The 144,179-nt window shown below is 39.7% G+C and overlaps 2 protein-coding genes across 4 annotated transcripts; one reads left to right on the top strand and one right to left on the bottom strand.

Annotated features, from left to right (window-relative positions):
• Positions 1–31,110: 31,110 nt before the first annotated feature.
• Positions 31,111–143,960, bottom strand: rab26 (RAB26, member RAS oncogene family). The gene is made up of 9 exons (XM_085465558.1): positions 143,458–143,960; positions 139,979–140,089; positions 95,901–95,942; positions 89,641–89,707; positions 68,461–68,513; positions 38,516–38,581; positions 36,497–36,553; positions 35,727–35,803; positions 31,111–31,859 (listed from the first exon to the last, which is right to left on the bottom strand). Exons 1-9 carry the CDS (start codon positions 143,632–143,634, stop codon positions 31,757–31,759), a joined length of 753 nt encoding a protein of 250 aa, XP_085321684.1. The 5' UTR covers positions 143,635–143,960; the 3' UTR covers positions 31,111–31,756.
• On the top strand, positions 36,194–50,521 carry LOC146702631 (uncharacterized). 3 transcript variants are annotated; one of them, XM_085465557.1, is made up of 3 exons: positions 36,194–36,411; positions 48,221–49,195; positions 50,020–50,521. In XM_085465557.1, the coding sequence occupies exons 2-3, from the start codon at positions 48,247–48,249 to the stop codon at positions 50,079–50,081; spliced, it is 1,011 nt and encodes a 336-aa protein (XP_085321683.1). In that variant the 5' UTR covers positions 36,194–36,411; positions 48,221–48,246; the 3' UTR covers positions 50,082–50,521. The 3 variants fall into 3 exon arrangements, with proteins under 3 accessions (XP_085321683.1, XP_085321681.1, XP_085321682.1); XM_085465555.1 differs by lacking the exon at positions 36,194–36,411 and adding an exon at positions 47,601–47,650; XM_085465556.1 differs by lacking the exon at positions 36,194–36,411 and adding an exon at positions 47,627–47,703.
• Positions 143,961–144,179: the final 219 nt, after the last annotated feature.

The raw sequence follows: 144,179 nt of genomic DNA, 5'->3' as shown, positions 1-144,179 counted from the left end.
CTCTCCCCACTCTCCTACCTCCCTCGCTTCCCCCCCTTCCTGACACCATGACACCCCCTTCCTCCAATCCCTCTCTCAGCAGCAAGACATCTCCCCCCCTCCCCTCCTCCCAAACATCTCCCAGTGTCACAGTGGATCAGGTCAGGAGACAACTGAGGAAGCTTCGCCCCAGAAAGGCAGCAGGCCCAGACAAGGTGTGTCCTAGGATGCTAAAGGCGTGTGCTGCTGAACTTGGGGAGCCGCTACAACGAGTCTTCAATCTCAGTCTGCGACATCCTGCATCGTCCCGGTCCCCAAAAGGAACCGGCCCAATGAGCTGAATGACTTCCGACCGGTGGCACTGACGTCACATCTTATGAAGACTCTAGAGCGGCTCTTTCTCAACCTCCTCCGACCACAGGTACAACATGCCCAGGACCCACTACAGTTTGCATACAAGGTGGGTGTCGGAGTGGAGGATGCCATCCTGTACCTCCTACACAGAGCCCACTCACACCTGGATGGGGGAAAAGGCACGGTCAGGATCCTGTTTCTTGACTTTTCCAGTGCCTTTAATACCATCGGGCCATGTATGCTTCAGGAAAAACTGAACAGGATGGAGGTGGACCCCTGCCTGGTGGCTTGGATCTCCGACTACCTCACCGACAGGCCACAGTACGTCAGGCTGAAGGACATCACGTCTGACACTGTGGTCAGCAGCACAGGAGCACCACAAGATGTTTTTTTGGCAAATGTGAAATGAAAAATTTTTTGTGCCAACCAACGTTTTGAAATTGAGATTGAGCATACAATCCTCTCAGCCTCTGGACAGGCACTTTGACTGAAGGTGAATCCACAGGTGACTTCGTGGGAGGCAACCTGTCTCTAAATAAGTTGTTGAAGTTGAGCTGATCTCCATCACTGAAGCAACTGTTTTAACAGCAACAAGATCTCAAGTTCATTGATAGGAACCTTTTGTCATGCTGCAGTCTTTGGTGTGACTGTAGTATTAATGTGTTAGCAAAGTATGCTTGAACTTACCATTTCACTAAATGATGTGCTGCAATACAAGCTCTAATTTCTTCATTTTCATACTGCAGATTGTTCGGACAGTTCTATTTAAAAAGAGAAACAACGCTGTCTGCACAGGCTGCACATGCTGCACATGCTGCAAAGCAAAGACAAGTAGGATTTTTTGTGCAGCATCCATTTCATTCTAGTTATAGCAACTTCCTGCTACTACTCCAGTTTAAAAAGTTCCAGAATATGCTAATGTTTGTATATAGTCACTGACGGGTCCGTAGACCTGTGTGACTCGTATCTTTTTTCACATTTCTTGAGACTAGACATATGCGAATTCACAAACGTGAACAGAATGAAAAGTCAAACAGACAGACATTGTCATGGGGGATGATGTTGGCATCATGATTAAAAACAACCCATTAAGCTTTGCAAAATGCCACTGAAACCTTTTATACAAGAATAATTATTTTTTATGCCTTAAGTACTGCATTTGGTCAGCAGTAGGTCTCCATTACTGTGGACCCCAGAGTTTAACTACAGCGCAAGTACTTTTTACTTTGATGTTTGCCTAGGAGAGAAGAATGAACATATTTTCTGTGTGTATTTTTATGTTTCCGTACACGTGTTGCAGAGGTGTGGACTCGAGTCACATGACTTGGACTCGAGTCAGACTCGAGTCATTAATTTTATGACTTTAGACTTGACTTGAAAAAATGTTCTAAGACTTGTGACTTGACTTGGACTTTTACACCAATGACTTGGGACTTGAATTGGACTTGAACCGGTTTACTTGAAAAGACTTGATATTTTACCCCAAATATAAAATTTAACACGCATATTATATGGAGATTGAAAATGTGACGTCATTCACGGGTAGAACCGCAAAGGATTCTGGGAACTCGTGGCAAGCGGTACTAGCGCACGCAGGCTTTCAATTAAAATCAGTTACACAGCGATAAAAAGAAACACAAAAATGTCAAGAAGCTGTTGTATTATTAACTGCAATAGCCGGTCGCATGACAGCCACGGGAAGCCGACGAGTAAAGAGATCGGTTGTTATCGGATTACGTCGTTGAAGAGAAATTGTTCGAGCCATGTTTCCGAAGTAACAAAGAGGCGACTGGATTGCAGCCATTCAAAGATCAAATATAACGTCCTAGAACACTCCAGCTCACAGGTTAGTCTGCTCCAAGCATTTACACGAAGGTCAGTCTGCTGTTGTAGTTAATGCGTCATTTTTCTTAACATAATTGGTGATATAGGTTACAAGCAAGTCTGTCGCTGAACAGAAATTGTCGCGCTATGCTCCTTTATTTATTGTGCATAAATAGTGAATTGTCCTGACACAATATTGCGTTTCGCTTCTGTTATTATGGTACACTGACAAAAACATATACGTTTATTCACAGGATAAAACAGGTTTTTTGTATCACTAATTGCCCAGTACGATTACAGCATACAGTATTATTGTCACTGCTACATTTCTGTGATGGGTACCAGAAATTATTTCTACTACTAATTAATTACCGTTGAGCTCAAAGGTCCTATTAATAAACGGTTAAGGAATGTGTATTTATGAAGACGATTTGTGAGACTGGTAAACTTATGATACGTACGATGGTCTTTCGTTCTACACGGTGCATTTCAAGGTCCTGCACCCATCCGTCGGTAAACTGTACCTGGGCTTGTTGCAGTGACCGGAAGTTACTAAACTTCACGAGTGTATGCACTCACTCCAAGAACCGTATAATTATAAATATGCATATAAATATGCTAGGATGAGATAGCTGACTTCATCTAACTAGCAAATGTTTTCCAGGCTACGTTGGTGATACAGTTTTTTTTTAATGTGTATGATATTTTTGTCATGCGATTTTAAAGCTGGTCCTACAACCGCATCCAAGAATAACATGCAGCTTATCTCAGAACTGTCGGTGAAAATTATTCTTGGAGCTAGGTTTAATTGAGCTGCATTTTAAAGAGGTGCAATTTCACAATTTGTGTATATTTTCTAAGTTCACTATTTTGTATGTGTTGAGAAAAACACAGATTTTAAAATTACATGGTCTAATATTTACATTTAGCATAACTGCAACATTATTTTTTCGTTTGTTTTTTTTAAAGACTCGAAAGGACTTGAAATTCAAAGTTTCAGACTTGTGACTTGACTCGGACTTTTACACCAGTGACTTGAGACTCGACTCTGACTTGCCTGACATTACTTGAGACTTGACTTGAGACTTGAGGATAAAGACTTGAGACTTACTTGAGACTTGCAAAACAATGACTTGGTCCCACCTCTGACGTGTTGTGTGTGGGATGCAGCAGTACTTCTGAGGATCTGTGTGTATTTCAGTCTCTTGGCAGCTGACTGTTTTTAGCATGTGCACTCTTCTGTCATTTTTATTTTGACATTTGACGATTGTTATGGTTTTTTTTTTTTTTTGGGGGGGGGGGGGGGGGTGCTAAACCTGTCCTTTTTGTTGTTGACCAGGATGCCAAATGCTTGCTTACTGTGCAGTACACTAATAAATAAATAATTGAACAGAGCAAATTTGAAAGAAATCACTTCATGTTTTATGTGTTGGAAAGAAAAAAATATCGACTGGATTGGAATATTATATTGGAATACAGGATTTAAAAATGACCAAATATTGGTATTAGGTATCTGTCTTAAAATTACCCACAAATTGAAAAAACCTGGAACAATGGTGAATCTTCCCAGGAAAAGTGAACATACCAAAAAGTACTCCAAGAGCACACAGACAATGGATCCAGGAGATCACAAAAGAATGCAGAACAGCATTTAAAAAACTGCAGGCCTCACTTGTCTCAGTAAGGTCAGAGTTCATGATTCAACAGTAAGAAAGATACCAGGCAAAAATGTCTTCCTTCTCTTTCCCCAACTGGTCGCAGCAGATGGCTCCGCCCCTCCCTGAGACTGATTCTGCCAGAGGTTTCTTCCTGTTAAAAGGGAGTATTTCCTTCCAACTGTCGCCAAAGTGCTGCTCATAGGAAGTCATATCATTGTTGGGATTGTCTCTGTATGTATTATTGTAGGGTCTACCTTACAATATAAAGCACCTTGAGGCGACTGTTGTTGTGATTTGATGCTGTACATCCATCCATCCATCTTCATCCGCTTTGTCCGGGGCCGGGTCGCGGGGGCAGCAGCCTAAGCAAAGAGGATGCTGTACAAATACAATTTAATTGAATGAATTAAAAAATGGCATCCATGGGAGAGATCCAAGGAGAAAACCACTGTTGACCAAAAGCAACACAAAGGCTTGTCCAAAGACAAAAATTAAACTTTCTTGTCAATCTGCGTCTCGTTAGATGTGTTGTAAAACTCACACGGGACTTTGTATTTACTCAGGTTATTTTTTCTATCTGCATTTAATCATTACTTAATATTAATCTCTGGCTTTCAAACATCTTTGACAAAGTTGGCAGAACCACGCTGTTAAGACCACACCTAAAATCTCAGCCTTGGAAAAGCTTTACGTTAAACTCAGAGCTAAAGTATGTTCAGTCTGAGCACAAATCTTTTGGAGGATTTCCTCTGAAGAGAAAAATCTGTATTTTACAGGAAATAGTGGAGCCTTTGTTTAAGGAAATTCAGAATACTGCTTGTTACTAGTGGAAGCGTCTAACAGATGTAGTTCAAACTGGGCTGAACAGCTTGTGAAAACAGAGTCACAGACTACAGTATTACAGACAGAAGGAAACTGCTACACTGGTTAAACAGAGAAAGAACAGTTAAGTAGTCTTACTCTGGGAATCACATATCTGGTTAAGCTGAGGCTGAAAAGGTCAGTGACTCTTGGCTTTAGATAATTCAGCCTAATTAATTTTAAAGGGAAAAAACCCCAATCTGTAAACCAATGACAGTATCTGGATGACAAAATGCACATTTTAAAATAAAGAGCAAGGTTACAGACAATTAAAAGTGAAACAAACTCTATGAGCACAGGCACTGCAGTACTACTCAGTCTGCCCAGTTTTGTTGCAGGAAGCCAAACACAGAAAAATGTATTTAACCTTGCAAATGTACGAGCCCTTCAGGCTTTAAATCACGGTGGTTCTGTCTTGGTCACTAAAATCTATTAAGAAATTCTTTTAAGGCCATAAAAGCTCTTGATAAGCTCGAGCTGCGTAAGACCTTAAATTGGACAAACGGTTAAGAAAACAGATGCTGGACTGATGGAGAGATGACCTGCTATCAGGTCTTTTATCAGTTCCCAGAGTCAGAACCAGACACGGAGAAGCTGCATTCAGCTTTTATGCTCCTTATATCTGGAACAAACTCCCAGAAAGCCTCAGATCAGCTGAAACACTCAGTTTATTTAAATCCAGGTTGAAGACTCACCTGTTCTCAGCTGCATTTGAATAAAGCACCAAATCCACACTTTAAGCTTAAATTTCAAAACTTACATTTAACTACTGATTTTATCTACTGTTCTGATTTTATCTGTTTTGATTTTATATACTGTTGTTTGTTTGTTTGTTTGTTTGTTAATTAGTTAGTTAGTTTATTTGCTTGTTTTATTCAATTTTAAATCATGCTTTTTATTTGTTCTTGTTTCTAATGTCTCTGTAAAGCACTTTGAATCACCTTGTTGTTGAATTGTGCTATACAAATAAACTTGCCTTGCCTTGCCTTGCTAGTCAAATAAAGAAAGGATAGAATTAATGAATGTCCTTTATTAGATTAGATTAGATTAGATTAGATAGAACTTTATTAATCCCTCGGGTGGGTTCCTCTGGGAAATTCGATTTCCAAAAAAAGCACAGCACCGACAGAAGTTACAGAGTTACAGAATATTATATATATATATATACACACACACACACACACAAACACACACACACACACACACACACACACACACACACACACACACACACACACACACACACATATATATAAATACAGAGACAATATAAATAAAATATACGAAGGGGATAAATAGAATAAATAGGAATAAAAAATAAAAATACAAGTGAATTGCACATTTCAAGTATTTAAGTATTTATAGTATTTAATAGGTTATATAATCCAAATTTTACAGGAGTTTTTCTTCAGGAATTACCTAACCAAAAGCATGTGCTTCAACAGTAAGACAAAGGCAAAAATATTTATTGTTTATATACACTTTGAAAACACATCAGAAAAAAAACATATTCATGCCAATATGGACATATGACCAACTCTGTAACACTATTCAGCATGACCGGTTTGGTGATTGGTCAGTGATAGTTTAGGGAGGCATATCCACTAGGCAACCACACCGTGACTGCCATTAGGTATCTGGACAAAATTCTTGGACCCACTGTCAGACCCAACACTGGTGCTTTGGGTTCTGGGTTCCTCCTGGTGCATGATAATGCCTGGCCTCATATGGTGAGAGTACACAGGCAGTTTCTAACCCATTATCCCGTCCATAACAGTATAGATATCCAGCATCATTTTTTTCCTATTGAGATCTGAAGTGTTCCTTTCAGATCTGCAGAGTTTAAAGCCAGACATTGTTGTCTTACAACAAAAACCAGAAAACCGTAGATGAGAACTGGTTTAGCAGGAATTTAGGTGCATTGAAATGCTGTATATGTGAATCCTGAGCACAGGAGCAAAGCAAACGATGATCAATTAAGGAATTAGTTCCTCAGATACTCTGGGGGGGGGGATGTTAAGGAGAGCTCATTTGGAAGAATTGAATGTAATTTACTGAGACAGAGAAATTAATTATTGCATTTGCTGATTAGACACCGATGCCCCGTCATGACAGAATCCCAGCAGTGACAGGACCCCCATTAACACCATCACCCAGTGAACCAATGAGCCACCAGGTGGCTATCATGCTAATATGTTACATAGTGATGAACAGAAGGCCAGTGTGGTATGTAAAGCCTGGACTACAGTCACAGCCTAATGCTTTGGCTACAGCTGTGCACACATATATAAGAAAGTGAAGCTGCATTGTTTATGAAACACAGAAATTTGTGCCATTTCCAAAACGTATGGCCCTGACTGTCCATGAATGATGCGGCGTAGCAGCTTTATTTTCTGAGAGGGAACATTTTTGCAACTTACAAAGGATAAAATAGGTGCATAAATAATAAACAGCAGTGGAGGCTTCCAGCAGCTCAGTGGTTAAGTAACACGTAACCATTAATGTACATAATGTTACTGTTCCAGGTCACTGAGGTCTACAGAGTTTCAAAAGTAAACCAGGTCTACTGTCAGGTACCGTGAACCCGCTGGGTTCATATTCATTACGTTTTAAAGTGCAGCTTATGTAAAGAGACAACAGCCACAGAAAAGGTACAGTTTCTTTATTGAGTGCTTTGAACTTACTGATCTTTCAGAATGAGACGTTGCCATGATGCAGTATCTGACAGCTGGAAACATGTGCTTAATAGTCAGCAGATTAATGGCTACTTGAATTACTACAGTGTTATGTTCTAGGTTAGCGGGTTTACTGTGTTCTCACAGGTTAATCCCTCTCTGACTCAGGTTACCAGCGAATAAAGTCACTTTAAACCCTTGAACCACGATGCTGCTGTCATAATGCAGCTCACTCGAGATGTCAGGAATAAATAACTCTTTATGTTCTTTTTGTGACTGCCATGACAGCGTTGGGACAGGAATACTAGAAACTACATTTTTCTGGAAAAGAAGCCATCCATCAACCCTTTAGAACATCATCCCCGACGCCTCGGCTAACATAGAATGACCAGTTGGGTTTGTAACAATTCAAGACACTGACGTGGTAACTGCATTCATGGCTCATGGATCCTCAAAGAAGCTGCAGAGGAAAAGGATTTAGGGAAGAAGACAGATATTATCAGGAGAGACAGTGAAGTTCAAAGTATATGAGAAAAGCTTCCTGATGCTTAAGAAATCCAACCATAAACTTGCAGTTTCATAATGCCACATCCCCATTTGTCAGATTGCCATTGATTGACAGACCTGGACATTGCCAGCCACCTGGTGCAGATGTTGCCATGACGACCGTCTATATTTACACCTGAGGCTGGATCCAGGCAGGAGGTTTGGAGAAGAGCATTGACACTGTATCAGTAGCAGACACCTGCAGCCATGTTATCTTTCAGAGGTGATTCACAGCCTCTGTCAGACCAACCCAGTCACCAGAACAAAGTGCTTTCATTGTATGCTTGTGCAAGCCACAGACACTTACTTGTCTTGTCTCTAGGCTAAAAATACTTTCCATATGTGTATATTGGTTTAAGTAATTTCTTGTGACAATGCATTGGTTGTAATCTATAAAATATGTGCTTAATGTAAAAATAACTCACTTCATTTTGACTCAGGGCAGAAAATCTCAAGTGTGCCACTAATTAGATTTTCACACACCACTGTGACATGTCAAAATGTCACCTGCTTTTCAAAGAGTTATGTGTCTTATTTAAAAAAAATTCTATTTTGGACACTGAAAGCATATTTCTTACATTTTACAAAACATGAATGCAGCAGATACTCGGGTGCTGCGATGAGGCGAATAATGTTTAGGATTTTATAAACTCACAATGCAAACTGCATCAAACGAGTTCAGTAGCTAAGGCTGAGGGTGAATAGTCTCTTTTGCACGTTACTTGATGTTTGTTTCAACTTCAGTTGAATAAAAATTAAGATGATGTTGGTTTAAAAAATAAATGTCAAAAAACTAAAGACTAGAATAAAGCTGGGGAAAGGACTTTGGGATAGCCCTTTGAAGCACTTTGAATCACTTTGTTGTTGAATTGTGCTATACAAATAAACTTGCTTTGCCTTGCCTAACCAGAGGGAAATCTTGTTAAGTACTGGTGTTATAGGGATCATGGACACTGGAGCATAACTTCAAGCTTTTATAGGAGTCTGCCCTCAAAGGAAAGCACTGAGGGAACTATCTGATGCAATGCTGAGTTAAAAGAGCTTATTAAAGTCAGTTTGAAAGTATAGAACAAAGTCAGTAAAATTAAAGGCATTTAGGGTACTTCAAGGTCAACAGCTTGGATTATTAAAGGGAATTTTAATGCTAACTTATTTCTTGCATTCTTGCGCTTGTTAATAATGTTACAGTACACAAAAGCATTGCTCTTATAACCTAGTTCGGCTGTAGCATCTTATTTTTTTCCTATTCTTTTGTTTTTTTTTTAGTTTTCAACATATGCGAGGACATGTGGTGAGGTGACAAATTAAACCTTATAAGAGAAGTCATGAGATTTTTCAATCGAAATAGCTTTGTTTGCATAGTGCTCCAAGTTTAAGGTCCCTGAATGAACTGGTGAGCCCCATCCAAGAAACTGCCTGACAAGTCTGTTTCCCTACTGCACCTAATCATAGGGCATGTCATGGTCTGGGTGAGAGTGGTGTTTTTCCACAGAGCTGGGCTCCACCTTTGGGCGGAGTCTCCAATCAGCCTGCACACCTGTCTGCAATCAAGCTACCGGACTTCTTGGACGGTATCCCTCTCACGTTGTTCTCTACCTGCAACGCATAAGCCATTCAGCAACACTGTCTAATCAACCTGTCATAATTTACTGGAACCCCGCTGACTCCCAGTCTCTTCTTCATTATAGTGACTGTATTTCTCCACCCAGGCCACTGCCCCTCCTTTCACACCTGGACCTGTTCATGGACTTTTGAATTGAATCACAGCTCATAGTTTTGGTTACATGTCTCAGGTTTAGCTCATAGTTCATAGTAAACTTTGTCAGGATTGTCTAGTTTCCCAATTTGATGCTGCCTTTCTGCACTATTGTAAATAAAACTCTATTTTCACATCAGTTTTGCCTCCGTCTGTTTCTGCACTTGAGTCCACACACCCAGTTTGGCCTCTTGGCCTTAACAGGCATCTGTTTGGGCTGCTTCAATGCTGCACATCTATGATGCCAGTGCTGAAAAATCTCAGAGGAATGTTTCCACCACCTTGTTACGTTTATGCCAAAAAGAATTCAGCTAAATTTAAATTAACATAATAAAAAAATTACCAGTGACTGGATGTATTGTCATTGCCTGATCTGGGTTGTTTTTGTTTTTTTTACTATAAAGGATGTTTTGATGATGACTGGCTTTTTTCAGATATTTTTGGGGGACTGTTTTTTTTAGCCTTCAGTACTTTTTTTTAGTCTTCAGTACTGTCAGCTCAGTGTGTTTTTAGTTGTACTGATTATTTTTGGTCATCTGCACCTTCCTGTCATGAACAGTATGCCCAGACCTGGCGAGAGGAAACACACCATGAATCAAGTCTACAAAAACAAATCCAAAGTAAGCAGACTGTTGGGTACATCTGTCTGATGGGACTCAGAATAAGGATACTTGTTACCATTTAATATTATTACAAAGAAGAAGAATCAAGCACACAACATGAGTAGTGTTTTTCCTTAAGGAAATGTGACATATTGTTTTTATAGCACAATTATAACTCCGCCTTTCTCCAAGTTTTATTTCTTGGCTGTGGAATGTTAGTTAACAAGCCAAGCGTACAGCAGTAGTGGGATCTAAAAAGCCACATGCTAGCTAGCCAGGCTACAGTAATAATTCCAGATATTGTTGGGTTGGAATGACTAGTAGTGCTTGGGGGAGGTGAGTCATGGCTTTCCCCCCCAATCCGTGTGACACATCAAAAGATTAAATAAACCTCATAACACCAGTTAACATTCCAAAGTGCACTTAAAATAGTAGTGACAACAATAACAAGCAAACCATTGTACTCTTTAACTCAGGAGCGCTAATAAGACAGTGTTTGAAATCTGTTTATTTTTGGTATCAAAGTTGTTGAAAACATGAATATTCTGGCACCCTTCCATTTACCAAACACTCTTTATCAACTAAATAATTCAGGATTTTTAAAACTTGTGAATACTGTTTATACTGATGGAAAACAAGTTCCCAAATGCTCCCTTAGGATTTCACCCAGAGTTTATTACTGACCCCGGGGGAGGTTGCATAATCCAGGCTGATGAGAGTCTTCATGTGGTGCATGTCTGGAACCTACAGCTCATTCCAGTCTGTGACTCATTTTCCAACACAGTCCCCAGGCAGTGTCTGAAACTATCTTGAGAAGCATTGTGACTGATGCCACTAACTTATCTGTGCATGACTTGAAGGCTTCTGGACCACTTGAGTATTTGGGTTTAATATTAGCTGCTGAGTTGTGAAACTGACAGTGAGAGTCTTTAACCACAGTATCAGCTCATTGAGGCTATATTTAGTAGTGCTTTGAGGTGCTAAGGTCCCTGTGCCCCCGTACTAATAATAATTACTAATATTTGGCACGTTTAAGGAGTTAAAATGAAAACAGATTTTTGGTTTCTGCACTCAAAAAAATATTCTCCTTCCCCAATAAACATGAAACAATAATTTATACAATATAAGGTTAATTTAGTCATATCATTAACCATTAAGAAAAATGTGCTTGGTATAAACTAAATGTAAACCAATCAAGTAATATTAATTTGACTATATTCCACTGAATAACATTTTGCATGGAGAGTTTAAAAACAGTTAAAGTAGTTAAAATCAGGAATTTAGTCCTTTTTTGTGTTGTTGTTGTGTAAGTAACAAAATTCATTCATACATTGAACAGACACTAACGCTGGTAACTGTGGGTAAAAACTCTTCAAATAAAGCTCTAATTAACAAGCTCATATGATATATTTAGATGAAGAGAGTATGTTTTATAAAAGATAATCTATTATTGAGGTTAATGTTATATTCTGTCATGGTTCTCAAGATCTGGAGAGGTCGTGGTGTGTGTATTGTTTGTCTTAACCTCTCCCACCAGGGCGGAACTGGACCTTGGTTCCCCGCCTCTGAACCCACCCTGAACACACACCTGTGGCTCATTCACACTGATCCTGGCAGACTACTTAAGATGGCAAGAGAGGCTGCTTCCTCGCTGGATCGTCACATTACCAAGTGTCAGTGTAGTGTAACCTATGAAAATGTTCCTTTGATCCCCTAGAGTTTCCTCCTGACTTTGTTTTTTCCTCTGTGTACAGGCCTTCTAGACTCCCTGCCCGTCTTCCCTGCCGTCTGGATTTCTGTGGATGTGTGTGAGTGAGCGTGAGCTTCTTAGTGTGGACATTTTTGAGTTACGGATCGAGTGGAAGAAGAGCGTGTGTGTACCCCCGTCTTGGACCTTCCCTTCGGACCCCGCCCTACTCCCTGGAGCCCCGTGTTATCTGTTCCACTGTATATATGTATATATTCTCACTTGGTGTCACATTTCAAATAAACCCTCACCCTCTCTCTAAACTTCAGAGTCCTGCGAGTGAGTCCTCTGCCTACTAATCTGTGACAATATTCAGTCACTAACCAAAGTGCAACCCAGGATCAAGGCAAAATGTGTAATAGACACGCCAGCCCACTGTGTCCATTTCACGCTTTGCCTCTCTAAAATGTGAAATGGACATGCATGCATAAATTGTATTACCCCCGGGGGAGGTAATATATTTAAAGTCACAAAGTACATTCCAGGGTCTTTTATCATCAGAATCAACTAACCTAGGTGGCTAATGTGTGTATATATATGTAAATATGTTAATAATGTGTGTTTAAACGCTTTCCCGTGATTATTTTCACGTTGGCTTGAAATAAAATATCTCCCTCTGTTGTTACTGCAGCATACTACAACTTACTGCAAATTCTGCATTTCACATTTCAGATAGGTAAAACGTGAAATGGACACGGTGGACCGTGTTTCTATTACACGTTTTGTTGTGGAAGACATGCTGTTCTTATCCTGTCTTTCTTCTCTCACCCCAACTGGCCACAGCAGATGGCCCCGCCCCTCCCTGAGCCTGGTTCTGCTGGAGGTTTCTTCCTGTTAAAAGGGAGTTTTTCCTTCCCACTGTAGCCAAAGTGCTTGCTCATAGGGGGTCATATGATTGTTGGGTTTTCCTCTGTATTTATTATTGTAGGGTCTGCCTGACAATATAAAGCACCTTGAGGCGACTGTTGTTGTGGTTTGGCGATGTATAAATACAATTGAATCGAATTGAACTGTGATATCAGGTTGGACGGTGTAAATGTTGGAAGTGTTTGTTTTAATCCTGGCAAAATCACACAAAATGGGCAGTGTACCTCTATCGATAGCATTCCTGTTGTTCGTTATGAATGTAATGTGAAAATAATTGCTAACTAACATTAAACAGAAAACACTGCTGACATCAAAGAGTGTGTTTTATCAACTGTGTCGTAGAGGACGCTCATGCCACCTCATAAAGATCCCTGACATAGTGTGAACACCATTTCAAAGATAATTAAATGGAGTATGTTGGAGTAATACTTGAGATCAACAAAGGCAAAAGACATAATCCTCTGTAAAATGTCATGGCACAGCCATATGACCAAATAACACAAAATGTCAATCTCATGGTTTTTTAATGTTTTAAAATGAGGAGATTTCCGTGCCTCTCCTGTCCTGTATCTGTTGAGTTATTTCAGTCTCCACCAGTGATATTGAGAAGAAGTATTGTTAACGTAACTGTGAGTATAATGTGAAGCAACAGAAATAGACAACAATGATGTATGAATGGAGAATTTTCTGAGTTACTTTTATTTCAATAGCTTTATTAACCCCATGATTTACTCATATACCTGCCCATTCATCATCCACATACTACATGACTTCACAACCATCAATGGACCAAATCAGTGTACAAATGCACGTAGAGTTTTAAGGTCCTTATCAAACACGGGGCTAAAATACTGTCGGTGAAATCATGACCCTGTGGCATGGCACTGAGAGAATGTGCTTTTCTCTTTGGAATCAATATGATTGAGGCCCCATGGTGACAGAGACACTCCACGGCCCCACAGTCATGCTGCCATCATTTTAGAGCAGCAGGTCTTCTGGACTTGATAAAAATAAACCCGACTGGACCAAGTTGATCTGGATACAACAGGCCAGCTAAATATGTCTCAACTACAGGAGGGAAGTGCAGCCAAAGTCAAAAGGGTCATTCCTCCAGTATCAGAAAACATTTATAAGAGTAATATAGAAATGAAACCACATAGTAAAGATGCACAGCATAAACTCATGAACTCACAATTCCTGAGTGATCATTTCATTCCTGCAAGGGTCAATGGCTTGGGAAATGCTAACACAGCAAAATAAGATTTAAATATGCTCTATGTACATCTAATTAAGTCATAATCAAACAAATAATAATCTGATCCTTAGCTGATCTTAAAATTAGGTAAATACAACCTCAGGAAAACAACAACACACGCGTGCCATGTCATTATTTATTTAACAAAAATTAAGACAAAATGCAGAACAGCCTTACTGCTTCCATATGAATTAAGAAGCATCATCTAAGTAGCAGGCAGGTGCTGGTAATCAAATAAGAATAATAATAATGGATACTTTATTGATCCCCATGGGGAAATTACTTGTTTTTCTCTGCATTTGACCCATTCACTCAGTGAAGCAGTGGGCAGCCCACTAAGCAGGCGCCCGGGGTGCAGTGTGTAGGGACGGTACCTTGCTCAGGGGTACCTCAGGGTAGCCGTTAAGTGGATTCGAACCGCCGACCTTCCGATCATGGGGCGACCACTTTACCTACTGAGCTATCCCTGCCCCCCCACAAATGCACTTGATTAACTGATCATCAGCAAGTCTGAGCATCTCTATAAAAAAGCCTCTATGCTTTGGTAGTTTGCTGGGCTGGAACATTCTGGAACATTGGAACACAGTCTGTTCCCGAGTGGATGTCCCAGCAAATTTCCCCCAGGGTCAAACAATGCAATGCACAGAGAAATTGGACAAAACCCGAGAGCTACATCTCAGAATCTACAGACCTTAATAAGCATATTAAATGTTAAAGTATGAAAAAAAACTGAACAAACATGGTTTGTTTGGAAGGGTTATCAGGATATTAGCACAAACACTCTATACCCATGCTTCTATAAGCATGGGGTGGTGGTGGAGGGGTTGGGATTTGGGCTTGTTATGTAACCACAAGTTCCTCCAGACCAATGTAAAAATGAATGAAGTAAACATTTTCTGTATGACTTTAAGTTGTTGCTGCTAAAGTTGCTTCCTTTAATAAGCCGTTGAATCCTGAGTTTTTCACCCACAACTTAGGTTTTGTTAAATAAATAAATGACACAGTGTGTTTTTGGCACTGTTGGGTGTAACGTGTTCCAAAGTAGCATTTTACTGCATTACTGCATTAAATTCAGTAATTATATTACAGATACAGTTATGTCACTGCATGCATTACAACAGTTCTTGAAAAGAAAAAATCCATCAAACAAACAGTTTTTTCCTTCTGTAGTTGGATTACCTGATATAGACCCGATTACATTTCTGATACTTTCAGTTTATTATAAAGTATGAAGCCTTGAGATGACTGTGAGTGTGCATACTGCTAAATATTGTCCACTGTTACCATCATCTTTTATGGAATTCCTATTATACAAAATATGTTCTTTTAATTCTTTTCTTTTGAAGTTTTTCCTCTTGAATGGTTTGTGTAATTCAATGTCACATGGCTCGAGAGCGAGGTTGCGAGGACTGTTTTGTTTATCTCGTATTTTTCGTTTGCCACGTGTCTCTCGTCTCTCCTGCCGTTCCATTTGCTATCCATGTGTGCCTTTGTCCCTATCTGGGTTGTGAATGTATTAGCAAATAACAAATAATTCACTACATAAATACAGGATAATACAACCGCCATACCTATTCATATCATTATGCTTGTGAGTCATTGCAAGCATCCCTCTCTTATTGCTTCATTGCATTCATTATGTCAGCGAGGGGGGATTCTGTGGCTGAAAACACACAGTACAGTAGATACACGTGGCCCATCCTGAGTACTCGACAGAAAAGTAAACAATAATCTAAAATAAAAAATAAAGCTCTAATAAAACACAACTATTGAATTATAGTGAATGCTGTAATGCTTTTCTTGTAACAGTAAATGTGTTTGGGTTTATTTGGCCTTCAGACAACAATTCTGATGGCTACACTGCTGGACAGGACAGAGAAAATAATAATAATAACAATAATAATAATAATTTTGGGATTGACATGATTTATTCATAAATCATCATAAAAAGTCAATTCTGCTAATGATATATGGCACATCTTTAATTCTGAAGCCTGTAAAGTGTTTTCGAAATAGCTCCAGAGGTCATAGGTTATCCTGCGGAATGTGTAACATCTTTGAAATAAAAAGATAAAACAAATCCTTTTTATATAGTAAAAAAAGTAAACAAACCAAAGCAGAGTCTGTGTGTGTGTGTGTGTGTGTGTGTGTGCGTGCGTGCGTGCGTGTGCGTGCGTGCGTGCGTGCGTGCGTGCGTGCGTGTGTGCGTGCGTGCGTGCGTGCGTGTGTGTGTGTGTGTGTGTGTGTGTGTGTGTGTCACAGCAAAAGGTTTACCTTGCTGTTTGTTGATGTTCTTCCGGCTGAGTGGACAGGAGCCTTATCTTAATGGGACTGTCTGGGTGGAAAGCTGGTTGTCTCCATAACAGTCACGCACAAGCACGTGCACATACATGTGCACACACACAGAGAGCTAGCAGTGCTCCATTTGCTGTAATGAATGATAGCTTAATCACCCACATTACTGTCACATGCTGGTAACGATTAAGGAAGTGTGTATTTCCAGTATTGATATATCGAATGTAAATTGTTTCAATGACCCTGGTAGTTTCCTAGAAGGAGAAAGTGCGTTCAATACTGTGAGACACTTATCACATCAGCAACATTATGAATTTTTTTTTTCAGAAGGTCAGAGTCACTATCACAACAGAAGGGCCAGAAAAATCCTGCACTGAAGTAATGACAAAAGAATTTGGTATCTCCATCCTCTCCATCACTGACATTTCAGGCTATTGTCAGAGCTGCTAGCACGTTTTAGTTACGTACAAAGTTACCTTTGGCAGCACGAGTTGGACAAAGCTTGCAGCTATGAAGGGGAATAATTTAACCTAAGCCACCATCATTTCCTAATGTTAACATGTAGTTATTGCTTAAACATAAACAAGTGCCTTTATTAAATGGCTGCAACCAAACAGACTTTTTATAGCACCTAAACCTGAGGAGCAGGTGAAAGCGAAAGTGACCACGCGCTGTGTGTGTGTGTGTGTGTGTGTGTGTGGGGGGGGATCAATACAGCATTGTATTGTGATATTTTACATGGATTACATTATTGATACAGATAACATTATTTGAGCAAACTTTAATTAAATCGGCTCAACTGACAAATGATCCAACACTGGACACAGTCAGCTTTTCAAAGCTACCTCCTAATTCAGAGGAAGGTAATGGGTCAGTAGTCAAGTGAAAATCAGACATCAACCCTTCACACACACACACACACACACACACACACACACACACACACACACACACACACACACACACACTGTTGAATGATTGTAACTCCTGGTGACTAAATAGTTGTCAGGAGCTTGAGCTTGAGTCACAGTCTGACTTAAGACCGACTGCAGTCACTCTCAGAGAGGTTGCTGAAGATTTGCAAAAATGTTGTCTGATTCATAAACGCAGACAGATCACCAGCATGTTGCCATCAGTCTAAATGGTCTTTGTCAATGAGCACAACTTAACAGGGACTCGACTCAACTGGCTGCCAGTTGGTAGTAATGGTTATATACTTATAGCACAGGAAGGTTGCTGAGTGCAAATTTAAAAGCCACATTTGAATTTCTGTTAAATTACAATTTTTAGAATTTTTAGACAGCAAAGGACATGTGATTTTCATTATCAGTTAATTGCTGTACTATCAGAAACAGATTGCATGTAATTGCCAACTTGACCCCATTCAGTTGCAGACTGGCATCAGACTGACTTCATCTTATGCTGACATTTATGGCAGGTTTTAATGACAGTGTTGGTGTGCTTGCAAAATCTCATTTTACACAAAAACAAAATCTTATGGCATAAAACAGGTACTGACAAAGTTTAATTTTGAGGATACAATCAGTAAAAAATTGCAATAATATCGTATTGTGGGGTGTCTGGTGATTTCTACCTCTAAAAGATACATTGTGGGTTATGAACAGACACAAGTGGAAATGGCTGATAACAACTGGACATTCTCATTTTACATCATATTGTGACTCCTCAGCCTCCCTGGGAAAGTCTATGCCAGGGTGCTGGAAAGGAGAGTTCGTCCGTTAGTCGAACCTCGGATACAGGAGGAACAATGCGGTTTTCGTCCTGGTCGCGGAACACTGGACCAGCTCTTTATCCTCTCCAGGATACTTGAGGGTGCATGGGAGTTTGCCCAACCAGTCTACATGTGTTTTGTGGACTTGGAGAAGGCATTCGACCGTGTCCCTCGGGGTGTCCTGTGGGAGGTGTTGCGGGAATATGGGGTGTCTGGCCCATTGCTACGGGCCATTCGATCCCTATACAACCGTTGCAAGAGCTTGGTTCGCATTGCCGGCAATAAGTCGGACTCGTTCCCGGTGGGTGATGGGCTCCGCCAGGGCTGCCCTTGATCTCCGGTTCTGTTCATAATTTTTATGGACAGAATTTCTAGGCGCAGCCAAGTGGCGGGGGGCTTTCGCTTTGGTGGCCTCAGAATCTCATCTCTGATTTTTACAGATGATGTGGTTCTGTTGGCTTCATCGGGTGAGGGCCTCCAGCTCGCACTGGAACGGTTCGCAGCCGAGTGTGAAGCAGCGGGAATGAGGATCAGCACCTCCAAATCTGAGGCCATGGTTCTCAGCCGGAAAAGGGTGGAGTGCCCACTCCGGGTCGTGGATGAGTTCCTGCCCCAAGTGGAGGAGTTCAAGTATCTCGGGGTCTTGTTCGCGAGTGATGGGAGAAGGGAGCCGGAGATCGACAGACGGATTGGGGCTGCAGCTGCAGTAATGCGGACGCTGCACCGGTCCGTCGTGGTGAAGAGGGAGCTGAGTGTAAAAGCGAAGCTCTCAATTTACCGGTCAATCTACGTCCCTACCCTCACCTATGGCCACGAGCTGTGGGTAGTGACCGAAAGAACGAGATCGCGGATACAAGCGGCAGAAATGAGCTTCCTCCGAAGGGTGGCTGGCCTCTCCCTTAGAGATAGGGTGAGAAGTTCGGCCATCCGGGAGGGTCTCAGAGTAGAGCAGCTGCTGCTCCACATCGAAAGGAGCCAGCTGAGGTGGTTCGGGCATCTGACAAGGATGCCCCCTGGGCGCCTCCTGGGTGAGGTGTTCCAGGCTTGTCCCACCGGGAGGAGGCCCCGGGGCAGACCCAGGACACGCTGGAGAGATTATATCTCTCGGCTGGCCTGGGAACGCCTTGGTATTCCCCCGGATAAGCTGGAGGAGGTGGCTGGGGAGAGGGAGGTCTGGGCCTCTTTGCTTAGGCTGCTGCCCCCGCGACCCGGCCCCGGATAAAGCGGATGAAGATGGATGGATGGATGGATTGTGAATATAGTTGAAAACCATATATTTCCACTCTTTTTCATTAGGTGTTATAAGGTGGATATTGAAATCTGAGATTTGCCAACATTAACCATCCAACAGTTTCTAACTTAAAAGTTTGGATAAATGGGATTTGGACCTTGTCTAAGTGTTCTGCAATAATTTTTTACTGGTGTTTTTATCTTATTCCAATAGCTAACTGCATTTGTATTATTATAATTTTGATTATTGCTTATTTTGCTTGCGCTTTGTTATTCGAAGGACTAGCAGACGGAAACTGGCTATCAGCTAAATCTGGTGCAATGCATCCTTTCTCTGAGGAGATGAGTATTTTTTGTTTGATTGTACAAATAAAGAAGCAAAAAATTCAAAAACAATGTTCCTGAAAAGTAAATTTAAACTAATCTAAACTCAGACTATTTCAGAATAATCTAAACCAAAGTGATTCTAGTACCAGAACTACAAAGTCCAGTATGCAGATGGGGTTGGTTAATGTGAAAATTACAACACTCAGGAGATCATGATTTGTTTCCCGCTTGCGAATTCTTTTGATTTCTGCCTTTTTGTGAACATTGCGACTGGGGTTCAAATAAACAAGCCAACTGAAAAAATGACATGTAAGGATGTCCAGTGTGCTACGGGCACCTAGGAAGTGTTGACAATATGTCGACACTCTGTACTCCGTACAGCACTGTTTGATTGCTCCACTCCAATCAGTAAATCCCATTCAAATTCAGTCCACTCCAGTTAAACTGATATATACCTGATCCAAGGTTAACAGGACTGTAACAGATGTTAAAAATAATTCACTCACGGTACAGTGATTACAGCCATAAGCTAATTAAAAATGCACCTTTAAATATCTAAAGATTTTTGTTACTTTTAAGGTTTAGATCAACCTAGTGACTTAAGGTTCACAAAAAAATGTCAGCAGAAGGAGGATAAAAATGGAGACGAACCCGGGTTTGAGTGCATTTAATCTTCAAAGTCACTTTCATTATTAGTATTATTAAAATTTCTGTAACTCTGGTGAGTTCAGAGAGTTTATTCCAAGGAGACAGACCGAAGCATCAAAATCCAGACAATAAGAACAAAAACCCCTCCCCCGCACACTGTCTCATCCTAAATGTATCTCAGACTTTGTCTGGTGGTTTAACAGATGCAGCGTTATTGCTCCAAACTATCACGGCCTCTCTGAGAAGGTATAATTCAGAAAAGCACACCGTAGTGTACTCAGTAGTCTTTCTTTCTTCCTCTCTTTTTTTCCAGCATTTCTACACATATATACACACGCCACATGGCTTTGTTTGGGGATCCTGGTCACTTTAGCACAGTAGAATGAACTGCTTGGCAACTAGTGGAGGATGAGAGCGCACACACTGAGGCACTGACCACTACAGAAGAGCCATCGGGGTTATGATGCCCTCAGCTAAGGCTAATGATACAGGGAGCAACCGGTGTAACAGATGGCCTTCACTAAGTCATATGAGGCGCTCTGTTAGCAAGTGGGTAGACTATGACTCTCTATTGTTTACTTATTCACACCATTGCACATATTTACACACATTCAGACAGCATGACCTCCTCTGGAAACATCCTTTGTCTTGTGATTGCTACTCTTTTTTTTTCCATGTATGGAAATAAAAATGGTGAATCAATTTAAGCTGGAAGAAATGGAAAAAATCTTTAGAAACGTAAAGCATTGTTAGAGTGGTAGACTATAAGAGACTTTGATGTGACACATGTGAGCATCCTAGAAGCCCATAACCTGAGAAATCAACAACTATTCATATTCTTATCTACTTTTAAGCTAAAAATGAATAAACAAAAACACTTCAGGTTTCACGTTTGCACGGCCATTACTGGAGCTGTTTTTAAATTTAACACTTTACAGCAGAAATGAACATTTACAGCCTGTAACAGTTTGCCAGTACAACTTATTGCAGTTGTACATATATTATAGTTTAAAGTGACCATTTTAACATTTTTTCAAAGGTTTAAAGCAGGTATGCTGAACTCGTTTTATATTGTGGGCCTAATATAAGAAAAAGAAATGCATTTTTTAACAGTAAGTCTCTGTTTTTCTACAAGATAAAGTACGTGATGTAGTGAATGAAAGAAATATGTCAGCACAAATAAATAATGTACTACTATAGCTTATTTACACTATACTTACTTATACTACTTATAGTATATAACTTATATACCATCTCTCACCCCAGCCGGTCGCAGCAGATGGCCCCGCCCCTCTCTGAGCCTGGTTCTGCTGGAGGTTTCTTCCTGTTAAAAGGGAGTTTTTCCTTCCCGCTGTCGCCGAAGTGCTTGCTCATGTATGCATTATTGTAGGGCCTTCCTTATAATATAAAGCACCTTGAGGCAACTATTGTTGTGATATGGTGCTGTATAAATAAAATTGAACTGAACTGAATTACTTAGCACTTATATAGGACTAATTAGCAAATACCTATATCCATGTTATGTAACCACAGTTTTTTGCTTCCCCTTGCTTACCAAGCTTGTTAGCCTTAGATAAAAAAGACTAATGCAGAACTCTATCACTAAAAAAGCTTCTGGCTGTAGCTGTAGATTTGCTCAAATTACTACAGAAGTGGCACTGGTCTTAAATTCCAGTCAAAACAAACAGAAAAAGGTGATTGCATCAGAAAATAATGCAGGTCACATTTTAGTTGTTGTTGTTCTAAAATGCTGGTCTTCATTACGATTATCAAATGACAGAAACAGAGTGACTTGGTGCAGGGTTGGTCAGAGTGACTGCCAGCTAAAAAACGTGCACATACAGGCTGTGAGATGTAATATACAAGATGATTGTGTCTACTGAGCAAATCTGTGGTACAAGTGCGTCCCCTGCTGACCAAAACATGCATTGCAACGTGCTCCACCTTGTTAAAAGATATTTCCTTTTTTTTTTTTTTTTTTAGAGTTTTGAAGGTTTTGACCAAGGAAACACCTTAACACTTTAATTCCTAATGTCCTTTGAGTTCTACTTGTTTATTACATGAAATGTTGTATACGTGAACTAATCAGTTTGTATCCAAAAGTTGATTCTGTTCATCTGGACGTAGCGTTTTGTGGGAGAAACGTTTCGTCACTCATCCAAGTGACTTCTTCAGTCTCAGCTGACTGCAGGTTTCCCCGATCTTATAAACAGTATGTTTGCATAATGACTGAAACCAGCCCACTGAAGGAACAATGGGCTGGGAGGTCAGTTCCTTAATCTTAATTATGAGAATGCATCAAGACGTAATCAGTTTGTAATTATTGAACACTTGTTCATGTTGTTGGGTGTCAAGATGTGTAGATGTTCTGTTTTATCCTTTTGTTAAATAGAGGTTCCATTTTAGATAATAACCACATTATTATGATTATGAGATAAGCCTGCCAGTCAGATTATCTTGTTAAGGTCATTTCAACTTGACATAGTATGAGGCAAAACTTTTTTAGGTCATATTGTCAGGGCAACGCGCTTCAAGTGGCTCATCTTCAAGCACCTCCGCATCTAGTAAAGAAGAGCGAAGGGGGGAAAATATTTCTGTGTGTCCTTGTCATAGTGTTCCAGACTTGGATGCTTTAAAGAAATTGGAATAACTATTAGCCAGAGTGTGAGTCACAGCCTGTCTGACCAAACAGTGCCGATCACGTATGCATGGAAACCTATTTTCCACCTGCGACTAAGGACACTGTAACAGCAGGAGAGAACACTTGATTTAGGCAAAAGTAAACAGAACACAATGTATATTAATATTGTCTCCATCATCAGTGTCGACAGCAGCATCAGAGATTAACCAGAACGAAGTGCAAGGCATCTTTAACCCTTTACTGGGTGAGGAACTACATATGGTAAGCTATGTATTCACAGCTTGAAATACATGCCAGACATTCCTACAAAGTTATTCAAACAAAAAGAAGTATTCAAAGCCTTTGCCCTTACACTCAAATTGAGCTCATGTGCATCTTGTTTTCATTGATCATCTGTCAGATGTTTCTACAAGGTGAAGTCCACCTGTGGTAAATTCAGTTGATTGGATATGATTTGGAAAGGCCAACACATGGCGGGGCGATTGTGGCTCAAGAGTTGGAAGTTGGCTTTGTAATCGGAAGATTGGCGGTTCGAGCCCCAGCTCCGACAGTCTCGGTCGTTGAGTCCTTGGGCAAGACACTCCACCCGTTGCCTACTGGTGGTGGTCAGAGGGCCCGGTGGCGCCAGTGTCCGGCAGCCTCGCCTCTGTCAGTGCGCCCCAGGGTGGCTGTGGCTACAATATAGCTTGTGTGTGTGAATGGGTGGATGACTGGATGTGTAAAGTGCTTTGGGGTCCTTAGGGACTAGTGAAGCACTTTACAAATACAGGTCTCAAGCTCTCATAGTTGGCACAACCCAAGTCATGAAGATCAAGGAAATGTCTGTAGCCATCCAAAGCAGGATTGTTTCGAGGCACAGGTCTGGAGAAGGGTACAGAAAAATTTCTGCAGCATTGAAGGTCCCAGTGGGCACAGTGGCCTCCATCAACCGAGGTTTTTGTGATCTTGTAATGATGGATCCAAGTCTCCCTTTTTTCCCCCTTTCCTCTAAAATATTCAGACAGTAGGCAAGGGTTAAGACTTAAACCCGACTGAACATCACTGAAGAGATGGCAGTTTGATAGCTTAAGAGGTTCTGCAAAGAAGATGGGAGAAACTGCTGAAAAATGGGTGTGCTAAGCTTGTGACATTATACTCAAAATTATACTCAAAATGACTTGACTGTACTTGCTGCCAAAGGTTTTTCAAGAAAGTATTGAGCAAAGGGTGTAAATACTTAGGCAAATGTTCTATTTTTGTTTTTTATTTTTCATCAATTTGCAAGAATTTCAAGAAAACCTTTTCATATTTTCATTATGGGGTGGTGTTTGTAGAATTTTGAGTAAAAAAAGAAAAGATTTTGTCTCGCACCATTGACATAAATAAAGTAGGCCCCAGGACAGAACCCTGTGGCACTCCATTAGTGAGATTTAAAAAACTGGAAGAGAGACCACTGAGCTGCATGCACTGCTGACAGTCCGAAAGTTAATTATAGAACCAGTCAACTGCTTGGTCTGAAAGGCCTATTTCCATGAATCTCTGACATAAAATACCATGGTCAACAGTGCCAAAGGCTTTTGATAGGTCAATAACAAGAGCTGCACAGCAGTTCTTTGCGTCCCGGGCTTCATAGACGTAATTGAGAACTTTTAGGGAAGCAGTTACAGCACTGTGCAATATCCTAAAACCAGACTGGAAAGGAGATAAAATAATATTTTCATCCAGATTTCTTCAATGGTGTTCTTTCTTACGTAAAATCTTTATTTTTTTGGTTTATGTAGTTGGAAAAAATAATGCAAATAAAATGCAGCCAAATAGCCTGTCCAGTCACTCTCGTGCTTCCTCTGCTCTTCTTTCCTCCATTTCCCTCCGAATCCCTCTTCTCTAATCAAGTCACGTACTTCATCTCCCCTGTCCCCTTTTCTCTTACTTTTGATTTTTTCAGCTGGTCCTCATCCTCCTGCTTTTCCTCATCGTGCTTTTGGTTTCCCACTGCGGAACTGATCCCTGGGAACCTCATTGATGGAGCCAATCAGGACTGGAGTCCTGGTAAAAGCCCTCTGTCCTAACATCCAGGGCTATGTAGCAGCAATGAGCTGCCTGACCCTGGATACTTGCAATCCTAAAGGCACAGGTGTCATTGTGTGGAGATTAAAGAGCAGTAGACCCAAAATGCAGACAACAGAGATGGATGTAGATGTCTTTATTTGAAGTTGCAAATAAACAGTGGGGACAACTAGAAAAGAACAAACAAAACCTAAAATGGGAGAACTAATCTGTAACTAGGAAACCTGTGACACAGAGGGAATGACACCATACATGCCAACCCTCCAAAATTTTCTGTCATTTTTTTGAATCCCGAATTTTAGTGCCCCTGCCGAAAATCTCCCGGAGCTACCATTCTCCCAAACTTTTCCCGCTTTTCCACCGGGACAACAAAACTGAAAAACCATATCGCAGAATTCATAGCGCAACCGAGCCAATTCCAGTTTCCAACTATGGCGGCAGCTACTTGGTTTATTACTTATTATTTTCTGGGTCGCAAAATAAACTTTTAACATATTTTCAGGCGAGAATGTAGCTGTGTACACTTCAAAAAGCTGAGCTGACGAGAACAGCAAACTCCCAGGACATCGTTTTCAAGCCCCCGCGGTCTTTCACTACTCAGGTTAAACATGATATATAAAGCCAAACACATGTTTAAGTTATCAAAGTGACTTCTTTGATAACTTAAACATGTGTTTGGCTTTTTTCAGTGCTTTATTTGTTCATGAGTAAATCGGTTTGGCTGAGATTACAGTTATTAGATTAGATTAAATTTAACTTTATTAATCCCTCGGGTGGGTTCCTCCAGGGTTTTCACACAGCTGAAAAAACGTCAAACAGAAAACTGATTAAACAGAAGAGTGAGACGGTCCAGAATTTACACCAGCTTCCGGTTATATTTTAGATAGCAAGGAGCCGACGGCAGTTTCATTCCACCGAGAGGGCTCGTGACGTAATTCTGAAGGCTAGACCGTCCAATTTCACAGTCGCTCACTTCCGGCCTACCCAGCTTTCGGAGGACCCGGCCCACTTAGACAGCGAAGGCCTTCACTCATGTACAGAGCGGTTTGTGCCGGTGGATGCAGCCTCTGAATTTGGACACCCCCACTGTTTCTGGCCAGCCAATAATAACAGTGACATTTAACTTATTTTATCTGATAAATAAACATTGTAAAATTCAAGTTTTTTTGTATATATATATATATATATATATATATGTATATGTATACCACTCCCCCCCAACAGCCCCTTTGACTCCCTAATTCTGAGGTCTCAAGGTTGGCAAGTATGAATGACACATGGAGAAATGCCAAAGTAATGCAGACTACCTAAGGGAAGCACACCATATAAATACACACGCGAGGAAATGGCTGACACTAATCAAACACGACGAGGCAGAGAGGAAGCAAAACAGAACACACTGACCTGAGACACGGACCTTCAAAGTAAAACAGGAAATTTATGGTTTAAAACGTAAGGCTTTTTTTAGCCTTATTTTTTAATTGTTTTTATCGACAACTCGGTTTCCCTGGGTCTTTTCCCCTGTGTTATGGACCTTAAAGGCCTTGCAAATATTGTTGGACATAAACCGGTCCGTTGTGCAAAAAAGGCTGGGGACCGCTGTTCTAGTTGACCTTTGCACCACATTTAATATTCAACTGTGTGAATTCTAAAAAAGCTAATCTAAAAAAGAATGGGACTGTGCTTACTTGCTTACTTTAAGCGAAATGAACATGGACGTACATGAACATTTAAATCTCACTATCGCGAAAATAACTTAAAAATTTTGGTATCATTTGCCAAAGTTTCTACCGCTGCTTTGTCGGGATTGCTGGGGCTCTGTTTTCCCGTTTTCTTTCATTTCTTGGAATAGGTGGGCATGGCACACCTGCGGATCATTTAGTGTCATCAGTCAGGGTACTTAAGGAATGAGTAATTCATCGTTGAATTATTGTCTCAGCCGTAGTGATTACAGTAATTAAATAGATTCAACATCTTTATTTAACAGAATTGCAGACTGCACAGATGGTACCTTCCCAAAGGAAAGAATAATATAAGTTACACTAGACTTAATATTTACTGAATACAGTAATGGATTTCTATACATTTTACATCAGATAAAAACTTTGGTTGTCGGATTCAGATAATTATTTGTTAAAAGCGAGACATTTTAAATAAGAATAAGAAAGAAAAGTATTTCTTTGTGCCCCCTTTCCCTGCTAATGCCCTACCTGGCCCCCTGACAAAACTTTGCTAGACTTTGCTGCACAATTACCAGCTGTCAGCTGCTTAGAAAAGGATCCTGGTGTTATTTGTCTCTCAGAAACAGTTCATAACTTCCCTTCAACTCATTCATGTCACCTCAAAGGTAAACCTGTTTCTCCATCACCTGTTCAGCTCTGATGATTCAGTAAGGCCATCTCCTGGTTTCATCTTCATGTTTCCCTCTCACCACATATCCAAACCGACATCATGACCAGCAGCTTTTACAGCTGTGGCTCCAGCAAACATCAGCTGATACTAGAAATTCATATTAAATAAATTCTAACAACAGCTGATCAAGCTTAAACGTGCTGCTGTTGTTTAGCGCGACATCCGCTGGTTTCCTCTTTCTGGTGCAGAGAGAAAAGCCGATCAGCTGATCATTGATCAATTTCATGATTGAACTAGCAACTTTCTAGCTGAAGAGGAACAGGACAAATCGCGTTTTCATCTCAACTTTAAAGTTCGACCTCGGCTGTAATTGGTCCAGCCCAGAGTTGCTCATGACCAACTGGCCAATCCACCACCATTCATTTATACCGTTAAAAAAAGAAAAGAAATAAAACCCCATCGGCCCATAAAAACAAAAAATCACGAGCGACCCAGCGAGCAAATGCCCGATGGCCAGTCCAGCCCTGCCTGGAGTTGGACACCCCTACCTTAAATGTATTCACAACCTTGTTTGTGAAATATTTAATCACTTCTGTTGTGTAACCTCAATATAAAAAAGATAACTCTTTAAATGAGGACCTTCACTGACCTTCATTCTAGCCTGAAAAATTTGCAGGCAAATTATGAGATGGGAGATGGGAAATGTAACAGTGAGGTCAGAGGTCAAATATGACATGATATTTGGATGTAAACTGTAATCCTTATTTTTTGTCATTTTTTTTTTCACCAATAAATCAATAAGTTTACCTTAAAGACTTTGGTGGATGTAAGCCAATTTTTAATGGATGGTTAACACCCTCACTACACCCCTACAACGTTTTACCAGAATTAATTCAAAACAAAACCCGCACAAATACACAAAATGCTACCAAAAACACAACCTCCTTGGTGTAGGTAAAAAGAGTTGGTTACAGCAAATGTAATCACAGGTTAGTACCAGATGATGGAGCTAAAGATCCACAAAAATGCATTCATTTTTATGATAGATTCTTTATTAGTCAACACAAAAGATCGATACAATACAAATAACCTCAGTTAAGATACAGTATACAGATTACAAGTTAACAATAAATTTATGAGAACTGATTCATTCTAAAAATGTGTGCTTCACTGTAAAATCCTTACTTATGCTTTATAGTACTAGTTGATAGAGTTTACAACGTTGGCAGAAATCTGTATGAAACCATCTTTGATAAAACACCTGGAAAAATAATGGCTTTCTACCAATAACTGCAGAGAAAATAGAAAAAAACGTAAGCAAGCTGTCCTCGAAGATTTAAACGCTCCCCTGTGGTTCACTGTTCTAGATTATACGACTCTGCTGTAAGTTCATTTTGCTTTGAAAATTTTGCGCAGTGTGGTAAAATGAAACCAGGGGCTGGATGTATAAACAGAATGCGTGCATTAAAAAACACGTATACGGTTTTCGCCACACATAAAGTGGTATGGTTTGTATTAGAGCGGAGCCCCACGTGATAGTGTGGGAAAAAGGTCAGGGAAACTTAACACATAACACAACAGTTCGCTACTCATAGACTTCAGTGACAATAATTTGATGTGCACTAAATTTTACCAAGCCTTTTTTTATTACTTATGGTAATTGTCGGAGCTATAAAAAGATGTGGCTCTGCATATAAATGTGTTTTTCTTGCAAGAACTGATGCCCTTGTAGTACAGCATTTCTGCCATGGTGTTTTTCTTTGAATTTATATAGTTAGTAGCCTCCACTGCTTCTTTCCTTACTAGTTTTTCTCCTGATCATGAACCTGAGATCAACAATTACACATTTCCCTTTCTCCCGCTCTCCAATAACCTTCCCAGTTATATACTGAGTGAAACTGTGGTTCTTGTTTGCTCATGTTGTAATGATACCATAACAAGGGAGTGTGTACTTCCACTAATTGGTAAAAATAGGAATGGCAAAAATTGAGCTTTAATAAACCAAAAAAAGAGAAAGAAAAACAACAACACAGTTTTATATATTTGACAAAAAAAAGAATGCGCACATTTTCCCTAACCTTCCTTTGTGCATACAAACAGCTTTAGTCATGAGTATTCAGTTTTATATATCTGGCCCCATGATGTTGTGTTTTTGTGGAAAAAAATACGCGCAATGAAAACCTTTTCTCTCAACAGCGATATGTATCTTCTAATCAGAAAGGCTCACTAAAGAAAATCTCTGTTTAAAACTTTCAACCACACATTAAGTTTTTCATAAATAAATAGAATGAAACATCAAAATCTATATATTGTTTTTAAGTTGGGTCAATCGCTGTGATCATTTCCTTTGCTTGATGAAGACCTGGACATATGATACAAAGATACATAAAACTCCATGAGAGGAGTCTGAGTTACACGGGACCAATTCCAGATCTCTACATTTTAATTCATAGATGTTCTTACAGTAGCTTTACAAAACACTCCTCATTTCTTTATATTTTGTTTCCACGTCTTTAAGTGTTCTTGAGCAACCGGGTTTCAAAATGTATTTCCAATTTTTTTCTGGACATTGGCTGCTTGTTCACTCATTTTCAGTCCCATCCTTGTAATTGGCAATTTTCTGACAAATTCTGTTTTTTGGTTTGTTAAGCCACCCAACACTGACCTATGAATCAGAGATAAAGAAACAAAAAGGCACCAAAACTCAAGGGATCAATTAGTGTTTTGTCTACACATAACAGACATTGCTTAGCAAATAACTCATTTTAAATTGTATCTTCAGGCACTTACTTACACTCACTAGTAGAAACAGGGTGGCTGTAAAGAAGTCGATTTAAAGGACTGGCAATGGGTTTTAAGGAGACATAATCCAAAATTGAAACTTCATTATCAATACTTAATGGAGGTCAGGATAGATGTACAATTGCATTGCTTGATGCTGTCCTTGTTAAAACTGGTGGAATTATGAGTTAAGAATAAAGAAAAGTACTACAATCATGTACTACTTCATCTGGAAAGTGTCTGATTGGCAACAGCTTCGTTTTTGAGCAGTAAAGGCATACTGGGACAGAACAACACACAGTTGAATGCTATCAGTCATGGACAGGCCTCCCTAGATCCCGGATCTCAACATCACTGAAGCAATATGGGATCATCAATGTGGGAACAAAAGGCAGCCAACATTTGTCCTTCAAAAAAAACCTGAAGAACTATTAGAGAAGATTATTTAAAGAAATTACAAGAAAGAGAGTCATATCAAATATGCTGCTGGGAATTTCAAAAACTGTTTTTGCCTTATGTGTTGATATTTCCATGTATCTTTGCACACATTTCAATAAATCACTGCAGCTGTTTCACATTTTCCTAACAAAATGTAAAGAATTGAGTGGTGCATCAAGGCTTTTGCACAAAACTATATGTGTAAGGTCCCGTTCAAGGTTTGGGGAAGAAATATGCGATGGCAAATACGCTTTTCACACCCAATATTCAACTGTTTTTGTAATGTTTTCTTTTTGCTATGCAGGTTAATAGCAGACTTCACACAAATGCAGTTGTTTTTTGTTGCAAAAAGCATTTGTCCTTTTCTTTAATTTCCTGAAAACAGAGCAACATCTAGAAAATGATTTTTCTGGAACAACTCCATCATTTCTCAGGAAGATATATTTCCCATTGTAGGTCTGCTGTCCTTTGCTGATTGTGTTGTTGTATACATTGATCACTGCTGGAGATTTATTCATGTTAGAAATATATCACACAGTTCTAACATCAAACTTAAATTGTGTACAAAAGGTCGCTAGCTCGAATGGGTCACAGACACATCAGTGTTATTAAAACCATTATTATATGGTATCCTGTACATAAACAGCATGTACTGTAGTGCAGAATGACAGCTTACATTATGTGCAATGGTGGTTTGTACAAATTGGTTTCTGTTATTCTAGTCAGACTAATGTAATATTCAGCCTTGTTACGTCTGTAGAGTTTCTTTTAATAAGACAGGCATCTATAAACAACAAAGCTTCCAGAGCACAAAATTAAAATTACATTTAAAATATTTACATCACTCATGGAAACTGGCACAGAATGGATTAAACGGGATTACAAACATAGCGTCTGCGCGCAGACATGCATGTGTATGTGCAAGCTTGGAGACAGGAATTATATTACATTCACAGTCGCAGACGGAAGGTGGGTCGGGAGAGAGAGCGTATTGGCCGCAGAGAAATATAAACATTGAGAATTTCAGGCCATTTCCAGGTACACCAACTCAGACTTATTACATAGTGTAAGAGAGTGCACCTGCTGTCTTTCTCTCTCTCTTGCACAAATACACACGCACACACACACAAGTAGGATGTGGTCTATGAGCGGCAGCAGCCAGCGGTCCTCATTTCTTTGTCGACGTACTCCTGCAGCTGAAACTTTGGCTCATCGGGTTCCTTCATGGTCCTGTGCTTCAGTTCCCTGACACAGAGAGACATAAAGACTCATATAGAACTAAACAGGCACTGAAAGTGGTTAAAGTGCAGTAAACCTAATTTTCATATATATATAAATTCATTTTGTTCTCTTTTCTTTTCTTCTTCACCCCTGAATAATGCTCTACCCTGACTCCCACAGAGCCCATGTTCCTGCTTTGGAGCACTGCACTCATGTTTTAGGGATTACACAGAGGTGGTTTCACTCTGTTCAAGTATCTGGCCAACAACACCTCATCCAGAAAAAATATCTGGTGAACCTCTTCACGACTAGTTCTAGCAACAGGAGCCTCCTGTGATTGCAAGGGCTTGTTAGTAGTTGTTGCTGGTACTACTGTTGGCTGTGCTGGTTAATTTGAAGACATTAGGCTGCATCTATTTCTAGTTTCTTTGTTATTCTCTCTCAGCTTTTCAGCTCCATCATTTCACTTTTATTTGTCCATCTTTATCAACCGCTTCTTCCTCACTAAGCTCTGCTCCACAAGGTGCAGAGTTTCTGCCACACACACAAAATAAAGTATCCATAACTCGAAATTTCGAGTTAATAAGTCGAAATTTTGAGTTAGCTCTGCCAATCAGTAATCTATGTGAATGATGTCATTTTCTTGTTACCCGGAAGGATACGGCGCAGAGGAATGGACACTCAAAACCGGATCGCAACAAATTGGGGCTTTCGAGAGTACGTTTGCTGATAGTAACGCCATGTGATTCAGCTAATAACACAGGGATTTCATCATTTGTGAAGCCACGCTGAACATTTGTGCATTCATGACTGGCTGTAATACTGGTAGCTTAGCTGTAGCATTTGTAGCTGAGGGCTCCAGTTTCTGGGTAACAAGGAAGTGACATCATTCATGTAGATGACTGATTGGCAGAGCTAACTCAAAATTCGAGTTACTTTTCTCAAAATTTTGAGTTAATAAGTCGAAATTTCGAGTTAGGGATACTTTTTTTGTGTGGCGGAAACGGGCTTCCATAGTTAAGTGAGGCAAATTGCATTAAAAGGTTTGATTGGACAATCCAGCGCCAGTAAAAAAACATGAACCAATGGGCTGCTGTCTGTGCGGGTAGGCCCAGTGCGCAGCGGCACTTCAAGCGGGCCTGTATAATCGGCAAAGCATAAAATAAGAATTATATTGACCCATCGACCTACAAGCACATTGACCCACTGGGAAATGCCCAGATTAGCAGTCCAGCTCCCTGAGGCAACTGTTATTGTGATTTGACCCTATATAAATACAACTGTTTTCTTATTAAATGCCATGCCATAAACACTGAATTACAGATGACCACCAAGTGTCATTTCTCTACCGTTTTTTGACTTTCCAAAGAAACAAAACCAACAAAAAAATATAGATCAGATTAGTGACTTGAGGAGCCCCTCTAGGTAATACTAATAAAAAGAGCTGAAGGAGCCTTTGCCATAAATAACAAAAACAAAAAATGTTATATGAAAACCTATAGATCACTTCTGTCAGTGGGTCATTTGTCGATGTCACTCCTGCACTCTGTCTCAATGCCAAACATGTACTGTTTGGTTACCTGGTTTCATTGCCTTTTGAATTTGTGTTTTGTGCAAGTAAAGGCTCACTGGAGTGGAACAAATAAAAACATAGGGCAGAGATGAGAGATGAGGTGAGTCAGCGATGATGGAGGGGTTCGGAGAGAGACGAGAGAAGCAGAGGGATGAAAAAACCGAGAAGGTGTTCACATGAGCTGGAAGACAACAACGAGAAAATATTTAATTTCATATTCTGTTTGCAGTGTGATTGTGTGCCAGACTGTGCTACTCTATTCTTGGCATCAGCCCTCTCTGCCAGTCTGTTACCATAACAAGACTATAAGTGTGAAACAGCTCCCACACACTGTCCGACACCACACATTTGTCAGAAACACAATCAAAATACTATTGCCAACGTTTTTATTTCTATTAAAGTTCATGTTAAGAGAAAAGACACTCATGTTATATCTGATCTTATAGATGAATATGTCATTTGTATCTGTGTCTAAACGCTTTATCTTAGATATTTCTTTTTTTAGCTTTCTAGTTCCAAATATAGCATGAAAATGTGTTCATAAAACAAATGAGCAACATTTGTCCGGCAGTGCTTCTCGTGGATACATCTGTCCAGATGTACACTGCATGACAGCAATTCTTTTTGAATCTTCCATTGATATTATCCCAAATAGTACTAATTATACAAATTCACTCACCATACATTCCCTGCCTGTTTCATTAGTTACATCATACTGGGCTGGGCCCCCCTTTAACTTAAGAACTGCGTTCTTTTTGGGATGCAGTGCATCCAGAAAGCATTATCAGCCTTACACCCTCTGCATCCCTATTCTCTTTGCAGTGGCAGTGCAAGAGCGTTCAGCTGTTTGCAGGCTTTTGAGGAGGCGCACCAGTCTTTGTCTAAGTGGAACCAACTATGTTAGCTAACATATTATATAATTTAAAATAAAACCTAATCTTTGTAAAATGTGTTAGTCTCCATATTTACGTTGCAGATTTGGAGCCAGGCTGTAACAACAGCGTTTCACTTGTTCCATATTTTCTAACATTAATGCCCTATATGAAACTTCCAAACTTCTTCCATTTACGAAAAATAGAGGCCATTGTGCTCATTGGGACCTTTAGCGTTGCAGAAATGTTTTGATACCATTCCCAAAATCGACGCCTCGATGCAATCCTGTCTCAGGTTTGTACAGAGAATTCCTCGGACTTGATGACTTCAAAGCTGGAACCCAACAAAATACTGATCAAGTAAAGCCCTGTGGATTGTTAAATGGACTGATTCTTATATAGCACTTTTCTACTCCAACCACTAACCTTCTGACCAGTAGATGACCTGCTCTACCTCCTGAGCTACAGCCACCCCAGGGACAGTATATGTGCTTACACTCTGGGGATGACGATAGATTATGCTGACCTGTAATTTGGAAACCTCTGAATTACAGCTGCTAATCATAAATTAGTTAGCTAACTAGTCCCACGATCCAACTTTAAGCAATTCATTTTGATACTTTACAGGTGCAAATTTATCTTACCCTAATTTGTAGGGACGGCCTTTAACACTAAAGACTGTAACACTGTATCTGATTGGCCAAAAAACATGATCGTGTTTAATTTCAATCAGTCAGTTTGAAAAACTGATCATGATTGCTCAATAAGAGTAGAAGGAGTGCCCTTTTATTTCAGCCGTTTTACCAATTTAGTTATACTGTGATCAATCTTAGCAGTAGCTTGTATTGCATTTACTTTACGTTTAGTATTTCAGTAAATGCAAATAAAATTTTGAATCAATTTTGCTGATACTGCTCACGTCTTTTCAACCATAGTCTCAATTGCCCAATTTCTAACGTATGACTTAAATCCTGTTCCTTTCTTTACATGAAAAAGCTGTTTGCTTTTAAGAATAAATGGCACTTGGCAGACTGTAGTATTTTCTTGTATGGTCAAACACTGACATGTGATGTTAAAAAGGTGTCTCCTTTTCATAAATAAATCATTTTTGTCCATCTTTAGAATCAGGTGGGAAGTGATACAACAAAAGGCCTTACTCGCTTGCATTAAAAAAATCCTGGGTCTAAAAGGTCTAAGTGCTTTGGGTAGAATTGGAGCTAAACTTGGTGCTATTAAGAGCAGTCTGGAAAAAGTCAAACTCAGTAACATCAGTTACACAGCAAATGCTTTCTAAATCAGCCAAAATTTGGGTAAAACTTATAATGGAAAACCACTTAGTGTAGTCAAATGAGCAAACGTTACTCCTTAAGTTGCATATGCTTGCTTTATGATCACATCTAATCTCCCTCTGGGGTCTAATATTTGTGCTGTTGTGCTGAGACTCACCTGGCCACAGCAGTGAACGCCAGCTCGACATTCAGTCCAGATTTTGCACTTGTCTCCATAAACGGCACTCCAAATTCCTGCATACAGAAAAATATCTTTTCAGGTGTGTGTGTGTGTGTGTGTGGCCATGCCACTTGTCTGTCTTTTACTGTGAGGACATAACGACCTAAATTGCAGAAAAATTAGACTTATGATTAATTTAAGATTGGAAGTATATTCGTGCCGAGGGGTTTATGACACCTGGGGAGGGATGAGAGGGTTGATGATCAATACTAATATTTCAAAAATACTTGTGATGGCTACTGAGGTTCCTGGCTTTCAAAACTAATTTTCTTGTCATTTTGTTGTAATTTGGAAAAAGAGCGAGAACGCAGAATGTGGTCGATGAGAGATGCTCCCAGGTGAAGCAATCTCATTCCGTGTACGTGTGAATATCTCAATATTCCTGCTGAGTTTGTTACCTTGACAGCTGCTGTGCGTCTGCCACACTACTCCATACCACTTCATATTTAGCCTTCTCTAACATGCCTCTCAGAGCTTATCTGAGCGAAACGGCCTGGAAAATTATGTTAGCAATCCCCCATCATTTATTCCAAACAATAACAACATTATGTGCCTGTATGAATACATAAGGAGGAGGAGAGAATTTCAGGGTCAACTTTGCTGCATGAGCGGATTAAGTATAGTAAGTATTTTTTATTCTTGTTACATGTGTCAAACGTTATGTGTGCTATGTGTATAGGCACAAGTTTGTGTTATAGAAAGCTCACCTTTGCCAGTTTCTCCCCCTCTTCTCGCTTCACCACCCTGTCATGTGTCACGTCAGCCTAGAACATATGGGACAGACAGCACAGAATCAGAAACAATCACTTATATTCTTCTCACAGTGTCTTTAGTGTAGTTGGTCCTAATGACAAAATATGTTTTTTAATAAGCATAAAAAAATAAAGAGACTGTGACCCTCCTCGTTTTAGATGCTTGAGCTAGCAACTCTATAACAAGCACAATTTTTTTAGGACTGTTGCTATTTCATTAGCTCTGCTAATCTAGTTACCATATTAGCAAGTCGGTATGAGAACACAATGACCTAACTGGAAGAAAAATTAGGTTTATTATTTGTGTGAATACACGTCTTTGAACATAAAGCTTTTATTTACATTATATTCTTTTATTTTTTAGCAACTTCATGGCTATTTAATATATAATATTCGACTTTCAGTATTGGCTAGTAGCTAGCTTTCTGCTAGCTTAATTATTCTAGGGTTTACAGAAAATGCTATTACTGTAAATACAGCTGATAAAAGTGGAATTTACAGTCTAAAAACTAAGTCTACAGCAAGTATGTTACTGAGCAATTAGATACTGAACAGAAAAAGATACTTGGCATTAATTTAGGATTGTGACTAATGTAAGCCTTAGTCACGCTACAGTAAAAACAGGACAATAAGCTTGCAATTTAGCAAAAAATTGGTAGTTGTTTGGGTGTTTTTGCTTTTGGAGGCTCACTGCAAGTCCTTGCAGCTAATAACTGGTTGCCCAGATGTTGATGATGCAACCATCAACCTCAGAGTGATCACTTTTAAATACGAGGCAGGAGTGGGAGGCAACCTGTCTAACTCAGATTGACTGAAATCCCTCTAAAACAGATTAGCCAAGGTTTGCAAATAACTGCCATATCATTTATACGTTGCAATCTGAGTCAGTCTGCGCTGATAAGCACAACCCATCTGTAATGCATGTCTTTGCAATAAGGTTGATTAAACAGGTTGTGTTCTGGTTATATCACTTTATAATCGCAAGGTTGCTGTGCGCATATTGCAGTTAAATTGCTACCCTGCAGCAACTACATTACTATTTGTGGAAGAATTTATGAATTCTTGTTTTAAATCTATGAGGTTCTGTCTAGACTCTAAATGTAAGTAGTTAATGTGAATTTCTGTTTAATGGGATTTTTTGTGCATTTAGTTGGTTCGAGATTTGCAATTCTTGTCAGTTTATCAAAGTTAATGGTTTAAACAGATTGAGGGTAACTGCCAACATGACCCCATTCAATGATAAACTTATTGCAGACTGACTCCATCCTATTGCCATTTTATTGCTGCTTTGACACACCAAAGTCAGTTTGAAGCCTGCAACAGATTGTGCATTGTTTCTTCAGAGCAACCATTTCAAACCAGTGAGGTCACAAGTTAACTGCACGTAGTTAGAATTATTTTGGTCATGTTACAGGATGCAACTACTGTTTTCTCTTGTGTGACTGCAGAAGAAAGAATATGAATATATTAACTAACTCTTCTTGAAGCTTCCACTGTTGCCACTAACTCCTGAGCAAAACATTTGTCTGGCTGGTTATGTTAAATGTCTAGCTTTGCTAGTTGTTAAGTGTTCCACTGTGTACAGCAGCTCCATAAAACCATAAATTTGAAGGCTAAAATCAAACAATGCTAAAAAGCTCATTAAAGCTGTAAACCTTTCCATTCATCAATATGAGCAACCACTTAATGTCACGCTCAAAGCGACTTGATTAGTTGCTAATATTAATGTGAACTATTGATTAGTTAAGCTTTAATAATGTGCATTGTTTTGCTTTGTTCTGATATAATGATGTAACTACTGAAAACTTTTTGACATTGGAAAATCATTTCTATAAAAAAAAAATTTCCCCTGCTTTTGTGCATATCCATTACACTCTGGCTCAAGGCCCTACTATACCGCCTGTGATCCCTTCTTCCCACCCTCTATGAGTCCATCTGTCCATCTATCTCCCAGTGTTGGCAACAAGGTCTCACCTTGTTGCCCAGCAGCATGACGACCACATCCTGCTGGGCGTATTCATGAATCTCTGTCAGCCATGCCTGGAGATGGAAATAGAGCAAAGAGTGGTGAAGAAATTCAGAACAGGAGAGGATGAGCAGGAAAAACGGGTCGTTCAGAGGAGATAGGACTGATCGAGGGGTGGGATAGGAGATAAAGACTACTGACAAAGGAGACGAATGAATCCACTGAGAAGGAGAAAAAGGGAAAGAAAAGATTAATTTGTTGGTTGCTGCTCTTACTTCATCTTGTTCTCCCCTTCTCCCTCCTCCAGATCGTCCCCTCTTTGCCCCTTTTCTCTTTTCTTTTATGTCTATCCATCCATCTCCTTCCAATTACAGGTCAGTGGTCACTTCCCTTTTTGCTGGCTTGGTTAAAAAGCCCTTAATGTTTCTCACTCCTGCACACTAGCGTCTAATTTCCTACATCTTCCTACATACTTAACTGTTGCCATTTGTATACCAAAGAAAAAGCATGTTTCTATCCCACATTATTTCAGGTTTTTTGTGCAAATGGAAAATGTAAGTGAGCAAGTAGAACTGACTGAAATAAGATGACTGCAGCTAGAAGACAGAGAGAGATGTGATTAGTATAGGCAAATCCTTCTTTATTGTGAGCCACCAAGGAGAAGAACTTTAAATTTCAGTAAGCTGAGCGTATCAAGGCATTCCCAAACCAGCCGAGAGACATAATCTAACACATCCTTGTTTCACATGACTTGTGACCACACAGATAAACAGCTTGAAGTAGCAGTTTATCCTCAACCAGGAACGGGCAAACCTTTTCTGACTGAGAACCACAATCTAGGACTAGGAGGAGCCAATTCTCAGCCAGCCACTTCAAGAAAGACAACAAGACCACATTATTCTTAAAAAGCAGAGACTTTGTTCGAGACCACCAAACTAGATCGCCTCTGATGCTTGCCTCTGGCTACAAATCCTGTCCGATATAATTGGAAATACTGACAGTAACAGTACATTGTAATGATTATCCAGTACACTGGACAACCACTGGGCCTTTATGTGAAACTGATGTGCGCTTCAGTGGACAGGTGTTATGAATATATAACTCCTGGTGCACATCCTTTTTAAAGCAATCACTGCAACCTCATAGATATGCTGTGTATGTTGTGACACCTACAAGTTAGTTCACACCATTATCAAATGTAACTAATTTGATAGGTGGCTATGGCATTCGGTGTCTCTCATATATCAAAGATGTGATGTGTCTATTATAATGTGCATGAACTGGCCATTTGTTCAGTACAAATACTGCAATTTTGTTAAAATGTACACTTTAATTTTCATTTTAAATACTGACAAATTCAGAAAGAGTTCCACTCTTCTCCCATACGCCTGCTGTCCCTTATCTTTCAAGGTGCACTTGTTGAATTTTTATAATGATAATGATATTTCCTTGTTGGAATATCTTCTGTCCATGATTTATGACAGCAATCTGATGGCAGTGAGCCTCACACCATATAGCAAACACTCTCCCTATTTGTTGGTCTATTTAAGATTTGAACCTTCCCATTTCCCCCTTTAAAATGCCAATGCTGCTGCTGCAATTTTGCCTGATCTTTCAGTCTGTCCATCACCCTTAAACATAGAAAAACTGCTGTGGTGTAACTTATTTGCAGGGATTGATGATTTTGGAGCCTTGATGACAACAATAACTAGCTATATTCTGCATCTTAACTAAAGGAAACATCTAATTAACACATCTGAACTTTGTAACAAGCCAAAGAGCTGGAAAATCAATTGAATATTCAACTCAGTGATTTCTTTAAATGTTCTTTCTTTAAATCTTCTGCCATGTTTGCATTAGGAGACATGAAACCTTCCACCAATAACATTGATGCAATAATTAGCAACTCATGAAGTACCTACATACAAATATATAAAGATAAGATACATTAAGTATTGTGGGTGATTTTGAAACCGAAGGAGCAATGCAATCCAAGCTCTTTATTGGGATCCATATGAATATAAACCTTTCGTCAGCCAAAGATAAAAAAGCAGCAGGTTTGTTAACAGGTGGTCTCTGCCAGAAACAGGATGTATATTTTATTTATTACTTTTATTTGATTTTATCTAAAGTCCCATCCACTTCAAAAGTTTATGAATACCTTTTGGAGATAGGAAAACAGGATTATTAACACAGGCAATAATGATTTACAGTAATGCAGTTAGCTGGCCTACTTTCATGTTTCCAATTAGCCCAGGTGATTATGAAAACCATTTCAGTCGTGGTAATTACTAACCCCTAGTCTACGGGCTTTTGTGTGATTAAATCTAAATCCAGTCTGTTTTTTCCAACTTACAGATTTTCTTAGGTTGTGAATTTTTAAGAGGGTGTAGATACTTAATAATGAGCCGCAGAGGATAACAAGATTTGTATTAGCTTTTCTTATTTTCTGTTCACAGACAATCCTAAAGGACTGCAAGATACTGTGGGAGTCTTCTATTAAGCCTAAGGATAACTATGAGCAGAATCTGAGAGCTTGTGCAACATTTAAAAGTATCTGTGCTGTCTGAAAGAGGAGAACATGAAGGTTACACTGTTGTCACATAAAAAGGGAATTAATTTCATCAGCACAATGGTGACATGCGGTACGTCCTTCATGGCAGCATCCACAAAAAAGATGCATGCTGTCTTTCCTCAACACACTATGAAGAGAACATTCTTCATGAAGGACAGTGTTACCTTAAAAAACCTGATAAACTAATTTGCAAAAACAAAGAAGAGAACTGTGCTGGTGATGCAAATAAAAAGCAATCAAAAAGGTCTTTGGTTACATGCACATGTTTCCCTATTCAGATTAAAAGATTTTCAAATCAACTGGCGCCTTTAATTGGAGCAGTGTGACCTGGCATAAAAGTGATGAATATGTCATGCATTTGTCTTCTGCTTTGGCACAGCATTAATCAGCACCCAGAAGATGGATATCTATCATCTGCTGAGTGCACTAGTTGTCATTAATGTGTTCCTCTTGATTTATTAGCATACATACAATGTATGCCATCAAAGAGAAAAGGGTTAATACAGACGTTTATGAGAGTCACAATAAATTTGGCATAAAGGAGGGTAGCTTTAAAGGTACAGTGTGTAAAATCTCTCGACCAGAGGTCAGTAGATATCAGATTGCAGTCAAATGAATTCTGTTTTCTTACCCCTCCCACCATTCAGCTGTAGTGAGTGCAGGATGTCAGTCCACTGTTGACCTCATGTGTCAATCCATAATTTTCACATGACGTCAGTACTGCAGTCCTTTGCCCTCCAGCCACCCTTTGAACCTTAACCTCTCCTAACCTGGCCTTACAGGCCAAATCATACCAATCCCTGCTTCTCCACTGCATTCAGTAGTGGCCCATACTTTGAAAGCTTTCATCCTGACAGCATCGTAAGGTGAGCAATTCTCTGTAACATACACCTAGTGTCATCAAACTGGAGCTCTGGCAGAGACGTCGCCATTTTCATGGATTTAAACAAAGCTGCCGGGGCAGAATATGGAACACCCAACCTAAAATTTGTAGTTTCTTTTCATATCTTCATTTTTTCTCCATTGATAGATATTTTATGTAGTCTTAAAATACCTACTGTCCTAAAACACTTTTGTCCTAAAATACTACAGACTGTATGGGCTGACCTCTGGCTGAAAGTGGCAATTTAATCTGTATTAGCTGGCATAGCATTAGCTTATAACTACCTCATGTTGTTTAGTCAGCTCTTTGTCAGCTGTCTGTAGACAGCAGGGTCACATAACTCATCTGCTGGCAATTAGAAATTGCAATATTGAGAATAAATGAGCATTTTATGCACATTTCTGTCTGTTAGAGCCCTGACTACTGTTCAGGAGGTGAGGCTTGAGGCGAGGAGGAAGAGGATGACATTTTATCCAGATGCCGGTCATGCTGTCTCTCGCTTTCTTAGATGATAAAACACAGGTATGGTCCCTCATATCTTTAACCTGAAGGTGCAGACACAAATTAAAAGTTGCCTACAAAGCACACGAACGCCTATCAGTTCTTTCCTCCTCCACCTCTAGTATACTATATATGTGGGCGATCTCTAGCTGCATATATAGAACATAATTAGATTATGGAGCAGCGATGTCCGTCTCGGCCCATGTATGGTGGCTACATAATTACAAAGTAATCAATGTATATTTATGAGTACATTCAGGTACAGTCAGTCACTGTACAAAGGGGCAAAAGAGTGATATTAGTGACAGAGGCTGAAATGAGAGGCCGTACCAAGGCCCAGTATAAGAGTAATTTTAAACTGTAAACAAATATCAGAATCAGAATAATTTCCCCTAGGGATCAATAGAGTATTTTTCGTTACAGTGCTCCATTATAAACAAACATTAACAGAGACAGACAACACACTAACTAAGAATAGCACAATATATACATAAAAGTCACTTATTAATAAATATGGAGCTTGAGCTGAGTATAATAGGTGTGCTTTAGGAGTTTGCCTTTAAAACAAACTAATCCGCTCTTCAGCTTTGAAGCTGCCACTTTTAGAAATGTATGTCCCAACACATTTACATTAAAAAAAAGCTATCTGCATATTTTCTGGAGTGACGTAAAACAATTTCTTCTTGCTGACATTAAAATCAGGAAATGATGTATCCCACTGCATTTTTTAATGTTAGCAATAATATCTCAAATACACTTCCAAGAACTCCTCCAAAAACCCTGCCGACGTGTCCCTGGCTGTCATGCTCACATTACGGTTTCCTCGAAAAATCCGAGGAGTTCCTTTAATCATTTTGCCAGCAAACCTGAGGGGATCAAACTGCCAAATCTCTCAATTTTCTGCAGCGCAATGCTGTGCACACCTCTGTTGATCCTGTTTCTGTGCTCAGCTGTTGTGAACAAACCTCTCTTGTCAACTTCAAGACAAACATCTTCAGTTTTCCCACATTATTTATGAATGCTGTATTTTACAGTACTGGACCTTACATTGTTTGGCAGTTTTCTTATTGTTTTGAAAAATTCTCCGCAAGAGTGTTACCAGTGATGTGTGACACAGAAAGTGATATAACCCCAAACATAACACAAATAGAAAGAGCCAGCTGGGCACAGAGATTTCAAGCATCAATAAGCACACATTGACTGAGCAGGAAGCGAGGCAAATATTTTTCATTGCTACTGGATGAAACAGGAAGGAAAAAAAGGTTAGGTGTCTCGCACATGCATTTCCTTCCCCCCCCTTGTGTGTATCATCAAGAAACGACTACTCCGAGAAGCAGTAATCCTCGCTCTCGTCTGTAGATTTACAGTGTCCTGTGAGGTTTACATCGCTTCATTACGCCAAGATTAATGTACTGAGCTCTGACCTAGCAGACCCAGCTCCCAACAACACGTGAACCTGCCAATTACTCACACAGCCTTGAAAGATCCCGGCAGTCTGTGGGTGGATTATGGGGAAGTGAGGGAAGGAACGCTGCTTCTGAAGTGAAGGGATCAAACTTCAAAGGAATCGCTGTCGATGCTGAGCGTTAAGAGTTCCTGCAGTACGTGCGAACATGTGTGAAAACACATGTAGTGTACATGTGACGGCTTGTAACACGTGGGCAAGATTTACAGCCTTGATAAAGATTTCAGTTTGACACTTTGTGTACAACTGCAGAGTCTGTACAAAGAGTCATGGGAGACTGGCACTCCCTGGACGCTCTGTTTGAGGGTTATACTGAATGTCCTGACTGTGGTTTTCACTTTGTGGGCTGCTTAGCATTGGTGTTCAAAAAAAAAGAAAGAGGTAAACAACTTCAAAATGTTACTGCACACCATGCTAAGAAAAAAGGGCAGCAGTCGCTAGAAGTCAGCGGATCATGCCAGGGTGTAATTTGAATATTGCTACAGCTTCCTTGAACCTTGTAAATCTCTTCCAAATACAAAACTGTCATCTGGTGTTTCCAAAATTCACCTCGCTCATGACAGACTCATCAAAATACGATGTCACTGTGATTAGCAATTCTGATATTCACAGAAAAGCAGGTATAGATAATTCTCCACAAACATGCCCTATAAACAGTACAGTCTCAGCGGTATGTGACATACTTATGAACTGCTATCTATAGATTTGTGGTCTTGGACACAAATTTCCGTTGTTTTCATTTACTCTTACTGGGCGGTTTATTAACTACTGGTTTGTTTCTGATGTCAGACAAAAAAGTTTCGACAGGACAAGAGAGTCTGAATCTGGGGGTTGTGAGAGATTTATGAAGGCTTTGGTCATTTCACCCCTCAAAGCAACAACTACACAGTGTGTTAGAATAGAAAAGGCCTTTATTGTCATTATATATTTACCATTATGTATATAGTTTGAGTTTTACTTGCATTTTAATTTATTTTCTTTGCTTTTTCTTTACATTTGTTTTTGGTTAGGGTTAGGCAGTGAAACTTACGAGGAAGCACTTGGTGACACTGGGAAGGAAAAACTTCCTTTTGACTAGGGATGGGTATCGTTTAGGTTTTATCCGATACCAGTACCAAACCGGTACTTTTGAAACGGTGCCGGTGCTTAAACGGTGCTCAAACCAGAATGGAGAACACAAACTTTGTCCAAAAACCTCTCATGTTTAGCTGTTTTTTTGTAAAACGATAACAATGTTAGCCTTTTCTGCAGCTATGGGGCATATATGGTATCACTCTTGGCTGGAAGCAGTGCTTAAACAATGGAAAACACACAAACTTTGTCCAAAAACCTCTCATGTTTAGCTGTTTTCCACTTTTTCTTTGGTAATTTTAGCCTTTTTGGCCAGGGTGAAGGGAGCATCTGCCATCAAACAAGAAGACAGCCGCATGTAACTACGACGGTGTTTGCTAGCACTTAGAGTCCCCCGAGAGCAGCAGTGCCCAGCCTTCTACCCTTCTACCTTTAAAACCCGCCTTCCAGCCAAATGGCTGGTAGGCGGGACATGCAAAAGTAACGCATCTTCCTTTGTTATTTAGCACTTTTAGCAAGTAGAGTGTTGTCATGTGCTCTCTCTTCACTATTGTGACTGGTAAACGGTCAAAAATGTGGCTCTTCCATGGCAAACAAAAAATGCCATCTGAATTCTCATGGGACTTCATTATGCTATTTTCAGCTGTTTCCTTTCTAGACTAAGGCAGGGGTGGGCAATTCCAGGCCTCGAGGGCTGGTGTCCTGCAGGTTTTAGATCTTGGGTCAACACACCTGAATCACATGATTAGTTCATTACCAGGCCTCTGGAGAACTTCAGGACATGTTGAGGAGCTAATTTAGCCATTTAAATCAGCTGTGTTGGTTCAAGGACACATCTAAAACCTGCAGGGACACCGGCCCTCGAGGCCTGGAGTTGCCCACCCCTGGACTAAGGTGTTACTTAGTAAAGCTATACTGATGTAATCCCAGTAGATGATATGTTGCTATTCCTGTGTTCAATTCTAAACACTCAAATCTGATCTTGGACCTGCTGCTTCTAATGTCTGACAAGAATTCATTTTTAACTGTGACAAATCTGTCGATCTAATGCACTCCCATCCTTCACCTCTACTGCAGCTCTTTTAGTGTTTCATCTATGTGTCACACTCCTCATTCTCACTTCTTTACTTCTTCTCCACTCCTGTGCTGTTCATAAAAAGCAGGCAATGAAATTTGTCAGTGTGTAATGATCAGATGCTACGCAGATTATATGTCAACATCAGCTTATTTGAACACATCGACCTATCAGTGACGTACTGATCCACCCCATAAGGGATAAATGTGCCATGTGCCATCTTACAGATGATTTACATTAATATAATGATCAGGTGTAACTTGGAAGTCCCTGCTTTGTTGTAATAAGAATATTTCCAAACCAATCACACAGCCATCTTCACCACCCTCACTATCTCCTGTTGCTGTGGCAGCAACAGGAGATAGTGAGGGTGGTGAAGATTGCTCCACCTTCTCGTGGCCTCTGGTGCACCTTATGCTATCTGAAGCCTAGTTAACCATTTGTTAACTATTGTTTTTTTGTGTTTGCATGCCAAAAACCATAACTCTGATGACTTGTTTGGTAGCTTTCTCCAGCACTGTGTAGGCAGAAGAATATATAAAATATTTAATATTAAGAAAAAAACTTTTTTCTTAATTCATTATTTTTTATTAAAATAATTAGTCATGTAATAAAATAAATTCTGCATATTCATGAAATAATATCGGAAAGATTAGTAAGCAACATTAAAAGTAACATTAATATAAGTAAGTAACATTACCTAATGTTATCAACTGTATAGGAAGTAAGTCTGTCTTACTTATATAAGACAGACGTGCATTAACTAAAGTTGAGATGTGATTCAATGCATCTTTAATGAGGCATAGTAAAACTAATGGCAATTGTCAGGATACTCACAAATGTCACAAATGTCAAAAAGTAACAATGTTTCCTCTTTGGTATTTTGTGGTCTGGAACAAAGAGAGAGACGAGCTAACTGAGTAATATTACCAGGATTTGAGCATCCACCGCTTGAGTGGTTAAAAATGTCCTTGGCAGCAGCTCCAGGGTTTATGAAGCAGAGATGATTTAAACTCTTGAAAACAAACACCAAAAATCATTGAGAGTGCTTATTTTTGAATATGGCACTCTATATGGGGCACTATGAGGGAGGCTTTCAAAATGGAAAAGCATCAGTGTTCGCCAAAGACTGTGTATTCTTTTTACACATCTTATATATATTCCACACACACACAGTGGAAAAACTCTTTGGTTAAAGATGCTGTAATTATGAAAATAACAGTAAGTCGTTTAATTACGATTTCTAGTCTAGTCTCTAGTATACTGCCATGGTTAGCTTCTTAGCTTAAATACCTTTCATGTAAACAACTAGACACTGAGAGATGTTGCTCTTACTCCATGCTATTATGAAAGCAGCTGCTCATCAAGCCTGACTGGAGTGTGTGTTTGAGTGCACATGTGTTATTGTGTGTGAAATGAGGACCTGTGTGTGAAATGTGGGTTTCTGGGCGTTAGTTTGGGGAAGCTGTGGTCAGATTTAGGGGAGGAAACACCCATTGAGCTTTATAAAGACAGGAGAGTGAAATAGATTAGCCCAGGCTGAAAGACAACAGCGATCTAAGCAACACCGGAGGTAAACAACATCTTACATTTCATGCTTTGCATTGGATCTCTTTTACTTAAGCTGTAAGTACATTGTAAACATACCGTTGTCATTCATTTCCCAAGAGCTGCACTACGTTAAACTTAACTTCATTTACTAACTTAAGCAATCAGCTTTTATCAGTGAATGTGATGTTTAGTAATTTAATTGCATACTCATGTGGAAAGAAGTAGTTGTTTTGTTTTGTTTTTCAAAGTAGAGGCTAAAGAAACTAATGGTGAAACTCATAAGTAATAAGGTTTGGGTTTAACTGAAGCCAGTTGGTGAACTGAAGGAACACATCTGAGACATTTCATTTTCTATGTGATTGCAGTGTTGAGGCCAATAAAACAGAAGTGTTTCAGCAATTAACTGTCAACAGGAAGATTCACACAGCATATGAGTGTTGACATAGTAGCCACAGTGTCTGTTGTGAAAAGAAAGCTGTTGTGAAACACAAATTTGAGAAGTCAAGACGGGCATCTGCTCTTCCTCTTTTTAACCTTGAAACATCCTAAGTGCCCCCACCCTCTCTCTATATATATGTGTTTTTCTTCACAGGCTTATCTGCACACTAATGTCCCAAGATGAACAAGACAAAATACCCCAATGCTTGTAACGGCACTGCTACTCCAGCACTTGCCAATGGTATTGATGAGTGGGGCCAGATGAGTCAAAATGTGGTTATAGGGAATCAGGTGATCCTCAGAAAGAAAAACAGAGGGCTCAAAGAGAGGTCACCACACAGCCTGGAGCCCAGCAGAGCGCGTCCTTTGTCAGCAGTGTCCACCTCTAATGTGACAACAAACAAGATCAAGAAGGAACCACAGCCTTCTGAGCGTAGCGCATCGCTCCCGCAAACCCCTGTAGCATCCTGTGATCCAGTGAAACGCTACTCCTGCCCCCCCATGGGGATCTCACCATCACCAAGTCACTCCTCATCTTCCTCCACCTCTTCCACCACCTCATCCTGCTCGTCCCCTTCTCCAGTTAAGACATCGTTTATCATCGGCCACGACCCTCTAGGCTGGAAGTTGCATCCCAAGTCCAGCTCGCTCAACCCCCGAGCTCGTGCTAACAGGCTCTCCCTGCAGATTCCCCTCCCCACAATCCCTGATGTTAACCCTCTGAAACCAGAGCCATTACCTAAAACCAAACCCGCCCTTAAACCCAAACCCTCACGACGACGCCACTCTGACTCAGAAGCTTTCCTCCAATCTCAGAGGATCCAAATGCCCGCGGTGACGCTGGATGAACTCTGCGCTGTGCATCTTCGCCCGCTTGCCCTTTCAGATGAGTCTGACGATGTGTTCAGTGAGGGGAATGAAAAAGACCCCAGGGTGACCCCTCGCAAAATACCGCCACCCGTTCTGGAAAAAACAGCCATGGCTAAACAAATAGCACAACTTATTGCTTATTCACGCCTGGGCTGTAAAAGCGACAAAGATGAAAACATTTATACCAGGATCATAAAGCCAAAACTTAAACATTCACATCACAGTGTGGACCACAACAGAATACATGCAACAAAAAATGGTAAGTGCTCAAAGAAAATCTCACAATAATCATGCTTATTATGTGTTAAAGGGACAACTCATTAACTTTATAGTAGACTGTCACTGACTTGTGACAGTGACAGAGCAACAATTCTAATATTCTGGTACAGGCATAACTTTACATCCAGACTAAACTTATTCCTTCTGCGTGTCATATGCATGAATAGCAACTTCATCAATATAGAGTTTACATATTAATTGTATGAACCAGTGGGAAGTAATTTGGTGCTATGGGTCGTAATGACGACTGGAACAGTGTTGGTAGCAGTTTGCTTTTCTTCACCTGCACTGGAACGTTTAATTCCAGCTAATAATTTTAAAAAATGGTATTAGTGTAGTGGAAATACAGTGATTACTTGCGCAATAACATTATATCAAAATCTAGAAACGTTGATCCAACATTGCAAAAGCATATGTTTTAGAGAAACTAATGAAAAGTATAGACACGCAGAGATAGCAACAAAGTTACCTTTGGTGTTGGAGCCTTGACGCAGTAGCTTTGTTTTACAGTGGGGTTAATCCTATCCCTACCCCCATTTAAAGTTTCACTTTTGTTTACTGAATAGTTTTGGGATTTGTTTGGCTTTTTGCCTGATTAAGGTCTAGAGCCAAAAACGTATGCACGTTCATGAAAGTGAATTTGTTACCTCTGAACACGACACATGGCATTGCCCTTGCAGAAGTTCTAAGTGCAGATGTCTGAGTATCTTGATTTACTTTTGATTGATTTCCTTTATGAGGTGCTGAGATGACATGCAAGCATTTAAGTGGAAATCGATAGTAACATCATCCCCTGTTTTTCAGGCATGCAGCAACTTCACATCAGCTGCGACAGTGAGAGGTCCACCCCACGCTTCCCGGGCTGAGAGATCTAAGAGATAGGAACTGAAAAGACCTCTAATCATTGACTCCACGTCCCATCTAGAGTAGAATAATTCTTCTTCTCTGTTGAGGAGACTTTTAATTTGTTCTTTTTATCAATTTATGGGGATGAAGTAATAGCTGTATTGGAAAAAACAAGGTGTGCAGATGATGAAATTACTGCAGCTTATAATTACATAAGCATTACTTACGGTGTAATACTCTGTGGTAAAATCTGAATATATCTATGTAGGCAAGGTGCAATGACAAAGGATAGGGCTAGGTAAACAGGAAATGAGCTGTTCTAGCTGGAGATGCACATACAATTATATTGCTCATTTTAGCTTCTCAAGTGATGACTTATTAATTGAGCTTTTAAGTATACCTGTATCCTACATGCAATATCTTTATAAATTAAAAAAATCAAATATGATTGAAATTATTGGCTGATCATATGGTCTGATGTTTTTGACACTAAACATGAATTTCACCTGCTATCCTCCCCTTCAGCCTCAGCATATCTTTAATAATATAAAGCACACAAACCTCAGTCTGTTTACCAGCAGACACACTCACAATGTGAATGTGATGCAGCTAAGAATTGGTCTTCCCTTTCACTGTGCTTTAGCTGGCTGATGTGTATTTAATGCAAGTCCAGCATGCAGCAGCTTACTGAGAAGTTTCAGGAAAGTAGAAGTGAAAAGTAGCGATAAATGCTCTCTGTTTAAATGAGAGTATCTAAAAGAAAATTCATTATTGACATTTCTGCTAAACTCCTTGAAATACAGCTGAAAGACTGCATTTTGACCACATCTTGATTGATTTAAAATCCACTGTGGTGGTGTACAGAGGCAAAATTACAAAATATGACTCACTGTTGAGTCACTAAATGAGGTGCATTGTTGTAGGTGGAGGAGGGTACAGACTAAGAATAAGACTGGTAGCAAATAGCGTCTATGGCATTTGAAACAGCTGACTACGTAAAATGACAACTGAACGCCTGAACCTGCTCACCTTTTGTTACCACGGCTTGTTTGAAACCTAATTAGTGTTTACAGTATTCACGTCATCAAATCATGACAGACTGTATATAATAGATGGATGCAGGTGCAGTCAAATGGTAAGTGGCCTGTATTTGTATAGCGCTTTACTTAGTCCCTAAGGACCCCCAAAGCGCTTTACACTACATTCAGTCATCCACCCATTCACACACACATTCACACACTGGGATTAACTCTATAGCCCAACCAACATATTAGCAACATAATAGTAATTATCTATTTCCTGACATATTGGTAACACCTGCAATTGAGTGAAATAGTGGAATTACTAAATAGTGAAAAGCAGATACACCCCAGGAGAACGAGGGTGTACTTCTAGTGGCTGGGAACTGGCTGACAACCAGTTGGGAGTAGGAAATCTAAGTGGTTGTATCTGTATAATTGCACATAAATGAATATTTAAGAAGTAAAGAAGAGACAGAGGAGCCACCCTTCAACTGTGTTGTAAGTGTTGATGTTGCATAGTTTGTTTACTATGAGGGCACACTGCAATTTCTGTGTAGGCAACTTCTGCTTGGAACACCACAAATACAAAAACCAGCTGATCCAGGCAGAGTTGGCCTGTTGTGACAGTAAAAATGTCAGTAATTTTAAAATTCCACTTATATATATTAAACTACATATAGCAAATGTTGTTTATGTTTTGTGTGCCTGAAAAAAATATTGGCTGATATATTGGATTTTTTAATCACACACCCCCAGCATGGCTCCATCTATCCATTTATCTTCTACCTCCCCCAGCTTATCCGGGGGAACACCAAGGTGTTCCCAGGCCATAAACCCAGGACCTCCTCCTGGTGGGACATGCCCGGAACACCTCACACAGGAGGCGCCCAGGAAGCATCCTTATGAGAACCACCTCAACTGGCTCTTTTTGATGTGGAGGAGCAGCGACTCTACTCTGAGACCCTGCTGGATGGCTGAACTTCTCAGCCTATCTCTACGGGAGAGGCCAGCCACCATTCAGAGGAACCACATTTATGCTTCTTGTATCCACAGTCTCGTTCTTTTGGTCACTACCTACTGCTCGTGACCATAGGTGAGGGTAGGGGCGTAGATCAACCGGTAAACTGAGAGCTTTGCTTTTACACTTAGCTCTCTCTTCACCACGACGGACTGGTACAGCGTCTGTATCACTGCAGCCACAGTGTCTGTCGATCTGCTCCCTTCTCCCGTCACTTGTGAACAAGTACCCGAGATACTTAAACTCCTCGATTTGGGAGGAGGCCATCACCCGATGAAGCCAACATAACTACATCATCTGTGAAAAGCAGAGATGAGATTCTGAGACCATCCAAGTGAAAGCTTGGAAAGCACTTGGCTATGCCTAGAAATTCTCTCCATAACAATTATGAAGAGAATCGGCGTCAACCACCGGGAACAAGTCTGACTTATTGCGGACCAAGCTCTTACAACGGTTGTATAAAGATCAGTATGGGCATCAATCTTAAAACCCTTATATCTGTTGGGCTCTAATTAACTCACTTTGGAAGTGGTCATTTACAAGAACTGCTCAAACATGTTGGTATGGTTTTTTTAATGTGAAAGTTGGTGATCTTAGCCAGAATCAACACTTTTCTGAAACTTTATTAAAATTAAGCTCTTTTTAAAAATGCTAAAAAATGAAGACACCAGTAGCAAGCTTTAAAACAGACTGATGCTATTAATGATAACACAGAAACTGCTTTTCACATGAAATATCTGTTACTACTTCAGCAAAATCCACGGCAAAGAAATCTTTAAGTTTACTTTTGTAAGCGAAATATTTTTTTAAAAACGCAGACAGAGTTTAGATGGAGTCTAATAGAATTGCGTGAATCTGGGTTTGGTCCACTGAGATGAGCTGCTGGGTCTGGAGCAAAGAGGAGAGAAAACTCCAGTGCAGGCTGGAAGCAACGCTGCAGGCAGGTGAGCAATGAGACTGCAGAATACCACACACAGCACACACAGCATATGCATGCAAATCTGAACCTGCTGCAAGTTTTTTCTCAGGAGTTTGTAGTTTTTCAGAAACTCCACATTTTTCTCCTGGATACAGTTCAAAGTAAACCTGTTTCTGAGAAAATGGTCCACGGCACTATGCAGACCACGATCACTTGAATTGACTCACAGTGATTCCAATTCCATTTACTAAAGTCTCAGTTACAGCAGAGTAATAATAGAAGGGCAGCCTGCTTTTTTTATAATACAGTAAATTAAATAAATAAAACAATTTTGATAATTACCAATAACTTAGGGCAGCTTTGGCATAAACTTCACACTAGGTGGTGGTCTAATAAATTTGTTAAGCAGTTTTCCATAGTGTGACTGTAGCCTTACACGGGCACAGCCGTAAGAACAAAGTCTGCCACTGACATATTTAATGGAAAAGGTTTTTTACACATTTCTGTTTGTGAATGAGGCTCAGTGTTCTTACCCTGCTAAATAAAGTGAACTGAAAGTCTTGAGGTGGAATGAACCTCTGACTTAAGGTTTCACTTAAACTGAGTGAAAAATAACTGAAACTTTAAGAGTAACAAATAACAAAAGTCCCAGGAGCCTAAATGAGATGGCAAGGAGAAACTGAAAAAAAAGGGACTAGGCAGAGAGGAAGCAATCTTTTCATCCCTTCAGAGTAAAGAGAGCTGTAGAAGCATAGCACACTGACACTTATTAGCTGTTAGTGTGTGTGTGTGTGTGTGTGTGTGTGTGTGTGTGTGTGTGTGTGTGTGTGTGTGTGTGTGTGTGTGTGTGTGTGTGTGTGTGTGTTTGGGGCATCCGTGTGTTAAAGTGTACATGTTTGCTTGGATTTAGCTCATGTGTCAGTGGTACAAAACCTATTGTTGGTTCCAAAGCAGTACGAATGAAATCATGAAAACTACAATGTTAGAAGTAATAAAAACAGCTGTTCAGTATCTCGTCCAGGTTGCATCTTGTTATGGAATTTAAATTAAGCACTCAACACAAGATTTTTGTGTAAATTGATGTCTATTAAAGCCCATTATGACACGTCACTGCATTAAATGTCCATTAAGCCCAGCTGTTTCACAGGATACAGACATACTTGCCAAATCAGAGATTTCTCCTTCAAACTTCATTCAAGTCAAATTTATCGCTGCTAATCCATTTTATTGTGACAACATTTCACATAATTTTTCTTTTTACTATTAAATGTGTGGGCATAATTATGTATGCAATTTTATAACATTTATACAATGTTGTGGTGGCAGAAATCTACATTATCTATTGTAAAAGTTGCCCATCTTGATGGACAGGTATGCCAAAACAAAGAAGCAACATCAGGGCTGAAAAATTAAACCCACACTGAAGTGTAGTCCCTGGAGTGGCAATGTTCCCGTGTATCCCCCAAATTAAAATGCCGAGTTTCACAGCAGAAAAAATCCTGTTTACAGCCTGCTGTCAAAAAGAAGGTAAACTATACAGCTGTTACAGGCGTCAGTATGTTAAAGTTTACAGTTCATGAAAGTGAAAAATGAAAAACTAGAAAATGAGAAAAAGACTGAACAAACAAGGTTGCCAAGAGAAAGACGGTTCTCCTGGCAACCGTACTTGGTTGCTATACTTGGTGGTTTAAACCCTTTCAAAACTAACTCCTGCTATTAACAGTATGCAAGCAAACAACCAGTATGTTGTTTCCAAATTATTTATGTATTGTTTTGTTATTAAATAATTAAATATTAAATAAGATGTAGAATATAAAATAGTGTCGGGGCATTCACAGGAGAACTGTCCAAATAAAATAAAATAACATGCTGATGGAAAGGCAGATGAGGAGGGACAGGTTTTAAGTAATAAGATCACCTGAAAAAAAATAACCATAAGAAGAGACACATACACTCTTTCTTAAACGCTGTTAATGGGAATGTTTATTCTATGTACTAATTGTCTAAGGATACAGAGAGAGCAGTTTCTCCCAGAAAATCCAGTGATGGACACAGGGTAGAAGGAAAACTGGGGTTAAAGTGTCCCAGAACAATCGGAAGTTATGACACCTTCAGTTAATGAGCAATTAACCCTGAACAGGCCAATGAATCCATAACATTACTGAGGCAAAGTAGAAAACTGTTATTTAGATAAAGAAATTAAAACCTGAATTTATTTTAGGAAACATGGATTGCATTCACTAAAGAGGAGCAGAGCCATACAAGTTGTCGGCAGTCAATTGAAAGCCTGGTATTGGGATGGAATTACCAATTTATACATGCGTAAAGACACAGTCAGTGCTGAACAGTATATATAGGTTTTCCTCCATCCAGACGACGATGGAAAAAAACGGGAACAAGACAATTCTCAACCATATACTGCAGCCACAGCAAGATGGTTTTGTAGTAGAAGTGGGCACCGAGCCGGTCCAGATATTTCATGAAAACATGTGGCACATCATTGAACCAAGTATCACGAAGAACTGGGGAACAGTTCTCTCCCAGAAGTCCAGCAACTGGCCTCGCAATTCAAACATTGAACTGTGGCAGAGCAGGTTAGGCCTACATGGACTGCGTGGGTTGCTGGCTGTGCAGAGCAGCAGGGGAACCGTAATAGAACTGGGAAAAGAGTCCAGAGTGTGGAGAACTAATTGGAGAAAATAAAGGGAAGCAGAACAGCAAAATCAGATGGATGAATGTCAGGCCTGAAGAGCAAAGCTGAGGCTGCAAAGAGCTGCAGACTGAGGCAGAGCAGTATGAACGGTAGATGAGAGAGATGATAAACTTTTCAACTTTTTTATATGTGTTTGTTGTTTCCAGCTGCTCAGGTCAAATTTAAAATGGTTTAATCCTTCATAGTGAAAGATATTGCTTTTTATATCTTATATATTTTAGCATAACTAACACCGAGCTTTATCTTAACTTTTAACCAGAATGCTTTTCTTCTACAGTAATTAAATTATTTTGATGTCAGGTATTTGTCATATCCTTTGTTTATTAGTAGGTCCTAAAATACATTTTACACTCATGTTCTGTTATTACATTTATTTAATTGTAAAACAAAGAAAACATCTAAACTTAGGTTTAAAAAGAAAGTGTGTAAGATTAACTCATAACTGGGAAAATTAGTTAAAGTTACATTTTCAAGATATGACGTCTGCACAATTGCTTCTGTTGTGTTGCAGCATGGGGTTGAAATGTATTTATTTTTCTGGGTATTGGTATCGAGTTTAAATTCTAGTATTGTGACCACCCTAATGCTCACTTTGATATCATCTATGTACAAAGCACACAAAGCCAGGAAAAGCCGTACACCTGCTCAGCAGCATCTGAACCTGCTGCTTTAAACTGTGGTGTAAATTCAAGCTTCTGAAGCACAACATGTCATTTAAAGTTGGCTGCCAGAAAACTGGTTGGGTGAATATTTTGCCACCTACTATGGTGCCAAATGGTCCTCCTGAGTGTTGCTTCATATTTCATTTAATCGTATGTCTTGTTAGCATGGTGCTGCATCTTGAAAATTAATTTAATCTTAATAAACAGAAAACACCCTTTGCACAGTTGGGTTGCTCTACATATGCAAACAGCATTGTTGTTGGGTTTGTACAGATTCTGCGTGTGTGTTTTTTAATACAGCATGTGTATGTGTAAATGCCACTGTGTATGGCTGCGAGGCAACGGCACGTGCAGGGGCATTAGTGTGAATGTGTGTGCTCCTCTTCCAGCTCCATCACACGCTGCAATGAGCCAAATACAGAAGGAGCCATTAAAGTTTCTGTCAAATTCCCCTGAAAAGCGGAGTAACCAATTAGTGGCCAACTACCACAAGGATGTCACATCTTAATCGCCCATTTCTTGTCTTTTACATATTTATAGGACACACACTGGCCTATTTCAAGCTGTTTTCTAACTGCTGTCTGATAAACTGCGCTGACGGCGGGAATGTTTTCAGCCAAAGACAGAAAAGAGAAGAAAAGAAAATCCACTGCTATCGTGGGAGAAGAGTGCGAAAAGATAACTTGGTTTGAGGAAGATGCAGCTTCGACAGAAGGGAGCGAGCAAATAAGCAGAGGAGAAACAGAGAAGAGCACGTGTCGACGCTCGAGAGGGGAGATGGAGGAAATCAACAAATTTGCTTGTGTGTCAAAGAGAGAGAAGGAAAGGGAGAGGGACAAACATTTATTTGATTTGGTGCCGTAAACTGGCAGAGTGCTGGAGAGTGTGCCTGCATTGTTAATGTTCTACTTGGCAAAGGAGAGGACCTTGAACAGCAAAGCACTGCCACCCCAGTCTGCCAGTCAAAATGATTTTTTTCTCTATTTCAGCAGCATTCGAGACATTTGAGGCAGATTTGCAGCTCAATTAGGCAAATTGGGCAGATTATCAACCTTTATAAGTTGAGGTTGTGATGGAAAAGAAAACAATTATCTGGTGTATTTTTATTTTACTTACTAGACTGTCCTTTACACCGATACTCATAAACACACAGGGCCCTTCAATCATTGTCATTATGGTTATTTTATAGTATTGCTTCAGATTCCATACATATTCCCTACAATATCCCTACATAGTATTTTTTTTATTGCAGATGTCCAAACTGGTAATGAACTGATTATTTGCTACAAGGTAACTTCAGACTAAAAACAATCTGCCCGCTGTATAAAGATCTGAAACTAATGTGAGGTTTCTGCAGACTGAGGTAGATAAAAACAGTGCCTCTGTAAAGTATTCACAAAGCTGCTGTTCCACATTTTGTCATGTTACAGCCTTATTTTAAAACGAATTGCATTAATTTTTGACCTTAAAATTCTGCACAGAACATCTGTGACTGACAAAGGGAAAAAAAGTTCTTCCAAATTTATAAAAATGTTAGAGCACAAAACAAGCCATGAAGTCAGTGGGATTGTCTACAGACTTCCGAGACAGGATTGTGCAAAAAAAAAAAAAGAATATCTGCAGCACTGAAGGTCCAACGAGCACAGTGGCCTCCATCATCATTAAAGAAGTTTGGCACCTTCAGGACACTTCCTGTTGGTGTCTGGGTGGAAGGGTCAGGGAGGTGAGCAAGAACCTGAACATCACTCTGACAGAGTTCCAGCATTGCTCTGTGGAGAGAGATGTTATTGGTAGCAGAAACCGGGAGACTAGACAGGGATGAAGGAAAAAGGAATGCAGCAAAGTACAAGCATCATTGATGACAGCCCACTCCAACGCGCTGTGGAGCACAGAATTAGGCAAAAAGTTCATCTTCCAACAGGACAACGACCATGAACACACTGCCAAGATAACAAAGGAGTGGCTCCAGGACCAGTCTATGAATGTCCTTCAGTGGCAAAGAGCCTGACTGAACATATGTGGAGAGATCTGAAAATGTTTGCTCACTGACGCTCCCCATCCAACCTAATGGAGCTTAAGAGGTTCTGCAAAGAAGAATGGGTGTGGCTCCTGTGCTCACAGCCAGAACTTTGTAGCTGAGATGATGGTGTTAAGTATGATATTTTGTGCTGAGATCATGCAGAGCCAAGAATAAAACAATAAATAAATTAGAATAAGTGCAAATACATTTGTACGATTGTACAAACAACAAGGTCATTTAAAACTTTGACGCGTTGTTTAATATTAGCAATGACCAAAATAACAGCATATTGATATGTGACAAAAATGAAGGAAAAGATGAGAAAAAGATGAGAACTTAGACTAAACTTCTTTGGAGTCATCACACTGAGAAAGGACGCTTCAGGGCCAGCATACATGGGCGAAATCATTAAGCATTCAGTAAATTAACAGATATTGTATTAAGGTTGTACCATACGGCATATGCAAAAAGATTGCAATAAACCTCCACTATTTCTATTTGCACAGAGTTTTTCTGCTGTCTATAGTCTTGCCCTCTTCTTTCTCTCTGAACGTTTAGCTGGCAGCATGCCCGCTGACACTGAGTGTACATCGCATCGATTTTTACTCTACTGTCGAGGTAATCGTTTAAACAACAGAGCCTCCGCTCCACACAAAGGCCTTCAGTGATTTATTGATTTAAAGATTTTTCTGATGTGAGAATCTCTTCAACTCATGCATCTGTGGGCTGGACAGCACCTTGGCATCCAAGCTAGCAAGCATTAGCTTATGATGCCACCCTTTCTTCCAAATACTGGAAAAAAATAAATAAATAAACAATCTAAATTGCGGGTTTTAAATTCTCTACAGCAGGCACATTGTACTGGCAGTAAAACAGAGACATAAAAATGGCAGAATAGAGGAAAAAGAGACCGGTCAAACAGCAATAACAATAGTTGTAGTTGCGATTACAGATTGAAAAGAGTCTCAAAAGGAGAGAGAATGATAGATGGACAGCACTGGGGACTGTGTCTCCAGTGCTTATCTTAAAGTTGCTCTCCAGCCTTCACTCTGAAGCACTGCTGCTAATAGATTCACACCATGGGCAGTGAAGTAGCTTTGCAGAGCAGCGTGCGCCACATGACTACATTTATCTCAGTTAAAGCTTGAATAGATGATCTTCAAACTTCTTGTCTCACTTGTAATTCCATCCCAACAATAAATGGTTTTAACCAGTTATTAAATATGTAGCTTTAAACGGCTTGTTTGAAGAACCCATGGAAAACTCTTTTGCTTCACTAACAGAAGTACTGCTAGTATAAAAACAAATTCACCGTTCACTGCAACTACATTTTTAGACAACTAAATGTAAAATTCTCAAAATGCATACAGTGTTAATTGGAACATTATATTTAGTACAGAGCTGTTTAAGTCCTATATTTGTACACACTGTTGCATAGACTGCAGTTATAATAACTTACGTGCTTTAACGTGTCACTATGGCAGTTAAATAGCATCTTGACGATTTGGTCTGGCTTATGCCGATAAAGTCCCTCATTAAAAAAGGCCAACTTTAGAGTAGAAATACATAAGTCTACAGCCTGTTACAAAAACATTTCTCATTTTAACTACATAATGTTCTTATTTATGACAAATATGGGGTAGTGGTGGTCGTGGAGGGACCACAGGTAACTTGAGTTGTGTGAATCAAGCTTGGTTAGCAATCCCATTATATCAGCTGATAGCAGATGAAGGTAATGACAGCCTACATCAGTTGATAGTCCAGCTGCTATAAGCCACTTTACAACTCCTCCTTAAACAGTGTAATGGCAAGCAGGTGTTCCACACACATATGAAAGGTGTGGAAAATACAAATGACTGCAAATAGAAATAAATCCTCTTTTCGCTATATTGCTCCTCAATGAAATGCAAATGTGACAAGTAAAAATTGCTCTCATTTACACAAACAGATGTGCACTGTTTAGGAGAACCTGTGGGGTGATCGTGGCTCAAGAGTTGGCAGTTCGCCTTGTAATCGGAAGGTTGCCGGTTCGAGCCCCGGCTCGGACAGTCTCGGTCGTTGTGTCCTTGGGCAGGACACTTCACCTACCGCCTACTGGTGTTGGCCAGAAGGGCCGACGGCGCGATATGGCAGCCTCGCTTCTGTCAGTCTGCCCCAGTGGCTACAACTGTAGCTTGCCTCCACCTGTGTGTGAATGGGTGGATGACTGGGTGTGTAAAGTGCTTTGGGGTCCCTAGGGGACTGTACAAATACAGGCCATTTACCATTTGCACCTTGCTTACCAGGGTAGCTACTATTAGCTGACATTGCTTGCTAATGATGGCACAACTCCCAGGGAGATTTCTTGCTCCCACAACAGCCAAATACTACAAATCCTGCAGGTAAGAGCGAAGCATACAGTGCCCCATGAACCTTATACAATACATAGTACAAATAAAAACAAGGGAGTGTGGGTGTCTGCACCTCGATTATTGTAATTAGAACTAATGAACACTAATGAACCCAAATTACCTTTGCGTGGGTGTCTGTTTCTCAGATTGTCGTGGCTCACTGTGCTGAGCAGGTGTGCTCTCTCTGAAGGGATTAGGGCTCGCAGTATATTCGTGACACACACATATACACACACTCCAGCTGTCCACTAGCATCCTACTGTGTCTGCATCTGCTCTGAAGCATTAAAGCTGGTTTTTTGTTTTTGTCTTTTTGAACTGATGCTGATAACTACAAAAACACTCAAACACTCAGAAACAACGACGCTCCATTTAGAGGAGGCTGGATGCGTTATACAAGTAACACCGCACATGACAAATTGCTCTGTATAATCTGGAGTAAAATCATGTCAGGATAATGAGGATTTATCTTCTGATGTGAAACGATAACAGTGCTACGGCTTCATAAAGTTAAATTAAGCAAGAAATAATTCAACAAATCAGGCCAGTCATGCCTGATGCTTCAGCGTATAGCTTAATACTGTTTGTATTTCTCCTCTTATAGTTCAATCTCCAGTTCTAATTTTTAAAGTTTTCTGGTGGCTCTTCCCTGTTTCTCTGGCTTTGATAGCAACATAACATAACATAACAACATAACATAACAACAACCCGGCAGACCGATCTGAGTTGCGCCCATGGCTCTCTGCACAACTGGGAAGTGAAACAAGACCCACGAGCATTTCATGTAGCTGTGGGCCTTTCTGAAGAAGACAGCACAAACTGATAACAAAACAGACTTTCTAATGTACCTACTGCTGACTCTATGATAAAGAGGCACACAAATAATGTCACTTTTCACTCATTAAAAATAAATTACGTACCTTCTTGTAGCTTCTGAGAGGATAATGTCATAGTTAGCTATAATATGTAATTTTGCTGTGGGAAACATTATTTGTGTCTGCTCTGGTACAGACACAGAAAACATCTCATTTTCAGTCTTGTCCTTATACTTGATCATTTCATTGGATTTTTGTCTGTTAAGTCTCTTAAAACTAAACTATGGACTGTTCAAGCATAAAAAAGGTATCTAATTCAAGGTATGACTCAGTGTTGTATCTATATATAGCAGACAACTTAGCAAGTCCTTAAGAAATAGCAAACAAATTGAGTAAAGACCACACACAGGACCTGAGAGATGTATTTTTCAGTTCATCCACTGTTCGCCAAGGCCAAAGCCTTCAGTAATAGTAATAAATCACACAGCAATAGTACATTCATGTAGTTGTAAAAAACATGACAATATATTAAGTAATCCAAAGTATTCAGAATACGTTACTCTCATTGAGTAGCTTAACGGAATACGTTACAAAATACATTTAGCACCATGTATTCTGTAATCTGTAGTGGAATACATTTTAAACGTAACCTTTCCAACACTGACCTCCTCAGAGCCTAGACTTCAATACTTTGTAACAGGCTGCAAGAAGAACAGAACAAAAGTCAGCAAACATCCAAACAAAAGCTTTGAATCTCAATCAAGCAGACTGGAGAACTATTCCTGAAGACTGCTTCGAGAAATTACAAGAAAGTTTGCCTAAGAGAGTCCAGAAGAATAAAGGCGATCATTCCAAATATTTTCTTTCAAGTGCATTAGAATCAAGAATTTTGCAGAATACTGTATAACCAAACAACTCAACAGATTTTCAAGTTCTAAACGTTAAAAGAGAGAAATCTATTAAATAAAATGAATAATATTGACAAAAAGATATAAGGAAAACAATGCAATATTACAGATTAAATGAATTTAACTCCATTGGTTTAAGTGTAAAATTACAGCTAGATGTTTACCTCGATGACAATCTGGCTTTAATTTGAAGAACAAGGATCTAAGTGAGGATAATGTTCACAAACACATGCTGGGGCAAATTAATCATGACAGGAACAAATTAAATTTCTGAGGACTCCAAAAAGAGAAAAAAAAAAAGAAAGAGATACAATTGTGGATGTTCATCAGGTTTGAGCTGTACCGACCAACACACTGTGAACACATGAAGGAAACCATCTCCAGACTCCTAACAGAGTGACGAATAGTCTGAGGGATCACAAAAAAACATGGACTACAGCAAAGCAGCTAAGCTCCTCTCTCCTAATGGCTAATGTGAATATTTAGTGAATTTAACAATCATGCTGTGTATGTGTGGGGTGGTGCAAGGAGCTGCCCTTCACATGAACAAGCCTGCAGGCTGTTGGAGCAATGTTTTGTGTGTATGCTGCACTCAGCTCTCTGACTGACAGTAAACTTGTGGCACTCAAGTAGAAAGAAAAGAAAGGGTTAGTGCCTTGGGTATTCATTATGATTTTCCTATTGAGCCTTCTCCCCCTTTATTTACCATAAAGTCTCACTGAGATAAAAATATATATATATATTTTTTTTTCAAGAGAGACCTGACCAAGGTATCACTCATATAAACTTGCATTTTAAAAGAAGACATATACGGCATGATGAAAATATATCCACAGCAAAAATTAACACAGAGACCACTAAAGAGAAAAAACATCCACTAGCTCCCTTCACCAAATTCTGTGAGCCCCTTAAATTCCTCACTGGATGTGCAGACCTGTGAAACACTAAACAAACGAGAAAAACCTTTAGCAGCAACAACTTGGAGTGATACTTTCTTTATAACTTTATCAGCTTTGCACATCGTTTGGGAGAGATTTTGGTGCACTCTTCTTTACAGCATAACTTTGGTTCACTGATGTTTGGGGTTATTTGTTTATGAGCAGCTCTCTGAAGGTTTCAACCACAGTATTTCAATCAATGTAAGATCTTTGGCCAGGCAATTGAAACACCTTTAATCTTTTCTTTTTAAGCCCTTTTGTTGTAGATTTGCTGTAGATTGTGTTGTTGCGTACAATAAATAAAACATACATGGTCAACTTAATGACAGCAATGTACCCAGGCAGGTGCTGTGGTTGCAAAAAAAAAAAGCCCAAATCATCATCCCTCCACCGCCATGCTTGATAGTTGATATGAGGTGTTTGTATCGATATGCTGTGATTGGTTTACAGCAAACGTGTACGCATTATGATCAAACATCACTTTGGTCTCATATTCTTAAACGACATTGTTCGAGAAGTCTTGTGGTTTGTTCAGATGCATCTTTGCAAGTCTAACCCATGATGTCATTTTCTTTTCAGAGAGAAGAGCCTTTCCCCTGGGAACCTTTTTTAAAAAGCCATACTCGTCTTTTTGTCTTTTTACTGTCATGAACTGTAACATTGAACATTTTTATGCTAACTCAGGCCTGTATAGCCTGTGAATCTTATCCTAATCTAGTGCTCAGAACATTAAATTCTGTATCGTTCATGGACAATCGACAAGATTTCTGTTGGAAGAATCTTTGACATTTTGACATTTGACAGTCCAAACCTTTGTTCTTCTTCAACAGAGCGTCTTGTGAACTTTGCATAGATACAACACCCACTTCCCCTTGAGATTCATTTCACAGATAAATGGTACAATGGGGCCTAGATGTCAGGACATCTCCTGTACCAGAGATGTCCTGACATTTTCCTTTAGAATTTACTGGTATCATTTGGAGTTAATTCGTCTATTACTGATAACACAGGAACATTACTTCCAAACCAATTTTTCTGCTGCATTTAGAGCTCCCACTTGTTACTGTAATCTAATCATCAATTGATTCTAGAGGCTGATAAACCTCAAAAGAACAGGCTGACCGCTTTCCTAACAGTACGTGTCAGGGTGACATCAGGGTGATGTAGCCCCAAAATTTAGCTCGAAAACCTGATGCAGCAAATAGAAGCTGATGGCTGAGACCAGTAACAACCAGCTGGCTAAAAGTGAATGTGACAGACGAGACAGGGGATCCCTGAAAGTTAGGGTTATCCATGGTTGGTTTGGGCATTTGTTGTTAGTATCCAAGGTTTCATATCCCCAACCGAGAGCTATTTAAATGCAGGCATAATGACGGTGAGCGGCTGTTTGGACAGAAGCTAAGCTCTGTGTCTCTTTCTCTCTAGGGACTCCTCTTCCTTCCGCTGCTAATGAAGCCATTTGCACACCTACACAGACACACACCTGTATGAGTGCGAGTGCATGCTGAGGTCACACCGGTAGCCCCGCACATCCATCCACACACACACACACACATCAGGTGTAAGTGGATCAGACCTGCCAGATGGCTGTGGAACCATTCCTCTGCCTGATGTGAAAGACACTCGCTTTTTTAAATGGCCATCTCCTGCTTTTAACTCTACCCCGTGTTAATCAAAGGAAAATCATGCACCTACAAGGCACGGTGGGGAGTGGCACCAAATGGGGCAAGAAATGGCTGGAAAATCACAGTGGGAACTGAGTTTGGGTGACAGACAGGCTGCCACTTCAAAGGGAGAGATAAAGCTTTTGTAATCTGCACCCCTATGCTCTTCAACTTTGTCCCCTCCCTTCATTTGGTGTTACATTGGTCATCCTCAGCTCTCCTATCATCATCACCGTCGCTTTCATCTGATCCCCGGTCTGAGCATGAGCAAGTATGGCGTAACTTTGAAGACGGCTTTGAAAACTAATGTAATCAAATGCAATTTTTTTACCAGACACAAATGATATCTTTGTGCTTTTCTGCTTTGTTTACATGAAAAGAAACAATTTAGAAGTAGACAGGAGCTGATGTTCAGAGATACAGCCGACTGCCAGTACGTGGGAGGAAAGTCAATGAATAATGAAACGACCTCCTAAGTCTCAGTAACATATAATAAAGCTATTTATCATGTCTCGTACCCGCCGGCTGGTCACGAAGGCAGCATGTCATTAAAAATGAGCAGATGTCCCTACCTCAGGAGGAGCTTACGTTTGCAAGGCAGAGATAATCCAGCTAAGCATCCTGTGGAATTCTGTTTTTATGTGTGAGAGCACATGCTTACACATACATCTGAGTGCTAGACCAACCCAAATGTAACACAGGGTGCCAAATATAAGGCCTGGGGGGGGCAGAATTAGGACAACCAAAGAGTCCAGTCCGGCCCACTTGATGCTTTGAAAAATGTGAAAGAAGGCATCAATTTTTGGACCTTTAACTGTGTTTTACAACCTTTCTTAATGTTTTAGACATTGCCCACAGTCAATCACACCAATTTTACTACCGGTAATTGATAAATAAGCAATTAAACAGAAATCTTTGCATTGTTGCACTTACTGTAGAAATATCTAGAAATATACATAGAAATAAAAAAAGAAATGAAAAAAGAAAAAAGAAACAACCTTTCCTCCAAAAAAACGAGGACATTTTTCATGAATTACCAAAAACTTTCTATTTTTGGGAGTCTGGGCAACGAGCTAACAGAATGATTTCTTTAATTTTACACATTTATTTCTTACAATTTAAGCCAGATATTAATTATGCTGACAGACTTCTTCCAGCAGCATTACTTTATCATGTAGAAAAAACTGAGACCTACTGCTGAAACTATACATCTTTTTCTTTTATCCAGACAGCTCTCATTAAATGTGTAGTTAAAATTTGTTACACTAACAAAAGGGGAGTTTCACTGGTCTGGCCAACTTGAGCTCAAAGTGGGCTATACAGTGGGGCAAAAAAGTATTTAGTCAGCCACCGATTGTGCAAGTTCCCCCACTTAAAATGATGACAGAGGTCAGTAATTTGCACCAGAGGTACACTTCAACTGTGAGAGACAGAATGTGAAAAAAAAATCCATGAATCCACATGGTAGGATTTGTAAAGAATTTATTTGTAAATCAGGGTGGAAAATAAGTATTTGGTCACCTCAAACATGGAAAATCTCTGGCTCTCACAGACCTGTAACGTCTTCTGTAAGAAGCTTTTCTGTCCCCCACTCGTTACCTGTATGAATGGCACCTGTTTGAACTCATCATCTGTATAAAAGACACCTGTCCACAGCCTCAAACAGTCAGACTCCAAACTCCGCCATGGCCAAGACCAAAGAGCTTTCGAAGGACACCAGGAAAAGTATTGTAGACCTGCACCAGACTGGGAAGAGTGAATCTACAATAGGCAAGCAGCTTGGTGTGAAAAAATCAACTGTGGGAGCAATCATCAGAAAATGGAAGACATACAAGACCACTGATAATCTCCCACGATCTGGGGCTCCACACAAGATCTCATCCCGTGGGGTCAAAATGATCATGAGAACGGTGAGCAAAGATCCCAGAACCACACGGGGGGACCTGGTGAATGACCTGCAGAGAGCTGGGACCAAAGTAACAAAGGTCACCATCAGTAACACACTACAACGGCAGGGAATCAAATCCCGCAGTGCCAGACGTGTTCCGCTGCTGAAGCCAGTGCATGTCCAGGCCCGTCTGAAGTTTGCCAGAGAGCACATGGATGATACAGCAGAGGATTGGGAGAATGTCATGTGGTCAGATGAAACCAAAGTAGAACTTTTTGGTATAAACTCAACTCGTCATGTTTGGAGGACAAAGAATACTGAGTTGCATCCCAAGAACACCATACCTACTGTGAAGCATGGGGGTGGAAACATCATGCTATGGGGCTGTTTTTCTGCCAAGGGGACAGGACGACTGATCCGTGTTAAGGACAGAATGAATGGGGCCATGTATCGTGAGATTTTGAGCCAAAACCTCCTTCCATCAGTGAGAACTTTGAAGATGAAACGAGGCTGGGTCTTCCAACATGACAATGATCCAAAACACACCGCCCGGGCAACAAAGGAGTGGCTCCGTAAGAAGCATTTGAAAGTCCTGGAGTGGCCTAGCCAGTCTCCAGACCTCAACCCCATAGAAAATCTGTGGCGGAAGTTGAAAGTCCGTGTTGCTCGGCGACAGCCCCAAAACATCACTGCTCTCGAGAAGATCTGCATGGAGGAATGGGCCAAAATACCAGCTACTGTGTGTGCAAACCTGGTAAAGACCTATAGTAAACGTTTGACCTCTGTTATTGCCAACAAAGGTTATGTTACAAAGTATTGAGTTGTATTTTTGTTATTGACCAAATACTTATTTTCCACCCTGATTTACGAATAAATTCTTTACAAATCCTACCATGTGGATTCATGGATTTTTTTTTCACATTCTGTCTCTCACAGTTGAAGTGTACCTCTGGTGCAAATTACTGACCTCTGTCATCATTTTAGGTGGGGGAACTTGCACAATCGGTGGCTGACTAAATACTTTTTTGCCCCACTGTATGTGACCCACATTGTTAATAACTTAGCTCTAACATCTCCATTTCTCCAAGCTCCTTGCAGATGTTTGGCCGTCACTCTTGGAGTAAAAGTCCCTCTGACTGCTCTGACTCCTGGTGAGGAGCTTCCCTCCACCTGAGGGTTAGGGTAATTTGACAGCAAGCCTAGCCACTGTATCATCCATATATCCATCCCTCCATTCTCTTCCACTTATCCTTGTCATTGCCTCATGGGGGGGGTGGGGGGGGCTATCCCAGGTACAATAGGGCGAGAGACATTGCCCATATCATCCTTGCTTGTGAATGAGATGATACACAGACCACTTTGCGTAGCATAAATGAAACAACATTCTTTCAGAACCTGAATAGAAATGAGGTGCAACTGACAAGCAGGCGAGTTTGATCTTACCCTGATGTTATCGAAGGATGCTTTGTTGGTGACGTCGTACAGAAGCAGCAGAGCTGAGGAGAGAAAATAAAAACGTCACATTTGAAATTGGATCGAACTTCATGTCACAAAATTACAAGTGATCAGATTATTTAGCGTGTTTGGTGGCAACAAACAGTTCACGACATCCAGAAAGTATTTTCTTACACCTCTTTCCCACCACTGTGGCGCCAATTCATTGACACTTTCATGATCTAACTCACACTTTGAGAACTCAGCATGATGCAGGCCTTGTTTTTCATGGACATAAATGCAGTTTCTAGATTAAGTGCTGCCACAGTGCGGGTGAAAAAGAGGTGATCGGGACAGTTTACTGGCAGTGGTGCCAATTTTTGTCTGCTTTCACAAAGTTATTGATTCACCACAATAATCAATACAGACACTGTAATCACCATTAGTGCTGCTTGGAGTGATCACTGAGCATTTTCATATTAACTGTGGCTCACAGTGATGAGGTATTTCATGATCAACAAGAGCACTCAGTGTTAGGGTGCCTGGGTCGTCAGCCCCGTGTTGTGTTTTTGGTTCTTTGATTTTGTTTATTTCATTATATTCTAGCTTTGTCTTATGGGTTATAGGATTATTCTTAGTTTAGGTTCTCTGTGTGGGTTTTGTTTGAGTTTTAGTGTTCTGGTTTTCTGTCTGTGATCCATAGTTGCTGTCTCCCCTGTCTGCTGTATCCCTGTGTCAAGTCTGCGTCTCTGTGTTATGTTTCCTGTTTTACTTTGAAAGTCTGTGTCTCATGTTATTGTATCAGTTTTTGCTTCCTTTGTCTCTTTAGCACTGATTTGTCCCAGCTGTGTTTCCCTCCTGTTTCCCATTCCCCGATTGCTCCCTCTGTGTATTTAAGTTTCTCTGTGTCACTGTCGCGATCTACCCTCATTCATGCTGTGTGTTCTGTCTGCCTGACTGCCCAAGTTTATTCTTTGTATTTCGGAAGGTTGTTATTTTGAGTTTAGCATTAAAGCTGTTTTTGGAGTTCACGTTTTATCTGTACTTTGGATCTTCCATTTTACCATTTCTGCCTGCACACAGCCTAAACATGACACTCAGAACTCCCTCTGAAGGGCAAGGGTTACACTACAATTCAGAGGTTTTTATGAAGTTTTTATAAAACATGCTGACTTATACTTTTTTTATAGATCATTTATGCTGATGTCAGAAAATTGTGTATTTTATCATCGTTGCCTATGTGATTGGAGCAGAATCGGCTTCTATGAGACATTAAATCTTGAAAACTTATATAGTCATGCATCTATTTGATGGCAATGATGACGAGGTTTCACCGACACGCAGCTGTTTTTTTTTTTTTTTAATATATCCTCTTCTAAATGTCAAGGCAGACTACAGATTACAGATGGCTGTACAGAAAATGAGCATTGCTTTAGCCATGCATGCTTTCCAGAACTTTGCAAAGTTCAGTTCAGTTCAGTTCAGTTCATTTTTATTTCAAACATTTCAAACATGTGCCTTCACAATCATTACAAAATATCATTCCATTATTTGTTTGAAAAGGAGTAGGCTGAAGTATTTACTTATTTGTCCCTACCCCCTCAAGTTTTACCTCTCATTCATTTAATTTTTTTTTGTCTTAAATTAAACAAACAACATATGAAACATATAAACATATGAAGTAAAACAAAACATAACATACATAAATCAAAAACAAGAAATTAGCAAGCCCCACCACAGTATAGTTTCTTTCATATGAAAAATACAGAATGTGTATATTTGCAGATACACAAGTTATGGAAAAACAACAAACCAAAACAAAACAAAAAAACAAAAAAACAACCAAAAAAGAACCGCAACACCATTACCAGCAACATTACCGTCCTGGGTTAACCCCGTTTTCTTCATTCTTATACTTATTTAAAATTAGGTTTTTATATTTTACTTTAAACTGTTTTATGTTTTGACTGTCTTTTATTTCTTCTGTTAGACTGTTCCATAATTTAACTCCTGAAATTGAGATTGACATAGTTCTTAAAGTTGTTCTAGCACTTTGTATTTTTAAATTCCATTTCCCTCTTAAGTTATACCCACCTTCTCTTTCTATGAACAATTTACAGATTTCTTTGGGAAGCAATTTATTTCTGACTTTATACATTATTTGCGCTGTTTTAAGCTTCACCAAGTCTTGGAATTTAATAGCTTGCATTTTGACAAAGAGTGCATTTGTATGGTCCCTGTACCCTACATTATTTATTAATCTAATGGCCCTTTTCTGTATTATAGTTATTGTTTGTGTGTTACTTTTGTATGTGTTTCCCCAGACCTCTACACAGTAGCTCATATATGGCAGTAGTAAAGCACAGTATAAAATGTGCAGTGCTTTCTGATCCAACATATGCTTTGCTTTTCCCAGGACGGCAATGCCCCGTGCCAATTTCCCCCGAACATAAGTAATGTGTGGCTTCCAACAGAGCTTGTGGTCAATGATCACCCCAAGAAATTTTATTTCATTTACTCTTTCTAAATATACATTGTCAACACATATTTCTACTTCGATGTTTTTCTTTTGGTTTCCAAACAACATAAATTTGGTTTTATCGAGATTCAATGATAATTTATTTATATCAAACCACTTCTTTAATATCGTTAATTCCTGTGTGATCATTTCCAAAACCTGTGGCAATTCTCCACCTGCACACAGTATATTTGTGTCATCTGCAAATATTACAAACTTTAAAATCTCCGATACTCTGCAGATATCATTTAAGTACATAATAAACATTTTTGGACCCAGTACTGAACCTTGAGGTACTCCACAAGCTATATCCATCAAATTAGATTTATATTCATTTATTTGTACATATTGTTGCCTATTCCCTACATAGCTTTTTAACCATTCCAAAACCACTCCCCTAAACCCGTACTTTTCCAGTTTTTTTAATAGAATTTCATGATTAACAGTATCAAACGCCTTCTTTAGATCTAAGAAAACTCCGAGCGCATACCTCTTATTATCCATACATTCCGTTATCTTTTCCATTAAATCTATCAGTGCCAAAGCTGTTGATCTGTTGTTTCTGAACCCATACTGACTATCTGTCATTAATTCATATTTTTCCACAAAACTGTCAAATCTTTTTATGAAGAGTTTTTCCAGTATCTTAGAGAACTGGGAGAGTATTGACACTGGTCTATAGTTTGTAAAATGATGTCTTTCACCGGTTTTGTAAATGGGAATAACTTTAGCAACTTTCCTTTTTTGTGGAAAAACTCCTTTTTGAAACGACAAGTTGAATATATATTTTAATGGTTTTACGATACCATCAATAACTGTCTTTACCGTTACCATATCAATATCATTCCAGTCTGTACTGGTTTTGTTCTTAAGTCCTCTAACCATGTCATAAATCTCTTTCTCTTCCACTGCTCTTAAAAACATTGAGCTACTATTCCTTTCAATATTTTCACCAGTGTCCCTTTCTATTCCATCAACCTTTATTTCTTCTGCCAGTTTTGGCCCTATGTTTACGAAGAATTCATTAAAGCCATTTACTATCTCCTCCATGTTATTAATACTTCTTGTCCCTTCTATAAAGTACCCAGGGTAATCATTATTCCTTGATTCATTTTTGATTATTCTGTTTAATACATTCCATATATCTCTTGTGTTATCTTTATTGTGTTCTAACCTTTTAATGTAATACTCTCTTTTACAGGATCTCATTATATTAGTTAATTTATTTTTGTAAGTTTTATACTTCATTTCAGTTTCTATTGTTCTCTTTTTTATGAATTCTCGATATAGGGTATTCTTTTTTTTGCTGGCATTTTGTAGTCCTTTTGTCATCCATGGTCTTCCTGCATAGTTGTGTTTCCTATTGATTTCAATTACTGGGCAGTTTTTATCAAGTAATGTGTTAAATGTTCTTAAAAATCCTTCGTAAGCTTTATTAACTTCTGTTTGTTCATATACAATATTCCAATCTTGCTTTAAAAGTTCATTTCTAAGACAATTTAAGGTCTTCTCTGTTCTTATTCTTTTGTAAATAATCTTATGTCTAATTAGATTTTACTCACAAAAGGTCAACGTAGATGCATGTGGGAAATTTTGCACCATAATTACATAGGAGAATACACCATAAATATTATACATCTCATATCCCCCAACAAATTGAACCTAACTGTATTACAAGACACGTGAACTTGTGGTGTTCAGTGAAGTATTTTTCCATCTAACTAAAAAGTGATTTTTCTGGTATTTTAATGCTCCATAAAACACTCTGGATTTCGCTGGATGAAAAACGTAAAATAAAATGCCCCCCACTGTTACGTGAGCAAAGTGCTGATCTCTTTCATTTACCACGGTATTAGCATTATATCTGACAACATAATTGCGCGCGTGAATTCTAATTACCTCCAACTGCATTGTTCCGCTGTGGAGCATAATATCACCTCAGGTGTTACTGGAGGGTGTGCATTATAAAGCTCGAGACAGAAAGAAAAACTCATTACACCTGCGAGGGCAATTCTAACTCATTTTCACAGCTTGAACAACCTTCTCTTTTAAGAATTAGTGTAAGCTATTTACCTCCCCAGCACCTCCTCTCCTCCTACTGCATGTAATCCCTTCAGCCATCTTCTCCACTACTTACATCTCACTCCATCCTCATTCTGCCACTTTATTCCATGCACACCTTAAAGTATGTCTCCTGTTTACTCTCCTTACTCATCCCCTGATCCCGGCACTCCAGAGTCAAGGCTGCATTTTTGCCTATTTTGGATTAAATCCTTTGTTTGTTCATTTCAGCCAGACAAGTGCGTGAAGGGTGTTTAATGAGTTGTAATCACCGTCAGCTCCAGCCAAACTGAAAAAGCACAGTGAGGGGGAGAGGGAAGCATGAAGAAAAAAGATAGGAAGGACAGAGCGAGAGAGCGAGAGATGATCTGCCACCACAAGTTAATTTCCTCTCCCGTTGCTCCTGTTGTTTATAAGATACTAGAAGAAGACGAGAGTAAACCACAAGGAGTTGCTTTCCTTCACCCTCCCTAATCCAATTACATCTTGCCAAAAGCAAGACAGATGAAGTTGGAGAACTTTCTCACAGAAGCTGAGAAGCAGAGTTTAGTTATCACAGGTTGCAAAATAATAGGCAGAAGAATGAACTCTGCAAAAAAAAAAAAGAGAAATACTGCTGGTTTTAGGTGTTGGTGTATGATTATGGCATATTAATGTGTGCAAAACATTTGAAAGTGTGCCTCAGTCTCTATGTGGGTACTCAGATTTATCTGCAATCACAGAGTGAATCACAGATTCAAATGCTCAAGTGTACTGAGGTTTGCACAGGGTCAAAAACGCAAGTACAATTTGCACATGTGTGACAGAATATGCAAATATAATCAGTCAGAAAAATGATTGTGAATAGCCTCAGTGCCCTCAGGCAGCCCTTCCGTCGGCTGTCTTTGGGTCTGACAATGCATAAGCAGTGGATTACACCAGCGGTCCCCAACCTTTTTTTTTTTTCACGGACCGGCCTTTAAGGTGTCGCGGATAAATACAACAAAATAAAACTAGTACCGCTACTGAAAAATAGAAGAGTTATTCATAACACAGGTGGAAAGACCCAGGAAAACCGAGTAAATGATAAAAACGATAACAAAATAACGCTGAAAACCGATAAAAACCCTGAAAACCACACATTTCACACCTGAGCCTCATCTCTCGCGGCCCGGTACCAAACGACTCACGGACCGGTACCGCTGGATTACACTATTCACTATAGCTGCAAGTCAGGATTGCTAACGTACAACTACTGGTACAAGTAAGAAGATGTTGTGGGGTGGTATAGATTAGGGTAAAGCGTTGCCTGTTTCTCTTTGAGAAAATAATCAGTTTTAAAGTTAGTGTGTAAAATATTGGCCACTAAATGACAATAGATTACAGTCAACTGAGTTCTGCTTTCTTACCCCTCCCAGTTCAAGAGCATATGTTGGCTGCTGTAAGACAAAATATTTAAGTCAGTCAAGGAAGATCAAAACCATCAAATGTACCCATAATTGCTGTTGTGTTTCTGCTACTGTCTGGACAGCAGTTTTTCCCTATGTGTCGAAGTCCACTGTTGACTGTTTACCTCAGTTGTCAATGCTGTGTGAGAAGTGTCCACATCTCTTTGCTCTGAAAGAAGACGTAAAATTGCTCTCCCCCTGTTTAAATGTGTAGCATACATTTATTTTCTATCTCCATTTCAACTACTTTTTCTTGTAATGGTGTAAATGTGCATGTTTTTCATGGTTTAGAAAAGTACATTAGCGACTGTCATTTATAACCTCTCACCGGTCTATGTGTGTGTCCAGTAGTTAAAGTACATGAAACGTCTTTTGAGCTCTCTGATGTGTGGCACTAAAATGTGAGAAAAAAAGCCCTCATGTTCAGACTTTGTACTGAAAGCAGAAAAAGGCATTTTGTCACAAATGAGGGAGTTTGAGACTTCCCCTTAATTGCTGTGACATTTGTTTGGGCAGAAAGCTGAAGGTAAAAGTGTGTTTTATATGCAGGCAACACACCGTGGCATCACTCATTCCACAGCTCAGTGAAAACAAGGATCCTCACTCATATCATATCAGTTTCAGACAGCCAATCCACCAAGACACCTTTCATCTTTGGATATGACCCCAGCACAAACTACTATCAGTATTACACACAACATGAATGACTTTGTGAGCCACTACCACCTTGACAATCCAAGTGCGTGCATGAAAGTTTGAGCATGAAGAGATGGATAGTGAAGTGATCCATAAAGAGTACTGCCATCCATCATCTCTCAGATGATCATCTGTGCCTGCTCTCCTTCCTTTGAATATACAGATCGTATGCATATAAATGCAAATAGGAGCAGGTCAGAAATGTGCTGTTGAGCATCGTGACTGCTGAATGTTAAATTTGCAAAATACACCTTAATATCTTACTTTACCTGAAACTGTAACATTTTATAATCATGATTATTTAATTAAACTTTGGTCTTTTTTTACAGTTAAACAATGAGATTATAATAAAGGATAATTAACATGTGCATGTGACATTTTTTTTTAGCTAAGCTATAATACATATCATATTATTATGATATTGTCTTTTTTCGTGTGTTTTTCCCACTAACATCTTCGGTATGATCAGACGTAACCAAACTTGCCCATTCTTGGCCCTTGAAAGCGTATGATATCATCATGCTGTCAAGCAACTACATACGAATGTGCTAAAATGACCCTTTTATGCACCTATAGTAACCACCACAGTAATTTAGCCAATTTTAAACATACCGTATTTTCCGCATTATAAGGCGCACTTAAAATCCTTTAATTTTCTCAAATATTGACAGTGCGCTTTATAATCCGGTGCACCTTATGTATGAATTCTGGTTGTGCTTACTGACTTCGAACCGATTTTATGTAGTACACGGCGCTCAAAAATCTGTCAAAAAATGCTTTAGTACGACTTTGGTAAGCTACAAAGCCGCACCGTTTGATGGATTGTCGGAGCATTACGGCTACCATAGTCAGGAGCCTCGCGGAGTAATCTGGGTCCAAAACTCCGTCTGCTTCAGGTCCCAAAGTCAAACGAACAGTGCGGGATCACTGACAGTTAAAAACTGTCTAAACTCTTTCATCTTTAATAAAATGATCAGCGCTGATGCTTTACCAGTTATAACAATTAGGTTTAACATCCAGGCATCCATGAAAACAGAATTTATTAAATTTAACGGAAGTTAGGAGGAAGTTAGCTCGCTAGTTTCCACTTAAACATGACATAGCATGTTCTGACTGAGAGATTTGTGGAAAAATTCAAATGTACAGCTCTGCTATCACTTCCGACATAAATGAAGACAGAAAACTAAACAGCAGTGACGTTTGTAGGGTTACTGACGTTGGGCTAGCTGGTATATAATGATGTGCTACGTGATCGCTAACATAAACATAGTGAAACTGGAGGATGAACGATAACTTTTTCCACTCAATAAAAGTTAACGTGAGGGTTCCTGATGGTTAGGGACAAATGCAATCGCATGGCAGGATGCGGCAAACGGACCAAACTTCAGTCAGGAGAACAACTGAGATAATCCATCCACAATACGAGGTTAGTCATTAATATACTGCAACAACACGGGAATAGAGCAGCTGGGAGAGAATACAGCATTAATGAATCAATGGTACAGAAGTGGAGGAAGCAAGAAGAATGAGTTGATTAAAGTTTGACTTATCTGACTGTTCTGTTTCGCTTAATGCACCTTATAATCCGGTGCGCCTTATGGTCTAAAATATACGGTAGTCATTTTTGAGCACTTCATACTGTGATGTTTGCAGCATGTTTGTGAGGTATTGAGCAAAACATAACGCAAGTAAATATTCAACCATAATGAAAGTTAAATTATGAATAACTAACGAGCTATTCCCTTATTCACGAGGGTTCACACGAGCAGGTTATTCCATGTTTTGATTCGTTAGATTTGTGCACCAGATGCCCTTCCTGAAGAAACCCCAAAGACTGAAATGGACATATTTAACTGATTATTTCAGTTCCTGTCCATACTTCTGAGAACAGGATAACACAGCACCACAACAAATGACATTAAATTGGCTTCACTATGTGCTTTACTGCCTTTTTACTGTTATGGTTTATATTTGCAATGAAAAAAAACACATAGTACACCAAATTATCTGCTGTGCCTATACGCTCGGTTATCCAGTAAAAGGCCCATTAATGTGAAATTATTCTGAAAGGTCAAAAACACTAGACTGATGTGGAAGGAGGTGGTAAAGAGCTCTACACCTGTATATTAAATTAAAGGTAACTGATTAATCATCAGACTGTCTGTTTTCAAAAACACTAGGAATTCATACACAGCTTCTTTTTTTTATAGTAGACTTCTAAAACGCATAACAGACAGCTGGTGTTTAGAGTACAGTTGAATCAATAATATCTACAAACAGCATTAAAATGCTGATCCATATGTTTATGTACCCAGTGAAAAAGCGCTCACTTTCCATGCTGTATTAAAATACTTATATTGTTTATTGTTGGTTTTAATTCATTTATTTAAACAGTTAAGTTTAACATGTCTGATCAGGAAAAAAAAACCCTGTGAATGATTTACTTCAAGCGGCCCACGCTCAGTGTTCTGTGGTGAGGATGTTCTCAGCAGGTATTACGAATGGCGGCAACCAGTCAGCTGACAGTTAATGAAAACATCAGAGCACTTGTGCAGATCAGCGCTATCTTGACACATCGACCAGACATGTGAAGAGTAACCCCCTACATTCTTCCCTAAAATATTGTGCATTTGGTGACACAGAAACAGTATTATTTCAAAACTCTACTCATAGCTCAGGGCACTTTTCTCTGTCATTACCACAGTTAGAAATGTATTCTGGGATACCTGATTGCCCGGACACTGTCGACACTGTGTCAGTCTACTATCTGGGATTGATCTGTCTTGGCTTGCTGTTTGCAGTAAAAAACTGTCTGGGCAGTGACAGTTTTACAGTTACTTTTGCTGTTGTTAAATACTGTTAAGCTATTGCTTAGCTTTTTGCAGGGAAAAAACTGCCTTGGCTTTTAAGTTGTGCTGTGTCACTGAATAGTATGCTGTGTCAGTTCAATTGTGTTTATATAGTGCCAAATCACAACAACAGTTTTCTCAAGGTGGTGTATAGTTTATGGTCAAGACTCTATAATAATAGAGACGAAACCCCAACAATAAAAACATTCCCTGTGACCAAGCCCTTAGCAACAGAGGGAATGATAAACTCCCCTTTAACAGGAAGAAACCTTTCTAGAACCAGGCTCAGAGAGGGGTGGCCATCTGCATCAATACTATTGAACTATGACGTTGTTTTGTCCAAAATATCGTTATCGCAAAATCGCAAGATTTTTTGAGGCTATATCGCCCACTTCTACTAATAAATATCCCTACATTTAATGTATATGAGTACCTGAACAATACTCAAAAAAATCAAAAAGTGTGGAATGTAGTTCTGGTCGCCATCTTAGAAGACTACATACTGAAGCATGTTTATTTTTATATTTAGTGTACAAATCTGTGGATCTGGTAAACATACAGTATATACAGGCATGAGAATTACAACTCAAATCAGGCCTTAAAAGAAAAGTTTCAAAGGTGACTTTACAAATTGCACTAATTTATGTGCCATAACATTTTCATGAGCTTACAAAGTAGAGTCACAATCCATCGGAACCTCTACACCATGCAAAGGACCCCTGCTAATAAAAAGCCTTTGTCTATATGACATTTCTCACCGATGAGAAATATTTTCATTTCATCCCTTCAGGCAAGTTTTTGTCCTGCCATTGATGTTACTGTATGTCAAAATGAAAGGGAGAATGTGACATTGCTACACAGTCCCCTCCTTCCATGACTTTCACTATTCCTCCGACAGCTATAGCACCACTTACCATCTCTACCTCTTTGCCTGCCTAAGCACAGAATAGTCCTCATTCTATGGCATCCATTATAAAAAGAAGTGGCTCTATCACCATGAAGAGCGATTAATGATTCCTCTCTAGGAAGCACCCACAAATAGCTGACACCTGTCTTTTCAGGAGACTGTAAAAATATAAGCAGGTAGAGTAAGAAGTAATGACACTAGCTCAATAATGAATTCAGTGGAGAGTACAAGCAGATTTTGAGCTTCATCATAACTCTCTACAAACCCCCCCAAAAAAGCCAAAAAAATAAATTTTATGGTGACCTTGCATATAAATTATAATATTTAAAATACACAAGTAGATATAAGATATGTGCTTATGAGAAAGAAATATATAGATTTTGATGATGAATTGCACAGCTTGCTGCTTTCCCAGAACAGAGCAATGTCATTAATGTTTTGCTTCCAATCACCCTTTCCTGCTTTTTCATGCAAACCCTTTTCATCCCCTTTCTTTGTTCCTGCCCATCTTTCTCACTCCATCTTTTCTTTTCTACCTTTCTCCTCATTGCCACAGATGTTGTCTTGATCAGCGTTCTCCCTGCTGCTGTCCCTCCTTCCGATCTTAGTTGGGTTATGTGTCGCCCCCACAAGCTGCTGCAGCAGACTGAGGTCTATGGTTGCTCATTAGTGACAAGAATAGTGGCCCAGTAAGATGGAATAGAAGGAATAAAAAATGATGCGGGCAAGACCGGATGAGGCCGAGCAGAGCAGCAACATTATTGGGTAATGAGACTGATTTAATCTGAAATAGATGTAGCCTCTATAGGTTCTACAACTGTTCTTTGTCACTAATATTATCTTGCAGATGCTTGTAGCAAAGTTGATGACATTCTGATGAAGAGGCAGGTGAAACAAACAGCCAAACATTATCTATTGTTATTCTTCTTATTAATGCTTTCCGCATAGCAGTAAAATAGCACCTTTTGAGAAACTAGCTAATCAGTTTGGCTATGGAGTGCGGCTTTTTGGAAACAGGTACCTGTTAGTGTGAAGAAGAAAGTTTTCACAGGTCTGCATAAAAAACCACAGGGAGTGCAGAATTATTAGGCAAATGAGTATTTTGTCCACATCATCCTCTTCATGCATGTTGTCTTACTCCAAGCTGTATAGGCTCGAAAGCCTACTACCAATTAAGCATATTAGGTGATGTGCATCTCTGTAATGAGAAGGGGTGTGGTCTAATGACATCAACACCCTATATCAGGTGTGCATAATTATTAGGCAACGTCCTTTCCTTTGGCAAAATGGGTCAAAAGAAGGACTTGACAGGCACAGAAAAGTCAAAAATAGTGAGATATCTTGCAGAGGGATGCAGCAGTCTCAAAATTGCAAAGCTTCTGAAGCGTGATCATCGAACAATCAAGCGTTTCATTCAAAATAGTCAACAGACCCTGTTGACTATTTTGAATGAAACGCTTGATTGCGACCCGCAAGAAGCGTGTGGAAAAACCAAGGCGCAAAATAACTGCCCATGAACTGAGAAAAGTCAAGCGTGCAGCTGCCAAGATGCCACTTGCCACCAGTTTGGCCATATTTCAGAGCTGCAACATCACTGGAGTGCCCAAAAGCACAAGGTGTGCAATACTCAGAGACATGGCCAAGGTAAGAAAGGCTGAAAGACGACCACCACTGAACAAGACACACAAGCTGAAACGTCAAGACTGGGCCAAGAAATATCTCAAGACTGGTTTTTCTAAGGTTTTATGGACTGATGAAATGAGAGTGAGTCTTGATGGGCCAGATGGATAGGCCCGTGGCTGGATTGGTAAAGGGCAGAGAGCTCCAGTCCGACTCAGACGCCAGCAAGGTGGAGGTGGAGTACTGGTTTGGGCTGGTATCATCAAAGATGAGCTTGTGGGGCCTTTTCGGGTTGAGGATGGAGTCAAGCTCAACTCCCAGTCCTACTGCCATTTTCTGGAAGACACCTTCTTCAAGCAGTGGTACAGGAAGAAGTCTGCATCCTTCAAGAAAAACATGATTTTCATGCAGGACAATGCTCCATCACACGCGTCCAAGTACTCCACAGCGTGGCTGGAAAGAAAGGGTATAAAAGAAGAAAAACTAATGACATGGCCACCTTGTTCACCTGATCTGAACCCCATTGAGAACCTGTGGTCCATCATCAAATGTGAGATTTACAAGGAGGGAAAACAGTACACCTCTCTGAACAGTGTCTGGGAGGCTGTGGTTGCTGCTGCACGCAATGTTGATGGTGAACAGATCAAAACACTGACAGAATCCATGGATGGCAGGCTTTTGAGTGTCCTTGCAAAGAAAGGTGGCTATATTGGTCGCTGATTTGTTTTTGTTTTGTTTTTGAATGTCAGAAATGTATATTTGTGAATGTGGAGATGTTATATTGGTTTCACTGGTAAAAATCAATAATTGAAATGGGTATATATTTGTTTTTTGTTGAGTTGCCTAATAATTCTGCACAGTAATAGTCACCTGCACACACAGATATCCCCCTAAAATAGCTAAAACTAAAAACAAACTAAAAACTACTTCCAAAAACATTCAGCTTTGATATTAATGAGTTTTTTGGGTTCATTGAGAACATGGTTGTTGTTCAATAATAAAATTATTCCTCAAAAATACAAGTTGCCTAATAATTCTGCACTCCCTGTAGGTACTCCATGATTCTAATGTTAGAACCACATTTAGCAGCAGTAACTAATGTTTTTTATTCATCACCAGGAAAGAATACTGGCCAACTCTTCTTTACATAATTAGTTTGTACACATTCGTTTGTGCACAGCTCTTAGGATACCACCCCAATTGTCACAAACTCATATCACATCGACGCCTGGACTTTGACTAGACCATTGCAGCTCCAGATAGGAACTGGTACAAATTTAGCAATTCCGATTCCACCATCGATTAGATTCCTAATCGATTCTCATTGGCTCTGCTTGGGGAGTCACCACCATCGCTAAACAGCATACCAATGGCATTGCATTCATGCAAAAAAAGTAATGTATTGCACATACTACACAGAAGACTTTTCTTAACAGTAATGCATTATGTCACTTAATTACTCCTAGGAGAAAGTAATCAATTCTACTTGTTGCATTACTTTCACATATCTCCATAAAATAATCTGAAACACATTGTCTCATAATTACCATTTAAAAATATAAATCTGAGGCTACAATCCCACACACCAACACAAATCCCTAACTCGGACGTCGGCAACCTTTAACATCAAGAGTCATTTTACTTCCTTCAAGCAAAAAGAGAAAAAGACAGACGGGCTGATGTAATTGTGAGAGAACAGACTAATAATTATTGTATTCACAGAATTAAATAGGGCTACGGTTAACCCTAATTCTAACCAGTAACTCAGGAGCCACATGCAGCTATTTAGCAGCTGAAGAGCCAAATGCTCTGCGCTATGCTAATGAGGACACACATATGATTTTTCTCTTAGTATTTAGGTATGAACATAAAGCACAGCACACAGCACAGATATAAAAAACCAGCACAAAGAGACTTTAAAGCTATCCCCACAGTAGGGTTGCCAACTCCCTGAAAAATAAATAAGGGACACCTCGTGGCCAGGGCCGGGCAACCCAGTTGTCTTCACCCTTCCCAGTGTGGTGAATTTTGTAGCTCTTTTTTTGTGTGTGAAATTATTTTTTAACCATTTGACTTGAATTTGATTTAAGCAGATGCATATTCTTTGTGATATGACCATATGGGAAACAAATGATCATTTAGCCATTTATTTTTAGCTCACAATGACAACATTAACACAATAAAACAGGTCTCTTTCTTAAACAGAAGCCTGTCATGCTTAACTTTTGAGAATATAAGTAAATCTTTCTTTAAAATAACTCTGTCCTACTTAACTTAAAATTATATAAATTAATAGAAAACAATAGAACAAAATCATTCTTGTAACAGTGCACATTTAGTGCATTTAGTACAGTTGGCTTCAGTTGAGGTATTATTTCAGCTTTTCTAAAGCTAATCAGCTGCTCCTGTTTGTAAACCCGCTTGTTCCCATGATTACGCATCTTAACTCATCATTATTAATCTATGTATTACTTTTATGTATTAGTCATCAATTTGTTGTAATCATCTATCCTTGCAGTTGTTTATTACACAAAATAAATTATATTATCACACTTCTGGCCACATAGCGCTGATATTCACTGCACATGCCCATTTTAACCTTAACCAGAGGGTTTAAAAAAAACAAACCAATGTTTACATACCATATCTGCTTCTGCCGTGGCCTGGTGGACAAGAAATTGGTTAAGGGTTCCCCGAGCTTTCACGCCCCTCGTGTTCTTCATGTGCCCACCAATAGAAGCATGCCTATGGAAAAAGTGCGCCGGCACACAGTGCAGTGCGCTTTATAGGTGTTATCGTGCACTTTTCCAGCCAGGTGTTTTCCTTTTCCCATTCCTCCCTGTACTTTTGCAGCCTTTTTTTTTTCTTTCTCTGAGCGAACAAACATTGCTGCTCTAATGCTGGGCTCACACTGTGCGATTTTTGGCCCATTTTGAGCCGATTTTTGAGTCGTGCGACTGATTTGGTGATCGGCCCGATTTTGGCCTTCATCGTGCGTCGTGTAGTATACGTGGGGTAACGAGAAGCGATTAACACCTCACGACCAGCTCCCGATATCAATCGCTCGTGAGGGTGTCACCACAGCCGCTCACACTGCTCACACGTAAACGTCGGTGAAAAAGATGGAGCAGCACGGCTGTGCAGCGTGTGATCTGGACACAAGCGATGGAGGCACAACTTGTAGAACTTTGGAAAGCTCATCCGAGCCTTTTCCATGTGGCATCACAAAATTATCACGACCACAACAACCGTGAAAATAGTTGGATTTACACTGCTGCTCAATCACAGCTGCCTGATCAATGTTTTTCATTAGCAATTTAGCAAAGTTGATGTGGTGTTGTGTCTGTGTGAGTGAAAGACAGAGAGAGGGAGAGCGAGCGACAGATTTTCTTTTATAACCTTCATTTTATGGAGGCACAGTGTGCCGTCCAAGACTTGCACCGCAGTGTCGGTGTTTGTTTCCCTGTTGGCCATGCTTGTTGTTGTGGTCATCGGTTGTCTTCCGGTATTTTCTCCGTAAGCGACCTTTCCTCAACCAATGAGATGAGCGGTAATCTGACTTGTCATACTCGAATTGTCATAAGTGTGCTGTCAGCTCATCGGTCACAAAGCAGGAGAGGGGCTGGGAATTATGTTTTCAAACAAAGCGTTAATTCCATTAAAAGTTATAGACTACTTTTGATTCTCACTGTATTACGGGACAAAGTGCGTCCCTTATTAGCTCAATACGGGACGTGTACTTTTGTTTCTAAATACGGGACGATTCCGTATTTTAAGGGACGGTTGGCAACCCTACCCCACAGTGATTCTACTTTAGAAACATGGACAGGCAGAAATGCAGATTGCGGCCTAACTGCTCAGTCATTTGTTATTGGTTGAAGTTCAGGATCTGCCTACTGGGTTGTAGTCAGCATTCACTTAGCTAACATCACTCTGGCTTCTTGGCTAGCGCTAGCATGCTATCTGTGCAGGTGCTTGCAAAGAGCCAAAGTTGTGTTAGCAGTATAATGCAGTTGTTTGTGTCCTGGATGGAGTTTGTACTCTACCATCACACTATAAAAATGTCCATAGCCAAGCTGCAGACTGCACCACTATTTACCTCCTCCTGCACATGAACAGAAATCAGCTGATTATACTGCTAGTGGAAGTGGTACTGATAAGCAGAATCATTAAGCTAGCAGACTAACAGTTCAAGGAATTGAACTACTGGGATTCAGGTCTCTAATTGCAGCACCTTCATTCTTTTCTTCTCAGTCATTCTGCTGTAGATTTGCTCCTGTGATCTAGTGACCCATCTACGCTTAGGATTGGGTTGTGTTATAGCCACGTGCTAAAAAAAAAAAAGGCTGATTTTCAAAAAAACCAAAAGATATTACACTTCAAAGGCAAATACATTTTGAGGTTACATTTTTTCTGTTCAAATATTTTCATTTCGTGGGTCATAAATAGAGAAAATTTACTTTAAAAGGGGTGAATATTAAACCCCGAACACAAAATGTCTTGCCAATGACCTAGTGGATATTAGGAGCTTAATTTTCTCCATGAGTACCAGTCATGATGTTGACAAGCAAGCCAGACATTGGTTTTTCCACCTCCTGCAGTATGTGCACATCACGCCTCTCCTTTTTGCATCCCACTTGGGAGTTAAGTCTCAAAACCCTCTAAAGTAGACCAATTAACTGAGACACTTATGCATTAAACAGCGATTTGCCTGTCACTTTTATGACTCCATTCAATTAATTATCACAGCATCCCTTTAAAGAATAATTAGTTCATCTCAAATAAGACCTCTGCTAGAAATACCAACAGCCTTTTGGGGCATCAGAATTCGAGAATAATCTGTTGAATAGCTGAAAATATATAGAAAAGGGAGAGGGGGGAGTTCCCAAACATTTGTATTTACAGTCATATCGGGGGGAAAAACAAAACAAAACTGGCACACGTGATATGCACATTGGGTTGATAAATGTAATAAAAGCAATTTACTTATTGATTGAGCTCAGTCAACAGAGACTTTAATAATACAATTTGAGTAACTGTAATGATGAGGGGTGACAGTGGCCCATAAGGTTTTGTGCCACTTAGAATGTTCTAGCATTGATTTTCTCTTTTTCAATATAAGTGAAATGCCTATGAGCTTTTTGAATGATTTTGTTCAGTGGATTGTGCTGGGTGATGTTCCACACAGCAATACTGAGTGATAGCAGGTCCTTGCTGGTCACTGGTATCAGTTGTTTTATGTTTGTTGACTTCCTGTCCAACTTAAATACTTGAGTTATTAAGCATACTCAAACTTCTACAAAGTGCAACTGACTTTGAATGCCTTACTTTTTCAGTTTTAAAAAAAACTGGTTGTACCTCCACTTCTTTGTATTATAAGTAGTAACATCAACAGACCCCAACGTTAACACCATCTACATTTACTTCCATAGTGTTGTCTTTTTTCTGTCATATTACGATGCATGTTGGTTTTGTTTTATACCTCTGTTAACACAAAAATCAATTCACATTGTCTCCAAAAACACACAAGACTGAAGTTTATGCAACTTAGAGGACAATAGTAATGTTAATGGTAATGATTTAATCATTTTCAAGACTTGTGACATTGGATTTAAGACCTTGGATGACACTGAAAGACTGAAAAGATTATTGCATTTTAGACAGAAACCTATGTGAATGGCAGCAATAATGATGGAGTGGAGCATTTCACTGAGATGTGCCATAACCCCGCTTCCTTACACCATGGGTAACAAAAGCAATGAAGGCCATTATAAGGAAATGAAGCAGCCAAAGCACCTCATTCAAAACAATACTGCCTGAACAACCCTTTCAATCATAAAGCACCCATTGGAGGCATCATCTCTAATGCAGCCATTACCTGTTCCTCTAAATCTATTAACTCAATTATTCTGTTTCACTGAGTTCATCGTGTTACTTCTATATGTGAGATATAAAAATGGGAAAGACTTTGGAAGAGTTTCATTTCGGGCTGAAAGGTCTCCCATTTGCTGACGTGGTATTTTGTTACAAAGTGACTGAGTACACCCAGTTAAAGGTAGTGATGGTGTTGTGTTTTAGTTGTGTTCGCTAAAGATGCCAGTTGCATTCAGTAACAGCATGCTAAGTGGCTAAAATGAAACCAGTCACTTCAAAATCGTGAGCTCTACTCTTCTTTTATTCTACTGTTTTAATTGTTTTGGGCCTGTGTTCAGATGCAATGAGGCGTTTTGTCATGCAGGAAATCTTCTGAGGAAAGTGCTACAGTGTTTCATTATAGTCTTTTACTCACACTGCTTTCTGCTTTGACGTTAATTGATTTTTGTCAGCTGCCTTTTGTGATGAAAGCTGGTTGTTTGCAATGTTAAATGGTTCTGACCGCTTTGCTCCTCTAGACATCTTGGTTTCCATTCTTGATTTGAGAAATGAATTTGTCTTTCCAAGCATCTTTCAATATATCACCCTGTCATGCTTGCATCAGCCCCCCCACACCACCCTGGTAGTATTTTATGTCTCAATACCTCCCTTTCCTTGCCTTCCTCCTCTTGTTTCTTGTCTCAACCACCAAGTCTGCTTTTCTTCTTTTTTTTTCTTTTTTAGTACCCTGTGGTTTCGCTCCATGCTGCGGAAATGACAAACTGTCAGTTCCACTGGGGGAGAAGGGGGTGAAAAAAAAGAGTCTGCGGCTGGTTTCTGGACCCAGCTGGACCTTCACGTCACCCTCTACACCAGATGGGCCTGGCAGATTGCACTGGGCTCACTCCAACCACCAGCTCATTTGTACTGATTGTCTGAATTTCTTTGCTCTCTGTTCATGGACACAATAAAAAGTGAGAGTGGGGCCAGAATTAAATAAGACAAACATCGATAGTTGTCTAGAGGGCATAGTAGTACTCTGAGACATGCTTCATTCCCCTCCAACAACTACTGAGCTGTCTTGGGCAAGTCATTGCCCAAGACACATTTAAAAACTAAAAAACTTTAAACTGTCTCCCAAAAAAATGTACAAAACTTTTCGCTGCTTCTTCTAAAGGTCCTCACAAACACTGAGTCCAAATAGCATTTAGGTAAAGTCATTAGCAAAGGGGCAACTTCTCCCAACTGTGAGTTATTGCTTAAATTAAACCAAAAATGAGTTAACGCAAATTAATCCGCATTGAAATTAAAACTTTTAATGCAGTTAACGCAGTTAGCGCATGCAGTTAAAATCAAGTAATCAGGATCAAGTAATTGCGATTAATCGCGATTAATTACAGACAACTGTGAATTTAATTAGTTTTGTTTTGTTTTTCATTTATTGACAGCACTATTAAATACAAATATAAAGTGCAACTGCCTGCTTTGTATGACTGGTTTCCATCTTTGCAGTCAAGTTTTCGTTGTTATCTTATTATACCAAGTGTGCCTTGTAAAGTATCACAAGGTTGGTTATGTGTCAGTCACCAACAAATACAAGCAGGAGGGGAGATGAGTTATGACTCATTGTGTGTTGTGTAGCGACACAACCAGCAGTGTGAAGTCTGTTGTCTGATCTGGCAAGCCGTGACATTTTCATGTAGACACTTTTCAGCATACTACCTTATGTGCACAATACAGCAGATGGCGGTGGAGCAGATCAGTGACAGAGAGCACGGGCTATAGTGAAGAGCTCCAAAGACATCGAATCAGTAACCAGTAATGAGCTTGACAGAGAGCATATGCACTCAGCTAATCATCCATGTAGAGATAAAAGAAAATAATAAAGAAGTATAAGCAGTGAAACTTTATCTTCCTTGACAGGACTGTGAGACTTTAACTGTAATTAAAATTGCAGATTTTAAACTACTGACTTAAATCTGTTTACTATTTCCACACTTTGGACTTCCTCACTTTTACCTGGCGGTGCTCAGAAATGGAAACGAGACCCCTGACTGTGGGATCTCTACATTTCAAAGTCTGAGTCACGAAAAACTGTCCATTAGTTCACAGTAGTAGACAGCTTTCGTGACGGCTGCATTTGGGCTGGATTCCCTCCCCTGGTCCTGTCTGTCAGAGCGAATGAGCTTTATTTAAAAGTCAGCAACAGACGGACAACTCAGAGGAGCTGGTTTGAGGTTCCCTTGGTGCCTTGTTAAAGATCAGTGAGGCTAAACTGTTGCACTGACAGATCAGAATGATGCTGGGCAACTGGCCATCATACACACACACACACACGTACTTATGTATAACACATGCAAACCTCATCAAAGCCAAGCGCACACCCATACATAACGGACACAATCGGGTACACGTTTTCAGCCACGTCCCATCATTTTGCTATTTTATATGCTGCTGAGCAGATTTCGCGTTTCAGTTAATGCCAGCAAGTGTGTGTGTGTGTGTGTGTGTGTGTGTGTGTGTGTGTGTGTGTGTTCGACTACACCTGCTCATTCAGGTTGGCCTGAGGCAAACTGTTATCAGTACTCAGCGGGGCTGTTCGAGATATAACTACTACACACACATACACCCTCACAAGCACATGTGGGAATAGCTCAGAGCTCCCCAATACCCCCCCCCCCCCCCCTCCGATTCCCCACTGTGTGAGAGGCAGGCTCATTTTCCCACCCAGTGGTTAGCCTCTCGCTTAAAAGAACCTGCACACAGCATTGAGCCTCTGGCAAATGCGTGTGCCCACACACACACACATGCACAAACTAAGAGTATTGTGATTTCATCACTTACCAATACTCAGCCAATACTTACAGAACCAAGACTCAGTGGCAAAGTGTATTAATTGTGTTAAAATGGCTTGCTTTTTGTACCAAGAAGTAAGGAAGTTCATGTCCCGGCAACGTGAGAAATACAGGTGGAAATGCGCACACACACACACACACACACACACACACACACACACACACACACACACACACACACACACACACAAAGCAACATGCATGTTTTTGCAATCTCAACAGGTATGAGGGAACAACAGGGAGCAGCGTGCCTGCTGGTGCCAGTAACACATTTGAAGAAAACAAAGGAAATGAAATGTCTGTCAGAACAGTCTGGCTGTGTCAGGAGAAAATAGAGAGTGGAGAGAAGGCATGTCAGTCACAACCAAAGAGGTTCTCACAAACACAAATTGAGGAATCCTACCGTGAGCATCACGATAGTAAGCGTGAGTGACACTCCGAAAACGCTCCTGACCAGCAGTGTCCCATATCTGAGAGAGAAGGGAGGAAGGAAGAGCAGGATGAACAGAACATCGGTTGGCATAGTGAACAACTAAATAGATAGATTAATAGCTTAGCAGTTTAGCAACTAAATTTAAAACAGCATCTTTATGTTAAGACAAATTCTGCATTGAGTCTGGAGGTTGGAATTTGTAGAACACAAAGCCAAAAGGCTAACTAAGCGATTACAAGCATGTGTGTATATATATATATATATATATATATATATATATATATATATATATATATATATATATATATATATATATATATATATATATATATATATATATATATATCCACATCATCCTCTTCATGCATGTTGTTTTACTCCAAGCTGTATAGGCTCGAAAGCCTACTACCAATTAAGCATATTAGGGGATGTGCATCTCTGTAATGAGAAGGGGTGTGGTCTAATGACATCAACACCCCATATCAGGTGTGCATAATTATTAGGCAACGTCCTTTCCTTTGGCAAAATGGGTCAAGAGAAGGACTTGACAGGCACAGAAAAGTCAAAAATAGTGAGATATCTTGCAGAGGGATGCAGCAGTCTCAAAATTGCAAAGCTTCTGAAGCGTGATCATCGAACAATCAAGCGTTTCATTCAAAATAGTCAACAGGGTCGCAAGAAGCGTGTGGAAAAACCAAGGCGCAAAATAACTGCCCATGAACTGAGAAAAGTCAAGCGTGCAGCTGCCAAGATGCCACTTGCCACCAGTTTGGCCATATTTCAGAGCTGCAACATCACTGGAGTGCCCAAAAGCACAAGGTGTGCAATACTCAGAGACATGGCCAAGGTAAGAAAGGCTGAAAGACGACCACCACTGAACAAGACACACAAGCTGAAACGTCAAGACTGGGCCAAGAAATATCTCAAGACTGGTTTTTCTAAGGTTTTATGGACTGATGAAATGAGAGTGAGTCTTGATGGGCCAGATGGATGGGCCCGTGGCTGGATTGGTAAAGGGCAGAGAGCTCCAGTCCGACTCAGACGCCAGCAAGGTGGAGGTGGAGTACTGGTTTGGGCTGGTATCATCAAAGATGAGCTTGTGGGGCCTTTTCGGGTTGAGGATGGAGTCAAGCTCAACTCCCAGTCCTACTGCCAGTTTCTGGAAGACACCTTCTTCAAGCAGTGGTACAGGAAGAAGTCTGCATCCTTCAAGAAAAACATGATTTTCATGCAGGACAATGCTCCATCACACGCGTCCAAGTCCTCCACAGCGTGGCTGCAAGAAAGGGTATAAAAGAAGAAAAACTAATGACATGGCCTCCTTGTTCACCTGATCTGAACCCCATTGAGAACCTGTGGTCCATCATCAAATGTGAGATTTACAAGGAGGGAAAACAGTACGCCTCTCTGAACAGTGTCTGGGAGGCTGTGGTTGCTGCTGCACGCAATGTTGATGGTGAACAGATCAAAACACTGACAGAATCCATGGATGGCAGGCTTTTGAGTGTCCTTGCAAAGAAAGGTGGCTATATTGGTCGCTGATTTGTTTTTGTTTTGTTTTTGAATGTCAGAAATGTATATTTGTGAATGTGGAGATGTTATATTGGTTTCACTGGTAAAAATCAATAATTGAAATGGGTATATATTTGTTTTTTGTTAAGTTGCCTAATAATTATGCACAGTAATAGTCACCTGCACACACAGATATCCCCCTAAAATAGCTCAAACTAAAAACAAACTAAAAACTACTTCCAAAAACATTCAGCTTTGATATTAATGAGTTTTTTGGGTTCATTGAGAACATGGTTGTTGTTCAATAATAACATTATTCCTCAAAAATACAACTTGCCTAATAATTCTGCACTCCCTGTATATATAGGGTAGGGAGCGGTTTGACCGGTAAATTGAGAGCTTCGCTTTTACACTCAGCTCCCTCTTCACCACGACGGACCGGTGCAGTGTCCGCCTCACTGCGGCCGCAGCACCAATCCGTCTGTCGATCTCAGGCTCCCTTCTCCCATCACTCGCGAACAAGACCCCGAGATACTTGAACTCCTCCACTTGGGGCAGGAACTCATCCCCGACCCGGAGTGGGCACTCCACCCTTTTCCGGCTGAGAACCATGGCCTCAGATTTGGAGGTGCTGATCCTCATTCCCGCTGCTTCACACTCGGCCGCGAACTGTTCCAGTGCGAGCTGGAGGCCTTCACCCGATGAAGCCAACAGAACCACATCATCCGTGAAAAGCAGAGATGAGATTCTGAGGCTACCGAAGTGAAAGCCCTCCACCACTTGGCTGCGCCTAGAAATCCTGTCCATTAAAATTATGAACAGAATCGGTGACAAAGGGCGGAGCCCATCACCCACCAGGAACGAGTCCGACTTATTGCCGGCAATGCGAACCAAGCGCTTGCAATGGTTGTATAGGGATAGTTTCCCAGGGAGGCTGAGAAGTGTGATCCCCCTGTAGTTGGAACACACCCTCTGGTCCCCCTTCTTAAAGATGGGGACCACCACCCCGGTCTGCCAGTCCGGGGATACTGCCCCTGATCTCCACGCAACATTGTAGAGGCGTGTCAACCAGGACAGCCCTACAACGTCCAGAGCCTTCAGGAACTCGGGGCGGACCTCATCCACACCAGGGGCTCTGCCACCAAGGAGTTGTTTAACTGCCTGTGGCGGAGGTGTGGTCCCGGGCGCGGCTGCAGGGGAGGAGTGGTGCAGTGAGCTCAACGGGGCGGTGCTGGAGACGCAGGTGAGAACAGCTGATGGCGTTTGGACTAATGATGGTTTCCTTCCCCTTTTATAGTGAGACGGGAGAGGAGCGGAGGAGAGGCTAGAAATCAGCTGAGACCGGAGCTGTCAGACTGTGGACTATCATGATAAATGAAAACTAGAAATAAACGTGGCATCTGGCGACAAACAACTGTGCGTGTGTGAAGTGCATTTCACACTGCCTCAGTGACCAGAGGTCGGGTCATCACCCTCATCCCCAGACTCTGCGTCCTCCTCAGAAGACGTGTCAGTGGGATTAAGGAGGTCCTCGAAGTATTCCTTCCACCGCCTGACAATTTTCTCAGTCGAAGTCAGCAGCGCTCCGCCAGCACTATACACAGTGCAGGTAGAGCACCGCTTTCCCCTCCTGAGATGCCTGACGGTTTGCCAGAATCTCTTCGGGGCAGTCCGAAAGTCTTTTTCCATGGCCTCTCCGAACTACTCCCACACCCGAGTTTTTGCTTCAGCCACTGCCCGAGCCACATTCCGCTTGGCCTGTCGGTACCTATCAGCTGCCTCCGAAGTCCCACAGGCTAACCAAGCCCGATAGGACTCCCTCTTCAGCCTGGTGGCTCCCTTCACCTCTGATGTCCACCATTTGGTTCGGGGATTACCACCACGACAGTCACCAACCGGCTTGCGGCTGCAGCTCAATGCAGCAGCTTCGGCAATGGAGATGCTGAACATGGTCCATTCAGACTCAATGTCCCCAGTCTCCCTTGGAATGCTGTTGAAACTCTGCCGGAGGTGTGTGTTGAAGATCTCACAGACTAGGGCCTCCGCTAGGCATTCCCAGCACACCCTCACTATGCATTTAGGTGCACCAGGTCTGTCCAGCGTCCTCCCCCGCCACCTGATCCAACTCACTACCAGGTGGTGATCAGGTGACAGCTCAGCCCCTCTCTTTACCCGAGTGTCCAGAACATATGGTCGCAGGTCTGGTGATATGATTACAAAATCGATCATCGACCTGCGGCCTAGAGCATCCTCGTGCCACGTGCACTTATGGACACTCTTATGTTCGAACAAGGTGTTCGTTATGGCCAAATTGTGATTTGCACAGAAGTCCAATAACAAAGCACCGCTCAGGTTCAGATCAGGGGGGCCGTTCTTCCCAATCACGCCCCTCCAGGTCTCGCTGTCGTAAAACAATAAAAAACAGACTAGGAAAAAATGGCATCTGTGGAAGAGAAGGACACAATTACGAATGACCAAAAAGAACAAATTCTCTTCTCGCATTTGACAAAAAAACTCTTCATGATTCCCAAGATGTGAAAATATTCTGTGAACTGATGAGACAAAAGTTTTGGAAAGTTTGCAGAATATCTTCCATGAGAATGTCTGGCCATTCATTTGTGTCCTTAAGCTCAAACACATTTGGGTTATGCAGCAGAACAATTACCCAAAACACACCAGCAAGTCTAAATGGCTCAGACAAATAAAATGAAGGTTTTAGAGTAGCCTAATCAAAGTTTCACAGGAAATCCAGTCCTTTCTAAGCTCCAGCCTTTTGTTAATGTATTAAATTTATTTTGCACTAGAAAAATTCTACACACACCTCATAATGACGAAGTGAAAAACGTTTGGTTGAACTTCTTGCATATTTAATTTTTGAGTTGAAGAGACATCCGACACACGATCAGTGGAAACAGGATCTTATATACACATTACATTTTTGGTTTTTATTTTTAATACATTTGTAAGAATTTAAAATGAATGTAATCTATTTTGGACTAAGGCTGTAACAAAACAGAATGTGGAACAAGTAAAGATGCAGATGCCCTGTATATTCAGGTTTCTACTGAACGTAACATAGTCACAGTCCACTGACTCAAGTTTTATAGAGGATGCTGTTTATCAAATTTAACTCCTCTGAACATTACCATTCTTGCCTTGTACTGACGAAATCATTAACGGCCTTCACTCTTTAATGTTATCCCATATTTCTCCTTTTCTGGTACCTGCTGTTGTAACTTGTGTTATCACTCACCAAAACAGCTTGGACTTTCTTGAATGAATCTCCAGCATGTGATTAATTGGTTTTGCTCTCACCTTTATACTTCTTTAATTTTCCTCTCCCTTCATTTTAATCTTTTCAATTCCATTTACTCCATTCAGTCAATTTTAACTAATGAGAAAAACCAACTAATATAGATCAAACATTTTAGATATGTCTCTACAGGTGATCCAGTCATCATCGGAGACATGTCAAATCAAGAACATGAGCCAAAGTAGAACCGAATATGCTAAAATGACTCCTATGATAAAACATCCTAGTGCAGATAAGGATGTTTTATCATAGGTGAGTGCGTTATAATGAAAGTAGTCTACAGCGAGTCAGAAGTGGATGTTTTACTGCTTTCTGCTATACACGTGTAAGGATAATTGAGTTCTTGTACCTACAAGACCCAATGTTAATATTAAATGAGCTTGAAAGTTGTACAGTTATTGCTTATCAGCACAGACTGACTCAGACTAATTGCAACATGCTGGCAATCTGTCTGCATTTATAAATCAAACATTAGTTGCAAATCTTTGTAAGTCTGTCTGAGAGCGATTGCAGTCAGTCCCAGTTAGGCAACCTGTGCAATCATCTTACAATCAAAAACACTTTTCCCGAGGTTTGTGGTCTTACACATTAAACCTGTGGGCGACCAGTTGGTGCAACTACCAAGCTACCAATGCAAAAACATTCAGAGCAGTTAATGGATAACCAGCAACTTTTCTTAGTTTCATGGAGGCTATCATCCTGTTTTTACCCGTGTGTGACTCAACCATAAAACAATATTACAGGATTTTTGAAAAGTTTTAAAGATTTGACTGAATGACTTGATTTTTTTTTACTGCCATAAACATTTTGGTAATAGTGCAGCTTAAACTCAGCAGTCACATTTCCACTTATGCTATAATGTAATTAGTCTAAAGATACGTAAAGTTTCATTAAACTAATTCATGAAGTATCACCTGAAATATGCCATCTGACAGACAGACAGATGGATGGACGTGGATGGATTAAAGATGAGAAAGATAAAGAGAGAGAGCGTTAGCATTGTGTAATTGAGGTGCAAAAAACCATCAGACAGTAGCTAATGCGGTTTTGGAACGGCCAAGAGTCATTGGTCTCTCTGCCTGTCTGTGTCTTTTGTTGATAACTTCCAGGCTTGATAATCTGATGGAAAGTCTGCAATTCCCTCTTGTGTCTTCAGTCAGGCAGAACGGCAGGCTAATTGACTGATAGAGATTAACTAAGGCCCCATTAAGTCATCATTTGCACTTTTTGCCCCTCCCACAGCAGGAAATGAAGATGTATGGGAGACGTATTTTACACCATGGATAATAGTTGCTGGAGATTTATTATTAAAAAAATGACCCACACGTACGTTTGGACAGGAATGGGGGAAGAAAAAGAAGATTTTATCGTTTTAAAGACAGATATTGTGGATTAGGATTCTTACCTGCAGTTTGACCTTCACAGCATCAATGGTCATAACTTTATTCTGAAAGACAAAAGAGAAAAATGATAAATGCTAAAACACAGCTGTAGACAGAAAGCCAGAAAGCCAGGTAACAAGAGAAAGGGGAAAAAAGTCAAACAGTGATAAGAACTTTTGCTACAAGCGCATAGAAAAAGAATACAGAGGCATCAGAGTGAGACTAAATGATGCTTTCAGGTACTGCTGAAGGAATTTGTTTGATTCCCAGAAGAAGAGCTTAGAAAGTAAGACAAGCTATGCATGCAGAGGCTGATGTATTACAGTCGGCTTATTGTGACCACAGTTGTTGTAATAAGGGCTTGGCCTCTGCCGTAAGGCTCTCTTTTATCACTGTGATATTGCCAGCACACTGTACTATCTATAGCTCTATGCATGTACACCTTTTGTTATGATGAAGCCTTTTGTTTCAGGGAGTTGCATCATTTACCTGCATGACGACTGTCAAAGCACATACGCAAACACACATTCGAAGGCGTCTCAGTACTTCTGCCATGTCACGTTATGCGGAAAGTGTTAATGGTCAGTGATGACAGCCACTCCTGCATTATGTTCTGCAGTTCTTTTAGTGTAAACAGGGAACTTTTCCATCAATGCAGGGAGTGTGATAATACTGGCAATGCACACACCTCTTTGGTTGGGACACAACAGGAATCTCAGCAACCGTTTCCACTCTTTCAAGCAGATACAGGTAAAAAAAAAAAAAAATACATCAGGGAAGCCAATTTCCACTTGGTTCAAACCCCTTAAAAACCTGTTTTGCTCTGCATTTTTATAATGTCTTGCCACCCCAGTGCAAATATGATCTTTGACACATCACCGTCCACTTTGTACTTGATGGGATGTCGCTGCAACACATGAGCTTTGATGTTGTTCTCCTTCGCTCTAGTCTTGGCAGTTGCTTGCCCTACACCCAAACGCTGAGGGTACAGGGACTCCATAAACTATTCCTTTGTTGATGAGCCCAAATAATTTGGTATTCTGTGGCATGCTTTGTGCTCTCTGTGGGGTGAAACCACCAAGAGTTCTGCAGCTGGATAAGCAGTATCAGTTGCTTTGTAGCAAAAACAAAAATCCAACAAAAACAAGTGCTTTCTGAAAGGAAAGATGATGGGTATAAAAACTTTGAGTTCTTTCTAGTTCGTAGAGTTGTCACAAGGGAAATAAACTCAGGAGCAAAAATGGGCTGAATTAATGATGTTTATTGGCTTGCTCAAGGTCAATATTGGAAACCAGACATGCCTGTAGAAACATATCCTGCCTACTAAAGTTCGTCTTTAAATAACACTACTAATATGTACCAGGAAATAAGTGGCAGTTTTGCTCAAATGAAAATATGACGAAGATGCTTCAGATACTCCAGATTTCGAAATACATCCAATCTAAAACCTTGCTGGAGATGTGAATAAAACCAAAGCCTCCGGTCTAATTTTATGTTCCATAGGTCTGGCACTCATGGACTGATGTAAGACAATCAATATGTCTGAACAAGAAGTTTCAAATCTTTGCAAACGACCTATTTTTGGCTCAATGCCGAACTCTGGGATTCTAACTGTCTTCTTGAGAAAATAATTATTTTGGCTCTTGCGACGGCTTAATCTACACTGCTGAAACACTGGAAGAAGCAACGTCTGGACCTTTAAAAACAATCTACAAAACAGTGCAGTTGTACATTTCTTGAAAAAGCTTAGTCAATACATTGTTGTGTGAGGTCTTTCACAAACTCTTCTCTGTCTCTTCTATAACTTAGTCATTCTATATTTCAGTGTACAAAGGTGCCTATTCTTAGCGCAAATGTGTCCCTGCAAAAGTGCAACAACATTAAGCTTTCATATTTTGCATATTTATTTTTGATTGATTCATCTGTACCTTATCACATTTCATAATAAAAATAGCACCTTCTCAGAAACTGTTGTAAGTTGCAGGTCAAGTCATGGTTACCCACAGAAAGATGCCAATTTACTGCAGAAAGCAGGCTTACTAACACTTAAAGAATCAGCTGGAAGCTGTATACCAGTGGCTGTAAACAGATAAAAATTCCTATAGACCTTCTACAAAAATATGTTCAATGATTTTATAGTATGTATTGTATGTAGTAGTCTCCAGCAGTGAGTCCATGGTGAAACCTGCATTTTTAAAAATAACCATATATCTATTTAGTTTAAAGTCTTACGAAATATAGTATGATAATTTGTATTCAATTTCAATTTAGATTAATATAGATGATAGATTGGTGTGTGAATTAGGGTTTTGCTGAGTTATGAATGATAAATAAGTGTCTTCAGAGCCCCTCAAGTTCAGTTTCCAAAAACTCAACATTAAACAGTCAACAGAAGGAAAACAATGCAGTATTATAAAAAAAGGATACACAATGTAAAGATATAGTACATGATATACAGTTCTTAACCACAGCTGTTCATGTTTATCATTGCACAGATAATTTTTCTATTAAAGTTTTAAAACACGAAGAGGTGAACCTATACATGTTTTATAAGTCTTTGTCCAATTCCAAACTAGCTAGCCTATGTAGCAAGCTAGCTAGCTAGCCACTAGCAGCTAACTGAATAGCTCGCTTATCATAAACTGAATTTCTAACCACCTCGTGTTGCCTAGTTATGTACTTGTGGGTAGCTAAACTGTAGGTTGTTAACTAGTTAGCTATCTACAGCTGATAAACAGCAGATCTTATTTCAAACAAATGTTGATAGCAGAAAAAAATAAGAAGCCTGATTAACCCCAGTCTGAAATCAAAGACTTGTCAAAAATAATTAAGACTTTTTAAAAGGAAATGTCTCACTTTTTTACTGTATAATCGATATTTGCAAAAGGACATTAACAAAAACAACAACCACACAAAGAACTATGTCAAAAAATATGAGTATGATGCAAAAATTTAACTGAATATTTCTGCAAGCCTGCCCTTCAGCATAGAAATAGAAACTTTTTCTAAGGGTTCTGCAAACCCACAGGTTGTGGCATGTACTGTAAATCTGTTGACCTTTCCATTTCCATTTTGATGGATGGATGTGTGTGAATGTTTAAGAGCCAACACATGAGCAGGAGGCACAAAGGACAACCTAGCTTTTTGCTTTCAGCAGCCAGGACCACTCTAAGAAAAATGAAAAAATTGAACAGGTTAGTTTGACCAAAAGTGAAAAAAACAACATCAGAATCACAGTCAGAGACCTAAAGGGGAATCTTTTGAGTCACAAGTGAAACAAGAAAGGAACTGCTGAATTGTGTGATCTGCTGCTCCACTTTTAGCTGCTGAAAAATTGAAGTTATGATTGCTTTCCACCTGCGGATGAAAAAGCCCTTTTCACTGAGGTGGCATCTCCTGACTCTCAATCACAACTAACAACTGTGGGCAGACTGCCACATCAGACAGCAAGGAAACTGATTTTTAAGGAAAGAAAGCTGCAAAATACAAGAGGGCCAGTGGTTTCATAAGTTAAAGCATATACCTAAGTAACACACACAAAATCAAGGCTCCTAATAGAACCTAATATTTTCTGAGTAGGTCAAAGCTGATTAGTGAATTCGTCTGAGAGCCACAAATCACAGGCTGGCATGTGTGTAGGCAGTCGCATCCACGGTGCATAAATGAATATAAGCTAATTACAAGAGCAAATAATGCATAAATATTTGGTCACTCTACTTAATGTTGCATAACTAACTTTTAATTTGCATACTGATCTCTGCTTTGCAGTTAAACTGTAGACACAGAAACTGTGTTTTGGGGTTTGAAGCCTTGAGCAATTGACCCATTCACTAACAGTATTCTTCCCCTCATTCTTAATGCATTTCATCCATATTACATGGGATATTGTGAGTTGGAGTTAGTTTACTTTACAAATGGAAACCACTTACTAGCTCCTACGCCTCATTTTGACTGCATTAAAGGGCATTTATGGCTGGAAAGAATAGTTGCTCAAGGGCAGCCTCTGGAAGCAAACAGTGAGGTTATGGAATGCAGAACTGTTTATGCACACAGAAGCTTCTTCCAGTGCTGAGTTGTTCTAGCAAAATATAGCAGCTTGTAACTAATAACTGATCTAATTCATTGTCAGTGGCTGCAAATAAGCACAATGATATTTGAGTGTTTTGTTACAAAGGTAACATCACTTCCTGTCCGAAATGTGGGTAGAGGTTTTTAGATCACTCAAAACTAAAACCAAAGCCATCAGAGTAGTATTGACATATGGGGCATAACCTGTTCAGTTTTTCTATAAGCCGAAATAGAGCTAGCATCTAGCAGGAATCACGTGTTCGTGCATATTCCTGGTGGATTATTTTGGGACATGAAAGCTGTATTACTACTGGTTACGTTGTCATGGTAAATTGTAAACGGACTGGTTCTACTTTACTTGAGCACTCAAGGTGCTTTCATACACATTCACATAAGCACTTTTTCACCTAAGTGCTTTCTATCGAATATTCACACGCATTCACACCCCAACACCAACTTGGGGTTTATATTCTGGCATGCAGAATGGAGAATCAAGGGATTGAACCACCAACATTCCAATTAGCAGATGGCCAGCTGAGCTATAGAAGAACCCAAAGAAAAGGACTGCACGAGATTTAAAAAAAAAAAAAAATTGCTACATTAACTTTCCAGTTGTTAGACAAACTCACACCCATCTGTGTGGTGTTTTGCTTTAAAACCCTTCTTACAGTTCAGTTCATTTTTACTGAACTTACCACAACTTATTGCAAATCTGTTTTAGATCCCAACACTGACTTAGTGGTGCAAAGGCAGATGCTTAGATTCCCCACCACCAAAACACTATATGGTCATGACCAAAGGTCAAAAACTAGAACATGAATACTTTTTAGCAACAGGGCTGGGATACAGGAACTCACACTGCAATACTCAAAAAACAACTCAATATGTCCATGTCACTATCTGACAGGCTCAATATGTCCACTGTTGAGAACAGCTATCAATCACCAATGATAACAATCTGGTGCTGTCCATCACTGACTGACATTCAATGTCGAGTCTGGCCGACAATTAAAAGTGTAACACTCACCTTAGCACGTATCAAAGACTTTACGAGTCCTTCTGTGTTTATCCTAGCCCACAGACTCCAGATAAAAGACGAGTTAATAGCGACTGCAGTGTTACCAGGCAACGTTTCACCTCTGCTATCGTTTTTTTTGAAAAGCTGACGGGCCAAGAGTCGTTTACCAAACTTTATCATACCTTTAGACTCTAATGTCGATCATAATAAAATGAACATTATGCTTTAGCCAAAGAAAATATAAAACTTGGGGCTGACAATAATAATAAAGTCATTACGTTTATCAAGATGTCAAGTGGCAACATCTCCATTAATATATTTTCAGCTCAAATTCAATCCAGAATAGACATCACCTGTCACGTATTTACAGAACAGAGGTTTTTCACTCTATCTGCCAAAATAGACACTGACCTCCAGAGACAGAACATTATCAAATATGGATTATGATGAGTAAACCAGAGGCTCAATTTGATAACAAATAATGCAAATGTAGAAAAACCGACTTTAACTTTAAAGAACAATTTGACCCAATTCAAAGCTAAGAAAACTCTAAGACTGCCCACCATGACTGGTACATACAACCCACCTTATCTCACTGTACTATTTCGGTTTCTTAGTTCCTGTGTTTAATATGAAATTGTTTTATTCTCAGATTAAAGAAGACAACAAAATGATCCCATAAATTTCTCTACACCCTGGTTTTGTTTTCAATAAACTAACAAATCTAATCTAAGTTTGCTATAAACATTATGTTTGTTGAACTACTTTTACACTTAATTCCACCACCTAGGTGAACAGATATCCACCCTGATAACTATTAGATTTTTAAAAATTAAGGTCTTAATTCTCAGTGCTGCCTCAGTGTTTGTAAGCTAGTCTGCCAGTTATAGATCCAGATCTTTAAGGAGCCTGATTCTGAAAGCATATTAACAGCTTTGAATTGGGACCTGAACTGGATCCAACCTGGATCTGAGCGCATGATGTGCACCATGGACCTAAACCAAGGAGTTCTTCAAAAGTAATGGGTACAATTTTAAAATATAACTAATCAACAACTTAAGAGAAGCAGTAGTTAAAGGGTGACTTTATAGCTGAGCACCTATGGCTTCTACAAGCTGAAGGAGCAACACTGCTTTAAACTTATATCTATTTGCAATAGTCGATGTCTGTAAACGCACACATGAGCTTCCTGAGTACAGAAAGGAGGAAATACCCAACGCGAGGGTCTCTTGGTAAATAAGAGAGGGGAACTGAAAAGAAAAAAATTAGACCCAGTGGCACGGACCAATAAAACATATAAATAAATGCAAAAACACCTTTAAATTCAAGAGTTATGGTGCGGTTCAATGGGTTTCAGAATTTTCAGTGTTTAATTTTTAATCCATTACTAGTAGTAATAATCAATAACATTGCCACATTGCATTGCCAAACAGTACTTCAGTAAAAATGACAGATAGCAAAGACAAGTTCATTTGCTGCTTCTGCACCGCCAAGGGAAAGTTCACTATTCACCCGTCCAGGTGCAGATGTTACAGCATTTTCAGCAATTATGAGTAACCAGTAAGCGCTATGTAGAGTTGTTTGTTTGTTTTTATTTTATACAAAAAGCCACGAATGAAATGTCTGTGTTACTCTCTGATCGCAGGGACTGAAGTAGGAATGTGACTCACAGTGTTACTAATGATTTTTTTTTTTTTACTTTAAAGGAGTAAAGATGTTAGCAGCACTGTGTGTAGGCTGGGTGTTTATATAACTGTGAACCAGTCCGCAGAGCAAACCTGCAGAGTGCTTCTGATACAAAATCTGAAATCCAGGACATCCGCCATTTAGAAGTAACTTGTAAATGTAGGCTTTTCACTACATACTTTAGTTCTCATAACACAAAATTAAAAGGATGCCATATTGTTTGATGGGAATTAAAATTATCACCCCACACAATGCTAAATTCAAAGACACCCCAAAAATCAAAATGAAAAAAAAAATGCGGCTGGCTAGTGCATTTTGACAAAATTTCATTTCAGCAACTCAAAAAGGTACTTTTGAGTTTGTATGGCCCCACATGCATGTCTGACAATGACAAATTGTGTCCTGGGGGATCTCCCCTCAGATCTGGACCAGGGCATCACTAAGTTCCTGGACTATCTGAGGCTGAACCTGGTGGCATCAGGTGGATTGAAACATACTGTCCTAGAAGTGCTCTATTGAACTTAGGATAGGTAAAAGTAGGGGCAGTCAATAGCATCAATTCCTTTATCCTCCAGGAACTGCCTGCGTACTCTCGCCACATGTGGCCGGGCATTGTCGGCTACATGTGGTGGCTCATTGCCCTCAGTCACACAGGCTGGTTGCAAGGGAAAGATGTGTATCCCCTTAACAGGTTGCTGAAGGTTCCTGCAGTTGCTATGAAATCAGCTGGTAAAGCTCTATTCACGCATCAGTTACCCCTGATAACCACCAGGTGTTAGGGGAAAAGTGTGCATTTCATTTAATGAAGTAACTGATAATTGATCTCTGGGCCGGGTAGCTATGGAGCACGTTATGAGGCACTCTATCCTGGAAATATGGAAATGACCGATACCAACCACTGTTTCATACAAGAAAAGATCAGCAAACAGCATTGGATATTTAAGACAGAAGAAGAATTTGAGTTTGAAACAGTATTCCAACCGCAGCAAACCAGATACGTAACGCTTGCAATGACATAAAATTCAATTTCTTTATTGTCCCACAAGGGGAAATTAGTTGTGGGACAGAACTGGTCTCTCAGCAGCCTTCCTGTTACCATTAAAAAAGGCGCACAGCATTACGCAGTATCCAAAACCCAGATGTATACCTAAGTACTGCAATAAAGCACAGCAATGAGGAAGTCAACATTCCAGTCAACCAGCCTTCCACTGCTGGTTCTACTAAGCCAGGGGTGTCCAACTCCAGTCCTCAAGGGCCGGTGTCCTGCAGGTTTTAGATGTGTCCATGATCCAACACAGCTGATTTAAATGGCTGTGTTGGAAAACAACATGTCTTGAAGTTCTACAGAGGCCTGGAAATGAACTAATCATTTGATTCAGTTGTGTTGACCCACAGTGAGATCTAAAACCTGCAGGACAGCAGCTCTTGAGGCCTAAAGTTCGACACCACTGTACTAAGCTATCCATTTTCATCAAATTTGTTCAGAGTATTCACATTGTAAAACATAATGCTCAGCCAATTCTGGTTACAAGAGCTTAGTATTTTAATTAAAAATTAATTATTAATTTGTTCTAGGAAATATCACTCCAATCAGTCGCAGCAGATAGCTGCCCCTCCCTGAGCCTGGTTCTGCTGCAGGTTTCTTCATGTTAAAAGGGAGTTTTTCTGTCAAGTGCAGTTTGGGTGAATTAAGTAATCAACATGTATTCTAAGCGAAGCAGCAATTAAAATGGATTGTGAATTGTGAAAGAGGACAGACACCTTGCCATTGGGGAACTTAATCGGTCCTCCAGCCAGACCTTGCTACACCGTGTTAACAGAGACAATTTCAATATAAGGTTGTCTTTCAACTCATGTATATACAGTGGCTTGCAAAAGTATTCGGCCCCCTTGAACTTTCCCACATTTTGTCACATTACAGCCACAAATATGAATCAATTTTATTGGAATTCCACGTGAAAGACCAACACAAAGTGGTGTAAACATAAGAAGTGGAACGAAAATCATACATGATTCCAAACATTTTTTACAAATAAATAACTGCAAAGAGTACACCTGTGTGTAATCTAATGTCAGTACAAGTACAGCTGCCCTGTGACGGCCTCAGAGGTTGTCTAAGACAATATTGGGAGCAACAACACCATGAAGTCCAAAGAACACACCAGACAGATCAGGGATAAAGTTATTGAGAAATTTAAAGCAGGCTTAGGCTACAAAAAGATTTCCCAAGCCTTGAACATCCCACGGAGCACTGTTCAAGCGATCATTCAGAAATGGAAGGAGTATGGCACAACTGTAAACCTACCAAGACAAGGCCGTCCACCTAAACTCACAGGCCGAACAAGGAGAGCGCTGATCAGAAATGCAGCCAAGAGGCCCATGGTGACTCAGGACGAGCTGCAGAGATCTACAGCTCAGGTGGGGGAATCTGTCCATAGGACAACTATTAGTGCACAAAGTTGGCCTTTATGGAAGAGTGGCAAGAAGAAAGCCATTGTTAACAGAAAACCAGAAGAAATCCCATTTGCAGTTTGCCACAAGCCATGTGGGGGACACAGCAAACATGTGGAAGATGGTGCTCTGGTCAGATGAGACCAAAATGGAACTTTTTGCCCAAAATGCAAAACGCTCTGTGTGGAAAACTAACACTGCACATCACTCTGAACACACCGTCCCCACTGTCAGATATGGTGGTGGCAGCATCATGCTCTGGGGGTGCTTCTCTTCAGCAGGGACAGGGAAGCTGGTCAGAGTTGATGGGAAGATGGATGGAGCCAAATACAGGGCAATCTTGGAAGAAAACCTCTTGGAGTCTGCAAAAGACTTGAGACTGGGGCGGAGGTTCACCTTCCAGCAGGACAACGACCCTAAACATAAAGCCAGGGCAACAATGGAGTAGTTTAAAACAAAACATATCCATGTGTTAGAATGGCCCAGTCAAAGTCCAGATCTAAATCCAATCTAGAATCTGTGGCAAGATCTGAACACTGCTGTTCACAAACACTGTCCATCTAATCTGACTGAGCTGGAGCTGTTTTGCAAAGAAGAATGGGCAAAGATTTCAGTCTCTAGATGTGTAAAGCTGGTAGAGACATACTCTAAAAGACTGGCAGCTGTAATTGCAGCAAAAGGTGGTTCTACAGTATTGACTCAGGGAGCTGAATAATTACGCACACCCCACTTTGCAGTTATTTGTAAAAAAATGTTTGGAATCATGTATGATTTTCGTTCCACTTCTCACGTGTGCACCACTTTGTGTTGGTCTTTCACGTGGAATTCCAATAAAATTGATTCATGTTTGTGGCTGTAATGTGACAAAATGTGGAAAAGTTCAAGGCGGCCGAATACTTGTGCAACTGTATGTAGTTTTACTTAATATAAAACTATTCAACAATATAAGACACAATATATAATATATAATACGATTATATCACCGATTATCTTTATGACATCTTGCGAAGAGAAAATGAAGTGTAATAAAAAAAATTGAAAATTCCCTTTAGAGTGAAGATTTTAAGAAACTTAATTTCTCTCTTTAGAAAGCATTGGAGATTTTGTCTTTTGTGCCATCTTGGGTGCAGCGTGTAATGGTAAATACAATTATTGTTGTTGTCAAATGAATTTGCAAATGTACCATTTTACAAAAAATCTAAAGAATAAAATAAAATAAACAAATAAATTGGTGACTGTTTGGTGACTGCATTGCATTTTCTTCTATATTCTGCAACCTTTTGAAACTTGTGTTGAGTAAATTGTTGCTCAGCGTTTGAGGGTGTTGCACAGTTGCACAAGTCACCTGATATGAGGCAACCTTTCTGCAAACAGTTGCAGTTTGACTTGGACAGACTACAATCACAGATTGTTGAAGGTTTTCAAATAATTGCTGTCTAATTTGCTGTCTAAATACAGACTCTTGCAAGCAGTCTGAATAAGTCTTTATCAATCAGCACAACTGGCTGCTAGCTGGTGGTATTTGGGGTTATTACCCTATAGAACAGGCAGATTGCACATGTAAGTTGATTGCAAATTTCTCTCCATGTAGACGGCCACAGATACGTGATTTGTTAGAAGCTGACGCCAAAAAAGGTCTGAGGTGATACTTTCTAAGGTGTAACTGATATGTATGGCAGAAAGAAAGTGACACATTTTGGAATGAGCTTTGACAGGCTGACACATTTTCAGAGTACTCTGCAGTGTAGACACCCACATGGTGCCACACAAACTCATGCACAAAGAATATATGCATATTAACCAACAGCAAGTCTGAAAGACTGGCATGTATGTTAAACAGCAGCTACCTATACGGAACAGATATAAACATACAAAGACAAAAAACAGTTGACAGACACAAACACGAAACGACATTTCACACATGCATACGCAGACTAGGAATCAAACACCTACACACAATCCTGAGCTACTGACAAATAAACATTAATATTCAACAGCACCCCTGAGCTACCTGTCAATCAACCTGTCTGCCTGACCAGTCCCTGTTTTGAATATATTTGAGTAATTAGAACTCCCATGAAGTCTCCCACTTGAAGAAAAGAAAAGCTCAAACCACTCATGGACTAATCAACACAAACACTTATTCCACGCCAAAAACACTCCGGCTACCAGCAAAGAGTTGCAGCACATTCAGTCTGTACCTTCATGTAAAACCAAATCAAAGCTATAATAAAAAATACAATTCATGCCCAGTGGTGCAAACTGTGTTCTTTTGTGCGTAAAATGACGAACTAAATAAAACAGCTCAGTGGTTCCTTTTATTTATTTCAACAATGTACTCCTTTGGTTTCCAAAAAAAAAAAAAAAAACAGTAGTGAGATTTGAGTTTAAGATTAGAGAAAAACAATAACAAAAGCTGCAGGTTAAAAATATGTGATGCGTGTATACCCTGATGAAATCATTTAGCCCCATGAATAGCGTTCACACCAAAATAAATGTACAACAATGTTAGCCCACATTGACTATAGTCTGTGTTACTCAGATAACAGTTTTATCCAAACTCTTTTGTATCCGGTGCTTTCTAAAGACAATATGGCACAGGTGCAAGATTCCAAATTTTCCTTATGCGAATTGGATGTGTAACGTGTGTATATATATATATATATATATATATATATATACATTAGTATATGTGAGGGGGCAAACTCCTCAAGATAGGTGGTGAGCATGGTGGCCATTTAGAAGTCGGCCATCTTGGATACAACTTTTGTTTTTTTCAATAGGAGGAGGGCCATGTGACACATCAAACTTATTGGTAATGTCACAAGAAAAACAATCGTGTGCTTGGTTTCAACGTAACTTTATTCTTTCATGAGTTATTTACAAGTTTCTCTTTGTTCACAGCCATTGAAATGTCGAAGAGGTTAACACGTGCAGTCCTGCAAACCTGAAGCTGATTCTGGGTAATCAGGTTGAGGATTTAAGATCCATGCTGCCAGTTTGTCAATGAGCTCACGTCGGTATTAGCTCAAAGTTTCCACGCCACCCATGCCCTGCTCTAGTAACGCTGTGCTACGAATTATTCTGTTTTCTTAAATAAACCCTGTAAAACATACTTGCCGTCTCTGTTGTGGTTCTCTGCGTTTGAGTCCAGTTTTGCTATCGGCTTGCGGCTGCTGTGACGGTAGCGCTGCACAATGAGCCTAGGCGCATTTTTTGCCAAATTCAGTGATCTGATTGGACAGATGTTTATTTGCATGGGTGGAAAAATCACAAAATCAAGCTTGATCCAAAAAAATTAATGCTGCAAAAATAACAGCAGTGACGTCTCCTGCTAAGACGTAGTGCTACAATTTTACAGTGAACCACATTATTCACACAACTTGATTTATTGAACATTTTCTTCATGCAAGTCCAGAAGATTGTAAAAAGTACATTAATGGGTTTCTACTATAAAGAGATATTTGCTTCAATATAGCAAATCTTTACTCACTGGAAACATCACTGAATACAGTATAAACATTGCACCAACACAAGCTAGCATGTTTCCATGACCTTCTCAACACTGTTCCCTAACATTCCTTACTAGGTTTACCCTCAAAATGAAGCAACATGATTGCTACATGTGTTAGCATATGTCATCTATAGCACTGAGACACTGAGAGTAACTTTATAAGACTGAGACTGAGTACCGCAGTCTTCATGTAAAACATTTTTAAAATAAAAGCATGCGAGACAGTTAAAACTGTTTTACCACAGGATGTCTGTTTTCAGGATCATTCTGAGCAAGCTGGATATTCTGGGGGGCTATAAGTAGAGAATTGGAGGGGGTCAAATTGTTATTGTTGCCTGGAGTTAACGACAAACTGAATTTGGAATGCAAATTCCAGTTTCTGCTGTGAGACAGTGCTCCAGCTTTCTTCGCCCACCATCAACCCCAAGTACCTCCCAGCTGTAAGGCAATTCATTAATGTTTCTTTTCATTCTTTTAAAAAGCATTCATCTCAGAGTGCCACCCAGCAGTTTTGTTATCACAGCGTAAATGGAAAGATATTTTGTGGTAGCAGATGAAGCTTTCCTCAAAAGCTGTGAGGAGGAATACTAATGCCTCCATGCAACGTGGACTATAAAAATATCACTCACTATCCAATATAAAACAAATTACAGTTGCAACAGTTATTTCAAATTATAATCATTCATTAATTTATTATTTAATAAAAATATAATGAACATTTCTGTAAGATGAATTCAGTTAGCAGCAAAGTGATTATCAAAATGAATCCTGACCTTTAGAATCTGTAAACATGTTCAGCACAGATTGAATTCCTGAAGCATACAAATCCTCACTCATAATGGCAGAAAGTGTCAGCGAGGTATGACACAGCTAACAGACAGCTGTATTGACTCAACTCACTTTATAGCACTTTTTTGAAAGGCTTGAACATTGACCTGCCAAATTGATATTTAGAGTAGAAAAGCAGGTGCTTATCTGGCAAAAAGCAGCAGATCAGACAAACTTGACAGACGTAAACAAAACCGTCTGCATTTGGCTTTCAGCTGCTGTTCATTTTCTCAGCTTCTGCCTCGCTGTCAGGAGGTAAACTGCGAAAAAGCAGGTAAGCTCCCACGAGCTCCTAAAACAAACACACGTGTCTCAGCAGCCCACTGCCTAATTAGCGCAGACATAATGAGACTTAATTAGGCTCTTCAAGTTTTCAGGTAGGAAACAAGCGAAAGGTATGAAAAATTAGGGGAAAATAAAATCCAAAGTGCCTCTGCGAGAGATGAATACAGAAACTACTGTAGGCAGGTATTTGACAAAGACAGATGTAGTCTGTAGCAGTTACTGAAATCAAAAGTTCAGAAATAAAAGAAAGTCATTTCCTTTCACTGGCCTTGGGTTCAAATAAAGCACTGTAGCATGAACACCGACTTTGCTCTGCTGTCAGAGAAATTGGTCCTGACAAAGTCTGCAAAGAAAATATGCCTAATGAAGGACCTTTAACAGTGATGAGAGCAAAATGAAATCACTCGTCTCGCACACCTTAATCATCATAATATGCTCGGCTGATTTTGATTGGGAAGAGACTCCCATAGAGGAAACTGTTCTCTTAAACTGGATGCCTCTTTGTTATACCGGAATTCATAAAGAAATCTATCTTCCCTTTACCTTTTTTTCTCCCACCGCTTCTTTTCCAGCTTCAAAATGATTTGAAATGTTCACACATTCACTCTGGACTCGGTTAATGTTGCAAATACGACATAAAATCAGCCTGCTAATTGATTAGGAGAAGAAAGTCATACATTTCTCTCACTTTCTTCCAGTCGACTTCAGAAACGTCTAACATACCCTGCTGCTCTGCTGTGTTTCTAATCGCACTCCCTAACTCGGTCTAACTCTCACCATGTAGACAAATGCACATCCGAAGTTAGTGCCTAAAACACTTGGAGCGCCCTGCCACGAGCATTCAAACACAGATGCGTGCGTATTTGTTTTCTGGTTTATAATTAACTAGAACATTATGTATCACTGTGTGTAACAGCCGACAAGCCTTTTACACTTTGCTTCTGTGCTGCTGAGATATTTTTGGGTTGCTGGGATGTTTGTGCCTGGGGCATTATCTAGACTAAGTCTGAATCAAAAACCTCTGCAGCTCATGACAACCAAAAGACTCTCCAAACAGTGTCACCCTATTTAAAAGGACTGTTAGAGTGTGAGTCCTAAAACTGGACGGGATAAGTGTTGGTAACTAATGTTGCAGTTCAGCTTCTTTACTTATGTCAGCTACAATGCAGAAATGAGATGTCTCCATATTGGCTTTGCGCCATTTGGTTGTTAGTTTACAGAGAAATTAAACCCCTGTTGGGTGGGTTGCAGTGACATTTTGCCACCTTTGACAGGCAGAGATTTAAGACCACGTTTCTCCACACCAGTAGAGCACTTTGCTCTTAGACCGCTGGCTTATATATTTAACTCCTTAAGATCTACTGTCTCATATTTGATTCAGTACATACGTTTTTTGTGGTTTCTTTCTTTCTTTTTCTTTTCTTTTTTTTGTGGTTCTGAGAATTCACCACCAAAACTATGATTTTTTTTTTTTTTCCTTAAATGGATTTGCCAGGCAATTTGAATTTTCAAGTTTATTTTATGGTTCAGGGCAGACAGAGCTTTCAGCTTCTAGGCACCAGCTCTCAGGCTGGATTTAGGAGACACTATGCTTTTTAAAAAGTAAAGTTTTCAGCCTAACCTTAAAAGTAAAGATATAGTTAGAGCTGGTGACCACGAATTCCCCCTTGGTTTCACTGCAATAGCCTAACCCAGCGGTCCCAACCTTTTGTGCGCCATGGACCGGTTTATGTCCGACAATATTTTAAGGTGTCGCGGATAAATACAAAATAAAACCAGTACTACTACCAAAACAAAGAGAAGATTTATTCATAACAAACGGGAAAAGACTCAGGGAAACCGAGTTAACGATAAAAAAATAACGATAAAAATGGATAAAAATCCTGAAAACCATAAATTTCACACGGGGGTTGGGGACCGTTGGCCTAGGCTGCTGGGGGCTTCCATGAGTGTTTCTTTTTTACTCACCTCTTTTCATTCTCTGTGTGTTTATACACACATATTGCATTTTAGAATCAGGTATTATTCATCTATAACTCTTTTCTTCACAATGTGTTTTTTGTCCCTGCCCGAGCCTACGTCTGCTGGAGGTTTCTTCCTGTTAAAAGGGGCTTTTTCCTTCCCACTGTCACCAAGTGCTTGCTCATGATAATCTGATTGTTGGGGTTTCTCTTGTTTTCTCTGTATTATTGTAGGATCCTTACCTTACAATATAAAGCGCCCTGAGGCCGCTGATGTTGTGATTTGGCGCTGCTACGCCATGACAATAATTACAAATATCATAAGTCAATATAAGTCAAACAAGTCAAATTGGTTTATACTCATATAAACAAATAGCTGTTTTCTAGTGCAGACTGATGTACAACATACCATGTAAGAACTGGATAAAGATTGATTTACTGCACTAACTTTGGTCTGCTTGCAGTAATGATGCACTAATCTCAGGTAAATGCACATCAAGACTTGTAACAGTAGATCACAGTAAGTGGAGCTAAATTCGTTAGCTTGCTTTAGAAGACATATTCTCCACTTTCCCTCTTCCTTTTCACTTATGTTGCAGCAGTTTGGCACAGGATGGCTTCCACCCAGCACCTTGCAAAACCAGCTTATCCTGGATTTGTCATCCTCTGCGGCTCTGTCTCTCAACTTCCTCTTTTCTTCTCTATCCATCTCCTTCTTTCCCCAAGTGAAATTTTTAATACATCTTTTCGTAAAGCCTCCCAACCCACACTTTCCCTTTCCTTAATAGCAAATGTCCATGCTCAGGTTCCTTTCTTCCTTCTTCCCACTTCGTTTAGATTCCTGCTCCCCCAGGTACTGCTCTGTCATGACCTATGTGATTTCTGTGCAGCTTCACCTGACAATTACTGTTGAACCTTGTGCTCATTTTTGAAACAGCTATGTCTCAAGATGAGACTTTCCTTTTTTCTTTATCCTTCTCTTACTGTAATCCATTCAGGATCTTCCCTGTGTAGGCTAGCCACAGCTAATATGAAATATATTTCTCTGCTTCTGAGAAGTCTGGCTTAGGTTTGGATAGCTTCGGGTCCATGGGAGCTCTATCTCGTTCTCCTTTCCTTCTTGTCACAAATCTCAGAAAAGATTTAGATTAGTGGGCAGCCAAGCACAGCAAGTCTGACTCGTCCACTTTAAGGCGAGGCCTGTGCCGGTCTTCTCTTTCATTCCCAGGAGATATCTTAAACATTGTCCTAACTCTGTTTTTCCAAAACTTTTAAAAAAGGACTCCCTCATCACTGCAGTAAAAACATCTAAACTGATACTACAGGTGTGTCTTAAAGGCCTCCATTGCATTGATTATGATAAACACAAAGTGGCAAAAACATTTTTTCCATGTCTTTGTTCTCACATAAATCAGTTCTCATAGATGCATTAGGAATTCATAATGTAAGTTTTTCTTATAATCAAGGACCTTTACGGCTTTACAGTTAGCTGTTACACTTTTTTAAATTGTTATCAAGCAGTGCCCTACGATTTTCATTCTATATATCATGACTATAGCAGGGGTGTCCAACTCCAGGCCTCAAGGGCCGCTGTCCTGCAGGGTTTTGATGTCACCCTGGGTCAGCACACCTGAATCAAATGATTAGTTCATTACCAGGCCTCTGGAGAACTTACGACATGTTGAGGAGGTAATTTAGCCATTTAAGTCAAGTATTTAAATCAGCTGTGCTGGATCAAGGACACATGTAAAACCTGCAGGACACCGGCCCTTCGGGCTGGAGTTGGGCACCCCTGGCCTTTAGGAATCGCTGGTTTAGACTGGCCAGAACACACATGTTGTTGACTTGACTGAAATGCATCTACAAACATAATATTGTAGATGCATTTAAGCTAATACGATGATGAAACTTAGTGAACTGCATTAAAACTTTAATGTGAACTTCCTTAATTAACTCAATTAAACTTGTTCAATGTGAACCTTTGTAATTACAAATATAAATATTGTGCATTCAGTAATGAGATTTTTATTTATATATTTACAAAGACAGTATGGTATATAAATTACCTATGACAATGTGATATGCTATATAACACAGTCATAAAGAAACATGGCCCACCAATATTCATGGTTAATTTCAACAGCTAGTCACTACGTTTGCATTTATGTAGTTTACAGCTTGACTAAAGACTTGGATCTAACCATAGACTCCAAGATGAATACCTTCCAGGTCAGTTCCTTAAACCTGTATTGTTTTTCATCGCCACCATGATTTAAAAAAGCCTTTTGGGTAAAAAAAAAAAAAGTGATCTGTGGCTGCAATATCAAGTTCATTTTGTAAATTACGCTCCTTATTAGAGTCAAAAAGGAGGTTAGACCCCAGTATGCCTCCTGATTGGCAAGTAGTTATCCAATAATATAGAGCAGTGTCCCTCAGTTTCAAAGCCAGATTCGCCCAGTGCTCATGACATCTGATTTCAGAAAGATAATATGGTGGTGGTAGCAACCCTAACCCCAACCTTAAATCTTTTGGGGACAAAAGAAAACATGACCTTTGTTAGGGAAAAAATATGAATAGTTTTTGACATTAGTTAGAGTGATTATTTCACACTGCTCCCGGGCACTGGATTGGCTGTCCACTACTTCACTGAGTGAATGATTAAATGCAGAGAGTAATTTCAGTTCAATTTTATTTATATAGCACAAAATCACAACAACAGTCGCCTCAAGGTGCTTTATATTGTAAGGCAGACCCTACAATAATTCATACAGAGGAAAAACCCAACAGTCAAATGACCCCCTATGAGCAACCACTTTGGCAACAGTGGGAAGGAAAAACTCCCTTTTAACAGGAAGAAACCTCCAGTGGAATCAGGCACAGGGAGGGGCGGGGCCATCTGCCATGACAAGTTGGGGTGAGAGAAGGAAGACAGGATAACAGACATGAAAGACAATCCTCCCCCTACAGGGGATTAATAAAGTATACAAAAACAATTAGATCGCCTTGATCCTTGGGAATAAGAATAAGGGTTGGTTGGTTCTGGACGTAGAAAATTTAGATCTCGGAGGGTTTAATGCAGAGCTGCCACTGAAATCTTCCACATTCCACATTGCCATTATAGTTGTTGCAAATGTAAAGATACTGATGCAGTCTAGTGGCTTAACATGCACTCAGTCGTGTTGTTCAATAGACTTCAAACATGAATTCATCCTCAAACAACTTACGTGAAATCCTTTCCTCCAGGGTATCCGTACGTGCTGTTCCAATCCTGTCTGTCTGAATATTAGAACAGCCTCGAAAGAAATTCTAATTTGAAAGTGTGCAGCATGTAATGCCCTAATAAACCATTCAATCCTCAGCCAAACATGATAGCTTGACCAAACAATAGGACTGAAATCCTGTTAGAGCATGTCGTGTTCTTCCAATAAGTCCCACTAGGCTCTAAAACTTCTGCTTAAGCCAAAGTGTTATTCCTTATTCATAGGCCACTGTGCAAGCTCTTTTAAAGTTTTTTCTGAGCACTGTGTGATAATGCAGCAGCATTTTGTTGAGGCTCTGAAATTGTTAAGAAAGTAGAGGCTGACAGCTTGATGAATAGTCACTGTGTATCTCTGCGGTTTGGCCATGATGAGGGAGTTTTCTAAAGGCTGCTGTTTTTTAGATGCAGCCCACCTCAGCTCGTATGTTCAGGAGGAGAAAGTGTGCGTCTCATAATCAAAAGCTGGGGAGTAAATTAGATTCTCATCTTGGTAGCTGTCGCCTTACTTCATCCACTCCGCCTTTGTTTTGTCGGGAACTGGAGTTTGATTATTGTGATTACTGAGTAGTGCATTTGTCAGAGAATGGCACAAAGGGTGGAGAAGAGAGGAAAAAACGACGGATTAAAAAAGCAAACGTGTGCACGTGTGTGTTGGTGCTTTCTTTCTTCCATCTGTGTGTGTGTGTGTGTGTGTTTCGCTGCATACATGAAAATGTGTGTAAAATTAGTGTGTGCGTGTGCGGATAATGCATTGCTACTCATCCTGTTCTGGTGTCATCCCTCACTCTCTGGGATTAGTAGCACTGTTACACTGTGATAAAGAAGTACAACAGCACTAGTCAACAAAATGAACTGAAAATTATGATAGTTTTTTTTCAATGTGGACTTAACTGAGAGTTGAAATGATTAAATGAATTGTTTCCAAATTAGTTCAGAAAGTTCTCCTCTAACACTGAGACCTTTTTATTTTCTGCTCTCGTGTGTATAGCACTGTGTAAATGTGTTCTATGCAGTTTATATATATATATAGCACTAGCTAACCGCAGCTTTAAAGTATCTAACTATCAGCAAATGTCAACAAACAGGTGGCTCGAAACACAACACAAACTCCACAAAGGCAAAAAACAAAACTGAATGTGGCTTCAGAAAGCATTTGTAAAGTAGCTGCTGGCGTCAGGCAATTTCCCCACATTAGTAGGTAAACTAACATTACCTGACTTTAGCCATAAAAAGATGAATTTTATTAGTTAAAACTACGTCATCAAGCCAGAACAGCCCCAACATAAGGTTGGTCATAAAATTACAGCCAAGGTACGTCCTGAGATTGAGTCAAGGAGGCCATATACGTGAGAAGGAAAAGAGGGCGGGACTAAGGGTACATCTTTCACCATCTTACAATGCTGTAATTGCAGCCATTCCCAAACTCTCTGTGAATGGTAATGATGGCCATTGATCAGTGGGCTTTGATCAGTGGTTGTTGATCAATGGTCATGACAATTTGCATATTAATGATCAATGAACTGACCTCCCAGCCCATTTTTCATTCAGTAGGCTGGTTTCAGTCATTGTACAAATGTACTGTTAATAAGATTGGGGAAACCTGCAGTCAGCTGAGACTGAAGAAGTCACTTGGATGAGCGTCGAAATGTTTCTCCTACTAAAAACGCTTCGTCCAGATGAACAGAATCAACCTTTTGAGAACATCTCAGATGTTTTTCTATAAGCTACTGTTAGCTAACACTAGCCTACTACTGCAAATTATCGTACATAGAAAACTGTCCATAGTATTTTGAGTGGATAGCCCAACTGGGGCTGGTCTTCTACCTTAGCCAGCCATAAATTTCCTGATCACAACCGCTTAGGCTGTTGCTCGCTTGTCCACAGAATGTAAGCAGGTGGAGATCTTGTGTTTAATTGTGAGCATCAGAAAGTTACTGCAGTTCACTTTACAGCTGTAGGTGACCATGATTTCATAGAAAATAGATTTAGCATCTATTTAATTCTGCAATATTATAAAAGTAATAGCAAATAACAGTATCATCCAAACATTAAGAAAACATTTTACAGTATGACACACACGGTGCAGTTTGCATTAATTGTACATGATCTGTTCTATTATTTATTTAAATAAAGCTGAACACGAATGACTGAATAAACGTTCTACATTAAATGATAACTTGGGGTGCAGTTAATCATTAGTATTTTATATATAACCTGGTAAAAACTCTCGAGATTTAAAAAACAGTGTCCTTATAAGAATAGTTTACTGATACTTTGAAGATTTTACAACCTTAACTTAGAATATTGCTGTCCAAAGTACTTCTTTTGTCAGTCAAAAATTCAACATTGAATGTACCATTTATTAAAATGCTGCAAATTTCATATTTATATTTTTGGAACCAGTAGAAGTTTTTATTTTCCTGACAGATTTAATTATTAAACAACTATTATCGATTTTTTTTTAATGTATAATATTTTATTTTATCTGCAGTTTTTCTGCCTGGACCAACAGATGATTTGTATTGCTTAGTTCTTCTTGGACCGAGTATTTTTGATACTACAGTTACTGCTCAGATCCACTGAAACTCAATTTGCCGTATGGCTGAGGATGGTGCAAGTGCCCTGTTGTTCATCAAGAAAATATAAATGGAAGGCTACATAGGATGCTGCCACAGAACTCAGAAGCAGTGATTGGTGGAGTGTCTGGAAATAGCTACAACACAGAGCAAACTATTTTCAGCCAGTAGGCTGATGCACTTGTCAGAGCTTTCAGCTTCAGTCCTTATTGTGCTGATCAAATACCTTTAGTTCTTTTTCCCGTGTCCTTGAATTGGACTCACAAATAGAAGCTATGAATACAGACATGCTGTTCCTGTCTGTCAGAGAATGTTTACAGGTTTGTAACCACTATTTACCAGAATGTCAGGGTGTAATCATAAAATTTAAGATGTTGTATATTCACGGATATATCAGAAATAACATTGTTTTCTCCTTCATGGCTAAATCATGACCATATAATTGGAAAAAAGGGGAAAAAGAAGACATCTTATTATCTGACAGAGAAAGAGGCACTGATATTTCATTTTCTTGTCATCCTTCAAGCTTGATGTTCGCTTCCTTATAATCAGTGTCTGCTGCTATTCAAACATCACACAAGTAGCCAATATCCTACTACTTGATACTGTTATTTTAGGGTCATAACCCTGAAAAACGTCATATTCTGGAGATTTTAAAAGCAATACTGAACGAATTATTCAGAAAGAAAAGGCTTAAAATTTAATTATAGAATGAAATTATATGATAATCAAAAAGGCTCAGATTGTTACAACAACAACGGTTCAGCCTGCTACTTGTGCAGTTTATGAAACCTTAAACACTGTAAAAACATTGCCTAGTTTTTTTCTGCTCAAGTCTTAGTGATTTATTTTAGCTAGAAAAAAGCTACACAGAATCATGGACTTCATCACGAAGTCACATAGGTCACATAAACAAGCTTCTTTAGCTCTCAAAGCTATGGTATTTTTCATCAGTGCACTTAAAAGGTACAAGTATTGTTTTGAGGTTATTTAATTGAAAAGAAAAAAGTAATCTTGTATAAATATACACTGATTAGTGTGAAATGATGTCTTCCAACAAACTGATGAGTTCTCATAAACTCAACACTAGTTTGTGGAAGCCGTCATGTTGTCCGGCTATCTTGAATACAATTGCCGAGGTGGACATTGTGTCATGTCTTAAGCAGGCGAGCAGGACTCAGCAAGACTCACATGTTATTAACGAGGTTAATATAGAGGGAGAGAAGGTGAAGGGGAGAAATCCACACAACTCTCTCTCACCACAGATAAATCACCAGGGTCGACCAGTTCACGGGGAAACACACAATTATCAGCTAGTCATGGAGAACACGGAAAGCTTCACTAACGAGGTAGGTCAATGATCCTGCAACGAATGACTGCCAGAGGGAAGAGGGAGATGGTGACTGTTTATCAGGCCCAGGTGGGTGATGATCCACAGGTGAGCAGGGTGGGGACCCGGAGTCCAACACAGAGAGAGAAGGAGAGAGACCGGACAACATGCTGGGAGGGCAGGGACCAGAGATGGGCAGTAATGCGTTAATCCGATTACTTTTTTCAAGTAACGAGTAAAGTAAGGGATTACTATTGCAAAAAAGGTAATTAGATTACTGTTACTTTCCCATAAGCACGCTGCGTTACAGCGTTACTAAAACTTTTTTTGCGAGAGTGTCTCATGAAAATGATGTTAAGCGAATGCGACATTCGTGGCAACAGCTGTGTGCAGATCAACAATGGATAATATAACGAGTGCGGCAGAGAGTATGACCGTGCAGCTTTAAAGCATAGAAGTACTGATCTTACTTTGAGTTTGAACTAAAAACAAACCCTAAACTTCCGAGCAAGCACAGACAGTACACTGCCACAGGAATGTGAAACTCCCAGATCCTTCCACTGACCGCTACAACACACCTGCACCAGGGCAAACCTCCGCCTGCCCCACTCCTGCTATACAGGTAACAATAGAGCAACAGGACCGCTAGTCTTTGATTTTATGTATTTTCTGCTGTATTTTCTGAGTGAGTATAAAGACAAAAACCTATTTTATTTTATGTGCTGGAATATGCAGAAAATAGGTTTAAATGTTAAACAAATTTCTTGCAGTCAGAGAATGTTGCATATAATTTAAAGATGCTTCATGCGTAAAGTTAAAAGATTAAAACTAATAAAACTAGTTTCAAAAAGAGACTTTTTCATTTGATTACATTTTATATGATGGATTATGCAGAAAAAATAGAATTGTGCTGAAAGATCTATTGCTGTATCACCTATTCAGGTTGTAAATCGTGTTTTAAAAAGTAACTAAGTAACTAAGTAACTAATTACTTTTGAAAATAAGTAATCGGTAAAGTAACGGGATTACTTTTGGGGGGAAGTAATCAGTAATTAGTTACTGATTACTTTTTTCAAGTAACTTGACCAACACTGGCAGGGACCATGACACATTGCTGTTCCAGCTAATCGTATTTTATGTATGTGGCTAGTGACAGGCCACATACACAGTACAACTTACTGTTAATTTAAGCTCAAAATCTATCTTTCAAATATATGATCATTTAATATTATAATAATATATTATAATATTTGTATTTGCCTCTGTTTCTCATTATGTCTTCCTTCTCCTTCACCACTGCTGTCTCTCCTTCCTCAGTTCCACCTTATCCTCTTCCTCCTCACCTTCAAGCATCATCTACTGAACTGAAGTCAGCTCTAACAATCCAAAACGTGCACGCACATGCCTTTTTTATTACGATGTCATCGCAATTACGATGCAACCCTCACGTCTCCGGATAGCTAACAATGATCAAACAAGCTGATTATAAGCAAACATTGTGCTAGCTAATGTTAAAGTCAAGTGTCTTAGTGACAAGTTTAGGAATCCTAATCAACTTACCTCAACATCACTGTCATTGGACATAAGTTAGCCTCCAGTCAACTTTTGAGCTAGGTCTTGTTTTTGTCCAGTCCCTTCAGGTTTCCATGTATGCACATGGAGGGGCAGGGAGGTGTCCTCTGTCTGCCTCACAGTTTCCATCAAGGTATTTTGAGAGCAGTCCCAGAAAAACTGCCTTGTAAGTAGTGTACATCACTCCAGATGAATGGAATCAATCTTCTTTTGACTACAGTGGTCTTGAAAAAGCTTTATATAATGTCATATGTTTACATTGTGAAATAGTCACCATGTACTGCAGATATGGATGTCAATTAGAGTTTTCTAGCTTCCACCAATACTCTATTTTCTCTGCTAATGGTCTATAAACTCAATGTTGGCTAATGTTTTAGCTTCTCAATACACATCATGTATGAATACTAAGGCAAAAACATATAGCCGTGGATGTATAAAGTGTGTTTAGAGGACCATCGCTGAGGCAGTAACCGCTCGTGCTGTTGTGTGATTGTTTATGGTGTGCCGCGGGAACTTGAGAATCACCTTTACGTTTAAAAAAGAAATACAACCCCGGTGCCGTCTTTCAGCACAGCAATGATTTGTAAACGTCACCGTATGGGATTAGGGTTGATTCACTGCAGATGGGACACACAGGCGGAGCTGTGGCTGTAATATTTCCAGAGAAGACGTCTTGCAGAAACATTAATTGATCACCTGGGTACAGTCTTCCCCTTCCAACACGTTAATAAGAATTTAATATGAGGCCGCTGAGCTATGACATGAAAAGGGCAGGCATGAAAAAAAGATGACACTTCACCTTCACTCATCACATTTAAATATGTGTTATTATACACTGGTTTTATTTAACATCCCATAGCAGTAACTCTAAATCCAACCATGGTATATTTTATGTGTTGTTATTCAGTGGATGTGAGTTTTTACAAATACCACCAGCTGCAAAAAAGCACTTCAATGGGAGTTTGCTATCTGATGATACTGCTTACTCGCTTTTCTCAAGTTTAAAACCAGAAATTTTGCTTTGAGAGTCTATGAATATGTATGAAAATGCAAATTCCAGCTTTTTAAATGCTTTTTAGGTAAGAAATGGTTCTAAAAACATAAAGTTTTGAAGGTTAAAGCATTCCCCCCAAAAATCTTCATTTATGAGTTTGTACACAAAGTGGTTCCTCTGACTTCATGATCAGAAGAACTAAAGGCTCTTTGAAGCTGCCGCTCCACTAAGCCAGCGAGCAAATGAAACGTTGCGTGACTCTCGTAGTTATTCCTGCACTGGGATGAATTTCTAAGATGATCTCTCTCTCGTGGCCAGTAGGGTCTTCTTTCAACTTTGAGGACTTTCTAGATACTGACAAGATTTCCCACCGCTGTGCATCTGAGAACATTTTTAGTCAGTGCTTCTCTGAAGGAGAATATTATGCTGCGTCTAATTTGTGAGTAACAGTAGTTTTATTTTTGCAGGGGTAGCTGTGTACAGCAGGCCGTCTATCGGCTGGAAGGTCGGCAGCTCTATCTCCGACTCCTCCAGTCCGCCTCCTTCAGTATGATTATGAGAGTGTGATTTGGTGAATGAGACTTGTAATAGAGTGCTTCAAGTGCTCAACTAAGTAGAGAGGCGCTATATTATATATATATATCATTTTGCCATAAAATATAACTTATTTATTGTTAAAAATACAATAATACCAGGTAAGAATACTGATGTAACACGCAAAATGTTTAAAATGGAATACAACGTAACAGCTCAATTAACACTTGGGACAAAGTTTACGTGAGCAGCTGCCTCAGAGGTTGTTTCAACCCTCTAAAAACTGACTACCACATTTTTAAAAAAAAATGTATTATTTGATCATTTTGAGAATAAAGTTGAAATTTCAAGAAAAAAGTGGAAATGTGGGGATTACAGTTGTTTCAATGCAAACTGCCATGGCTGCTATACCCTCTGAAAAACTGCCCTGTCTAGATGAGTGAGTGAAACAACCTGATCAGCTGTCTCTTCAAGTGTTTTGTGATCATGTATCAACATCATGTATCCTCTGTGTTGCGCAAGGGCATAACCATCAACATCATTGGCACCCATTTCATTTTGTACAAAGCCAGCCAACTCTTCCAAGTTTGTGTTTTTTCCTTTTGACCAGAAACAGCTTTCTGCACCAAAGCTTTGCTCAAACTACAATTTCAACCGTAATCTTGAAATTTCAACATTGTTCCTAAAATGATTAATAACATTTTTCTTTCTTAAAGTTGCCCTAGTACCCCATTGTACATTTAAGTCACTAAAAGTGAAAACTGAAGGCACGTCGAAGTGTCTTAAACCTGCATTATTTTATTTGCCAGCAGGGGGTGACTAAAAAAAAGACTTAAAGTTCTGTAGAAATCTACGGGATGACGCCCATTTGTGACCATGTTAGACCCTCCTAAAGAATTTATGGCCTCAGTCGCTAGTTTTCAGTTCAATTTTATTTTATTTATATAGTGTCAAATTACAACAAAAGTTGCCTCAAGGCAATGCAAAGTTTCTGTCCACAAATATAGGATAAATTAAAAGTATAAATTGCAATTATGATTAGAGATAGGAGGATTATCCAGGATATGCTCATTGACTAACACCTAGTTAATACCAAACTGTTTCTGGTTTTAGAATTAGATGAACCACTCGCCTGTCACATCATGTTTTAACACACCAAGATAACAGCACTAAAACCGCTCACCCCGAGGGATGATTTTGGCAGTTTTTACACCACTTCATTTTTTAAAAATTGAACTTGCATGTAATTATGTTACTCTGAGGTGTGCTAATCTCCGTAACAATGCAAAAAAAAAATTATTTGACTGAATGCCATTCGTCTCTAAGTGCCTTGGTATCCGTTTTCATAAATAAGCCGCAAGAGTAGTGTCTGTGTAAACCCAATGAAAGCAGTGCAGTGTGAAATTGTGCTCTGTGGACATGTAGCGATGCCTTCAGATGAGATAAATATCCATATGGAGGGAACAGAAGTGAATACAGCTGTGTTGTTACTTCTCATGACAAATTACACACACATTTTTCCTCAGAGTTTGAAATGGAGTTCGTTAGCAATTTGAGTCTAGCCGCCTAGCACTCATTCACTAACACACACACACACGAGCAAAACCAATTCCTCACTCAGAATCACTCTGTCATCTCAGAGCGCAGAAAGTGCCAGGTAATCCTATTCCACTCAGTGCTTTTATTAAATGGCAACACCACTGTTATGATTTATTTTCCACTCCCACCTCCTTACAATATAAGAAAAAAAATTCTAATTATAAATTTCATTCCCACCAGTGACAATAATAACCCGAGGGTCAGCCTTAGGCCTCGCAAAGTTATTCTCAGATTTATTTATAAAAACACGTTTGAACATCCATGCGCCAAGGCTGTGCAAAGCCAATAAAAACAAAGACTCGCAGGGGCATCAAAGTTGCCAGTTTGGATCCCTGAAGTGGCAGAGAATAGGAGGATGGTGAATGAGCAGTGTGTTTCAGCGCTTCAGCAATTATGAGTGCCTCCAGCCTCGCAGCCAAACTCCTCAGTACAATTCTGTGAGTCTGTTTAATTGAAGCAGGCAGTTTTGTTTATGGAAGGAAGGATCATTTCTTTCTTTCTTTCTTTCTTTCTTTCTTTCTTTCTTTCTTTCTTTCTTTCTTTCTTTCTTTCTTTCTTTCTTTCTTTCTTTTTAATTTCTGTGGCAACTTACAGAAATGTGATGTTTTAATAGAGCTGTACAAGAGTCAGAAAGCTGTGTGGTGGATGTTTTTGCGGAATAAAATTAAAACTATGATCATCTTTGTTTTTAGAAAGTGCACTAATCAGCATTTTAACAAAATTAAAACAGCGTTTAATTTTGCCATATTGGAAATTTATTTTAATACAAATTAAATATCAATAAATAATTAGTTTCATTTTAAAAATGAATATATATAAAAATGAATGAATGTATTCAGTTCAGTTCAATTTTATTTATATGGCACAAAATCACAGGAACAGTCACCTCAAGGTGCTTTGTACTGTAAGGTAGACCCTACATTAATACAACAGGGAAAATTCCAGCAATCATATGACCACGTATGAGCAAGCACTTTGGTGACAGTGGGAAAGAAAAACACCCTTTTAACAGGAACAAAGCTCCAACGAATCAGGCTCAGGGAGGGGCGGGGCCATGAAAACTGAAGGCTCTCCCTCCCATTTTACTTTCATGTAAGCTCACAGTCTGAGAGCAAAGTGCTCTAATGATACAGTACTATAAGGTCTTTAAGATAGACCTGATTTTTCAAGACCTTGTATGTGAGGAAGAGGATGTAGTTTTAAAATATGTTTAAGTGCTTTTTAGGTAAGAAATGGTTAAAGCTTCCCCCCAAAAATCTTCATTTATGAGTTTGTACACAAAGTGTCCAGTGGTTCCTCTGACTTCATGATCAGAAGAACTAAAGGCTCTTTGAAGCTGCCGCTCCACTAAGCCAGCGAGCAAATGAAACGTTGCGTGACTCTCGTAGTTATTCCTGCACTGGGATGAATTTCTAAGATGATCTCTCTCTCGTGGCCAGTAGGGTCTTCTTTCAACTTTGAGGACTTTCTAGATACTGACAAGATTTCCCACCGCTGTGCATCTGAGAACATTTTTAGTCACGTGCTTAGCTTCACAAAGAAGTTAGATATCATAGAAGTCTACAGGAAAATGGCCTCCCAGTCAGTTCAACAACTGACAATATCAAAATGCACAAAACACTCAGCTTCAAGCTTCACAACTGGACTTCCACCAACTGCATTTTTAACACACAGTCTGTGGTTGTGCTTAGTCAGTGCCTGTCGTTTGCATATACGACAACATTTCATTGGTAAACCAACATAGCGGTACAGTGCCGTCGCACTGCCAAAGAAAAACAACATTATAAACAGAACATAAACCACTGAAAATTATCGATGTAGAAGGAAGTTGGTGGTGTTGCTCGTGATGCTGAGAAATGCTGCAGATGATTTTATTACAGGCAGTCGTGTTACTGATCAGGTGCTTTAAATTTATCAGGTTCTAACATGAAGGAGGGGATCAGAGTTGGCCTAGGAGCAAGAGAGTTAAGTTGCCAAGTCATTAAGTGTGTATTAATACAAAGCTTATGTTTACATAATTTTAATTTTATATTATTAAAAATAGTCCCAGACACAGAGTCAGTTATGACCCACGAGGTCTGAAAAAACGTACCTGGCTTAGATATAATGAGGAGGGCATGATATGTTACCTATGCCAAAAGCATTGTGCCTCCACGCTGTAAAAAGCTGCTGGATTATGAGAGCTGAGCACAAACTACCAGATGCATATGAGTTGGATGACAGTCAGCAGAAGAAGAGCAAAAACACCTTAGAGAAGAACACACTTTTGCAAATACTTTTAACTTTATAAAAGTTGAGAAAAATAAATATAAAGCAGCTGCTTTAGAAGTAATCTTTTATGTCTGTAGGAGGAAAGCTGCAGTGGACTCTCAAAGGCTTGAGAATAATGAATCAATGTCTCAAGTCAAAGTGGCCTCACCAGAGCAGCTGTGAACTCTTTATTTTCTTACTGCAACTGACTGAACTGTGCTTATTGTCAAAGTAAATCCTGCAGCCATTCAATTAAATCACTGTACATGGGACATCTTTACATATTTACTGTCAAACAGGACAACAAAATAGCTTTTCTGCCCGAAGTCTGTTTCATCGCCAGTTATTCAAGATTCTGGATGACCAGCTGGTGGCAGAGCGGTTAAAATTCCCAGAGTGGGGATTAGCGTTGATGAGGCTACTCACTGAATATAGATGAAGATGACATAGTTTTCTGGAGACCTGACAAAGTGGAAAGCATTTGATTAAAAAAAGCAAAGAGCTCCTTCGTGAGTGACAGATCCCGAATGGCAGCTGGTGAGTCTCTTTTCCTTATCCTTCGGTATGAGCTGGTGTGATGTATGAGAGTGTCAGAGTGATCATGCCGAGAAGCTTAAGTGAGACAAAAAGCAGAGACACTAGAACTCATTTCCTGGCCTTACAACCGTGCACTGTGCACATTGCCTCAATCTGGCCCTGTCAGACTGCACTGAGGGACAGATGGGAGTACCATACCTCATCATATATGCCACAATTGTTGGAGCAGTATTCTGGTTTTCCCGGGCCTCCAGCAAGAAGACCGACAGGCTTGAGAAAGTCCCTTAAATCAAACTGCAGGTTAGCCGTATTCCTTTGTAATTAATGAGTTCTCTCCCGCTGCACTGTGCCTGGGACGATCGATGAGCGGCTTTAGGTTTTCACAAAGAGAAACCTTTATTTCAGTCAGGTGGAGCAGGAGATATGAGATCATTTGGACAAAAACAGAGCAAAATAATCATAATCAATAATAATCATTTACAACTGAAATTACAACTGATTACAAATCTGCTCCATTACATTCCATGTTTGCATGAAAGCATCAAGAGGCAACTTTAGCTAGTCATACAATCATTGTAAAGGTCCATGATTGGTCATCTGTGATTATTCCCATGTGGCATTTTTAATTCTTCTACAACTCTTTTGTGTTTGGTTTGGTGTTATTGAGTGGTCAGCTCTGTTGTTGTTTTTAAAAGTCCTTTCTTTAAAAAAAAGAGTGGTATGCTAAGTGATAGGAAAACCTATTTACTATGATAAAGCTGCCACTGTTACACGGCAATAAAAGGCTGTAATGCGTCTGAAACACAGAAGGGATTTCCACAGTCTCTAGCCACGGCTCAAACCTTGACCGCAAGCTTTGTGGTAAAACGCACAGCTTAGCTGAGCGGTCTGTTTAACCGTTTTAAATTAAGAGCAGATTTTGTGTTGGTGGAAACAGCATGTGTGTCTGTGTGTAAATATAGCCAGAGAAATGTCTTTGGTAATGATTATTGTTAATTCCTGGTAGAAGCTGGACTGATGAAAGCTTTCATTTCTATAAAAAAAAGAAAAAGAAGATCCCATAAAGAGTAAATTTGAATACTATAGTTCATTTATTGTTTGTGATCCAATTACGACCACGTGATCCGTCATTCCCCTGAGTAAAGAGCCAAATGGTAGATGTAGAGAATCATTACATCCCTAATAAAACATGTCCTCGCTGAATATCAGGATGTGATTCATTTCCATGCTGCCTCAAAGGGTTTTTGGTCATTTACATTTTTTGATATTACAGGGCCATTGGCAGTATTTTGGAAATGTAATCTACTCGCTAACTTTTGTTTTATTAAAAAGAAAAAACCCACATTGTTTAAAAATTTGTCATGTGATTCAAAGTCACCTTGTTTAACTTGTGTTTAGTTGTAAAATATAACCTCCCAGTAATACTAAAGATAGGTCCCTTGTGGCTCTGAAATTGCTAACAATTCCATCATGATGTGTGCAGATAATAATTTGCTTCCCAGTGTAAGAAATCAGTTCTCTATAGGCAGTCCTGTGCCACACAGATTGACACTTGAACCCAGACTTGCTCCAGTGTTCGGCAGCCTTCACTGCAGCACTGTGATTGAATTGGAATGCTTCCAGTCTGAGATTAGTCAACTGTCAGAATGGGAAGTGAGGTTTTTCTTTTGAGCAAACCTGTCCTGATGGAATACTATGCTAATACCCCCATCTGTATATTTGTCACCACATGGAGATTATGGTTGTAGCGGCTGCAACATCAACAGCGACAACATCAACATGCCCCCGTCACCAGAGAAGGACCTCGGATAAACCTGAAGCTCAAAAAAAGCCTGAAAGCCATCTGCCAGCCGAACGAGCTGAATCTGGTGGAAGCAGTGCCAACATATTCATCGCATTGCATCGTTGTCACGGTTACTGGTCCATAACAACGGTCTCCTGGGAACTCAACAAGCACATGAAGAGTTGTCTGATGCAAAAGCAAATAAATAAATAAAGAGGTACAAGCAGACCAATACATTTGATTCTGTAAGCATCTCATTTTATTGTATATCTGTCCCCAAGGTGTCCAGGTCCCCTTTGTCAATTTACTAGTAATAATAACATAAATATTCTCACACTGCAGCTTATTATTTACCAAGGTTTAAAAAAAAAACACTGCCACATAAATGTAAATGAAAACCTACAGAAAGAATTTAAATAAAGAAAAAAACAGCAGGAATGATTGAGGTTATGTAAGAGTGGAGAAAATGTGGCTTTGTACTGTTCCTGATGTTGTTATCCTGTGGCAGCTTATTAGCATGAGTGTGTTTCATCATTTTGCTTATTCATGAATACTGAAGTGCATCTACATATGGCTTATTTTCAGCAGATACTGCAGGAGAGGAGGAGACCATGTGCTGCAGACTGAAAGGAGATTTCTGACAATGATCATTGCAATGTGGGCGATTCCAAGGTTTGATGGCTTTTGAACAGAATTTTTGATAACTGTGGATCAATGCTTCGAGTCACATGATGACACGTTTTGATATCATAGGTGTGCTATGATTCTGATTATGTTATGATTGTGCTTTTCACTTTCCACCCCACAGCCTGGTGCCATAGCCTTAAGAGCTATAATGCATCACATGTACTAAGTACATAATTCAAACACAAAACTTAAATAAATAATATTCAAAAGCTTTAAGTGCTAAAAATAAAATGGGTACAGCTGATTAATGCCATATGCAGCTGTAAAGCCTACTAAAACATGAAATAGTCACAAAAAAGCTTCTTTTTCTGTGTTCATGGCTACGAATGACAACCTTTTTGGTGACAGCAATTTTCAATGTTTATCATGTGTCTGTAGCACATGTGTTGTTCAGACAAAGTGAAATCAAGCCACTATGCTAACCAAGAAAGAAGCTGGAAAAGAAATTGTAACCATTACAATTTAACCAACACCATCATCCATATCTGCTCGTTTTAATGGTTTTACCCGATGACGGTGAAATGATTCGCTCCATCAGCAACTATCTGAACCTCCAAATTTGTACCTTTCCATTTTTTAACCCTTACACACAGCTTAGGTCAATTTTGATCCATTTTTACATTTGAAAGCAGTACAAATCACCTTAGTGTAGTGCTTTTTATTTCATGATTTCTCCTAAAGTCATGAAATAAACTTTAGGAGAAGCTGCTCCCTCTCTCTGCTGTGGAGAGGGGGAGCAGCTTCCGGTTCCTTGGTGTACATCTGGTTGGGGATCTTACGTGGTCAGGACACATAAACAAAACAGTCAAGAAGGCGCAGCAGCGCCTCTTCTTTCTCAGGAGACTGAAAAGATTCGGCATGAGCCCCCACATCCTCAGGACCTTCTATCACTGTGCCATTGAGAGCATCCTCACTGGATGCATCACCACCTGGTATGGCAACAGCACCGCTCACAACTGCAAAGCTCTCCAGAGAGTAGTGCGGTGCTCTGAACGGATAATTGGAGGTGAGCTTCCCTCCCTCCAGGACATCTACAGGAAGCGGTGCCTGAGGAAAGCGGATCATCAAGGACTCCAGTCACCCCAGCCATAAACTGTTCAGACTACTTCCATCAGGAAGGAGGTTCTGCAGCATCCGGTCCCGAACCAGCAGACTGAGAGACAGCTTTTTCCACCAGGCCATCAGACTGCTGAACACTTCATAGACACCTCACCTTCACTTACCAGAACTTCAACATTATGCACTCTATACTGTATATAAATGCCACTTGTTTTGCGCATTTCCAACTGCCAAACTTTCTATATTTTATTTTATTGTCTATTCTATTTAATTTTTAAAATATGTATATATATATATATATATATATATATATATATATATATATATATATATATATATATATACACACACACACACGCAGATATACATATTTACTATACACATTCAGTAATGCGCATACACTTTTATATTGTACATATATTGATTCATATAACTCCCAGATTTACCCATTCTTATATTTGCTTGTTCTTATGTTATTGTATTTTTGCACACCTCTGTTGCTTGTGAAGCTCGCACACAAGAATTTCACTCACATGTACTGTACCAGTGTACCTGCATGTGATGTGACAATAAAAGTAATTTGATTTGATTTTTGGTTTGATTTTAAAGTTAGCCAAAACACACCAAAGTGAAAATATTCTAATGTGCTACTAAAGTCTAATTTTACCTGTGGATTTTAAATCTACCATACCCTACACCTCATACGCATGGCTTCCTGTTATGCCTTTGAATGCAGACTAGTTTGCAGTGCACAGTTTTATCTGTTAGTTTGTGTTAAATTGTTGTTAATAATTACAAATGGTGGTTATGAGGGCTAAAGGAACACTGCCTTCGACAGTGCAGAAAGATGATTCAGTGAAAAGGTGATGCGAAAACTCATTCAAAAGAAAGTTCTGCTTGGTTTTATCCAGAAAAACACAATTTATAAAAATGAATAGATATTTATTAACATGTTTTAAGATACTATAGTTAGATAATATTTCATTTTCCCTTTCTCCAATTAAGGAGGGGGGGGGAAGGGGGGGGGGCTTTTTTACCTCTGTTGGTTTTGTGTTTGTTTGTAGTTGGTTGTGTTGGTTTCTTAAAATTAATCATCTTTATTAATAATTACTTATTATATGCTTGAAAAGCAAAAACGAGGAGCTACAGTCTGCAAAGGACACATACATACAGGCTCCACTTTATAGCAGCCACGCTGTCTCACAGAGCCATCTCACTGTCCACAGCTGAGCCCACAGCTTACACAGTGTTACGCAACTGAAAATTATAAGTGCCTTTACGTCAGCATAAATAATGCATATCCTGGGTGCATCAGGTCACTGGCAAATCCCACCACATGTAATATAGATGCACTGGTAGGCTGCAAGGATCAAGTCTGTGATTCATTCTACAACTTGAAAGAAAACAATAAAACGACACCAAGCAAATGACAGAAGCGTGTGTCCTAATTTGTGGATGTCTTTGCTGCTTCATGCATATTGAAGACTGCCTTCTAGCTTTTTGCAATGAAAATTGCCTTTGGTGTACCTGTGCATTGTTACCATGACAACCAACATTGTCCAGCGCGGTCAGCGGGAAATTACGAAGCAGAAAATGAAGCAGAAATATCACATGTTTATTAAAACGTAAGACTGTGAAATCTGTTGAGTTTGCCAGTGTTCACTGGTACCGTTAAGATTAGCCGCCCCCAAAAAAGCCTCCCAGACTCGATGGACGTCTGGCTCAGGGAGTGCTATGTGTAGTAACACCCTATAGATATGTGTGTACAGAAAGTATACACATACACAGAGTTACTTGTGGAAGGGGACAAAAATACTAATACTGATTAGTAAGAACTGAGATCACTGAAATATTGAATTACTGAGATCACAGCCAGGAGCTTCTATCTCACTGCAGTATACTGCCAGTGTCTAAAATTAACACATTTTCCATGAACACTGTTGCTCCCCAGCCTTGTAAAGCAGGCTTAATCTCACAAGCTTAATATTCACGGCAACAATTTAGGCTTAACAACGTTTGCTGAGAATCTCCTGAAACTAGCAGACAACCCATCCTGAAAGCTATGATGAAGATAAAAACAGCGCCTCTCAAACGTCACAAGAACTCTTGAACGCTGCTGAAACTGTGACCTTTTTGATCTTCAGCCTTTTCCGAAAAAGTTTAGGGGGAATGTTATGAAGAAATGTGACATTTTCTGATTATTACCAGAGCTGCCTATCAAGAGCTTCGTCTTTACTAAAGAGTAAACAATTTTGTGTTAGTTCTTCTCAAAAATCCACCATCTGCCTTCGCCACAGATTCATAGGATGTAAGCTTTTGTTTGTTTGAGCGCTTTCATTCACATTTGTGATTTAAACAAACCAAGATTGCTTTTTTAGCCACGTAGTAAAATGCAGAGTACAGGCTGACTTCAGTGCCACATATTTTTGCTCCGCCTGCAGTTTGACGAGCCCATACAGTAGCATCCATTCACAAATCCAGTCAAATCCAGTCATTCAGTCAGACATATACTGCTGCTGAAGTGTTTTCTTCCCCTCTTCATCTTCCACCACCAGCAACCTCATCCAATTTTAGCCCTGGGAGTTTGATCAGAACGAACAAGCTAATTTTAATACAGTCAACAAATAAAAGCATACAACCTGAACTCTGTCAAATTTCTTTAAGAAAACCTTTCCAAAGAGCAGTTTGGGGACACTGTTATTTTAAGTATAAGTGACATGATATTTTTACTTTGATGATCCACATTAACTGGTGTCCAATCCCAATCCCAAAGATGTTCTACCAAGTGAACTTCAACATGGGTCCAGATCAAAACATGTGGCCCAGAAAGCTATAAGTCTCCAAAGTAGATGGATTTTAATGCCTCACTTTTCCTCCCCTAAAAACATTTTAGGTGACGAATTTAGCCAAAATGTGAAAAACAATTAACTGAGGTGTTTTCTCTGATGCAAAGTACAACCTCTCTGTCTTTGGTCAAGAGGATAACGGATTTTGATGTGATTTTGTATCGATCACGACACATTTCTAAGGAGCTAGTTTAATTTGCCCTAGAAGAGAAACAGTGTGTTCCAGTTCTGCACCATAAATCAGTCCTGCAGCTTTTTTTCTCCAAATCTAACCTTGGAGCTCACAAAGTAAAACACAATAGGAAGTGACTTCTCTTTCAGTGAGTAATTTACCAGAGAAGAGGTACATTTCTGGAGCATGCAATCATGTTTAGAATGTGCAGAATAGAGTCTGACTTGCAGGTCTGAGACTTCTCAAAAGCCACTTTCAGTATTTGCTGCACCCTTATTGCTTCCATCTTACACAGTAATTTATTTTCTAGTTAGTCATTACCAAGGGGGATAAACACTGTGGCTATTATTTCTCCTGTGTGTTTTCAGTTCTTCCACCTTTGGGCATCGACATACATTTTAAAATCCTGAGCTCCGTGTGCACTGAAAGGATCTGTGATCTCTTCTGATTTTGTGCCAAAAAGTGACAAAGCAATTTTCATCAAATCCAGCCCATCAGCTTACAGAGAAATATTTTAAAATGTAAAGTTCAGATATTTAAGACGTGATGATTATGCAAAAGTCAAACTCTGAAGCTCAGTCAAGACCATAATAGTCAAAGGATGATTGTTATTTCCATCTGCATTCATTTATATTTTGCAGCATAGCTTTGTTCTGGGACCTCCCTGCTCTTCCATGCGAATACGTGGAGTGCATAAATTGGGGCGAGTACACCTCTCTGCTCTACCATGCAAGACACCAGCACACCATGGAACACGCATCAGCGACTACAGATATAGCACTTATTTAGTCAGATAGAGGATGAAAGGAGGGACAAGGGTAGTGGTGGGTTGCAATATGGCACCAACTGTGAGTTAGATTAACACTCGATTTAGTTACATCAGCACTTTATACCAGCAGTCCCCAACCCCCGGGCCACGGACCGGTACCGCTATGTGAGTCGTTTGGTACCGGGCCACGAGAGTTGAGGCTCGGGTGTGAAATTTATAGTTTTTTTTAATCGTTTTTATCATTAACTCATTTTCCCGTGTGTTTTGAATAAATCTTCTTTTTTTAGGTACCAGTACTGTTTTTTTTGTTTTTTTGTTGTATCTATCCGTGGCACCTTACAGGCCGGTCCGTGAAAATATTGTTGGACATAAAACGGTCCGTGGTGCCAAAAAGGTTGGGGACCGCTGCTTTACACCACCAGTCACCTCAAGGCACTTAATATTGAAAGGTAAAGATCGAACAATAACACAGAGAAAACCCCAACAATCACACGGCATCCTACGAGTAAGCAGTTGGCGACAGTGGGCAGGAAAAAAACCCTTTTAACAGGAAGAAGCCGCCAGCAGACGCAGGCTCAGGGAGGGGCGGCCGTCTGCCTCGACTGATTGGGGTTGAGGGAAAGGAGACGGGACAAAAAACAAACAGGTAGAGAGCAAGATGATTATATGTAGAGTGGTGTATAAGCACAAAGAGAGTGCAAAAAGGTGAGTTAAGAAGAACCAGTGCATCATGGGAAGCCCCCAGTAGTCTAGGCCTATTGCAAAATAACTAAGATAGGGTTAAAGATATGCCTTTAAAAAAAAGAAAAGGAAAGTTTGAAGCATAATCTTAAAAGTCTGGGAGCAGTGCTCCATTTGAGTGACACAGGACTACGAGTCTTTAAGATAAGAGCCTTGCAACTGATTCTGGATCAGCTGTCCCTCCTGTCTAGACATTTGTATTCCCACATACAATGACATAAGCAAAACATGTCACATGGCAGTTAGTTCAAAAAGAAAATACAGTGAGGTGGTCAACAGCGTGTCATGCTCTGACTGTTAGTGTGTGTGTGTGTGGCCTGGAAGGAGCAACAAACACACACAAACCACATGTGTCGATGTGAACTGTGCAGCATTGTGTTTAATGATTAGCCAGCCTGGTGCTGTGCAGCATTTAAAGCTGTGTGAATGGGTGGAGAAAGGGACAGAAAACCACATTATGGTAATAAGAGAAAACACAAATAATTAAATGCAGACACACACACACACACATGTATCATCGGCAGCAGGGAAGAGAAACGGGAATACGATCTGCCATTCCTCCACCATGGAATAGGTAAATCTCGTCAGAAATTCTAACAAACCTCTCCCAGGAAAAGACAACAAATAAAAATAGAACAGGAGAGAGGTCGAGCAGCATTTGAAGTTTGATTTCTGACTCATCACTTCTTCCTGTCAAGTGAAATATAAATAGATGGAGAGAAAAAAGCAGGCAGAAGTACCAAAAACTTTTTTCCCCTGCTCAGTGCTGAGACATATTCCTCATTATCTTAAATGTAAAAAGGTCACATTGCTGCACATTCCTGACAGAGCCGATAGTGCCGGTTTCTAACACTCACAGCCGCACTCAGTGCTGGAATATATCACATTTTAAACTTTACGACAGCACATTTACAGCACTTCAGTTTCAGTGCTTCTGCCCTAATGGGTGCATGGACACACAGGCTGCACAACTGGCAACTCTGACATCATATTTACACTTCAACAAATTAAAAAAAAAAAAAAAAAAGGAGATAAGTTTTTGTTAACCTGCTCATAAAATCTGTTATTGCCTCACATCTAACAGATCTTTAAAAACTCACCCAAGTAACTTACCAGTATGAGCAATTTAACTTAAAATATTCATTTTAATTAAGCGTGGGGTGAGAGTCGAGGTGACCTGTGCGGCACTGTGTCGGCTGCAAGCAGCTAAATATTAATTACTTATCCTCAAATATCACTGACAGTGCCAATTAAAGATTTTCACTGAGCTCTAAGGATACTACCCTCTGGTACCAGGGAAGTTATGAGAACAAAGACACCCAAATTACCCAGGCGTCCTTGCAGATAAGCTCCGGCGCCCATCATTTACTGTTCAGCACAAGCTGATAACATTATCTACAGCAGAGGGGTTAAGTAAAGACAAAATGTTAATGGCAAGTGCCTGCAATTTTCTTTTGAAAGGGAAATGAACTCTACTAATGTAGGTAGATATATTCTTAGAAGAAGCAACACACTCAATGAGAAGCAACACACACCTTCCGAAGGTCATTTTTAGCTAGGGCTAGCTAACATACAGGGAATCAGACCACGTTTCTGATCAATTTAAAGTAAATTTTCTTACTAAAGAGAGACTTAATGTAGGTTCTGCTGTTTAAAACGTTCATCCTGATGATAAAACTGTACATTTACAAAAGCAGTCACACTAAAGTGTTAATCACACATGGATTATTTTAAGGTCTAATGAGCGTATGATCCCATATAAGTAGCCTGACGAAACGAGCGCATTTCAAAAGACCGTCAAAGGAGTGCTTCTTTCAGTGTCTAGCCCAGATATTCAGGCTCCTAATAATAACTGAAATCTGTCACAAAGTGCTCAAGACTTCAAAAACATATATACAGAGGCAGAGACTGAAGAGATGAGCGTCTGAGCAGACGCACTAATGAGGAGTAAACGGTAATGTCAGCATGTGTGGGAGTGCTTGTGAGTTATAGACCTTGAGCAAGGTTTTTAGTTATCACCTTTGTCAAAAAGTAAAACAGGCATTTAAAAAAGGTTAAAGAAATCGCTCTAATTTTTTATTTTTTTTTTTGAAAGTGTGGTTCTTTCTGTTGTGTCAGGGGAGAAATCTGACTCATATCAGGTGATAGGAAAAATTGTACACTAAAAGCAGGTGTGGGTGTTTGATCCCCTCCGTATGCCAAAGTGCTGTTGGGCTAGAAACCGATAATCAGTTTGCCCCTTAATGGCTGGCCACCAACGTGTATGAGTTATTGTGATACAGCTTGAATGCTCAGATCATATCATGAAATTTGCTGTCCTACTGCCTTCTTGTAAGAACTGGATGAACTCGAAATCTCCATTTCTTTCATCAGGTCCAGCTCGTCTTTGCTTGAAGTTGACTTTTCCATGTGTTTTTTAGGATGAATTTTTCAATGTTATTGGTGTGTCTAGTGTGTGAATGTATGTGTGAACGGGTGGATGACTGGTTGTGTAAAGCGCTTTGGGGTCCTTAGGGACTAGTAAAGCGCTATACAAATACAGGCCATCTATGTTACCTGACAAAACTGCATCTGCATCAGAATCACGCTCAGTGTGTAAAGGTCTTAAGCACAAGTACCAAAAACTACATCACGTCTAAGTACCACTTGAAGCTGGCTCTAAAAGTGATTAAATACCCGTAGACTTTCAAAGCCCATGGTATGAATTGCATTTAGCTTCACAGGATACTTCCCCCTTCAGAACAACTCTGAGTTGGGTGAACTCATCCACCTGGATACTGGACTTCACTTTGATTAACAGATTTACGATACAGACAGTGGAGGCTAGGCCTGCTATGCCTCACCTCTGCTAACTGGACTCATTAAATTGGACCTATTCTGTATGCGCCTTTTACCTGCTCTAAAACCATTTAGATTGATAATCTGACTGATGCTAAAGCTTGCTACATGGTACAGACCGCACAAGATGTTTGGTTTATGAACGAGATACTAGTGTTTTATTAGCTTGCTAGCCAAGCTAGTTAGCATTAACTGATCCCTTAACACGTCAACTTAGCATAAATGTTTTCACTTCTGGCTCCAAAAAAGCCCAAGAAAAATGTTGAAGCTTCAAAATATAGTCCAAAACAAGTGACATCACAATGGCTACTGTTATGTTGTCTATGTTCCAGGTTCATGGTTCTTGTTTTGCCTACAGTATATGAGTAAATAAATGCTAATGAGATCCATCTGGATCTCTATAAATGCTAAAAAGACTTAGGTAAAGTATATATATAAACTCTTAAATATGTATCTTTGAAATAACAAATAGTATTTTTCATAATAATCAGCTCACACTGTCCCCTGTACTGTAATTGCCAGGAAAGATGGTTTCGTGTCATAGAAGTGATAATGAGGGGACAAACACACAGAGCACGCTAACAGCCAAAGCTCGGTTGGGATAACAGGAGTTTTTTGATCCAGAATCTGTAAAAGTTTAGGGGTTTTTTTTAGCTCTATAGTCTGCTTGCAAAGTAATAATGACCACTTTTTTCTGTTACACAGTCTTTGTGGCCAATGACTGGAGACAAAGCACTTTTATCTATTTTTACCTCTTTTGCTGTTCTGTTTTTCTTGAGTCTGAAACAGCGTTGTGCTCTCTAATGTTGTGTTCAGCACAGTTCCAATTCACAGTTTGCAGCCTTTGCTTGCGACATCATACCTTTACTTCTTTTATATGTATCATGAGACCCTGGCTGCCCTGGTAAAACAGCAACTGATATGTTGAATGCTCAATAAGCAGCATGGTTCTCTAAAATGACAACACAGAATGCTTCCCCTGTGTGGTATCCAAGAATATACAACAAAAGATGCCCTGGTATGCTGCATTAACACTGCTTTCCTACTTTCTACCATTAAACACCCTCTACTATAACTGTTTCTAGTCCCAAGTTGTGGCACTTCAAGTGTGACCATTTTTTTCTTTCTTTCCTTTTTTATATGTAAGCCTCCTATGTAATTTCCCCCAGGGCACGACGGGCAAAAATTGGGCAAATAACCCATCAATAAATTAACTTAGTTTAACTAAAACTTTTTCATCTTGTTCCATTCAGTTTAAATGGATTGTGTCGCCTAGGGGACAGAGAGGGTTTAAACTTTTAAAGGCTAGTCATTATAGCTGAACCCTTTTTTCTAGCGGCTGCTACTCACTCGCAGTCAGACAATAATATGCTCTCAATCTCTCCCGCTTGCTGCTGCTGTCCTTGAAAATCAGTGCACTTCCCAAGCGAAGAATTTAAGAGGTACTGATTTTGCACATGAAGGCCGGTTCAATCGTCAAGGAGAGCACTACTGAAAGTGTGAAAGCAGCTATAAAGTTTCCTCTCTGGCACTGCAAAATAGTCCCAGTCCTGATTTAAACCTACAATTTTTGACAGAAAATCTTTATTAAATATTTAAATATTTATATTTGATAAAGATTTAATAAAGACTTTAACACCAAGTGTAAACTTGGTGTTAAAGCTGTCAAAATATTATTTGCCAGATATTGAAAACTTTAATAAAGGTGTTATTAATTAACATTATGAGGAAATGTAGCCTTTCTCATTGTTATCATGCTTTGTGTAAGCCTCCCTCTTTATTAATATTCAATGTAAAATCTCAGTAGTGCTTGTATAAAGGAAAAATCTAGTAAACATAGGTCTAAGAATCTCCATTCTATGGATCATGATAAACTCTAGCTCACCACATCTGTGTTATGATATTTTATTTATAAATATATTATTTAGGAATGTCACAATACCACACAAAAAAACCCTCAAAAAACCCAATATGCTACACAGCTACACACAACTTTAGGAGGTCCTGTTATGAGCAATTGCTATGCTAGCCTGGCTTTTGTGGTGGTTGTGGGCAGAACATTCATTTCAGGATTTTTAAGACATTTCTGTAGTATCCCCGACACCTACACCGTTTACAGTACCCTGAATTTTCAACATTTTCACATTGACTTGATTTTAAATATTTATCTGTTCAAACAAACTAAAATTACAACGTAGACCTGCTGTTTCTCCTCGCATTATAATACACTGTTGTCACTTGGCTGCAAATAGATTGCTAGCTGCTAGGCTATTTGCCTTTGGCTACACTAGCTATTTCCCAAATTTTGGCACTTAAGATGATTCATGTTAAAGATATTTAACATGAATCATCATATCATATTTTATACTTCTGATACAGCTGTAAACCTTTACCGTACATGTGTTAGTGCAAAACAATTCCACTAATATGTTTCCTGTTTCGACTGCTGATCGACTTTTTGGAGGCAGCGAACATCTCTAGCATTTCAAAAATGTCCCAAAGATTCGGAACCATATGTCCTCCATAAAAAAAATCTCTGGCACAACTCACACTGCAAACAGCTACAATTCTCAGAGACAGACTAAGTTTGAAAATTGGTGGGAAGAGATTTCCTTCGGATGGAAGCATCAGCCACAGCTGGATAGAATTTAAAATTTCTCAGTAACTTGACAAAGCGTACATTTGGCTGAAGAAGCAATGACGTCAACAGGCAGACACAATGTAGCCTATATGCTAATGCTTACCCTGAAATCAATGCCCACGGTGGAGATGAAGCTCCCAGCCAAAAAGGCTCCATCTTTGAAGCGAACCAGCAGACAAGTCTTTCCCACGCCTGAGTCCCCCACGAGCATCACCTGAGACAGAAGGTGACAATGTATTGGTTCATAAAATTTTAAATCTTGCGCGCGTGTGTGTGAAGATGTTTAAGGTATATAAAAAAATACATAAACAAATACACTACACTGGGAAAAAGCAGCATGTACAGACCAATGGACATAAAACTGCTTATTTTATTATGTTTTACATATCACATTATATATAAATATATATACATTTTTTCTCTAATTCAGTGGTCTACTCTGATATTGGTGTTCATTTAAGTTTGATTTGTCGTGTTCAGAGGTGACATTTGGTACACTGAACTGTTACAAGTGGGAGTACCACATAAAGTCAAAGTGGAGCTGTGATTTTGGTCAGTCTACCATGGGAACAGTTGCTAATCAGGGTGCATTATTAATACCAGCTGCCACCCACATAATGAGAATTTAGATTTGCATATGCCCAATGTAGAATATCATTAGTCTTTTTCATCTCCATTTCATACTTTCAATTATGTATGTTCTGTGTCAATGCTGTGTCATTATTGATTATTCCTCAGCCAAGTCAAGAGCCAAGACAGAGGTACAGAGAGATTTACTTCAAACAGTCAAGATATGATTGTACTACAGACTAATTCAAGGGGTTTAACAACAAGTATAGCATCAAGATACATATTTATGAATCATTGCAGTTTGTCTTTTTTTGTCTTTCTGTTAGCTAAAGTATGTAAAAACCACCAAGTCAAATTTTGCGATGGAGATCTAGAGCTTTGACAAAAGTAAAAAACATTAAATGTTTGTGAGTATCCAGATCTGGCTCTTCCAGATTGTCACACGTAGTACTTGCTTCCAAGACTCCAGACGTTCTTGTGATTTGCAAAATAGGTTTTTAGTAATAGTTCTCTAGTTTTCTGATGGCTTTTCAAGCTTTTCTTTAAACATTTGCTGTTTTTTCACTCACCTTCACTCCAGTCTTATACCATATGATTAATATTTTTTTAAGTTAAGCCACTTGACATATACCTATGAATCATTCATGCATAAAAAGGTACCTAACTCAAGGGATGAACCAGTGTTATGTGTACACATAACAGACATAATTAAGCAAAGAACCAATTGTCAAAAAAAACACATAATTGATTTCAATGTCTTTAGCTGAATCCATAGAAAATGTTAAAGATAACACAGATTGACAGATATCAAATAGTATTTTAGCACCAACAAGAGGATTGCCAAAGAACTGAAAGTGTATCTTAGTATATCTTGGCTGAATGGGTGGAGGACAAAAGAAGAACCAAAACACCTAAAACCCTACAGTAGCTGAACAGTATCTGGGAAACAGGAAGAAAAGGCTGGGTTATGTGAAATTACACACAAAATTGGACTGAAAATCGGTTACAGTAAGTCTTATAGAGAGATGGAAGGATCTCCTCTGACCATCCCCATGCATTCTGAGGACAGTTTGACAAAATAAGTCATCAAAGTGCATGGAGGAGGTCAGAGGAGAGGTAAAAAAGTGAGTACAGCCACTAAAACATGATGGAGGCTCAGCCAGTGGTGTTGGAAATCTTGTCAAAACTGATGGAATTACAAATGCAGATAAAAGTACTGTCTGATACTGATCCACCATGCAAGACCTACTAATTGGAAAATGCTTCATTTTTCAGCATAGCAGTAATGCCAAGTACACTGTCAATACACTAAAAGTAGAAAAACACAATGGAACACTAACAGTCATGGAAATATTGACTTTCAGGCTTACATTTATTTACATTTATTTATTTAAGTGTTAAGTTTGCACATTTTAATAAACTACTGCACCTATTTCCCATTTTCCTACCAAAATATAAACAAATGACGAGTGGCTCAAGACTTTTGCACAACCGTGTATTTAGAATTGCATATAGTATAGTAAAACAGAAAAGATATTTAGATTTTTAAATGATGAAAAAATGTCTTTCATTTATAATCTATAACTCAAAAATATTCTTTTAGACACATAAAGTGGGCTACACACACACACACACACACACACACAGCGTAGATGTAGCTTGCGAAAAGGGAAGAAGGAAGGGATGCAAAAGCTGCATTTTTTTAACAGCCAGCAGTGGGCGACACCCTGCAAAAAAACATCTGGGTGCACGGAAGTGTGTATGGCAAAAGAGTTTCCTGACGTCAGTAAAGAGTTTCCTGATAAGCTTATAAGCTCATCTGCTTGTTTCTACTTATAACAAGTGAAACTTAATGTTAGTTTTGTCAATTTGTGTGCCCATAAGTGTTCATGAACGACATTAAAGCAAAGTATGCCGTATCATGTGACTGACAATCACCTCCTATGAGCACCAGTCAATCACATCCACCTTTTCACTCCTCACATCTGGTTTCAAAACACCAAGATGGTGTTTTTTGTTTTTGTTTTTTTGGGGGGGGGGGGTTACATTTTTTGTACGGGAAACTAAAACAGTCCTTCATCCCTGATGGCATCTGCCTCCTGACACAGCTATCAGGACATATCAAACCTGAGCTTTACCATGAGATGGCAGTAGCACTTATTCTGTCAGCTCCACTCCTGTTAAACAAAAAGCGCCGCTGCTCTCCTCCACTGCAGTTAATTTATCTCATTAATAATAGAAACCTCTCTCCATCATCATCAGCTCTTCCATGTTATTGCACCGGACAACATGTGTGCAGCAACACTTAATGTTTCTAAAGTTCAGCGCTTGAAAGGAGACACCGGATGCACTAAGCAGCATTTCATGCATGTGCGAGCAGTTTGGAAGGTAAACATGAGGAAATCTCAAGCACAGGAGGAAAAACTGTCAAAAACACGACACTGAAAACAACATTTGTTTTCTTGCATAAACACACAGCACACAGTTTTTGCATATGTTACGTATGTTTTTCTGCTTTAAAGCACCTTGAGTGGCTTAAGAAGCCTGTTGAAACATAGATGACAAGGTGTATGATGTATATAGAGCTACTATCCAGCAGTCAAACGAGATGAGATGATAACTCAGAGAAACTAAACTAAAAGAAAATTCTGAAATAAAAATGAACACAATAGGAAATTATATTTCTTGGCCGAAACTAACTTCCATACACAGCCATGCCTGAAAACTACAAAAGTAGAAACAAAGTAGAAAGCCCACTATTTTAAGAAAAAACCTGCTTTTCAGGGCAAATGAATCATCTTTAATCATCTTTAGATTCATGTCTGCAGACATTCACTGTGATTTGTCTGTAGAGTCATGCATTCTACTGGACACAAGCACACTTTTAACTAAGAACATAAGACACTTTTTTCCTTTAAAGAGGGACTTTTTAAAATTGGCTGATGCTAATTCGCTTCACTTCTCAGGTAAAGTCTCTATAAGACGAATACCCCACGCTAAGCTTGTGCTCACCTTGAAGGCGATGTCATAAAACTCTCCGCTGTTGCTGATGGATGGTCTGCTGGGATAGACCAGCCCGGAGGACGGAGCAGCAGCTGCGGTCAAACCTTTCCCCGTCCTCCCGCTGCTCGGAGATGCCTTGGGGCTCTTGGAGCTGCCTTTGCCTTTCGCTGTCTTCTTCCTGGACATGACTCTGACGACCTGCTCCACTTCGAGAAATTAAAAAAGGAAAAACGAGGAGGAGGAGAGTGTGAACTGGACACTTTTCTTTTCTCCTTTTTTGAGTTCTGATCGGGGTGCGTTGAGGTGAGGTAAGTTCACCTGTGCGTCAAAATCATGACTGTGCGTAAAGCCTAAATTGGCAAATGACAACAAAACGGAAAAACTGTCCTTTAAATAGAGGCAGCTGTTGTCTCCGCGGTGCAGCTGGATGACTGTAAATCTGAGGTCTGCTCACAATGTAAACAGCACCCTCTCTCGCTCTCCCTCCCGCCTCTCTCTCCCGTTCTCTCGTAACGTGATGTTGGGAGCGGGAGAAGGCATGGTTCTGTGGAAAATCCACACTAAAACAAAAAATAAAGAGAAAATAAATCCACACACTTTCAAATTATGCAGCACAAAAGCAATCTCGTTAAGCTAGAAAACAGATTTCTTATAGCTGATAATGCGGCACATGAAAGATACTTGATGAATGATTGGTCATTATTTTAAGGAAGGACGAGAGACTGGAATCA

Source organism: Copadichromis virginalis, linkage group LG8 (genome assembly GCF_057382275.1).
Source record: "Copadichromis virginalis isolate Kocher_CV1m ecotype Utaka linkage group LG8, C_Virginalis_male_GT1.1, whole genome shotgun sequence".
Taxonomy (NCBI): domain Eukaryota; kingdom Metazoa; phylum Chordata; class Actinopteri; order Cichliformes; family Cichlidae; genus Copadichromis; species Copadichromis virginalis.
The sequence above is the reverse complement of the archived record's forward strand: the minus strand, read 5'-3'. Positions and strand labels throughout refer to the sequence as shown.

Coding starts and splice junctions, on each gene's coding strand:
- LOC146702631 (XM_085465557.1), top strand. CDS start 48,247: ATGAACAAGACAAAATACCCCAATGCTTGTAACGGCACTGCTACTCCA. Junction 49,196..50,019: donor AATACATGCAACAAAAAATG/GTAAGTGCTCAA, acceptor CCTGTTTTTCAG/GCATGCAGCAACTTCACATC.
- rab26 (XM_085465558.1), bottom strand. CDS start 143,634: ATGTCCAGGAAGAAGACAGCGAAAGGCAAAGGCAGCTCCAAGAGCCCC. Junction 35,804..36,496: donor AGGGGGAGAAACTGGCAAAG/GTGAGCTTTCTA, acceptor TTCTGTATGCAG/GAATTTGGAGTGCCGTTTAT. Junction 31,860..35,726: donor GCGTTCACTGCTGTGGCCAG/GTGAGTCTCAGC, acceptor TCTCTGTGTCAG/GGAACTGAAGCACAGGACCA.